This window comes from Alosa alosa, chromosome 12, assembly GCF_017589495.1.
Source record: "Alosa alosa isolate M-15738 ecotype Scorff River chromosome 12, AALO_Geno_1.1, whole genome shotgun sequence".
Lineage (NCBI taxonomy): Eukaryota > Metazoa > Chordata > Actinopteri > Clupeiformes > Clupeidae > Alosa > Alosa alosa.
In genome coordinates this window covers 7,854,787-7,987,111 of record NC_063200.1, presented here as the reverse complement: position 1 = coordinate 7,987,111, position 132,325 = coordinate 7,854,787, and the positions used below count along the sequence as shown (strand labels likewise).

The window sequence follows — 132,325 nt, the reverse complement described above, 5'->3', positions numbered from 1 at the left end:
CTGGCGCTGTATGAATATGTAATAGCGTCTAATGGGATTAGAGGATGGGTGTGCTCGCTTTAAAGCACTTTAATTATTGTCATAACTTTTCAGTGGCAATTTGCCAGCCCTGGAGAAGTCCCCCTGAGGCTGTGTGTGTGTGTGTGTGTGTGTGTGTGTGTGTGTGTGTGTGTGTGTGTGTGTGTGTGTGTGTGTGTGTGTGTGTGTGTGTGTATGCGTTTGTATGTACTAGGGGGTGGTCGGGTGGATTAGCTTGTTTAAAGCTGTTGTGAAATCAAACACACTCCATCCTGCTTGAGATTCCTCTCTCCTCCTCTCTGCTCTGGGGCTTCAGTGCATCTCTGCCATCAGTGACACTGTCGAAATTAAAGGACATTTTCTTTTGTGCTCCATCAAATGTTCAATAAAACAAATGCATGCACACAGGCACACTCACAGAGACACAAAAAGCATGGTGATCAGATTTGTTTTTAACTCATAACAAAAAAGGAAACAAAAGAGGTTCTGTGTGTGTGTGTGTGTGTGTGTGTGTGTGTGTGTGTGTGTGTGTGTGTGTGTGTGTGTGTGTGCGTGTGCACGTGTGTGCGCATGCGTGTGTGTGTGTTTGTGTGCGCGTGCATGCTGCGTGCTGCGTGTGTGTGTGCATGCGTGCATGTGTGTTTGTGCATCTGATTGTGGCTAATTATTCACGCACACCTGAAACTGTTCCATGACAAGTCCCATAACACGGAGTCTTTATGGGTGAAGTAAAGGCTGTGACGGGCTGCTTTTCATGAATTATTCAAGTGCCTTTCATCTGATAGACATGTTTGAGGCATTATGTCTCTTTTTTTCATGATTTGGGGTTTTGTTATTCAGACAAATTTTACTCCCACTGACATTCACATCCAATCCACTCCTGAATCCAGCGCCACAAACAATAGTGCAGTTTGAACAGAGCCTGAAGGTAGTGCCAAGAAAGGGTGGCATTTATTCGTAATGGTATTCCACTCTGGGCTCTCATTCAAGCACACCCAAATAAAATATTCTTCCAAATCTCTTGCTGTATTTTGATGCTATCATGATAAATAATGCTACCATTGCATCATATGGTAGCCTGGAAACCATCCCCAATTGAGTCTGACTGCTCATACTACTCATATGGAACATCAGTCAGAGAAAGAAAATGTCCTCAAATTGAGAGCACCATGCAGGTTGGCAAACAGTGTTTGCCCAACAACAACAACAATACTCAAAAGAGCATCTCAGTTGGTATGAATGTGACACACAATGTCCTTCACAGGGTGAGTGTGACTGAAGTCTCGCCGTGTGCATCTTATGTGTGAGGTCACACAAGAGCACTCTCCTCTGGGCTCCAGAGCTCCTGCACACCTCCCTCGGCTCTTGAATGTGGGGGATCCCAGCTGTCGTCATGTGTGGCTCCAGAGAGCCCCTCAAGCTCTCAAGGTGACTTGACTATAAACGTGTAGATTTCCATAAGCCCCTAGTAAGCCCCTCTCTGCTCACACAGACCTTAACCCTCTCAGTATTAGACACTAGTGGTTGATGTATGTGAGATGCATAAAATCCATTTGAGAGAGAGAGAGAGAGAAAGAAAGAGAGAGAGAGAGAGAGAGGGAGAGAGGGAGGAAGGAAAAAAGAATCAGTTCCCTCACCTCTTCACCTAACGTATAGCCACATGACATAGCAGTGTCACAACAGGAAAGAGGCTTTTAGTGACAAAAAGGTCTCCTCTCTGGATCCCTTCCTGTCTCGCTGGATCATCCCTCTGTCCTGTAGAGTGAGTCCCGCGCTCACTCCTGATGGGACTGGCTGACTGGCGGCCACATGGTGTGGTGTGGGCGGCTGTGAGCGGCTGCTGTTATCTACCAGCTGTAGAGTGTGCCTGCAGTTACTGTGCGGTTCACGCTCAGGTGAATGACATCAATCAGGAAGATATGGCATCCATATCGCTGCTTGTGATTGTGTGTTTATGATTGCCGCCGACCCCCTGCCACCCCCACACATCCCATAATCGTGCATGTCCTCCAGGAAGGCGACAGGCTGACGGCTGGCACCCGCTTGGGGGAGGTGACCTTGGACGTTGATTGTTTGACAGTGTTGCCGCCGAGTGTGATACCGGCAGGGGATCACTTCCAGTTTACAAGCCTGGTCAGTCAGTGCTGAAGAAGACACACACAGACATAGAAAAAACTAGTCACCTATCTTTTCACAAAACTAGTTAGTCACCATGGCTTGTTTAGTATACGTAATGTTCGGAATTCCGATTGTTTGTCATAAATTGTTTATGGCTTCTACTGTTGCCACTGTCATACTTTGCAAGGAATTGTTTGATCTTCCCCCTGGAGTTTGACCCATATGAACCCTGTATGAGTGTGTCTAGGCTGATGGCAAATATGACCGTGGCTTTGAGGGAAAACAGCAGAGTAGTATTGCACTGTAGAGGGGTAGCACCACACAGTTCTGAACAAATGTTATTGGAAATTTGGACTAAGTATTATCATGTCAAATGCATGTCTAATGCAATCTCACTGCATCTTTCAGAGGATCTCAAAATGTCTGTGCCGCTTCAAACTGAAAACAGCAAAGGTAAGAGGAACTTTTGCCAAATTGTCAGTGCAGGAAGGCCATAAGTCATCACTGCCCTGAAGTAACTTACAGTATACTTGCACTTTCTATTTGATGGTTTTCTTTGCAGAAGAGAAAATGGAAGAATGTCAGATGAGAGATTTTTCATCTGTCAGTGGCGTCCAGAGAGAGACACTTCACTCAGTCAGGGTCAAGAGCACAGGTGAGAGATGCAGAGAAAGACAAGCAAGGAGAGAGTGATGAAGAGGAGAGAGTGATGAAGAACACGAGTGAGAGAATGAGGGAGAAGAGGATGACGGCAAGAGAAGAGATCTTGATTCAGCTGTACTCAAATGCTGGAAAGGATAGAAATAACATAATCCTATTTATTATATACATTATTAGATACATTACACATGCTAGATACAGCACACATGCTCAGTCCTTGCTATGATACCATGGCATTTGTGGTTGTCATAGAACTAGAATGGATCAGCTTTGATCACTTGGCTTTTCCAGTGCAACTCACTGTTTTTAAGCAAACTCTCCTAGTTGAAAAAGCTTCAATCAGCTGAGAGGGTGATGGTTTAATTCAGTGTTTTTCAACCACTGTGCACTAGTGTGCCGTGAGAGATCATCAGATGTGCCGCAGAAAATTACCCAAATGTCACTCACTGGTCCAGAAAAGCAACTGTTGCATCAAAGAATTTATAACCACATGCTCTCATTGATTGTATGATTGCACTATTTGTGGTATGCAGGCATTGTACAACGGGGGCCCCATATCCAGTATTCACAGAATCATCACATATCCAGTTCATAACAACAATTAAATTAGATATAGTCACCTACAAATGAAACAGAGGGCGCTTGTTTTATTGAGCAGGTCTTGCAGAATAAGGCCATATCTGTGTATTATTTGAAATTTTAGGCTATGGTATGTTTATTTTTTCTTTACACAGGATGTTAGTGTGCCGTGGGACATTTTAAGTGTCAAAAGTGTGCCGTGGCACAAAAAAGGTTGAAAAACACTGGTTTAATTAACTGCCAGAAAGTAGGCTCTCCAATAAAGTGCAGCATTGCACACTGCAGATGTCGATCTCATCTCCCCATGTCCTTTCCTGACCGCGTCAAGCTAAAAGAAATGCTGTGTCTAATAGGGCTCCAGGGCTTCTGGGAAGGAAGCGATAAAGGCCATTCACTTGTGGGAAACTGCTTTTCAAGGGGAGCAGTTTTGGTTTTTTTGGTATTTGATGTTTTTTTTTGTTTATTTCCATGTCTTCCTTTGTTTATGTTCATGCATTCTAATGAGGAGATCCTTTCATGTCATGGGCCTCATGACCTCTACACTTGATGATCCTGATAGCCCCACCCACCCCTCTCTCTGACTCTCTTTCATGTTAATGCTGAGCTAATGGATGTTTCCTGATGATGAGAAGAAGTTCATTTTTGAGGCACTAGAGGTACTGGAGAATATGGTCCTGTCAGCCCAAGAGCATGGGCTTGTATCACTGGTTAGTCCATAAAAAACTGACCACAAAGGCATTGGCAGCATCACTGGTTAAGTTTGCTCTCACATTAATATTTCACTACACCTTCAAGTACAGCATGTCCAGTGTGCAAAATACTTGTATCGGGCATGCATACTGATTGAAACTTTTTCAAGTAGGTGGATAGTCTGATCTTATTTTTTGTCTCATAATTTACTTAATCCATTCTAAAACTCATACTGTGCACAGTGTCTGCCTGTAAGAGTGCATGTGTGGGTCTATATGTATATGTGTAAATTACAATTCCATATGTGTATTCTGGATTGAATGATTCTAAATTTATACATTTGTGTATCTGTAACAGACATGGATTTTCACATTTATGGATATATACATTATGTATGTGTCTCTCTATGAGAGTGTGCGTGCACACACGTATACCAGGGATTGCCAGGCTAACTACTGCTGTCCTGTTAGAGACTAATTAGATGAAAGAGTTGAGATTAAAGGAAGTTCCTTGGCAAGCAACTTCAATCCTGCCCTGTGGAAACCTGATTTATGGTGTATTAGCAGAACACTTCCAGCAGGAGCCAGCCCCTGAGCCCAGCCCACCCCCCGCTGCGCAGCCTTCCTGGTGGGGAGGCCGAGCAGCAAGCCAGACAGGAGCCTGCTGTCACCCACATCCACAGACAGATGGGGGCTAAGAACCCCTTTGCATGCTGCCACTAGATACAACATCCTGTCTTCTGACAGTACAGCACACAGACACATAAACACAAACAAACATAAGCTTACAAAAGCTCATTTGGTTTGTACATTTCTGTGAGCATTTTGACATTGTAGCTGAAAAGATGAATGTGGTTACATTGCATTGTATTTTACTTGAGATAATTGTGCTTCTGTACAGGAAAGATGGTATGTTGTGGTTATGAGGTCTCATGGGTGTCCCTCATGGAAACAACAAGGCAGAGGTTATTATAGGACAGCCATTATGAGACTGTAAATATTTGCCAATGTTAATCTATAGCAGACACCGACTTCAGAGGGAAGAGAAGCTCTCGTGCTCCTCTGGACGGGATGAGACCATTCAAATGAAACCTTAGAGGCATTCAGTGACTGCTCTACTCGGAGCCTAATGACGAGATGTCACAGATGCATAGAAAACTAAGATAAAAGAAAACCTTGACTAGAACAATCATGACTCTATGCCAAAAAACATCTAAATATAAATGCAGTGTATAAATTCTTTCAGTTTTGCATATACAGTACACAGAAGCTCCTGATTAAATGCCATCCATTTAAACAGTAGTGAGGTGTGCCTGGCTTGGTTTAATGGCAAACAGGCACTGAATGTATGAATGGAACTGTCCTGTTGCTCCACACGGATGTTTTGGTGTAGGTTTGGCAAGGCCCGGGTTGATGGGTGCACTTTGGGAAGGGGTCTCTGTCCCCATTAGAGAGGCTGGGGCTTTTCCGTGCCACATGGCTGTGAAGTCTGCGGGTTTCTGGTTACCCAAGTATCATTACGGTAGTTTTACATTCCATACTGCAATTTACAGCAATCCGCTGAGGAATTCAGTGCAGTCAGCTTAACCCCCTCCCCCATCCTAAACAGCCGCCAAACAAAGTGGCAGTCAACTCTGAGCCATAACCTCCATCCTCTGCAGCCCCCTTTCCAAAAACACAAAATCTACCTCAAATTACCCAGTAAAAACCCACGGCTCCATCTGGACTTTCATATCACACAGAAACGCATGAATATTCTCAGGCTCTGTAGACAGGGATCCTGTTTTCCTCCAGTAGTTTCTAGTTTGTAGTCATCTGTCCATAGAATCATTCATTCTCAAGTCAACATTTAGTTTGGTCGGCAGTTTTGCTCCCAGCCCAGACAATTGGAGGTTGTACTGTACAATTCAGTGGTATTTACAACATGATTCAGCAGAAGCATGTTGTTAGCATGTCACAATATTTATGGAGGTGCTGTGTTTCATTCTGCTGTTAGGTCTTGTCTTCTGTTCCACTGGCCACCACTGCAGCCAGCTTGCCACTAACTGGCTAATTGACTGACTCATTTCCACACCAATCACTTTCATAATCAGTTTAACCTAGATCAATTCCTCAGCACGCGGAGCGGCCAAACACTCTGCGCCAGCCCAGCCCAACCCAGCCCCACTCTGCAGGCTGATTGGTATGATTACATGGTTGCACTGTCTGCTTGCATATTGTTGTTTCTGCCAGTTCTGTGATGACAAGGTCCAGGCTGCAAATCAGTACTTCCAGGGAGATGAACGGGGCTTCTCCACAGAGTTTGGCAAAGCTTGACAGTATTGATTTAAGATACAAATCACATGAAAGATAGCAGGCTGTTGAGAGCAAGATGGCACAGACAAATGAATAAGTATTGCTTGTATAAATGACACATGTAACTAAACTCTGAAATGCATTTTTGAAAAATAAACAAAAAAATCTTGTGATTATCTTGTTAGCATAAATATTTGTTAACATAGTATTTAGAATTGGATTTTATTGCGTCCATTTCTTTTACCAGTACTGTGATTTGATAATACTTTGATAATTTGCTTGAAATAGCCTTTTCTTCTTTTCACGATGCTGCTGCGTTCTCTGACTGTAAATACATTAGACTTATTACTGTCTTATTGCTGTTTGTGATTGGTCAGATGTTTCCACATTGTGGATTTATGGCTTTTATGTCACATAGAGCACTAGCCCATGTAACACAACTATGTTGAATTTGTTTGAGGATGAACAAACCTGTCTGTAAATAAAGAATAACAACAATGTTGTGCTGATGAATTGTTAGCATTCTGATGTATGCCAGTACTCCACAGCTCCCCAGTGTCCTCATACTGCGGTCACATTCATCTATCTAAATTCACTAGGTCTTAGTATTGACCCAACAAAGACTGTTTTAAGAATCTATTGACAGATGTATGTCTAAAGTCAGTGTAGTGAGTGTTGTGGACAAACTGAAATGTGAAAATCTAGGGAGATTTTCCAGGGAGATGTTAGTCGCTGGAGTTTTTTAAGCACAGTTATTTACTTCAAAGTGAAAGTTGGCATCATTCATGCCACCAGGGCAAGCGAATCCGAGAGGCCATTCATTAGAGGTGAAGCACCTCCAAAGTGAGTCATCCCCTCCCCTCCCCTCCTGGACAGCTCGCTGTCTCCTGCCACTTCCTGTATTCAAGTATTCTAAGAACTGAGCCATGCTGAGAAACTCAGTCAGTCTGCTATTGATTTTCTTTTCTTTTTTCTTTTTTTGAATTGGGTGGGGGGTGGTTAAACTATTCCTCACAAACTGTATACATATGAGAATCTGTTAAACTTCCATATTTGTACTGCTCATGTTCTTTGTGTTTGTGGCAGAATGTGTAATGATTCCTTTGAGGAAATGGGAGGGTTTTTTTCTCGTGGTACTCATGCACTAGGATTTTCGATAACGGATAAGACACTCCTTAAACAGGAAATCATACTCTGTGTGTGTGTGTGTGTGTGTGTGTGTGTGTGTGTGTGTGTGTGTGTGTGTGTGTGTGTGTGTCTTCGCACACACAGACTGTCTGGCATACATGCAAAATGCTCCTGTGTCACAAAAAAACAGAGTGCCAGACTAGAAAATTAGAGATAAACGTGTGTTAACCTCCCTTCGGTCATCCCCCACCCCAAACACACACACACACACACACACACACACACACACACACACACACACACACACACACACACACACAATGCCCCCCATGACCCCACCCCAGCAGACAGCCTGCTCCCCGCTTGCCCACCCCCTGCTGAGCACGGCAGACAGACATTAAAGTGTCTCTGAGGAGGACAGCAGTGGGGGGAGGGTTGGCTTTGTGTCTCGCTGAGCCCAGCCTGGCTGTGGGTGTCCACTTGGAGCCACTTCCCCCCAGGCGCTGATGAGGGGCTCGGCCGCCTGCCACTCATCCCTCACCAGAGGCCTTTCAGACTGAGAGGGCTGGCAGGAGCTCAGCCAAAGGCCCTAACACTCCAACTGGTGTGCAGACAGGTTTGGGTGGAAGCAGGGTGGAGGCAGTATACGCTGCCTGATATTGGGATTAATTTGAAACTTCACACAGACAGACCAATAGACAGACAAACAGACAGACAGACAGGCAGGCAGACACACACACACACACACACACACACACACACACACACACACACACACAAATACACTATCAAAGTGAGTTCCTCATTCTCCAAACACTATTGATCTTATCACATACAAACTTGAAACAGAGGTACATATCACACCTGTAATCTGTGAATTGTGTTTTGTCTGTAGCCTACTGGGTGGAGTGCTGAAGAGACATGAAGCAAGCGGGAGGGTGGAGGGGCTTTGCATTTCAAATCAGCTCATCTCGGCTCCCCTCTCGGCTCTTGTAGGGCCACAGACAAAATATTAAAGTTTTGAAGTTAAACTGAAATAAGTTGGTTTTGTTTTGACAGAGCCAATATCTTTGTCATGTATATCCAGTATTTAACATTTGCTTTACTGTTTTGTACACATACACATATCCAAATGCACTCTTGCATTGTCTGGACTCAAACAACTAGTTACCTGTGAGTGTTCAAAAGAATCAACATCTTGTAAAAATATAAAATATTGTTTCCATTCAACACTGAAGGTGTGATTCAAAGAATCAGTCATTTTCAGTACTGTTTTATAATATATAATATATAATATAATATAAAACAGAACCAGTCAAAGGGACAGAGGCAATCCCACGCAACTGGATCCCAAAGCCCTTGTGTGTTTGAGGTCATGGCATTTGCCTGCACTTCCAGGTCAACATTTGCAGGGAGCAAGGATTATTGCAGGCTGGGCTTCTCCCTGACACTAATGCTTCTGAATATACCTCACTGGTCATTCAGAGAGAGAGAGAGAGAGAGAGAAAGAGAAGAGGGGGAGAGGAGAGAGAGAGTAGATAATTAAAAGTAGACATGGGACACATCTGATGGGCTACTATAACTGCTCCTACAGTATATACTGTAACTATACTAAAACATAGATGGCTTAGCTAAGGCAGTCCCTACAGCCTGTGACCATGTGCTTGCAGTGGCAGTGGGGGGAGCTATCGGAAACTGGGCCTTGAGAATGTAGGTCTCCCCTCGGACAGAGTGGCCAAAGCAGGCTTACTGCAGTAATCCTCTCAGCAGACGTCCATATAACGGATGACAGGAGGAGGCGCAAGGGCAGTCTAGACGGGGCCAGAGTGTGTCAGTGGTGGGCGGGCCCTCAGAGCGCTGCCAGCCTGTGCCCTGGAGAGATGGCGGGCAGTGACTGATGGGGCCATTCTTCCTGTGCACTGACACCATTGGATTTTGTAATAATGATGACAGAGTCACCTCTAAATGATTTGTGTTTATAGGTTGTTTTTTTAACTTGTTGCTACCAAAGGCTTGTTATTGTGTTGTTGTTGTTATGCACAATCCTGGGAGGGTACACTTACAGCACATATAAAAACATAGTTTGGCCATTGGGTAACACATTGGTGCTGGTAACATGTGGTCTTGTTATCAGGCAGATCCACCCTTTGGCTGTGAGTCACATCTCTGTTGACTAGAGGGAGGACACACAGGCAGGATCCTACTAGCTGTTTGTTTACAGCCTGGCTAAAGGCTTAAGTGCATTTCAAAATGTCTACATTCACACTAAACGGATCCATACATGCGCACTTGTGCATTTGTGTCTCCACAGTATAGTTTTGCTCTTGTGAACATGTTTCTCATCACACAACCTCAATCACTCAATCACAGTGTTTGAAATAATATCTCTATGTACAGCATATCTATCTACAGCAAACACAAGTTTAAAGGTCTAGATGTCTGTGCCCGTCATGTCCGTTTCAGTGAAAGCTACCTTCAAATACACTTGGTGCTAATCTTAGTGGATATGATTTGCTAAAACATGAAATAAAGCAAAATAATCGGTTAGATGAATAAATAGTGTAACTGGAATTGGTTTCTTTTGGCTCTGAGTCAGTGCTTTAAAACTTGCACACAAGTCTGCATATCCATCCTGGTGACAACAATTGCGTATTGTGTATGTGGACCTAAACATGGCCATGTCCATTTATGTATACTTTCCCCTTTAAGGACAGGCATCTGTATTATTTTATTAGATTATATAGAATTGTTTTAACTAATTCATTTAATTCATCAAATTATTTTAAAAATGACCCAGACATATGAAAGTCACTCTGATTATTTACAAATATGAACACATCAGTTGAGCATCCCATAGAATATTCTATATATGCTTGATTAGTTATGCACATATTTTCTGTGCACAGTAATAGCACTGCTTTGAAAAGTTCTTACACACATAATTTTAGTAATGTATCAGTTATGAAAATGTGATTATTATGAAAAAGTGATTAAAAGAACTTAAGAACTTTGGCATTAGTTTAATAATACTGATGCACTGCAGTGGCAGTAGCTACTATTCATATTGGCCATGAAATTATTAATCATAATTAATATTATTCTAGTACCTCAATGGAGAACCTTTTGGTTAAAGCATAAATACAACACAGAGTAAAGATGCTCAAAGACAATATGCAGTAATAAAGAAGAAAGAACTAGACACCACTGAATACTAAAATTCATTTAGTATTTTTTTAATCTTGGCATCTTCTTTGTCTCCATTTATATTAAAGCAAAGTGCATCTCTTGTTTTTCTCATTAACACATTGCACAATACATAAATAATGATGCATATAAAACGTCTTCATATTTACAAGTAATAATATATTTATATATAACATAAAATACATTTTAGCTTTATTTCACTTAATTAAATCTTAGTCATTTATTAAACTCGTTATTGGGTGTGGGGGTGTTTTTAAAACATCTTCTTGTGAATGTCTCTTTTAAAATAAAGATCAGAAAAATGGGGTAAGGGCTCGCCCATGTCCATGGCCAAGAGGGGTGGAGAGGGGAGTGAGAGGTGGGGCTTGCTGCTATCGGGTGTTGAAAATAACTTCCAGCCAGCAGGGGCAGCTACTGATGAACTGTCTTGTGTAGCATTGTCCCCAGCCTTTGACAAAGCTGATCTGTACAGTGAAGCCTGTGCGTGGCTGTTGCGTGAACTCGTGGTCATTGGGCCTCTGCAGGCTGTACGCCTTCTCAAAGTCAAAGGCCTTGATGGAGAAGCCGGGGAACACCTTGTGCACCAGCAGCGTCCGCGAGTCAGGATTGTCCAGTGTGGCCGACTTGATGAAGATGGGGTAGCAGCTGCGGTTGTACACCCACACGCCGTCCTGCTCGCGCGTCAGCTGGATGCCGTAGCCGATCTTGCTGCGCACCATCTGCACCAGCTGGCTCTTGTTGTCGGAGCAGAGCTGGCCCAGGCAGAAGCCGTTCCCCTGAGGTAGGTCATAGAAGATGTCCAGGGAGGGCTCCTGGACTGAGTAGAGGCGTCCGACGCGAGTCTTCTCCTCCCAGTACGCAACCACGCACCAGTGGGCTTGCTCGTCCGACTCCTGAAGAGCTTGGGAATCTACAGGGAGAAGGGAACAGAGGTGGAGAAAGGATGGTTAGAACGCTGGACTAACAAGACGATGGACAAACATCTGACATGAGGCTGTTGATAGTACTGTGCTTAAGAGAGAGCCATGAGAGACCACACACATGAAACCACTTGGTAATGAGAGCCCCCCTATCATCTGCCTTCAAACAGTACGAGCTGAAAACAGCCACGCAGTAATCAGAGCAAATGAAGAAATATGTTTCCCCCATATTCGCCAAATACCAACTGCATCCCTAATTTCGCTATCCAAGAGAAAGTATAAAAGAATTTCTGGAATTTGCACAAGAAAAGCAGTTGAAGACAGGAGAAGCCAAATAGCCCTGCAGTACTGTTTACATAAGCATTAATGCTTATCTTCTGTCTGGCTTTTTTATTTTCGTTGTAGGCTGTCTAACAATGTTCTGACGTCAAGAGCCCTATAAATCTGTCCAAATCATTGTTTTATGGCAGGTCGACTCATTCAGCTACAGGAAATTATAAGTAACAGTTTTAATGTTTGAAAGAGGGGAAGAAGGAAATTATTTTTAAAGGTATAAAAGATTGTCTTCCTCAAGTCTGGAGAGCATCCAAGAGATGTGAATAGAGCAGCGGCCATCATCTCTTCATAATAGAATGGCTGAAGAGACAGTAAGAGGCATGCTGGGTACTCACTCTCTCGCGGAACTCGCTCTCTACAGAATCATGAAAAAAGGTCTGCTCTTTCACCAGGCAAAAAGCTAAATCGCAAAGCCAACTCACACAGACTTGCTTCCAGAACACGAAAACACACGAGCGCAAAGTAAAGTTCCTATGTGTTTGTGGGTGTGCGTATGCATGTCCCCTACATGTGCGCGTCCATTCCAGGCGTTCACACATGTGATGAGAGGCAAGTGTGGGTGTACACACAGCGCTCAGTTCATGTGTCTCCCTGAGTGGAGTGGTGGCTCCAATTTCCTCCCCCCTGAACGCGCCTCCTGTCTCCCCCCCATATCTCAATCCCACAAAAATCTGCCTCCAAGCCTCCCTACATGGGAAGGGCGGGGGGGAGGCAGCCAACGAGGCACTGAGGGGGTGAGGAACATAGAAGGAGAGAGGGAAAAACAGAACAACCCGGGCCAAGAGGACAAAAAAGAAAGAATGAAACGGAAGAAAAAGGCACTTTTACTGCTCTACTTTTGCATCTTAACTTCCTCCCTCCAAATGCTAAGCTCTTCTCTGGAGTTTAATACGACCGTGGCTTTAATAACAATAGCAAAAGGAATCAGATCAGATCAGTGCTTAAACTCAGCAGTATCCTCTGCTAGAAAAAAAACGAGAGGATCAAGTTAGGAGAAAATAGAGAAGCTCGAGAGGGGAGAGAAGCAGCTAGGATGGGGTTAACAGAGAAAAGCAGAGAGGAAAAAATATCCCAGAACCCTTCAGTCATTTGGGCTCTCTTCGTCCCTCCTTCCCCCTCCCTCGCTCCCTCTTTCATCTTTTTGGGACAGAGAGTGTACCCAGTAATTTGGAAGGCCTCGTCAGAGGAAACTGTACATTTATGTTAATTGTGCAGTATCTCAGCCAGTCTCTTATGACTGCGAGGGCCTGTTATTAGCTCAGGATCCAGCCTTCATTAGAAGGTGAAAAAAGCTAGACAACATGGGAGGGGGGGAATTCTTTCTATAAAACAAGGGGCAGTTCATTCCCTTTGAAGTCAGCCAATCTGGGGCTGAAGGAATTATCGTAAATCCTTCTCCTACCAGCACTGCTAGGACAACGTTTTTGTTCATGTGTTTGAGTTTACAACAGAAGACCACAGAGAAAGAAAAAACAACAAAAAAAAAAAAAAAAAAAAAAAAAACAAGAGATTGAAGACAGCAGCGAAACGCTCACAAAAGACTCTATTGCTCTCTCTCTCTCCCTCTATCCCTCTCTCATTCTTTCTCTTTTTTACCTAGGCTCTGTTCCCTGCTTCTTTGCTTCCTGAATAGAGCTCAGGGAGGAGGGAGTGAGGGAGGGAGGGAGGGAGGGAGGGAGGAGGGAGACAGAGCCTTGGCGTCTGGGGTCATTATCCGGCTGCCTGTCTGGGCCTGTCATGGCAGCCTGAAACCACTGAGGTATTCATCAGGCAGCTTAGTACCCTCTCAAAGTGGAGGGGGCCTGGGCACTCTGCAACACTACTGCCCCCCCCCCTCCTCTTCCTCCCCTCATGCATTCTCTCCCTCTTCCTACTTTACTCTCTCTCTCTCTCTCTCTTTGTGGATTTCTGACACGTAATAATTATAGCTGGTCCTGGGTCAGTTTGTGAGGACAGAGACTAACCTAGAAAAGCTTGTAAACATCTCACGAGGCTTTTGATTGGCTCAGTGGCATGCTGACCAGACTGATCAGCTCTGGCTGTGAGCATCGCCGGGTCACTGTCCTGTCTCTTGCTCTTCCGTTGCCGTGACGGCACAGCTGAAAGGCTATTTTAGCCTCACTGGCCGCCAGCTCGCTCTGACGACAGCAGGGGCTGGAATGCATTCCAGAGTAACAGCGTTAGATAAGATCATTACTGCCAGCCAGGACAACAGCTAGCATTATTGAAGAGCTAAACCTTAGCGCATGCTAACTCTGCACCATACCATAGCTTTGGCAACTCTCACTAGTGCTAAGCTGACGTAGAGATGCATTCCATGTCCTTTGAAAACCTGAGGCATTACAAACATGGTTAAAGAAAGACAGGAGGAGGCTGTGACTGTTTGTGTGCCCCTGTGTGGTACAGTACACCTTACAAGTTCACACAGTGGTGGGATGACCTCCATCTTCCTGGGCACATTACAGTGCCAGCTCCATCACCAGAAGGCTGCCCAGAGAGGCATGCGTTCACAGCTTGTTCTGACAACCAGTGAGCCCACAGCAAACAGAGACTAACAGCACACACACACACACACACGTGTGTGTGGCTGTCTGGACCCGAGCACGCACAGTGTCAGAAAGGTTCTTGGATAGGAGCAAAGGCACATCTGGGTGAAGCAAGTTTGTGGATATTTTACCTTTTTGCAAAGCACTTTCAAAGCAAACAGAACCTGATCATGCATGCACTAGTGTCCTGCATCTATTAAATACATGGGTTTATGTAGAAAATAGGTCATCAGTAATTTTACAGTCATGTGGCGCACATGTTTGTATGAGGTTGTAAATGATTCTGTCTTTGTGTGTGTGTGTGTGTGTGTGTGTGTGTGCACGCACGCAGCGACATTGGAGGGCGACCAGTGTCCTCGTGTTGCAGACGCTATTTCGGTTCAGCTGCACCGCCTGGCTGTCACCGTGTCAGACGGGGTGACACAGCGGCCAAGCGTGCGTCCGCCCCAGTGTCGCCACACACGCATGCACACACACAGACAGGCCCCACTGTGACTGGCCCCGATGAATTACTGCCCGTTTCCCCCGGCTGGCCACTGTTCTCAGGTAGCCACTAAGACTGAGGAGGGGACGTCAGTGCAGTGCCACAGTGCTGTCCATTTACCACTCCTCACTCTAAACTTGGTTCCACTTTGCTCACTTCCACACTGCTACTTTTAATCCTTTGCTTTCCACGTCTCCAAAAGATTATTTATCCCCTTGGCTACAGGCTGGGCTCTCTTTCCATTCCCCTTTCTTCTGTGTGTGCTGCTCATATTGTCCGTAGGCCACCAAGAGACTGAAATAAACTTAGTGGAACAAACATGGTGTGTTTGTGCATGGAGTTGCTCGGACATGGGTGGACATGGAGATCCATTTGTGCTGTCTCTTCTCAAATTTTCTTACTTGGCCTCTGATCTCTTCCTCTTGATGAAACTGATATTGATGAATATTATTGATTGATATTGATAAACTTGATAAAACTGACTATTTTACCAGTCTGAAGAGTTCAGACTACACATAATGTCGTTTAAATAAAAGAGCAACCAAAACTGAAACCAGACAAACAATTGGATCTGCTCGTCTCATTTTAGTCTTTATTTTTAGCTGCTGGATTTCTGAAAGCCCTACTCATGAGAAAGTGCAGGACACACGACCTCCAGGTAACACAGAGAGCAAAAGGAACGTCTGGATTTCAAACGAATCCCCTGAACAATCTGAGGCATTTAGATCCATTCCAGCAGGAAGCCTGCCTGCCCTCTCCACCCCCCTGCCAAGAGGCTTGCCTTGTAATGGCTCCTGTCTTTCTGAGTTGTGTCCACGCAAGCTGAGACTATTGGGTTTAGGAGGGTGAGGAGAGAGAGAGAGAGGGAGAGAGAGGGAGAGAGGAGGGGGGGAGAGAGAGAGAGAGAGAGGGAGAAGAGGAAAGGGAGGGGGAGGGTTGGAGGAGTCGGTTCAGTGGCGCAGGACTGGAGACAGCAAGCAGTCTGGAAAAGTTAATGATTACTTCTGTCTGACTCCATACTCTGGATCGTTACTATTCCTGGACGTCACACACACACACACACACACACACACACACACAGGCATAAAGTGTGCACACACACACACACACACACACACACACACACACACTCACGCTAGGGGGAAACACACATGCACATACAAAGGAATTTTTGTTCCTGTTCCATTTGGTCTAACTCTGAGCACATGTAATGTAAACTAGCAAAAACAGGGAAAAGAAGAAAAAAAAATCCAAGTTCTTCTAGTATTGATCTGGTTGGACCTGACTGGTGGAGATTGTGTGTGTGTTCCAGTGAGTGTGTCAAATTGAGGGTGGGGTGTCGGGGGGGGGGGTGGATTTACTGCTGCGACTCCAGGTTCCCCTCCCCCTGGATGAGCGGAGTATGTCCTAATGGCCCCTGTCTCCCGGCAGACACAGAGGAGGCTCCGTCTCCTTTCTCCACAGTCCCTGCACCCTATTCACGCTGGGGCACGTCTGCTCGGCAGGGTCAGGGGTCAGGGCAGACGGAGATTCCTTTTGTTCCCTCCACATCTCCTTCCCAATTTGAACAAAGGAGCAAACAACCTCATACTCTCACCAGACCACACAGTTCAAACAATGCCTCCCTCTCAAACAAGACTATTTATCAACATTTAAGCCACACACACACACACACACACACACACGAGACCAATGTGCTGGTTGCTTAAAAAAAATTCTTGCTACAAGAAATTCAATGAAAACCTTCCTCTTTCCCAACTGGCCAGTCTATTAGATAGGAGGGCTGAGCTGAAGTCATGGGGGTTGGGCACACAACACCTGTCACTCTTAATCACTAGTCTATGACTTCTAACAACAGCAATCATTCCAGAGTTCCAACCTTAAGTTGAGATACCAGGGCAAGAGGGCTGTGGCACATCCCCCTTCTTCTTAATACAACTATTGCTCAAGACATTCTCACACTCCTAGTGAGAGCTACCAGCCACGGTTGGTAGATGTGTGTGTTTCGATGAGATGAGAGAGAGAGAGGGAAAGAGAGAGAGAACTGGAGAGAGAGAGAGTGACAGAGACTGGCTTTGTTTTCCAAGCTCTGTCTCCGTAGGATGCCCGTCTGAGGGAAGCCAGTTAATAAAGGAAATTGCCAATTAGGGAAAGGGCATTACATAAGGGAAAGATGTCCTGTTCACCTCCCTCCTCGCCGGGAACTCCAAACACACTTCAATCACAGGAAAGCCACACATAAGGAGGAAATAGTTGACTGCCCCCCTCCCTTATTTACAGATCAACAAGACTTAACCATGGCAATGTAATGCCTAGAATCTTAGAAATGTCATACAGCCTCTGCTGAAGAATCTGAAACACCATCAACATCACAAGCAAGGTACACATAATGGTAAAAGCCTTGAATTCAGGTGGAATATCTAGCTTTGCATGGGGGTAGTTTGCTAGCCCTCCCACTCTAGCTGTCCTGTTGTCTTCAGTACCAGTCATCCTCCTCCTCCTCCTAGCCCTTCTTCAGCCCCCCATGACTGACTGGACATCTCCACTACCAACGAATGGTAGCCAAGGCTGATGATGTCATCAACTTCGATGACCTCTCGGTGGCCTGTCCAGTGAGCCTCACTGCAGAGTGCTCCGTGCCACCAGCGGAACAAGCGCTCGCATTGTTTCTCGTCCAGGATGTCAGGGATCTCCGTGGGAACCGTGTGGCTCGCTCCACTCCAGGCAACAAGTCAGGCAAGTCGCCTGAGGGCCTTTTTTATCCGCCGGACTCTTATTAAGCTCTTATTTTGATATGAATTATCACTGGCTAGCCCGTACAGCCACAAATCTATCATCTAACCGGCATGGCAAATTTGGTGCCAGACAGACGGCAGTAGCTGATGATGATGTTGATGCCAATGATGATGATAATGATGATGATGATGCAACAGTGATAAAGTGCCACCTTGATAAAGGCTAAAGTTACACAGATCACACACACACACACACACACAGACACACACACACACACCAGACTGGGAATGTTCGCCTCCCTGGCTCTCTCTTTTGATCAGCCTCATACAATGGCTTATGTGAAAAGCTGCTGCCTTACAGGGCCAGGGCTAAACAATGACCATGTTGTTCTGGGCCTCCCACTAACACACTGAGCTGAAGGCCCACCCTCCTCTCTCCTGATAGGTAAAGGCTCCATCAGCTCTGGCCTTCCCTCAAGAGCAGCAGTTGAACTGGAGGGAGGAAGTGATGAGGGTTATCCATATTGTTGTGGTTGTGGAAAAGGCCTCACAGGGAGCTTGGCTGCTTGATTTCCTGAGGGCCCATCTCATCTCTTTCCCCCCCCCTCCCACTCTCAAATGAGCCTCGGGCTTCTGAGAAATGCCTGGCTTCTCAGTGCTGGAGTTTTCAGTGAGACTTTTTTTTTTTTTTTTAAATGTCCTCCACTCCTTCTTCTGCTCTCTGCACTGTTTTTCCAGATTCATGCAACATAATGACACTGGGTGGGGAGCTGTGGCTGGCCAAAACCAAAATTAACTCCCCGCCAACTGCCTCCTTGGCTGCAGATTTTTGGAGAGGAAGTAGGGAGTAATGAAAGATCTTTGCTCAAGTCAACTGAGCAACAGGGCTGCTATGAAATTACAGGGAACTGCCTCTGACCCGGCCTTTTCCCCCTCCGAGGAAGAAAAACAAAAGGGAAAAGAAGTTTGGGTTTTCCGAAGGCAGAGCTGGAATGCCGGATTGATCAGGCTTTTCTAAAAGCTGCAGCAGAATCTCGGGAGCTCTCTGAAAAACCTTTAGTAAAGCCTCACTCGAGTGTTTGCTTTCCGCCCGAGGAGGCCACCATTGCCTCCCTGCGCAGGGCCTTTTCCTAAAAGACATGATGTCATTTCCTGTGCTGCCCTTTCCTTTTTTGCTAACCCAAACAACCAAGGAATGCACTGGGGTTGGGGGTAGTGGAGGTGCTAAGCTGGTGGCATTCAGCCTTTTGGGCTTTTGGAGACTGAGTGAGACATTGTGAACTGATGGGCAAGACCTCTGTCCACTTGTAGAGTTTGTGCTGTACAGATCTCCAGTGATGCCATTTGTTATCTGTACCCATGCAAAAGAGCAGCCCCATGTACAGACTAGTTGGTACATTCCCAGGAGACTGGACAGATAGTAACCCCGGCTAGCTGCCCCCACTATGGCGGCGAGCTGGTTTAATAATACACCTCTGCCTAAATTTACCCTGGGGGAGGAAGCGCCTCTGTGACAGTGGGCTGTGGGCCAGCCCCTGTGTGGGTCACCTGATCCCATCTGAGGGCCAGGGTACAAGTCTGTCCGTGCAGCCTGGACAGATCCGTTTACGCTGGCACTCCATGGCTGCTGGCATGCCATCTTCAGCTCGCCCGCCCCTACAGCTGCCCATCCAATACATGCCCCTCACACACTCGGACAGGCATATATATACATCTGCATTCAGTGGGCACCATAGACACAACTAATTGTTTAAGGCAACATAATTCCAGTAACACAATACTAACAAGTAAGCTTAAACCACCAACATCTGAACAGTGAACAACATCTGAAATGTTAAATAAATTAATCTGAAAAGACTCTCAACTAAAAAAAAATAATAAGGCTAAGCACACCTACAATTCATCCTTCTGCAAAAGAGAAAAGGGAAACACAAGTACTTCCCCACACACAATGGATCAAGAGTAGCACAACTAATGGCTGACATGTAAAAGCAAACACATCCTGATCTGAGTACGCAAACATCTCAAATCCCACGACACCCGTAAAAACTGCACAGATCTCTGGGCCTAATCTAGGCCTCAGTGTTAGTCTCATCTCCCTGCCAGAGGAGGAGAGAGGCCCTGCCAGGAAGGCTGCTTGGATGGGATGGGACAGGACCTGCACTGGGGCAATGAGGGCCAAGAGCTACAGAGGGCCGCCAAGCCCAGAGCCCCGTCCAGGCCTCGGCGTTCTGCCCCGGTCACATGGATGACGAGAGAGAGAGAGAGAGAGAGAGAGAGAGGAGCTCCAACACTCCCAGTCTGGCAGGCAGCCTAGTTTGCATGTCCACTCATCGCTGTCATAGCGAGGTTAACTCTTAATAACACCCAACGTTTCAGGACAAACAGACGTCCGTCCCCAACAACAAATAATCCCTGGCTGTCTGGACGGCGTCCCTTATGCATTCACCCCGAGGCAGCCCAGGGCCAGATGCCCAGTGCACCAAAGCTCTCTATTGTGTGCATGTTTGTTTTTATCCTTGGCTGTTTACTTTCTCATGTCAGCCAGCTTTATGGAGAATCCCTGCCAAAATATTTATAATTTTGCTGCCAAAAGGTTTTCTTTTTTTTCAACATTAACAGGTAAACTATGCTTAAGGAGTTATGATTACAGTCGGTTTGATTATTTAATGAATAGTCACTGAATCTGTTATTTTTGCTTTATAGAAGGGCAAACATTCTCCTTGCTCTTTTATTTGCTGTATGTGGCCAGTGGAAAATCAGAACCTTGTTTAGTGTAGCTGGTATTTTCCACTAGACAACACAACAACAACGTCTTACACAAACACCCACAGAAAACACACAAACACACACTTCACCAATAAAATGTAATAACAGTTTGTTTGTTCAGCAGCAGTCCAGGTTTGGTAGAGAAAAAAAATATTTGTTTTGCCAAATAGTATGTAATCAATTCAGAGGCATAAAACCTTGCATGTTTGAACATTGTTAAGTCTGTCATTAAGAATGTATTTAATAGATTTCCAGCATGTGTATTGAGACGCAATGCCCCCCCCCCCACTCTTCTCTCTTCCTCCCTCTCTCTCTCTCTCTCTCTCTCTTTCTTTCTTTCTTTCTTTCTTTCTTTCTCTTTCTCTCCCTCCCTCCCTCTCCCCTCCTCGGTAAATATGTCTGGAGCACAACATAAAAAGGGCAGAGTGAGTGAATTAAAAGGTCAACACGGTGCCTCCAGGAGGAGCATGTTTCTTTTGTGCGGGCCCCGGAGGGATTGAAGTTTTCTTCCCTTGCCAGAGAAATCAAGTCCTTGGCTCCAGGCACACGGGGCCTCTCTCCCTTCCACTCACTGCGTCCCATTCACTGGGGCTCAGCACCACACAGAACCCGCCAGGAAGGAAAACAGGGGAGGGGGAGTATGCATGCCTCGGGGGAAGGAGGGAGGGGGAACAGAGGAGGAGGAGAGAGAGAGAGAGAGAGAGCAAGCAATAAGGAAAGGAGAGGAGGAGGGGGGGGGGTTGACTCCAGTCTACAATTTCACAGTTTGTGCGGGGTCTAAAATGTGTGTTTGGTTAATGCTGCAGACTTCAGAGGCTGGCTGGGCCTGGGGCAGGGCGGGGTGGGGTGGGGTGGGCCAGCTCTGGGTTAATGCCTGCAGACTTTATTTATGTGGCGCACAGCGAGCTCCAGAGCAGCCAGTGCTTCCAGCCCACACAAAAGAGCCATGAGACAAACGCTAGGCACCTTCACAAACACATTATAATCCAGAGGGTCCAGAGGAGAATAATACCTAGAGAGAACATCTAACCCCGAAATCCTGCTGGATATAAAGCCTTGCGTGAGTGTGTGTGTCTCTCTGTGTGCATGTGGGCGTGTGTGTGCGTGGTGTGTGTGTGTGTGTGTGTGTGTGTGTGTCTCTCTGCGTGTGTGTGTGTGTGTGTGTGTGTGTGTGTGTGAGTGTGTGTGTGGTGTGTGTGTGTGAAAGACCTGACTTGTGGACTTTGAAGTTATTTCAATGCCGTGGATGAATGGTGTTAATGCATCAATGCTGCTTGAACAATGCGTCCATGAGCACGGAGGTCGTATACAGACCCCTGGTCTACTCTAACCCTTATCCCCACCCCTACCCGACCCCTAACCTAGCACAGAGGAACAGAAATGGGCAACCCACACCAACGGACCCCAAAAACTCCTTTAAAGTCTCTGTAATGAGAAACATCTGCATGGGAGTGCAGGGCAGAGAGAACGGACGAAAAAATCAATTCTCCATCTTTCCTTTTTCCCCTCTTCCTTTTCCCCACTTGTAACCCCTTTACTACCCAGCCATGTCCATAAACACCATCCTATCCATTTGCCTGCAGATGAGAGGCTGCGCTGAGCTTCACTGATAGAGGTAGAACAACACCATGAAGGCCAGACTAATGCCCATTACAAACAATAACCATGTACAAAGAAGTTACTCGGCAGCCCCATTACAGCAGATAAAGCATGAATAGGTAAATGACCACTAACAACCAAACCATTTCTCTCACTCATACACACACACACACACACACACACACACACACACACACATATATTTGAGGTTATGAAAACAAACACTTTTCAGGAAGAATGTCAAACCAGCCAAACATGCCAGACACAGACAGATATCTTGCAACACCTCTGGCATATCTCTGCAGAAATGGGCCACAGCGTCTACTGCTAAGCCTTCATGGGTTTCTTTATTTCATACTTGATATATTTTTCTGCTTCCTGCTTATAGTTCAATAAAGCAGTTCTTCTTTATAGTATCAAACCTACCAACACGGTGGCAAAATGAAAAAAAAAGTAGGTGGAGGAAGAAATAAAAATCATTTTTGCCAAGGCCACTGACGAAACAAGTGAGGAGGTCTGTCATGGCTCTCTCAAATACTACAGGGACGACAGCCGCCTTTCCAAAGGCTCTTGAGCATCAGAGTGGGGGCTGGGGGGAGAGGTTGAAGATGAAGAGATAAAAAGAGGGTCTTACCAGAGAACCCCACAGGGGCAGAGTAGACAGTTCCTCCAGTTTCAGTGGAAGCAGGCACAGAGTCTGGAGAATCTACAGGGAAAGAGGAAAGGAGCAGTGAGCAGCTGCAAGCCTGTCAATCACAACATGAAATCAATCCCTAATGAAGACAGTGGAATGACAGTCAATCCACTCTAAACTCCAAACATACACAGCGAAACCAGACACACACTCATAAACACAAACTCATCCACACACACACATACTATTTAAATAAAAACAGAACATAAAAAAAAAATTACACAGTATTGAGTTTTGACTGGCATTTAAGTTCTAAAAAACACTGGAGGACAGGAAGAGCCATTCAATTCTCACTTCTCAATTCTCAATGTTTTTCAATAAATGAAGGCAATCATATTTTCCCTTTTCCCCCTTTCGCTGACAAAATACAGCCCAGAATAAACAAGTGGTTTTGAGGAAAAGAGGGTTTGTGGAAAACATGTTGGTCTACACTTATTATCCCTGCGTGTCACCCCTAATAGGAATATACAGTTTAGCAGGATACACTCCATCAAACCAAAAACAATGAGGGAGACAGGAAATGACTGCAGCCTTGAAAACTGTGTACAGTAAATTTTCTTAATGGCATGTTAGCAGACAGAGGAAACTCTCTCTCTTTCTCGTCCAGTTTAACCCTGTGATTCCACAGTCCCTTGTCACCAACAGGATGATTTTAGTGGACCTCACAAATGTGATGACACGAGGAGAGTGACCAAGAGATGCGAGCAGCATTCCGTCAAAAAATCAAGCATGTCGGCACATACTCTGCTGCTCCTCTCTAATAATGACACATTCCATTCGTGTGTCAACTAACATGGCCCTTCGCCTTCCGACACTGTCAGCCAATCAGCTGAGTCACACAAGCAGTCACTCTCAAGTAAGTGCAAATTAACAAGGTTGTGCCGTGCTTTCTGGCTGTTGAGGGGTTGTACTTTAAGAGTCCTGGGTTCCGGTTCAGACATAGAGAGAGGAGGAGAGAGGGAGGGAGAGAGAGAGAGAGAGAGAGAGAGAGAGAGAGAGAGAGAGAGAGAGAGAGAGAGAAAAAAGAAATGGACAGCAGCTGAAAGGGTTCTGTGCTCTGAGCGATCCCTGTGCTGTGGTTGGACTAACAAGATGCATGGTCAAGTGCGAACCTCTTTCAGGGGCTGCCAGTACAGAGCTGGTTTCCTGGGCATGGTTCACAAACCACAGGCTCGAGGTGCACTCTCCCAGCCAGGAAGCCCAGCGAGGACAACTTGGGCCAGAGAGCGGAGCGAGGGAAGGATAGAGAGAAAGAGAGAAAAGAAGAAGGGAGCAGGAGAGAGAGAGAGGGGGCAGAGAGAAATAGAGAGATATGAATGAGCCTAGAAAAAGAAAGAAAGGGTATGTGTGTGTGTGTGTGTGTGTGTGTGTGTGTGAGATAGAGAGAGAGGGAGCAAGAGGGAGAGTGAGAGGGAGAGAGAGAGAAAGCGTGAGAGGAAAGAAACATAGAGACAGGGCTTGGGCTTCAAACACTTCATTATTCATTTTCCAGGGAGCAAAAACAAATGGGCATTTTACGACAGCAAGCTTTGATACTGACCGTGTTTTGACACGTTGAGACAAACTGACACGTCCCCTAACTTTCCTCTAAACCTTCTCTCACTCGCTCCGTCTCTGATCCCTCCTGTCTCCTCTCATTTATAAAATCAAGGCTGAGAAATACGCTCCTCTTTGAAGTTCTTTTAATTTGTTTTTTTGCTTCCTTGGCCAGAATTATTACATTATAAACTGCCAACGGAATGGACTTTACTGTGACCATCCCTTTACGCTCCATCTGTGCGCCTGCAGTGACGTGCGTCCATACTCCCTGGCTGGAGCTGGAGCAGGGGCAGACAGGCCTTCTGTGGTGCTGGAGCCACACTGTAAAAGGCTGCTCTGTTTCTCGCCACCAGCGTCTTTAGGGGCTGCCTGACGTGGCAGCCAGTTCAGCTAGCTGACTGCTTTGCTCTTTGGTGCATGAGGATTCCTCCAAAAATACTTGTCCTCCTACCCCAAGCTGACCCCTGGCTCCTGCTGAAGCTGCTCTCCATCAGGCTAACGCTTAGCTCACACAAGCAAGCTTCAGATAGAACTACAATCACAAAGGATTTTTCATTAATTTTCACTACTGCTTGCAAACCCGTAAGGGAAGTTAGCTCAGAGCTACAGCTGACACTGATAGCCTCTAACAGACAATTGAACCTAAACATGATTTAAGTGGGTATGAATGTGTTACCTAACCTGGCACAGTGTGTGTGCAAGGCAACAATGGGCCATCTAAAACAGATCCTCCCAAAGACAAAAAACATGTTTAAACAGGGGCATATCACCTTTGCCTTGTAAATGACCGTCATTTTCAATCAACCAATTTACACTAAACCCCAGAGGCGCCAATAGAATAGCCTGGTCTGTGAGAGTTGGGATGGTTAAAGGAAAAATATCCATCACTCTTTCTCCAATGAAGCAATTATGTCATTGTTTGTTGTGCAATGTAGTAATCCTGGGCACATACTAGCTAGCTAGCATACTAGACAGACTAGCAGTTTAAAATGATCAGCAAATGAACAGCAAACTGCTTTTGCATGTCAAACATTAGCCATTTAGAGACACAATAGACACAGGGAGTATGCAAAGTGGGGCTGCTGTGGGTGGGTGCCTTTTCCCAACTCTGTAATCATGAGTCCCACACCAAAGTGTGGCAGTGTGGCTTGCTTGTCCCAATAAGCTAGCCCTTCGCAGATACCTTCCATTGTTCTAAAAATATCTGCTCTTCCTTCCATCATCACACCCCCCTCACTCTTTTGCTCTCGGTGAATGATACACGCAGTGGTCGTCGAAGAAACACAGCTGTAGGGGCAAATGACTTCCTCCTGCCCTCTTTTGATGAAAGGCAACCACTCTCTCTTTCTGTGGGACTGATGTTGGATATTCCAAGGGCTTGCCATTGTTTCTACTCCCTCTCTCTCTCTCTCTCTACCTCTCAGTCTGTTCTCTTTTTTTCTCCCTCTGTCTTTTTCCTCAGTCCAAGACTGGACGACAACGAGGAATTTGGCAGGCACCTCCCATCCCTCACTGGGAGTTCCCTAAAAAGTCCTCTGGAGGAACTTTAAATGGTTAATGGGACTTGCATCCTCACAGGGAAAAGCTTTCCAAACTATGTTTTCCTCCAAAGCACTGATGGCCATGTCACGGTGAGTACAAGTTCCCAAGTATTGACTTAAAACTTCCATGAAAGCTTTGTGAGTCATTTCAAGAGCCCTAATGTAGTCCTGAAGAAAACGTGAGTAGCAACTCTCCTCAGAACATTACTTTGTACAAACGTAAACATCATCAGTACTGCCAGTCTGCCACACAAAACCACAGCACAATCCTTCCCATAAAACCAAACCCTTCGTATATTTTAAAATGTCAAGCATACTACATTAAATTCATTTAAGTCACTACTGATAAAGGCCTACAAAGCCTCTGGGGGAGGTTTCACTTTGAATCTGGTTAATGAATAGTAAGTAATAAAATATTTTTTTAGGCTGAAGGCTGAGCTGGCAAAGTTTGGATGTTTCAAAATTCACTAAATAAATAAACGAGGGATTCATGTGGAAACAGGGAATACCTAAGAAATTCCAGGCCAACTCAGAGTTGTGGATAAACCTGTAATGCTCACTAATACCCATCGAAACATTTAGCATGAAAAGAGATAATTACCTGCCTACATGCCTAGGGAGAGACAGCAGACAGAAGGAAGACTCCCATAACGTCAGAGACATCTACAGATTCCACAGATAAAACATGGCTCCAAAAATCTTACTGCCTTTCCCCTGTGTGATTCACATTTCCAATTTTCTCCAAAGAGGCATGCCTCCCTTCTTCCACCCTAATTGACCCCCCTCCCCCTTCCCCTTCACCACCACAATTACCACCTCACAGATCCCAAGTCCGAGCCCTGGTGCCAATGCTGTTTATCTGTTCTGCCAGGTCACCCCTCCAGCCAAAAGTTTGTGCAGACAACCACTCCAGAGCTGGAGCCAGGCTGGAGCTGGCCTCGGCCTTGGCTGCCATCCATTCTATTACAGAGTGCTGGCGGGCACACAGTATTCTGCCCACCATAAATCACAACATCTCAAGGAGGATCTCAGTCTGACACAAAACTGCTCCCAATACCTACAGCACCTCACATCAATCATCTCCACACCACTACATGGGGTGGCCAGTAATGCATGAGCAATGCTTACCATGAAACAGCTGAAAGTCGTTATTACCATTTAGGTCTGATGTAAATATATTATGTTTATTGTATATATATTTGTTATAGATATATATAATTTTTTAGAGTTGATTGTTTGCTTTCTTTTTTACTCAAACTTCAAAACTGCTTAATTAAATAGCCTTCACTCGAGGTGAAATATAAAACCTGTATTTTAAAATGTCTCTATTCATTAAAAAAACGACTTACCAGGTGGTTTAAGAAAGTCCATTGGGTATCGAGAATAGGGAGGAGGGGGAGACTCTGAAAAAGAGCAGCAGAGAAAAGACAGACCATGAGAAAATGGCGAAGATTGAGACTTATGATAACAGTTGGCATTCTTTCGGAACACTGTTTGTCTAAGCTGCGAGGGTTGGAGGCAGGGCGGAGAGGCGGCGATTGCCTTGATATTTAGCAGGGAGATAAACAAGGGAGCGCCTGGCGCCAGGCTCCCGGCCTATCTGTTGTACAGGCGGGGGGAGATACGGGTCTCTTTTGGCTGAGCTAAGGAAACTCTCTGGGTGATGAACACTAAAGCCTTCCTCACATTCTGACAAAGCGCATAGAAAACACCTTCCGAAAAAGAGAGTTTAAAATGCTAGTCCAAAGTATTCTTTGGAAAACGATCCAAAACCATAACATAATATAGCCTATATTAAAAAAAAGGTTACCCTATGGGTTAGTAAATTATGCCGCTTAGGCTATGTAATCTATTTACCCACCACAACTTTTGTTGAAATTGTAAAACTTAGGCTACTACAATTCACAAACACGTTTAATTGACCGCATATATGTATCAACGTTTGTTTACTGTAATAGCCTATAGGCTATGCTGTGTTCGACTAGAAGTCTATTTGCTTTAGCCTAATATGGAAAAAAAAACTCCATGGGATTCAAGACAGTAGGCCTAACTGATTACTAACTCAAATTGGCCTAGTCTATAAAGCAACAACAATTCAGCCTATTTCAGATCTGTTAATCACATTTAAACCAAAGATTTAATAACTTAATTGGAAGGGACTTTAAGATAAAAATCACCAAAGGTTGTGTCCCAGAAACTTATAGCTCTGCAGCCTACAATCATCAGGGCATTGTAATAAGATGCTAGTATAGGCCTATGCCTGTGATTGTTTAGTAGGCTACAGCATATTTCATCTGGAATTTGTAACCTCCAGCACATCTCAAAAGTAAGTAAGGCTATATTAAACAACCAATAGCTAAAACATGACAAGTCATTTCACACATCCTATTAATGAATAAACTTACCAAGTTCACAAAGCCGGCTCATGTGGTGTGGATTGCAGCAGACGAGTTCTGGGTTTATTTTCCCATAGGATTCACAGCAAGAAAGCCTCTTTAGTTCCGAGGAATGCCTAAGGTCCGGCCACCTGAACACTTTGAAGAGCAGCAAAGGGAGGGAATAAGACTGTTGACCCAGTTTGGTGTCCACTTTGCCGGGTAAGAGAAGACAGGGGCTCCTGACACCCCCCTTCGACTCTACCGCCTGCAAGAGCACCTCCAATTGTTTTTCTTTAATTTTTTTCAGTATGGAATGGGTCAGTGCTTTCAGCTCAGCCTCTGTTCCGGGGTTAGATTTGGCAACCTTAGTGGATTTCCCCATGCAGCAGCCTCCGGAGCCATGCGCCCTGCTATCCGCCTCCCCGTCGCCTTCGACGGGTGCGCGGCTCCTCCAGAGTCGCCGGACGAGCCCCGATCGTTTGGTCCTGAACATGCGGGACGAAAAGAGGGTTTCCCGGCTAAAAAACGAGCATGATGTCCGCAAATCATGAAGATTCCGGGATCCGAATCCAGGCAGTGACAAGCAGCCTGAGACAATATTGTGAAAAAACTGAGAACTGGAGAAGCAAATACAATCTGTAGCATACGCCAGTCTTTTTTTCTTCGAAAAACCTAGACGCAACTTATAAAATATTATTCTTGCTTAATTGTGTACAAGATGTTACACACGTAGGCTATGTTGATGTTCACCATGACCCTGATTTTAAAAACTAAGAAGAAAGTATAGCCTACGCATTAAACGATGCTGTTTCGCTACTGAAATAATGACCGCTTTCATGAACGCGAAAGGGTGAGCAGCATCGAAAATCTTTTCCTATGATTGGATGGTTAGGCTATATTCTACCTGTGAGAAAAGAAAATACAAAGTACGCCTAACACTATATTCATACCATTCCTTCAACAGTTTAACATAACAGTTTCCTAAAAATTTAAGGTAGTCGGCTATTATGGGAAACCTAAGATAGACCGACGAAAGTGTTTGGGCGCTGAGTTTAAGCAAAAAACCCAGACCGAAACCCATCCATGAAGGACAACCTCGTCCTGCTTTTCTTCCAAAATAATCCACACAATCCTTGATCCGATTGCAACATTAAAGGTCTAACAAAGCCTGTCGCCCGTCTCGTCTCCCTTGTCTTCCGAACAGTATCCGTCGAAATTAACGTTGGTCCTCCAAATTCAGTCGATTTGCAGTAGGTTCTGATGGAAAAAAATAGCAATCTTCTACATCCCCAAACGTATGAGCAAATCTAGGACTTACTGATACCCTAAGAGGTCCCTCGCCACAAAAATCTGCCGGAGTTAAATAGTTGTCTCTTGAGCGTCTCGTGTCCGTTGAAGTGGTTTGCGTTTCAAATATCCGTGTTTAAATTCTCAGGCAGACTATCTTTCATCAGTTTTCCGTGTGTTTTGGCAGTTAACCTCTATTCAAACAGCGGCTCTCCGTGCCGGAGGAACATGCAAACGGAGCGGCTACAAAGAGCTGATGCGATCCTCACACAAGGTCTGAGAGTGACGCGAACTGCCCAAGTGCCCTTGCCTCTCTCTCTCGCTCGCTCTCTCTCCCCTATCACGTGGTTGTCTAGACACCCTGTCGCTTTAAAAAAAAAAGTGATTGTGTTGCGCAAACAAGAGATCAAGTAGCTTACTACCAGAGAAATGGCTTTGGGAAGAAAGTTGTATTTTTCTAACGCCAATAATCAACTCTATTAAAACCCCCGGTGTAGCCTACTAGTTTTTCTTCCAGTCTCGTCAACATAAACTTTTCAGTTTGTTTTGACCCAAAGTATAGGCTTAAGCCTATAGAGGTAATCAAATGTCCCTGTGTTTAATTCAGGTCCAAATGTGCAGTGATACGATTTTAAGCTACCTGGGGCAGACAGGTCTAGAAGATAGGCTAAAGGATTAGGTTACATTTTATGGGATAATTTGTCTCCATGAAAACAGTTGACTGGAGTATCTTTGCCATTATTCATTATTATCATTATTATTAATAATATATCTTATTATTGTTATTATTATTATTATTACTATTAAAACAAATAGGCCAATAGCCTACCATAACTGTGTGTAGACCGCCTCGACATTCTACATACAAGTTTCCCTGACGTTGGGTGAACTACTGCCGCCATCTGGCTGAACATAAGCTGAGGTTACCGTAGGCCTGGGAAACGAAAGCAATAGCCTACGCCTTTGCTCCATTTTTATCGTCATTCTCTCTATATAGCCTATAAATAAAAGAAACAAACAGGTGATAGGGTCTACAGTTGACCAACTCACCCTGCAATCTGACTAGGCTATAAACTACAAATAGATACAAATTAGGTCAACCTATTAATGGATAGCCTACTTAAATTATGTAAAGGGGGGAAACATTTAATTTAAAGATGCGTTTATCCAAACTGACTTGGTACGCGTGTTTTAGCAGTGTCCTAGGTCTGTTTCTGAAATAACATTTTATTTTGATTGATGGCTGATGTTTTTAATAGTGGCAAACATGTCATGTTTAAAACCATTGCAAAAAAAAAAACGGTGGCCAGTTTTAAAGACTTTACACCAAGAGATCTAAAAAAGCATCGCGGACACCTTGATATTTTTTAAACGCACTGGCAAAGTAGGCCTATATCCACGTCCAAATACCTGCACATGTAAATAGAGCGACTGGCAACTTGAAAATTGTCAGTCTAATGCTGAACTAAGCTATTGAAAGAGAAGGTAGGTTACGTGTCTCTTTAAAGCTGCCAGACAGGCTGTTGTGTTGGCGCAGAAGGCCACTGGAGCCTAATTGTGTCCTAGACAGTAGGAGAGACGCACTATGTTAATTTGGGTGCCAGTCAGCGTCGCTGCAGGGCAATGGGAAGGAAGGTAATGATGCCTGTGTGTGTGTGTGTGTGTGTGTGTGTGTGTGTTTGGGAGGCGCCTCCAGTCAATGGCTCAGCCCTATTGTTCGTAGATTCCCCACTGGCGCCGCACAAGAGCTTAGCTCACCGAGCAGACTTCGGCACACGATGTTGTGGCAGACGGTAGCTGAACTGCTTGCTGGCGCTGTGAAGTCAAGCTGTTGCTAAAGTTACAACATCATGAAGTTGCACAGTGGTTTCATGCACATCGATTCCGACTGTTACCCTGTGTTCTCGCATCGAAGTTAGAAATGGTGTTAGATCAGACCACATCGCCTCATAAATGAATCAAACAGTAGGGTAGTTTTACTCTTCAACAGACTACTAATAGCAGTCAAGCTTTGCACACAAGGATTGCTCTCAGTGGCAACACCCAGTAGAATTATAATTATTTAAAAGAAAATGACATGTCACAAATCCTTTTTGTTTTTGTTTATTATTTTCAACCCTCAATTGTGCATTTTAAACCATGATTAGTAGCCTACATTTAGCCTACTGGAGACTGTATGCCTTCAGTTAATGAAATAGTTGTAGCCTAATTTTTTTTAGTTGATCTTGCAACATTTAGGCAAATTATGGAATTGCCGTCTTGGCTCTAACAAATGGTTAATGCAAATTAATGAACCCCGTAATTCTCTTTAGATCAGAAAAAAGTTATGTATTTCATTAATATAGGTCACATTTAGTGTGCCTCTGTGTATCAGATTAACCCCTGTATAACATTAACAATACCTACAGTATTGTCCATTCCTGTGTTCAAAACCAACGTCTATTCCAAATGTCATGATTCACAGCATCCAGGATAATTTTCATTATGTCTTGTATCATACCACCAGCCCATGGTGCCAAAGCAACATACAATCTCTTTGTGTAAAAAGTTAGAAAGTGAGTTGATCCTGACCTTTTTTGTGGCCAAAGATCACTTCAGCTGGGCAATCCTGATATGGAACAATCCAAGAACACAACAAGGGCTAGTCAGTCAGTCATGGTACAAATAAGCAGTTTACGTTGATGTTTCCATACATTCCATACATATATGCCACTTTTTCGAGGTTGACAGTTGTAGTGTTCTAACTGTGCACGCTGGGTTTAAGGTGTAAAACACAGACATCTGAATGAATAAAATGAATATACAAGACAGTTATTACCGTTCTATAATATAGGACATGTTGAAAATATAGCAATATCACTTGTCTAGAGGTAATTAGCTGGTTCACAGTAAACAAGAACAGAAAACACATTTTAGTATTTAGCTTGAAAGACAGAAAGAAAGGTTTCAATTTCAGTATGTAAGCCTCCAGGAGAAGGGGAGCAGGATGTTAATATGACAGACCTCATTGTAATGGAGGAAAGCCTCTGTTGAGAATGACCAGTGCTTTTATGTTTCCAAGGCCCAATGTGAAATTATCTTATATAATTACATTTCTATTGGTGTGCAGCCTGTCATGCAGGGGACTTACATTGTGTACTGTGCCTGAGCACGTCACAGGTCCAGTCATGCCCTAGGCTTGTCTTAACACACGGGATGGCATCAAATGGCACAGCCACAAAAAAACAGCCTGTAGCCATCTGCCTGTGACTCTTCAAAGCGGCCACAAAGTCAGAGTGAAGGGGGAGGCAGGGCAGGAGAGCGTCCAACACAACGGGATAGGATGCAGTTTTAAGGGAGGGAGAGAGAGAGAGAAGAGAGAGAGAGAGAGAGAGAGAGAGAGATGATGCCTGGTTCTTTCAGGTTTATCTGCATTGTACAACACTTCCAGTGCAAATAGGCGCAAAGTGATGGGCTTGGCAACAATATCGAAATCTAAGGCATATTCTCACAAAGCTGAAAAGTAGATAAGCCATACTAAGCTATATCACGTCACAAACAATACATGAATTGAATTCTAGACATTTTAATTTGGAATACATCAGTTGAATACAATGTTATAGACCTCAGTGACCTGTGGGCCAAATGGATCCTGTTTGTCCTGTTCATCTCATTTGCAGTGTCTAAGACCACATAGTATTCCTATGGTACTAGGATTGCTGGAATGAGGAATATTTGGGTGGTTTGATAGAGACCACAGATCAAGATCACTCACACCACATCCTCATACAATAATGACGAGAACAAATCATTGGAATATCAACCTCTGAAAAAATATATTGTGGATATTGTGCAAAATGTTTTCAGTGCTTCATCAACACCTTCATTGAAGATTCCTATTTTTCTGTACCCAATTCAGGAGCATGGCATTGGATATTCTTTAATTAGCACTTGATGATGATCTGTCAACCATATCCTATAACAGTACAGCACAGAGGCAATAACCAAACATTATTGCTCTTACTACACTGTCAGAAACCTGTAGGGCATACATTTGTCCTGTTATCTGAAAGGTGGTTTCACAACAGATATAGTGACCTTTCACATACACACACACACCCACGTCAAACACAGAAAACAAAAAAGAGATGGCAGAGGAAATAATCAGTCCTAATTCCAACTGATTTTCAGGACACTGGGAAACAGGGATAAAGATCAAAGGAAAACTAATGTAAATGATGTTGGAAGTAAGCCAAGTACCCCCTGGACAACACACTTTGTGTCAGTTTTAGTGAACTAGAAGAAATACCAAGTGGAGAGAGATCACCGCTTACTTTATGGTCTTGTTATCAGCAGCATGTCTATGAGTGATATATTTGTGGGGAAATGAGGAGCGATAAAGAAACTAAAACAAAACAAAGAGAAAATAAACCCAACAGTGAAAAAGGTCAAAGGTCATAGGTCAAACCAGGGGGAATAAATTTGTTTATTGATGATTATTTAATTTGGTACATTATCATGTCATTACCTGAGTGGAGTAACATTCCAGTCTTTTTGTACTAGCATGTGAGCAACATTTTCTGACAGATCATATCTCTCCTTTAACCAGAAATCGTTCTGAGAATTGCATGAATAAAAATAAAAAATAAACAACTTAAAGATAAACATGTTGATAAACTTACAGGCATGACTAGCGCCTGGTTGGCCTGAAATGCCTGGGGTGGTGTAACATGTTAAATGTAAATTTGGCAGCCAGTAACAGATAGTCCCCTCTTAAGATGAGGTGCAACTGCACCATGCACATCAACTGCCCCTCATAACGGGCAAAAAGATTCATTAACCTGGCTATTCTCTTTACCAAGAGTGATGACAAAAGATCAAATTATCTATAGGTTCTTCCAAAAGAACCACTGAGGGTAAAAGCAAACATGCTCTGCATTAATTTATACAATGAATGTACATGCACTGCCTGGTTGACATTATGTAAGGCTTAATATTAATGAGTCACTTTGATACTATTTTAGGTTTCATGACCAACAACTTTACAGTGAGCCTTGCTAAAAAAACACAATATTTTTCTCTCTGTGAAAATGAGACAATTTCTGAAATACTATACAAAAATAATTTTGGTGCTTATTGACCAAGAAAGCAGAATATCAATTATTTTGTAGTGAACAAATATCTCATCTAATTTATAACAATAAATAAATTATTACAAAAAAACGTAAATAAAAAGCACTGCTTTATAATAACAGGAATAAGCATACCGCGTCTTACTGAGGTGTTGAACCAGTTTACAGGGAGGTTGTCAGGGATAACGTCCTGACCAAGGCTACATTCTGAACAATGACTTTAATAAACTGCAGAAATCTGTTTGGTAAGAGACAAAACCACATCTTCTGTTTTGACATGAACACACAATGTAAACTGTAGTTTGAGCAGTCCCAAATGATTGAGCAAAAGATTTACACACAGCAGGAACCTTCAAAAAACAAATATAGTACATTTTCCCTTCCACAAACCCATGTAGAAACTCTTAAACTGCCTCATAAAATTCTTAGGAAGTATATCTCTACCGTACCAAGATTTCAGTGCAGTTCACTAAAGTCTGTTGGTCAGACTGAGCGTCGAGCAGGCCCCAGAAGAAGAGGCACCCATTCTGCCGCATCCTTCCCCTGCAGCTGTGAGCCGGTGCACAGGTGGTTGTGCAGTTGGGCTGAACAGTGGAAGCACAAGAGCCTGATATGAGCAAGGAGGACGAGCAACACGGCCCAAAGCCTCTTCGTAGAGTCCAGATACCCTGCCACACACATACCCAATCATTCCACAGGGTAAGAGGCACTTCCAAAACTATACACACTCATACCCCACACCAATATACAGAGGCATCAGGACCGCCACACAGACATTCAGCTGGAGTCCATGCTGAAGAGCTCGATGCCCAGGGGGTTCCAGTAGAGGCCAACAGCTGAGTTGAAGACCAATGACCAGACGTAGGGCACAAAAAAATCCTCAGGCTGATCCTCCTCCACGTACTTAAACTTAAGTTCTGGAAATTTCTGAAAGGGGAAAAAAGAGAATTCAATCAGCCAGGAACATAGATTAGAATTTTGAATTTTGAGGTTAGGTGCTTGAAGATGTGATGCTAAATGCTTTGCTTTATTTCCTTATTGATCTCAGGACAGTTAAATAAAGTCATTCGCCTGGAGAGGACACCATCCCAAATGAAAATAAACCAAATATTGTTGACAACACAAAAAAACTTTTAAAATTAAGACAGGCTGCCTCTCTTATGGAAACAGATGTTGTATATGTGCAGTCACCATTTTTAGGTTAAACAACAACAATATTTAAGCCCTTTAAATGCAAGCAGTCTTCAGCCTATTGGTCTGAATTAGCTTATCAACATCACCTGAATCAAGGGTTAGCAAATATGTTTAAAATTGAATGACAGGCCAGAACTTCAATAATCAAACAGTTGAGTGGTCCAAAATAGACTGCTGTGTCTTTAAATGGATTCTAAACGGTTCTCATCCCCATCTCCCTTTTGCCTTGCTCAAACTGTTGTTCCACATTATAATAGTAACAATCGTAATAATAATCATAACAATAAACGTATAATATGGATGTTGCTGCTGGCATGTAGGCTAAGCAGCATTGAATTTCCCCTTGAGGATCAATAAAGTATCTATCTATCATCTATCTATCTAAGCATGCCTAGACATTTTTGCTCTGTGTCCAAATGCAATGTTCCATAGCGATTTCATTGTTTCCCTGAGGATCACACATAACTACAAGGCCGATTTTCATGAAAGCTGGCAGAATGTAGTGAAGGAAAAGTTCTGAATCACTGGGCAACTTTAACTTTCGCAATGTTGCATGGCATGGCATTGCATTTGGTCTGCATGGATATCAGCTCTCTCAGAAGGATCTACTTTTGAGATGTCTTCAACATTACATTTTGCGTGTCTGTCTGCAGACCATCCCACCGATAATTCAGTCGCAGTGGTGGTGAAGGCAAACATTCATTCAAGCATTAAATTGATTATTAAATTGATCTGTTTTACTCCACGACTTTTTGGGGAGATTGACACCATAGCTTGCTTGTCCACTCAAGCCACAGCAGTAGATGTGACATATCCTATGGTGTGTTCAAATAGACATGTTTTTTTACACATTTTACACGGTGTAGGCCAGTGTTTTTCAACTAGTGTGCCGTGAGAGATCATCAGGTATGCCGCAGAAAATTACCCAAATGTCACTCACTGGTCCAGAAAAGCAACTGTTGCATCAAAGAATTTATAACCACATGCTCTCAGGCTACAGGCAACATATTTACATATTTAAGTTAATAACGTAAGACTGCATTAAAGCTTAACACTGTTGTAAAAATATTTTAATCTTTTAATATTCATTTTGAAGAAATACAAATAAAAAGTAAATGAATTATCGTTTTTTTTAAACAAAGCCAGGGAGCCAACAGAGAGGGTTGCCGACCCCTGGCCTAGACACATGGCGTGCTGTTTAGTACCAACCAAACCTGGCCAGTATACCTAATACAATAAAGAAGCAACACAACAGCAGGGAGATACACAGGCAGACTTAAATTTGCCTAACCCAAGCCAAGCAGGCAGCAGTGAACCGTTTTCAGACGGATCACTGTACTGGTATGATCTGAGCAGCACAACAGCAGGTCAGCGGCTGCTCCACTTTGACCCATATCAATAATATACCATCAGCCACTGCTCAGGTTTCAGTGTGGGACCCAGACCCCTGACTGGTCATGTGCTTTAACCCTGGGCTATTCAGGGGTGGACAGAGGATTCTGGGCTACACCCCGTGTTAATTGTGAATGGGCAAGACAGTAGGTAGCTGTTATGAAGCGAGGGAGGGGTGTGTGGGGGGTCAGGGGCACTGCCAATCAGGCCTGCGGTGAACTGGGAATCCCACCTGCCAACTGGCAGGGGCAGGGACAGGGTCAGGGTAGGGTGACTCATACCAGACCTGAACGAACATCCCGAGGAGTCCAAAACCAACTTTGCATTCCGAATGAGATGTGTCTGGGTAAGGGAATGCTGTGTGTACTGACACATGGTCTTCTCGCAAATCCGAGTCCCAGAATTACTAGGGAAGTAAATAAATACGCTGCAAAGTTTGTATCAGTTCCAAACTGAGTATTTAAGACCTACTGCATAATATTTTAACATATTTAAGACTTAACATATTTAAGTATGAAGATGGCCTATAGATGGGATTATCAAACACCACACAAACTCTGAGTGCACCACACCCCTCCAGCTACATCTCTCAGCCTCAACAACCATTTAGCTGCAGACTGATATGGCTAAGAGTTTGACTGGCTTTGGTCAATACAAAGCTCCATTAGCAGAGGGCTGCTGCTGCTGCACATATCTACTGTTGCAGTGTGGGAGTCTGAACTCACACCTCTGCAATATGCCTACTGTGTTGCCATAACCACAGAACAAGGTCAGGTCCAGAGTGCAACACCCACGCACTGGCCCCTCAGCATTTCCTGAGAAGTGAAGGTCCAGACAGTGTCCAGGATTGGGTCATGGTTTGCTGAGCTCCAAGCTTCCCCCTACCCCACATTAGTCAGTCCTCTCCCCCCCCCCTCCCTCCCTCACAACTGTGCTGCTATCTGCCCTGAGAACTCCCTGTTCCCACTGCACTCCTACAGGCCAGACAGGCAGGGCAGGCGACGGCGAAGAGATCAACACAACAAGCGCTCATCACTACACTCTCACAAACACAAGAACCACAATGCACAGACTAAGAACACCAAAATAAACACAGACCTACATACCAACAAATTCACATCAATTAAGCATAGAAACACAGAAACAAAAATCCTTCAGTTGCACCATCAGTCAATTAACTATGAACGCAACAGTTACGCTCAAGTTCTATCTACCTGAATATCTACATACAACAGAGTAAATGTCTTATGTTGATGGTGTTTACCAACTCATGTTTATATCTGTGGAGGTCACAAAAAAGGTGTGTGTGTGTGTGTGTGTGTGTGTGTGTGTCCGCGTGTTGGTTAGGGTGGTGGGTGCAGGGAGTGTTTCCATGTTAGATCCTCCCTTGCCTCCTAAGGAGCCAGACTGTCTATAGCTTATCACTACAGAGAAAGTCAGTGCTAGCCAAACAATACATTCCACTGGCGCTGTCGTTTACTGGCGCTCCCAGCCACCGTGCTCAATGGCCAGGGGAACAACACAGGGCCGTCTCTGTTGATATTCAAAAGCAAGGGATGAAAAAAAAAGGAGGGGGGGGGAAAAAGAGAAAGAGGGAGAATGAGAGGGGAAGAGAGAGACACAGATAGAGACAGAGAGAGACGGATGGATGGGGGGTAATGGGCAGGCAGTCTGGCGGACTGGCTGGCTAGCCCTGGATGAATCCTTTGTCTCTGTCTGGCTGCAGTGTCAGTGGCGCAGGGAGGCGGAACAGGGACAGACTGTGCCGCGAGGACGCTGGTGAGATGGACACAGGCTGTTCCCTGGAGCTTTCCCTCCTTCTGGACACTTTTTTAAATCTCATCATCAGAGCAGAAATGTTCCACTTTCTTCCCCACACTCACACACAGGGAATGAAGAGAAACATACACATACAAACATGCAAGATCACAGAATACAGACCAACAGAAAAACACAAACACATAAATAAGGTAGACATACAAACTTGGAAAACATATAAGCTTGCCATTAGGAAACAGTTAATCTGCTGACAATTGTATAATTATTCAACTGAACTGAATTATTCTAGAATAGCTAGCAGAATGATGCTAGGTTATCCTTAATGCCTTTGCCTGTCAACAGTCAACTGCTTAAGGACAGCACAGGAACTCAACCAGCCACTAAGCCAAAGGATGCAAACCTCTTGGAAAGCAGGGCTCCAGGGCTGCTCAATGCAGCTAAGGGATCTGCTGAACCATGTCGGCTCCATGTCGGCTTGACCCAGCCTAAGCACTACCAAAGAGCATGGCAGCCAGCCATGAGTAAGTTCTGCCTGGAGAAGCAAGGGGGTTGAGAAGAGGTGGCAAATCTATTCACATCAGTCTTTCTTGATATGGTGGGGAGCATAGGAACGGAGGCGCGTGTATGTGTGTGTGTGTGTGTTCAGTGTTGTGGTGGTGGTGAGGGGATATCTGGCTCACAAACATTACACAAGTTTGATGCAGACTTATGAGGCAGGCTGATTGACTGGGTCAAAGCCTCTTCTGTCTGTGTTCAGATTCCTCAAGATTGCTGTCTTTTTTTTGTATAAAAATAGTTGGCGTAAGTGCAGCTATGTGTGTCGAAAGCTCAATAATGGGCTTATTGATAATTTCACAGCACATAAATCTCTGTGGTGAGGTTCCCCCTGGGGGGTGTGTGTGGGGGGTGTGTGTGTGTGTGTGTGTGTGTATGTGTGGTGTGTGTGTGTGTGGTGTGTGTGTGTGTGTGTGTGTGTGTGTGTGTGTGTGTGTGGGGGGTGTGTGTGTGTGTGTGTGTGTGTGTGTGTGGGGGGTGTGTGTGTGTGTGTGTGTGTGTGTGTGTGAGCGGCAGACATGAACAGACAGAACTGACAAGGCTCACGGCTGATTTGAGTGCTGGTATGACTGACCTGGTTTCTGGCACATGCTGCTGCAGCAGCCGCGCTAGACAGCAGACGGCGAGTTACGTGCAGAGTCGGGCGGCCGACCACACCGCAGTCTGTGATCTGCACTTCCTGTTTCTGACAACATGACCTCAAAGGCACATACGACAACTCTGTTCTTCCTTGGGGTTGGGTGTCGCAAACAGAAACATGCTATGTAGTAAAATTAGGGCTTCAATGAGTCAATCAACTTGTGCATTATTATTGAATGTACTAAAACACTAGCAAGGATGTCTTGACTTGACCATTTGTGAGATCATGGGTTTTAGTGGAAAGGGTTGCTGTGAGGAGAAGCGGCAGGCCTGCTGAGGAGGATTGCTCGCTCTGCTGTGATGGAGAACACTGAAGCATCTCTGGGCTAATTAGCTCCAACACTGAAGCATCTCTGGGCTAATTAGCTCCTGCTAAAGGTCAGGAGCAGCAGCCATTAGGGCCTTGCAGCCAGGATGCCATCACTCTCATGTGCCATTGAAACATATGCCACCTTCTCACCCACCCACACTCATATACAATCCTATGCCAGAGGCACAGGGGACTGTAATTAGAGCACAGGGGAAGAGAAAGAAGGCGTTTTGTGAGGAAGTGTTCTCCATCCCACGGCTCTGAAAGAGATGTATGCACATCTCTGACCCACGGAACACCGACCACGTGACCGAAAGCACAATTAAGGCCGTCATCCCCCCACAGATGGACGACTCAGCGCAGACCGTGCCCACGTGCCGCAGGCCTGATTTATGGCCCGCTGGGAAGCGTTCTCTGGGCCGGGCTGCCCCTCTCGGATAGCGAGGAGGTGCCGTGCGCCAGCGGCAGATTTATGTGCTCGAGGACGACCGCGTGTCCCTGGCGTGCTGCTCTCCTTGAGAGGTCGTTATTGCAGCATCGGTGCAGGTGGGATGACGGATAGGTGTATAGAGGCCATTAGTGCTGATGAAGATCAGACCCGGCCCTTTCCTATATCCAACCCTCTCCATGGTAATGCTCCCTGTTCCCCCTGCTACATCCCTCTTCATTCAATTAAGCCTCTTCCACATCCAGTGTGTTAACGTGTCAGATAAGAACCATCCGTAATCCATAATGAATTGTCTCACTTAGTCGTCAAGTGTGTGTGTGTTTTCACTCCCACATGAAAAACTAGTTACAGTATAGCGAGTGTGCACCTCTGCAAGACGAGAGACAAGGTGTTTCTCAATACAGATTACATCGAGTACGGTCTCTGGTTCTTGCAAGTTCAGGCTTGACAAGTTCAGCTTGTAGCGTTCTAGAATCTTTGTTTATTTATTATTTATCTCAAAAACAAAGTAAGGCCAATCACAACCACTCAAGCAAGCAGTAATGGAAAAAGTCAATAATCGGATAAACACCAATGTTGCTTGGAAATATATTTGTATTAATGTATTTTGGCAGGTGAATTTTAAACTGCCTCAACACAATTCACTGATAGTCCCCAACTTTAAAATTCCACGATATTCCAGAAATTCCATGACCCGTGGGAACCCCAGGTTACTTCATGTTTACTGAAACAAGGATTAGACCAGAGAACAATGCCACACCTACAGCACTGTCCACTAATTATGCCACACCTACAGCACTGTCCACTAATTATGCCACACCTACAGCACTGTCCACTAATTATGCCACACCTACAGCACTGCACTTTTCAGCACTGTTGTTTGTCTATGCCACACCTACAGCACTGTCCACTAACTATGCCACACCTACAGCACTGTCCACTAACAATGCCACACCTACAGCACTGTCCACTAATTATGCCACACCTACAGCACTGTCCACTAATTATGCCACACCTACAGCACTGTCCACTAATTATGCCTTTTCCAGTTGTTTGTCTAGTAGAGGAGGTGGGACAGGCTTCTTGTCTCTAACGAGCGGAAATTGCTGCCTGCACACAGCTATGACTCAATTGAATATCATGCTTTCATGACAACTGAGCCCTTCAAGTCATACTTGGTGGCTATTGTTTTCTTTCCAAACTACTGCTGTACTATTGCTATTCATTGTTAGCTGGCTTATTTGCTTGTGTAGTGAGACCATTACAGCTGATTCAGAATGCTGCAACGTGTCTGGTCTTTAATCATCCAAAAAGGATGATTCACATACCTCCTCTCTTAGTTCCTCTCCATTGGCTTACCATAGCAGGCAGAATGAAATTCAAATACCTCACCGAAGCATTGAGAATGTTGTAAGTGTACAGACAGTTTATTAAAAAAGATATAGTTTAGAAAGATAATACCATTCACATATACAGGCAATACAAGCGGGCGCCATCTTGGAAAAAGTAACGTGACAGTTCAGCTCACATTGTACGACGCTGGACTGGTTGAATGCCGTGACTTTTTCCAAGATGGTGCCCGCCTGTATTGCCTGTATACGTAAATGGTACTGTCTTTCTAAACTATATCTTCTCATCAAAGTTCTCAATGCTTCGGTTTACATGTACAGTAGGGACCCTTATTATGTTACCGTCGAAGTGTGGTGCTATTTTGAGCCTTGTTAATGGTATAGAAATAGCGATTTCTTTTTGCTTAACTCTGTGCCCCTAAGACTAGCGTTATAAGCTAATTTGCGGTTTGTGATAAAACTGGTCACATTCGATTAGCATGAAAACATATCCCAGAGAACGGTCGAACTCGGTAAACATGTGTCATTAACCCCTAGGTTCATTTTGCGCCGGAATTGTCCTTTAATTAAAATATTAACATAAATGTGTGTTACCTTCAAGCGGTCTTGGGGCAGGGCCACTGCACCTTTCTTGATGACCTCTTGAACCCTCTCCACAGAGAGGTCAGCTCCTGCCTGCTCCAGTCGCTGGCTGAAGAAGCCGATAACCTGTGGGCAGATGCAGAGGAGTGAACTACCATAAATCGATGATAGAGAAAGTCTCTGAGCAACCCTAAAACATTATGTAGACTCATCACATTTATTTATGTGATATAAGAAATATGTGTTATAGAGGTTGAGCAAGTGGTAGGGGCAAGGGTTAAAAGGTGACTCCTTTTAAGAAAACAATTGTTATGAGAAATGTATCCTGCCAACATGCACCAAGAGAAAATAATTGAATAATTTAAATGCTTGGCAGATGCATACGTTCATTCTGTTGCTCCAGTAGTATTTCATTGAAGAGTTTGGTTCCAAAACGCTATATTCTCCATGTTGAATTTTCATATTTTTTGTTTTCAAAGTAATTTCAGTGGAACTGTAATTGGGTATTGTTATTTATCTTTACTCTACTAAAACAACACAACTGCAATTGTATTGATATTACTTGAAATACATAATACATAAAAAATAAATAACTTATTAGTGTCTGTTTATTTATTCATAAATACAAACAGTGACAGATAACATAACTCAAACGCAAGTCAGAAAGAAAGAAATCAGAGCTGTGTGCAGATCCACAGATGTTTTCACTTAAATCTGAGGCTTTGCCCACAAGCCTAATTTACTGCTCACAAACCCTCTTCATTAGTTTGCCACCCTACAGGGCTACATCACTATCAGGCGGAAATCCAGCGGGAGGAAAAGGAGGATCTCTCTTGCTCTCATTTCTCTGTGCTAGTAGAGTTGTTTTCACTTTCATCTGTAGTACAGTTTCCTTTTTCTTTTCCTTGTATAATGGAATGCTGCAGGAAGACCCTAGTCCTCCCAGCCTCTGTGCACAAAGCCTTGTTTATTTCACATCCTGGTGTTCAGTGCGAGAGGATTACAGGCTGTGTGACGTGTCATATGTGCATGTATGTCAGGAGTTGTCTGTGCATGGAGGCGCATGTAGAAGCCTGCGAGTGTGCCTCTACATACATGTGTGATTAGAGTGCATTCAGGCAGCTGTATATAAGCTTGTCCATGGTTCACGGTCTAGTTTGCACTTGTCTTTGAAGATGTGTGGTTTCTCATTGATATGTGTATATATATATATATATATATATATATATATATAGAGTAACTGCTGCGTGACTGTTATCACTGAATCATGGCTCAACGATAACATCCCCGACTCTGCTATACACCTGGAGCAGCTAACGTGCTATCGAGCTGACCGAGCCCTAGCAGACAAAAGGCGTGGTGGAGGAGTTTGTGTTTACACACATGATGCTTGGTGCGAGGCGCCACGGTAGTACACAGACACTGCTCTCCACTGGCGGAGTTTATGATAATTAAGTGCCGACCCTTCTACCTCCCAGGGAATTCATCAGCGATTCTGCTGGTCGGTGTACATCCCCCAGCAACAAAACAGTGACAGGAGCATGGCACTGAATGAGCTGTATCGGGCCGCCAGTGAACAACAAAGTGAACACCGGATGCCTTCACAATCATCGCTGGAGACTTCAATCCGCCAATCTCAAAACTGTACTACCCAAATTTCACCAACATGTAAACTTCCCAACAAGAGGACAAAACACCCTGGACCTTGTTTACACCCCACAGAAAGAAGCCTACAAAGCCAAACCCCTCCCCCACATCGGGCAATCAGACCACATTAGCATCCTGCTGCTGCCCGATACAGACAAAGAGCAAAAGTCACCAAACCGTTCTGAAGGAGGTGAGAATGTGGCGGAGGGGCCGATCTCACAACTTCAGGACTGCTTTGAAACAACAGACTGGGATATCTTCAAAACAGCTGCCACCCACAACAACCACATTGACATTGAGGAATACACAGACACTGTGACCTCCTACATCACCAAATGCATCGATGATGTTACAGAAATAAAACACATCACCACTCGGGCCAACCAGAAGCCATGGCTGACAGGAGGCGCCCACAGACTGCTGAGGGCCAGAGACAAAGCCTTCAGAGCTGGAGATGTAGCTGGCCTAAGAACAGCGAGGGCTAACCTGTCCCAGGGCATCAGGAAGGCAAAAAGGATTACACAGACAAAATAACAACACACTTCAAAGACAGCAGAGATGCACAGAGCCTATGGCGGGGCATACAGGCCATCAGTGACTACAAGCCTGCGCCACGGAGCTGTGAGAACAACACCTCTCTGCTAAATGACCTGAACAGTTTTTCAGCCCGTTTTTGAAGCACAAAATGACACTCACCCACAGAAAACCCCACCTCCCCACGACCAACCCCTGTACCTGTCCTCTGCCAGCGTGAAGAGGACACTAGCCACCATTAACCCACATAAAGCAGCAGGCCCAGACAACATACCAGGACGAGTGTTGAAGGACTGTGCAGAAGAGCTGAAGGATGTTTTTACAGACATTTTCAACACCTCTCTGGAGCAAGCAGTCATCCCATCACTTTCAAAACTGCCACCATCATACCCGTGCCAAAGAAATCATCACCATCATGCTTCAATGACTACCGCCCTGTAGCACTCACGCCCATAATCATGAAGTGCTTCAACGGCTAGTCATGTCACACATCAAAGCCACCCTACCCCCACCCTGGACCCCTTCCAGTTTGCATACCGAGCCAAGCGATCCAAGGAGGATGCAATCTGCTCTGCCCTCCATCCAGCCCTCACCCACTTAGACAATAAAGACTCATATGTGAGAATGCTGTTCATAGACTTCAGTTCAGCATTCAATACCATAATACCACAACAACTCATCAGCAAACTGGACAAGCTAGGATTCAGTACCTCCCCTCTGCAACTGGCTGCTGGACTTCCTGTTGCAGAGACCACAAGCAGTACGATGTCGGGGACAACACTTCAAGCACTCTGACCCTGAGCACGGGGGCCCCTCAAGGGTGTGTGCTCAGCCCCTGCTCTTCACACTGCTAACACATGACTGTACAACCACTCACAGCTCCAACCATCTGGTGAAGTTTCGGATCTATTAATAACACTGGTGGGCCTCATCACTAAGGGAGATGAGGCTCACTACAGAGAAGAAGTAGACCTGCTGGCTAAATGGTGCAAAGACAACAACCTCCTGCTAAATGTCAGCAAGACCAAGGAGATTGTTGTCAACTTTCAGAGAGGCCACAAACAACTGCCACCACTGTCCATCGACGGAGATGCTGTGGAGAGAGTGAGCAGCACAAAATTTCTGGGGGGTGCACATCAGCGGCGACCTCTCCTGGACCACCAACACAGCATCACTGGCTAAGAAAGCCCAGCAGCTGCCTCTACTTCTTGCATAAAATTGAAGAAGGCAAGTGCCACCCTCCCTGTCATGACTACATTCTACAGAGGGACCATCGAGGCATCGCCTCCAGCAGCATCACAGTGTGGGAGGAAGCTGCACAGATCAGAACAGGAAGACCCTCCAAGCACTGTTAACACAGCTAAGAGGATCATTGGAGCACCACTCCCCTCCCTGCAGGACATTTACACCACCCGCCTCACCCGCAAAGCACTAATGATTGTCAAAGGATACAACCCACCCTGCACAAACTGTTCAGCCTCCTGCCCTCTGAAGCGGTACAGGAGCCTCGGCTCCCGCACCACCAGACTGGCAAGTAGCTTCATCCACCAAGCAATCGGGATGCTGAACACTCTACCCACTCTCCCATCACTGACAGCCCCCACCCACCAGCCAGCCAGGAACCTAGGAAACTAGGATCCTGTCTACCTAACCCCCTCCCCCCAACACCCTGTGGAACTGCACTGTGACTGGCAAGAGCCTAACGTGTTGCTGCTTCACATCAAGCCCTGATATACTTGAAATTACTGCATATCAATGTAAATATACAGGTCACACAAGCACAAGTTTAAACTTCATGTAACTGTTAAGACTATATAAATATACAACACAACTACCTCTATTTTTTTTATATATATGTCCTATATTTCTATTTTGATACATACATGTTCTATATTTCAGTCTTGCACTTTAATTTAATGTTTATTGTCTATGGCTATGTCTATAGTATGTCTATGTCTGTATTTAAAGCATGTCTATGTCTGCATGGGAAAGTAAGAAACGAAATTTCAATTCTTTGTATGACCAGTGCATGTAAAGAAATTGACAATAAAAGCCGACTTGACTTGACTTGATATTCACTGGTGTGTGTGTGTGTGTGTGTACATGTGTGTGTGTGTGTACCTACATGTGTGTGTGTGTACGTGTACGTGTACGTGTGTGTGTGTGTGTACATGTGTATGTATGTGTGCTCACCGTGTCCAGGTTCTGCATGATATCCTGGAAGGAGGGGTGTGAGCGGAACTGCTCGAACAGCTCCCTCTTGTAGAGCAGTGCGTATACCAGGTTGGGGTTGTGGTGCAGCGAGTTGGACAGGCAGGAGTTGATGATCTCTAACATCATGCGGATCACCTCCTCGATGACACTCAAGTCCTGCGCCTGCCAGGGGACAGAGATAGTTGTACAGTATTCAGTATGATAACTCAAAGAAGACAGACGGAGTGAACAGAAGTGTCAACAGAAGGTCAATACTAGTTCACCTCTGTTCTGCCAGTGGAGGTTGTAACAGACACAATGACAATAAGAACATTTCAAGAACAAACTGCTTTTCAAACAACCCATAATTTTATTTAAAGGAACATACCATCTTTTTGGGAAATCAGCTTATTTGCCATCTGAAAGGGAGCTATAGGCTAACCTATCTAACCCACTTCCAGTGAATTATGCTAAGTGGCTAACGGTGTCAGACTGGGTTGTTGCACACACAGAGAAGGGAAGGATATGTATCCTCTTATCCAATTATGGGGTAGATGGCTAATTACCCCAATAAGCTAATTACCCCAAAAGCTGGCGTGCTCCTTTTAGTAACATTCAGCAAACATCAAATAAACAGTGTACACTTACATGTGGAGTAGCATATACAGTATAGGTAAACATATAAGGGCAGTACTTAGTGTTTGAATGTGTCAACAAACACATTCATGTGTGAATGCATGTGCATATGGTGGTGTGTGTGTGTGTGTGTGTGTGTGTGTGTCTATGGTTGCACAAGCCTGCTGTGGCTGGGTCTTGGCCAGTGCTGATTTGATCTGTGAGCAATAGACTCTGTGGAGTCGCTGGGGTTGGGCAAGACAACACATCAGCACTTTACTGTATGCAAAACAGGAACATTCTCTACCTGTCTGGGAAACCGGTCATCCAGTGCAGCCTGGACCCCCACAACACACACTCTCTCTCACAAACACAAACACACAAACTGCCCTCTAAAGGACAGTCACAAGAAAAGCTGTTTGAGTGTACATAGAAATGTCTATTGACCACTGAGCATGTTCTTTTGAAAGAAGGGAAGGAGGAGAGTCCATTTTATGGAACATCCTGTACAATAAGCACACCGTTAGCACCACAAAATATACTGCTAAGTATTTCAAACAGATCAAATGCAGAGAGAGAGAGAGAGAGAAAGGTGTAAAATGTGGTCACCATTTTCAGACAGGATACAAAACTGCTTGTTTAAATGTAGTTCGTTATTGTATTAAGTAGATGGTGTGAAATTTGTGCTCCAGGCTGATCAGAAGAGAACGTGAAGCAGACCACTGAACTCTGACAGCAGGAAATAAATCACCACGATACCATCTTCACTTTTCATACACATGGAGGGGGGACTGCGTGGGAGAATGAGAAAGAGAACTGTCCAATCTGTAGCATTTTGGTTCAATTCAGGGACCTGCATGAGGGAGATGTGCTAGCACTAAGACTAAGAATAATGTCAATGTATTTGCAATTGGATAAGATCTACTCTGGCCGCAGTAATGTTTTGGTGCTGATAGCAGACTGGAATCTCAACTTCAGTCTCAGAGGAAAACCTGGCTAAGAAAAACATGGACAGTTTTTTGTCATTCCGATTAAACTATTTTAAATTACAATTTCCAATCAGGTGTTTACTAGAATCTTTGATCTGAATAGCCGTTGTTGTTTTGCTTTTGCTTGAGAAGACGGAGGTTGATAATATAGTCAAAGTTTCAGTTGTCATTATCTTCGCCTTCCTTTTAATCAAACAATGAGATAACAATGCACTGGTTCTGCTGGGCCAATGTGGAGGAGACAGTCACAACAAGAAGCTGACTATTTTGTTGGGCATAACTAAATGTACTCTAGTATAGTGTGTATAGCTTCCTCCCGAGACCGGTGGATAAGAGTCAGCAGCAAGTACTAGTGGGAGAGAGATGTACTCTTTGAATTTTCCCATGTTGAATGGAAACAAAACTTCCAGATGACATGTCAATCCTTAACGAAGTTTCAGCTGGCAACCTGATTGACCATATACATGGCTGTTCAGTCGAAATAAGAATGGAATACACCACCCCTCTCATTCCGATTAAAATGGATCGGAGTTTTATCCCGATCAAGGTGTTTATATGTCATTTTTATGATTAATAAGATTCTAAGCAGATAAAAGGTATCCACGTAAACCCACCTTTAGCTAGTGACATTCATGGACCCCTCCCCATGCTCTATGTTGCATGGCAAGCATGCTGTGTCCTTTGGTTCGTCTTTCTGAACTAAGCAGCAAAAGTGTGATTTTGGGGTAAGAAAAAAAGGTCTTTGGAAGATCTATTAACTGTTATGTGTACAAGCAATGAAGAGTTTCTATGTGAGGATAAGAATACTGCCATTGACACACTGCATTATAAGACAAAACTAAAACAAAAACAAAACAAAACCATAACCACATATTCTAATGGGCTGCTCAGTCAAGTAACCATAGAAACACACATGAGAGAACATCGATATGCGGCCTAACATCAAACACAAACCACCAGCAACAGGAATCAACAGCGGGAAACAACTCTTTAAAAGAGTAAACAACCTGTAGAAACACACTTTAACTGGGAGGACACCTGGCAGGCAACTGCTTTTTAAATATGTCAAATATACACTAAGATGTGGTGCAGAGGGAGACATGGTGGAGCGTAGCCACAAACTGTCTTTATCAGTGTGTGACAAAACATGCAGGAGGGACCAGACACACATTTTTTTATGTACAAAACCAGTAGTCTGAGCACAGTGTGAATATAATGCCCCTTCCCTGGGTATCAATCAACTTCACGGAACTGAAAACGTCTGCTGTGCTCATTTCTGCAACAAGCTGCTGAGGTTTGTGGGTGAGAGCAGCAAATTGCAGAAGACAAGTTCCCACGGGCTTGAAGCTAAATTTGCCTATAACGTTTGTGTGCGCATGTCTATGCCTTTGTGACAGACGTGTTAGGGGGCAGAGAGAGACATGATGCTTGATGGTGAAACTCATCTACAGGTCAACAGGTTCTCAAATTTCAAATAGATTTATCAACGATCTCCAAACCTACCCACCAATCACATGCATGAATACATGGACCCCTCTAGTCTTGAGCTGCCACCCTAAATCCACCATCCCCCATTCAGCCTGTGAGCCATCAGCTGGGCATCCTCCAGAGCTGTTTTGGCTGTGCCCAATTCACATGGGGTCTCTGGTCACAGTAGCGAGTTAAGTGTCTGACAGCAGTGCTTCCTGCTCTAAAGCTCTAGGCTGCCGTCAAGAGAGCCACCCAGACGCAGATACATGGGAGGCCAGGAGCCCAAAGAGGCTTACAGCCACTAATGAAATAAGCCCCAGCCCAGACCTGACTGCCCAGCAACATCACGCACAAGCCTACCCCTCTCCCACAACTCCCCTCTGCTGTTTCCACAGCACCCGGAGGAGGCATGGCCCAGACGCTGAGCCGTGTGGTGTGGGGAATATTAGCAGGGCGGGAGACCGTCGCCGCCATTATTAATGTGATTACAGCTGCGGCTATATTGAGGCCCTAACACTGAGTTATGGGTTGCCTGTGATGCTGTGCTACATAAACAGGGTGAGAAAAATCAGAGCATGAGCCTGGCTTTAACGGGGGCTGACCTCACTGGAATGAAGAAAGAGACTATTGATCTGTGTGACTCAGGCAGACCACCTCTGCAAGACCCCCACTGTACACTACACACAGCAACCTCTTTCCCAAATATTCACCATAACCTATAACCAGTGTTAGAGGTTAAACACATTTATCAGACATGACTAGTGCTAGTAAGCACGACACAAATATATATGCTTTAAACCAGTAAAAGGAGACGGACAGTGACACGAAACAAAATATTCCAAAGGGAGGTGCCCGACAAGAATGCTAAAAGAAACGGAGTGCTTTAAAAGGATGGGGGAGGGTGCAGAGCAGGAGAGAGATGCCAGGACTACAGGGAGGAGAGGGAATGCGGCAAACAGGGGATACAGATGCCCCTGACGTCTACCCAACCTTGGCCAGACATTAGCAGGCGAGCACAGATGACTAATAAGGATTGATGGTGTGTCTGGGATCAGCAGTGGCTGGACTCGCCAGTGTGAAGTGATAATTAGTCTGGCAGAGGGGAGAGGAGGAGGAAGAGGAGGAGGAGGAGGGGTGCAAAAAGAGGAATACTATATGCTGAACTCTAATGAGATTAGCCTATAAAGCACACAAACACACACACACACACACTTGTGCGCGTGCTCGCTCTCTCTCTCTCTCTCTCTTTCATTCACACACACACGCACATACACACACACACACACACAGGGAATTCAGGTCAGATGCAAATGTGCAAGCTAGACGTCTGTGTGTGGGAGACCTGCTGGGCTGATTAAGGGAGTGGCACTTCTGTCTGACTGTGTGTGTGTGTGTGTGTGTGTGTGTGTGTGTGTGTGTGTGTGGGCACAGAGCAGACAGACAGGCAGAGAAGGAAATGGGGGGGTATTGATAGTTTTGCATCTTTCTACTACAGTCAGCTAAAAACATGAACATCCAGCCTCCTTCTTTTCTGCCTTCCTGGTAGTACTACAGCAACCACTAGAACTAATATACCCACAATAGCCTGCACTGATCTCCGTCTACTGATAGTGTCTCCATGTTATTACAGATAAGCTGCAATAGCATCTTCGTGACTTCAGGTCTGGATCTTCATCTTGACCAAACTGGCCTCATTTGCTCCACCCTGTCTGTGTAGGCTTTACCTGTCCGTTTGGATATGAGACACCACACCCTGTCTGTGTCTATCTGTCTGTCTGACATCAATTCAGACACATGTTACACATCCATTGACACGCACACACACAAACACACAACACATGCACAACCAGAACAGACAGACACAGACACAGACACAGACACAGACACAGACACACAGAGAGAAAAGCAGATAAGCTGTCTGTGCCTGATCCTCAAACTGTGGGCACGCGGAGTTACGCTGCCAGTTGCAGCAGCACCAAAAGATTCTAGTTTGGTCCGTGTGTGTGTGTGTGTGTGTCTGTTCTGGTTGTGCATGTGTTTTGTGTTTGTGTGTGTGCGTGTCAATGGATGTGTAACATGTGTCTGTCACACACACACACACACACACACACACACACACACACACACACACACACACACACACACACACACACACACACACACACACACACACACGGTGCAGGGACATGCACAGAGATCTTCAGGAAAAAAGTCATAGGCTCCTAAAAGCTTAAAGAAAGTACAAGCATGGCTGACACAGTATCAGGGCAATCTCATGCTATATAATATATCCAATCTATTCCTGCCTCACCATAATGTTAGCATCTGGTTCTTACATCCAACTAACTGTCCCGAGGTCAGTGCTGGATGAGCTGGATGAGCACTGCAGCATGAAATGGCAAGACGTCAGGGCATCAATGTGTTTGTGGTTTGTGTGTTTCTGTGTTCTGTCTCTCTGCAGGGAGCGTGTAAGTGTGTGTGAGCTTTCAGGCTCCAGGCTTTGTAGAGGAACACAGAAAACCTCTGAAGAATGAGGCTGTGTGCATGTATGTGTCTGGAGCACAGGGCTGTTATGAATAAACAAACAGCTTATCTGCCTGCACTCAGCTTTGCAGGAGACAGAGTTAGGCAAAAATGTCTGGGGGGCGGAGGGTGCAGTGCGCACGAAAGGGAGGCTGGCTGGCTGACTTTTGGAGGGATATAAAATGGGTCATTCTCTGACCTGCATTGTGTTACAATCACTTCGTAATCACACCACCCTCTGCAAAAACCAGCTAGGACCCCCGTGCCCCATGTTTCTGAAAAGCTCAGGAGAACAGAAGAGATGATGTGCTATACATCTAGCATACATCTTTGCCCATTTATTCCAATTCGGATTTCAAACACTTCCAGGTGAGAGGAAAATGATGTCCATGTCTACCTATGGAATAGGCCAGATCAACCTCTTCAGCACACTAGCATCTGTATGTTTTTTATAGACAAAAGGTAGAAAAGTCTTCTGAGGTATTCTACATTCTATATAACCATGATACTTCACATGCCACATACAAAATTAGGACATAAATAACAACATGAATGGCCAGGCATGAGGAAGGAGGGCAGCGTGGTATGGACCAGGGCAGTGTGAGAGAGAGAGAGAGAGAGAGAGAGAGAGAGAGAGAGAGAGAGAGATAGAGATAGAGATAAAGATATAGAGATAGATAGATAGATAGATAGATAGATACTATTGATCCCCAGGGGAAATTCAAAATCTCAGCAGCATAGAGACATCACATACACATTCTTTAACAGCAGAAAAAGTAATTAAAGTAAAAGAACATCATTAAAGCAGAATCAGTGGACTCATTGATGAAATGTCTCGCTTGAATGTGATTGGAGCAGAATGCAGCAGCACGGAGGGGCACGGGATTTGGGCTAATCCAGACGCTAGCTGGTGCTAGCGTGGCCAGTGAGCTAACTGTCTCCACCTGCTGACCAGCAGCATACACACACACACACACAGACAGACACACACACACACATACATGCTATAAACCAGTTTGGTTCTATGTGGGTGTGAGGATGCATGCTCATCTGAATTGTGTCCATGTGCACAGCCTACTGGACAAGATGTCTGCAGGCAAAGGCTTCAGAATGAGTAGATTGGGAGACAGATAGGAGCAAAAGGACACAAAGATACAGGCTAATGGAGACAAAGAGACTAGCAGGGTAGACAGACATGATAGCCACAGATGTAAATATAGACCAAAAAAAAGATCACTCATTAGATAGGTATTGTCTGAGTAAGAAACCCACAGATGGGTGTACTAGACGAATGCACGCAAGCACATGCCCACAGACAGACAGCCAGACAGACACACACACACACACACACACACACACACACACAAGCAATCTCACACCTCTATAAATGTCATCTCAACTAGTCCACCTATACTGAAGGTCTGATGGTTGACTGCTGCACAGCCTTTGCCTGTGGTGTGTGTGTGTTGCGGTGGGGGAAGGCTGGGCATTGATTGTTGTTGAATGGCCTGCAGTGCTGGGAGTGGGGGGACGGCCAGTGAAAGGCCAGGGCACAGTAGGATCCTTAATTAGCGCCTGGCACCGCTGTGCCACACTGCCGCCATCAGGCCCTGCGAGCACCCAGACGGGGACTTCCTGCCTGCCTGCAGAGACACCTCAGTCATTCTCTGTGTCCAACCACTTCCTCCAGCTCCCGCACTTAGCAGGCGAGCATGGGGCAGAGGGGCACACTGGCCTCTTGGGTTAAACACAACTTGTCCAAGGGGCGCTCTAATGAGGCCTCTGACATTCACATCCAACAGACACAGACTGGATGTGCATCTCTTTAGCAATGGGCCACAATAGCATGTGTAATGGGGAAATCTATCCTTCCATACTGGCCCAAAAAAACACAACTCTGTAACTGTGCTCTCAGTAAACAGTGAAGTGAATGAGCTTATTAGCACAACCTAGAGGTGGAAACACTGGAGGCACTCAGTGGGCACAGTTCTGGTTCATGAGTCTGTCCACTCACAGGGCATTTTCCCCAGAACCGTGCTGCTTCCTTCTGTCCTTAGAGCAGGGGTGTCAAACATAAGGCCCGGGGGCTAGATCAGGACCGCCAGCAGGTTTCATACGCCCCCCCCAGATGTTTTGGGTAGGAAGGGAAAATTAGAAAAAAAGTTATTCAATGTGTTATAAGCCATATCTCTATGATATGATACACTGATAAAACCTAGCACTACAAACCATCCTCATGAAGGAAGAAGCTGATAAAAACCAACATGGAAGTAGGACATTTCAAGAAAGAAAGAACAGTATGACAGCAGTACATTATTGTGTACTTGTTTGCTCATAAGTGATATCATCTAACAACACTCTGATACCCATGCAGAAAAATGATAATGACCATGACAATGACGGCCCCCACGAGGTCTCATTCCAACAAATCCGGCCCACTACCTAATATGAGTTTGACACCCCTTAGAGGAAGCAGAGTTGACACCACACACTGTACAAAGGAACACTATCCCACTCTTGACTATCAAGCATAGAAAAGCCTGCATGGTCTCAAAACCTATCCCTGATGATGTCACAGGAAAGAGCAGTCCATTTCATTAGAGGGGGAGCAAAGTGAAGTGAGCTTCCCCCAGGCAGCTGTGTGAACTGACTGGCCACCAGAGGATGAGCTGGGGGCAGCCTGATGGTGGAGGCACATGTGGCTCACAGGGCTAATCCTCTGGGGTAAGCCCTACAGCACACACCATTTCAGTCTGCTTTTAAAGCCCTTATTAATATAGCCTGAGAGCAGAGCAAAAAAACTCAGACACAAAGTTGAAGCATAAGATTAGATAGAGAGTTAAGCATTACTAATGCTTAAAAATGGAAAGAAAAAAAGAAAAATAATAAATAAATAAATACATAAATCGCTGTGGAGTAAATGCACACCTTGGGTTGTTTGCCAGTGGAGGCAAACCTCTCCTAAGGTATTCGGGGAGTTAAGGCCGGTAGAAAGAAAAGTTAACAGAGTGATGTTACTTTAAATAACAAAAATAAAGCTGTGGTAGTCAGAGAATCTTATGAACCTGCACTCCTAGACAAAGCTGCAGCATGCTGGGGGAAGCATGACATGTTGTATGTCAAATGAACAATCTATGAACATTAGATTGGGGACATTCCATGTCAGACCAACCAGGAGTTCCCATCTGTGTTTGTGTTTTTTTTTTCTGGTGTAAAGTGAAACATTATACTGAAATGACAAATATCATATTAGTTACAGGGACAAGAGGGAATCATACAAATGGCAGATTAGGTTCTGGGGTTAGTTTGAGGATAGGGATATGTGTAGCATGCTAACATCAAGCACATAAGAAACATTCTCCAGCACACAAAGCAAACAACAAGAACTTGTAGGCCAAGACATTTTCAAGAATTAAACCAGGAGTGTAAGAATGAATGAATGAATGAATGAATGAATGAATGAATGAATGAACAAGCAGGATGTTGAGGAGTGGAGGGAAGAAGGAAGGAGGGTGAGGGTGAATGAGTAAAGGGGAGGGGAGGGGGGGGGGTGCTGAGAGGCGCTGATGAGGATAATGCAGAGGGACAGGTTCCCCATGCAGCGCTGGAGGTGGCCTGTCACCCCTGTTCAACAGTCAGCTTTAATTACACACCCACACACACACACACACACACACACACACACACACACACACACACACACACTCCACATTTCTCAGACGCACTTAAACATCACTGTCTCTGCCTCTGTGATGTGAGGAAGCACGGCCCACACAACCCCCAACCCTGACACCACACACACAAAGAAACGCAGGCATACACATATTCAGTCAGCTTTAATTAGCGCCACGCGCCACACAGGGAGTCATGGCAACCCTCGTGTCCCAGGAGCAGCTGCTGTTTGTATGTGTGCATGTTTGTGGGGCTGAGGGAGTGTGCGTGTACGTGTGAGTCCATATGTGTGTTCCGTGCAGATATCAACAAAAATTCAACTCACAATGGCAAAGTAGGGGCTGTCACCCTGCCCTCCAGGAAACTATTCCTGTCCTCCTGTCAACCAGTCAGAGTATCATGTTTTGTGTGTGTGTGTGTGTGTGTGTGTGTGTGTGTGTGTGTGTGTGTGTAGCTGCCAAAGATGATACTCAAATTTTCATTCAAAAAACAATCATTTGAACATCTAATTTGCACATTATGTTCAAAAATGTTAGCATAAACATGTCTATTAAAATATGCACATACCCACTAGTGTTGCCATATGCCCCATTGCGTAACATTAGCAAACGATTAACGAAATGTGTGAATCTGCCCAGAAAGTTAAATATGCTTCATCAGTGAGGAACATGGAGAGCAGTTTTCACCTTGACAATACAGACAAAAACAACAGCAATAGGACAAAACAAATACACACATATTAGGAAGGAGGAGCTGCAGTCGGAGGAAGTGGACAGAGTTGTTCCAGAGAGAGAGGTCAGAAGAATCAGAAGAACGTGGCACACAAAACATCCAGCCTATGCCGTCTCCACGGTCTCTAGACCAAGCACACTCTGCCTCTACGATCCATACAGAGACAGACATCCTCAGATTGACACAAAACGTAGTGCTATACATGTTTGGGTGAGAGGATATTTGCAGAAGAATTGTTTTGGGTAAAAGGGTCATTATTTTCTCTTTTCTGGGGAGGCCCTTTGTGTAAACTACTGCAGACTAAGCAAAATGGCTGTTCACCTAAGCATCTCAGAATCCTATCATCGTCATGGAGTGTCTGCATAGTGTGTTGTGAATCTGAGTGCTATGACCTGAGACAGTTGAGATGAAAGAATGAATGACATTTAAGGACAGGAAGACGGAGGAAAACAGAGAGAGGGGGAGAGAGGGAAACAGAGAAGGAAAGACAAACAAAGGAGGTGTGTGTGTGTGTGTGTGTGTGTCTGTGTGTGTGTCTGTGTGTGTGTCTGTGGAGGGGCATCCCATGTGTACGTGAGGAGCCTAATCAGGCTAGCCAGACTCCAGACAAATGTCTCGCCACTTCAGCCGTCTGCTCCACACCTCCCTCTTCCCCTCCCCCAACCAGCACCCCTCCAGGTCTACCAGCCCCCCAGCACGCCTCTGACCTCACCCACGCCTGTCACACAAACCCCCCCAGTCATGCTCCATGCTTTGGCCGTGGATGAGGGGGGGTTGTGGCTGGCACCTCCTTGTGTCAGTTCAGTCTCTGTGATGTGTGGAAGCACGCCCCACATCCCCTGACACGCGCACACACACACACCAAACCCCTTCAGTAGTGCTCTGCTGCTGCTGCTGAACATCCCCTAAGCAGCCCCGGCGCACACCCAAGGTTGACCCTGCTCTGACCCCCCCTCCTTCACCCCTCCTCTGTCCTCGATCTGGCTGCCTGCCCCCACTGCCTCTCAAGTCCCACGGGGACTTCCGTCTACCCCTGCCTTCAGTCCAGACATGGTTGTCTGTGTGTGTGTGTGTGTGTGTGTGTGTGTGTGTGTGTGTGTGTGTGTGTGTGTGTGTGTGTGTGTGTGTGTGTGTGTGTGTGTGTGTGTGTGTGTGTGTGTGTGTGTGTGTGTGTGTGTGTGTGTGTGTGTGTGTGTGTGTGTGTGTGTGTGTGTGTGTGTGTGTGTGTGTGTGTGTGTGTGTGTGTGTGTGTGTGTGTGTGTGTGTGTGTGTGTGTGTGTGTGTGTGTCTGGTGGCGCTGCTGCTCTTTGTTCCCACACACCTCCCTACACGCCTTCCAAAAGGTCAGGTTTGAGGGTACAACCCTTCCCCCAACACACACACACACACACACACACACACACACACACACACACACACACACACACACACACACACACACACACACACACACACACACACACACACACCCCTTTTCTCCCCCTATCCAAGGTATCCTCAGTGTATGTTTGGGACAGCACATGTTGGGGTGTCTGGAGCCCCACTCACCCTGGTCTCCTCAGGGGGGCAGCAGGCACCCAGACTGGGGAGGAGAACAGAGGGCAAGAGGGGTGGAGAGGGCAAGAGGGGTGGAGAGAGACGGGAGAGCCCACCAGGAGAGACGAGACGGGGTGGGTGGAGGAGCAACTCACGTAGTCTGGAAGAGCGGCGCCGTCGTCTGTGCCCACAGGCCTGCGCAGTGACTGGGTGGCCTGCTCCAGCACCTTATTGTGCTTTTTCGACAGCAGTGCAAACAAACTGAGACACAAAAGAGAGGAAGGGAGAAATACAAAGAGAGAGAGAGAGAAAAAAAACAACCATGTAAATAATGTAGCAAACATGTCAATGGCGTTAAATCATGGGAAGTGAAGGCTGCATCAGGGCTTCTGTGAGGCTCATAACACTGCGGTGCAGACAGGTCGTACTGGTCTCACTGGTGTGTCTGACCACAATATTCTAACTGTGAGCAGCATCAGGACAATGCTTCCCTCACCCACATCCAACTACAACAGCTACATCACCAGAGACCACATGACCTCCCCATGTAGACTATTATTTTCATCCTTCATTTGCTGTGTACAAACCTAATTTAAATGTGCTAGATCAGTTGTTCAGTTTAGTCGATGTGTGTCTGTTAGGGATGTTGAAATGGGGCTTATAGGGACACATTATGATAAAGAGGTTTAAAGCCAGTAGTTCATGCATGATAATGGGATAGCGACTAATATGGTCATGAACAAAAAAGTATACATGGATGGCCAAAGGTTAGAATAAAAAAAGCACAAAGTGGGTGATACACTTAAACAGGGCAAAGTTGTATACTGGTACACGTCTCATGACACACAAAAGCTCTTAAGACTGATATTTTATCAGGATAGTCAAACTCCAGCATTTTATCAGGATAGTCAAACTCCAGCTCTTGGCAAATGCAAGAGTGGGTCAATTCTCATATGACAAGCTGAAAACATGCACCTGTCCCCTTCGCACACCTAGAGCACTGATCAATGTCAACAGATCAGGCAGAGATGGAGCTGCTGCAGCTCTGTGGGTGCCTACATCCAAACCCCGGCATTCTCCTCTAATCAAAACCAGTTGTCCCCGACGGCTCATACCACCCACCACAAAAACATTCCACAGGGTTTCCACACATTTTCATTGACAACATTTCAAAGATTTTCCATGACTTCTCAAGGACACTTAATGAAATTTCCATGACCTTTCACAGCCTACACATACAGGATGGGGCTAATTACTAAACAACCTTTTTCATTTTCTAATAGTCTAGTTAACTCAAGTAGAGACCATCATTACTCTGCAAATATTTGCATAAAGAAACATTATCCAGAGTACAATAGTACAATAACAGAATTAGGTTTTTGTAGCAGCACTGCTGTGCTTCATGAGCTCTCAGTGCAAGATGTTCTGTTAAAGGAATATTTGATAACACTTTATAAATAACAGACCTGAATTTAAATAGCAAAGTAGCCATTACCTGACAGCTTGTTAATGATGATTAATAATGAAATGTTTGCATTCAAGCATTTAGGTCTTATTTATTACAGATAATGTTGATTTGCAAGTGTTTTATATGCTACATTAGTATTATAATATTACTTTATAAGTAGTAGATTAGTTTTATCTTCCATGCATATTATTTCTATATATTAACCTATTTAACCTATATCATTAACCTATATTTCATCTTTGCTATAAGAAATAGTGAATCGTTTTATTTTAAAGACCCCCCTGCGGCCATTTGGTTAAACTCTATAATGTGATGCACATTCATAATGTGATGCACATTTACAAGTTGTTTTCACAAAAAAAATAAAACCCTTTCATGGCAAAGTGACAGCTAGTATGCATCTCTGTTCTCTCTTCTTCCTCATCCCTGAAGCGGGGATTTACTTAGCCCGCCCGTCTACGCCTCTGTCACAAAGGTCCGCCCACCCCGTCACTGCCTAAAGATTCTAAAGAGCTATTTTCCTGTTTGCCTTGAGTTTTCCACTAACGTTTGCGAACTCTCACAGTCGCAAGCAATTTGAGGAGGTAGTTCTCCGCAAATCTGTTGGGAGTTGGATAGAGAGTTACCGCTGACTCGGAATGTTTTAAACGTATCTACCAAACAAACATGTAAGCTGTGAACGTTCAACTCTGCTCAAGAAAGTTGAACATACCTCAGGCTTTCCATGACCATGGGAATCCTGATTCCAGCATAAATTGCTTGAGGAAGGATCTTCCTTTCAGTCCACCACCCATCTCTGACACTTTAGCCATCAGCCGTCTGCTGAGGCAGGAGATGTGGTCGATAGTCATTGACCTTCAGTCAGTGGCAACCACGCAGAGTGCACAGTGTGTGTGTGTGTGTGTAATATGTGCAATGGCAGACAGAGCTGTGTGAGGCTGATGGAGGGCGGTGTTAAGCTACAATAATGGCCCCTCATCCATCAGCTAGATCATGCCTCCCATGCCTGGCCTTCAGTTGCATGCTTCACTCACATACACACATGAACTCTCTCTCTCTCTCTCTCTCTCACTCTCTCTCTCTCTTTCTCTCTCTCTCTCTCTCTCTCTCTCTCTCTCTCTCTCTCTGAAGAGTCTTTTAACTGGGTCATGTCAAGACAGACTTCTGCAGCCCAATGTTACAGTGCTGATCAACTCCATCCATACTTTCAGAGAGCGGTGAGCCCTGGGAGAGTTGTTTGTATTGGAGATGCACAAATCCCAATTACACTAAGCTGATGTCTCTCACACGTCCACACTGTTAGAACTGTTATGGAGGTTTTTTCCATATATGTGTTGCTACACAAAAGCAATACAAGACCCAAAAACCATTCAAGAATCCTTACAGAATCCCAGATACAGGGTAAAAAAATAAATCACGTATAAAACAGGCGCAGCATCTCTCTCTACTGGTTGAATGCAGACAGGTGGAACACGGGCACTGGCCGGGCCTGGGCTTGAGTTTGGAATCCAGGGTGGTTCACTTTGTCACTGACTGATGGGGAGCTGTGGCAGATCAGGCCATTGTTTTGGCAATGGGCTGTGAGGCAGCCTGTTCCATTGTTCCATGTTTAGTCTAGACAGAGTGCCTGGAAGCTGTGTCAGGCTGACCTACTGAGAGAGCAAATTGTCTGGCCATCGGCGCAGAGCGCAGACACACACGCACACGCGCGCCCCCACACACACATACACCCCCTCTCTGTCTGTCTCTGTCTCCCTTTCCCCCACTCTCTCTCGATCACACACAGGCAGACAGACACACACACACACACACACACACACACACTCTCTCAGCATCTCTCTGGGTTTATATAAAAAAGACACAGTCACATCCTCAGACTTACACGGCGCCGTTTTTTGTGAAACCGGTGAGGTTTTGTTAACGGTTACGCCCTGCGTGTACACGACGCCGGCAGTTTAGGAGACTGAAACCGATCGTTCGCCGTGTAGACGCCTGTAGGTACGAAGCCGGCAATTTTATAACGACATATCCCCACCTCTCAACTCAGCCACGGCACTCAACCTGACATGCTGCTTGTCAAAACAAACCAAACCATTTATTTATCATATTAAAATGTTTTTTCTTTCCCCTGTCATGATTTATGTGCACAATGTAGCCTATCAGCCTTCAGTGGCTAAGTTAGAAGCACACGTTAGCTTAAAGTGATGGTTCGGAGTAATTTCACCCTAGGGTCATTTGCACCATGACCCCGAGCCAAACATCCTCCCAGAACCTTTTTTCCCTTGGTCGAACCCTGGTCGAGTAGCGCTGTCAGAAACTAATGACGCTCTGCAGTCGTAATGGAACCAACTTTTATCTCGTAAATTACCCCACTAATAATGCCCCAAATGGTACAAAACTTCTACAGTAGTACAACTATGACCTTTAGTCCAATAACAAGGCATTAGAAAGTTTGTGCACCAGGAGTTTTAAGGAGTTTATTTAAATAACACTTGCCTCTGCATCTGCTACTATACCGCTGCGTCAACGTTTCTTCCGTGATTTGGGAAAAGCCCGTAAAAGTAAAAGTAAAAGGATGTAGATCCAGAAATGCACTAATAGTTTGTTGGTAGTCCAGTTTGCAACAATTATTAGTTAACACTAAGTTGTAAACACTTCGGAAAAAAATATTAAAAACTGGATATACCAAAAAACGTTGATGTAATCGCTTCCTGCCAGGACTTTTACGGGCTTTTCCCAAATCACGGAAGAAACGTCGACGCAGCGGTTTAGTAGCAGCGGTATAGTAGCAGATGCAGAGGCAAATGTAAAAAAGAAATCCTTCTGTTCATTGCGCCCCACTTGTTATGTCTCTATTCCCAACTAGTCGGGCCTGGCCCACACTGAGAACAACTGCTTAAGGGCAATCATCATGAGAGAGAGCAGAAAGCAGGTGATGAGTCATACTAAATGCTGTGAACAAGCTAAACAAATTAACTATAGAGTTAAATGCTTTTGCTGACCTTTAAAACTGGGGTTTGACCATTTCCAGGGTTTAACTACTAAGTGCAAAACAAGTTTAAAGAAGCTGATCCAACACTTGCACTCAATCTCAGAGGATGATGAGGTCATTTAATGTTGGCTTCTATATCATTGACAAAATAAACTAGAAAAGCATTTCCTGAAGGAAATACAGTGCATGAAAATGCAAAAAATATGATGTAAAATATCATACAGAGTAAAAATAAATAATGCAGATATAGTTACAATAGGGTTGCTAGCGTACATATGTTGGTTGTTTTGCATATGTTGGCCAAATTAAGTGGGGGCTATGCTGGTTGCTTGGGTAATTCTGTTGGTTGCTATGGTGGTTGCTAGGTTAGTTGTGGTGGTTGCTATGCTGGTTGCTAGGTTAAACTCATTGGTTGCTATGTTGGTTGCTAAGTTGTAACTGTGGAAGTGGTTGCTAGACTGTTGCTAGGGTACTTGAGGTGGTTGCTAGGCTGATGCTAGGGTAGTTATGGTGGTTGCTATGCTGTTGCTAGGGTACTTGAGGTGGTTGCTAGGCGGTTGCTAGGTTAGTTGTGGTGGTTGCTATGCTGGTTGCTAGGTTAAACTTTGGTTGCTGTATTGGTGGCTAGGTTGTAACTGTGGAAGTGGTTACTAGGCTGTTGCTAGGGTATTTGACATGGTTGCTAGGCTGTTGCTAGGATACTTGAGGTGGTTGCTAGGCTGTTGCCAGGGTAGTTATGGTGGTTGCTATGGTGTTGCTTGGGTACTTGAGGTGGTTGCTAGGCTGTTGCTAGGTTAGTTGTGGTGGTTGCTATGCTGGTTGCTAGGTTAAACTCATTGGTTGCTATATTGGTTGCTAGGTTGTACCTGTGGAAGTGGTTGCTAGGCTGTTGCTAGGGTATTTGACATGGTTGCTAGGCTGTTGCTAGGGTACTTGAGGTGGTTGCTATGTTGGTTGCTAGGTAGGTGGTGGTTTAATATAGTTGGAATTGCAGTTAAATAGGTGGATAGTTTAAATGGTTAAATTGTTTAACAATGAATTATTGTGGTGAGGACTTTTATTTTGAAACAGTTGTGGACAGAAGAAGCAGTGGAACAGGATCTGTAGTCTTAAGACAATGAGATCAGAGACGGTTGATAAAGCGAGACGATTCATAAGAGGGTAAATTCTGGCACGTTGTGACGTGGGGTTCGAAGCTGTCACACCCATTTAGGAGTCTAGCGGGAGGTCCAGTGTCTATGTATTCCTATGGGAGAAATAAAATGTTTCACGGAATATGACCAATCCCTTAGCCCTACATTCAGCAATGTAAGTTTTGAACCCATTTTCTAAAAGCCACATATCTCCCTAACATTCCGACATTGAAATTGTATTTTCAATGAAACAAATAAAGACAAAAATAGCTTTGTTCGTGATCTGTCACTGTCTCCTCAAAGCTCTGGTGCACAGCCACCTGTTCTCAGAGGCTCTAGACTCAGAGATGGTTGATAAACTAACCTAACATATTTTTGCTAGAACTAGTAGACTACCAAAGTTGCTGAACATATGTTATTTCAGGTTTGTTTGCAACAATATATAAGTTTAACCAAAGTTCTTAGCTGCTAGCTAGCTAGCGAACATTCCCATTTCATTTCCGTTTACTGTGCTAACGTTAGCTAGCTAGCTAGCTAGCTCGGTTAACGGGGCAAAATGAAATTATTCATTCCGTGTCCGAAAGAGTGTTTCATTGGCATCACACACAAACAATGACTGTAAAATAGTATACAAAATTATATGTTTATGTTATTACTGCTTATTCATAGAAAAGTTTATGTTTTGACACGCCTATTTAGGAGTCCGGAACTAGTGCCATTTCGTTCCATTGGTGAATCGTCTTATGATTCATCTTAGTTAACTATAGAATCTTTGATGAGATTATATGCTTAAAGCCTGAAAAACTGACAGTTGGTGCAGGTGGCCTGGCCACCTGGCCTAGGATTCTAATTTCTTAACAGCCCGATTGTGATGTCATCAGCCCAATGTTAAGTCTATGGGGACATTTTAAGTAGTTTTTAATTAATAGTTTAAAAAGTATAACAGTTACAAAGATGAAAAATACAAAGCCTGGATGTCACAAGTAAGACCTACGTAACAAAGTTTGAATGAAGTTTCTACGTTAAGCGGTTGAAGCTGCATTAACTGCGTTAGAAGAATAAGAATAAGAGCCTAGGAAGAACATTTTCATGCACTATAATAACACGGGCTAGCACAAGGGCTTGTTTGCAGCTGTTAGCACATATGCACTTTACTGATGTACATGCAGTTAGGCCTGCTACTGGCAGAACCCCAGGCTATGCAAATGCTATGGAAGAAAAGAGACCCTAGAGATGAGGGAAGAAGTACAAAGAGATGGAAGCAAGAGCTGAGTACAAGCTCAAACACACACACACACACACACACACACACACACACACACACACACACAAACACACACACACACACACACACACTAACACAGGCATACATGTAGTCTACAGGTAAAGCAAAACTGTTGTGTGTGAAGAGGGTCCAGAGGAACAGGATGATGTTGGCAGAGAGCCACACTCAGACCCAACCCAACCCCCCTTTCCTCCTCTACATGCGTATTCTAGCTCCAGAGCTCTTGGAACAGCAGCACACCCCTGTGGAGAGCCAATGTTGAGCTACCGCGGAAGCCAAGGGACTGACATTCCTCATCATTCCACTGACGCAGTGATGACGTTACCTGAGTCTCCCATGAATTCCATGTCATACACGACCTCACACACGCTCGTGCCAGTGGGGCGGCTGAACATCCTTGACTTTGGGAGTGTCGGCGCTAGGCTTAAGCCTGCGGATGCCCCTGACCTCACCTCATCCTCCAGAAATAGGCAGGCACTTGGGTCTGCACAGTGGACAGAAAGAGCCCAGGGCCCAACACTCAGAACCAGCCATGTGGCGCTATTACTCATAAATCACCAGAGACAGCCCACGGCCGCAAGAAACAAGTTGGCTTTTCCCCATCTTCCTGTGGTCGCCGAAACAGCCCACGAGAGGAAAAAAGAAAGGGAGGGATGCTGGTAGAGGGAGCGGGAGAGGAATAGGAGAAAAGGACAAGACTGCAGACGAGCATGTGGCTCAGAGGACCCATGACAAGCAGTGAGGAAGAGCAGAGAGATGGGGGCACTCTGTGTGCATCGCGTGCACACACCCACACACACAGAGCCAGCCATCGGAGTGTGTGGTCCTGAGTCAGCCCCATCCTGAAAGACTGTCTTCAGGCTTCATGACTAACAAAGCTGGCCATTCATATTTCAAAAGGAACGGCTAGTCTGCCCACAGGAAGGGGATTCCTCCGGCAGCTTGAAGTCATTACGAGGCTGGCCAACTCGCATTCGGTGCTGCAGCACTGATGGGCCCCGCAGGCCAGCTCACAGAGCCTTCCTCAATAGTAAATCAGCCAAACGGCTCAATTTTCCCAGAAATCACAGCCGCCGCCGCCACTGAGGAAAACAATCAACAATCAACCGAGCTGCCACTGGCATTTCGCAAATAAGCAGCCTCCCAAAAACATAAAACTAACAGCTTGTTTTGTTTGGTGTTCTTTGGTGTTCTGATCTCTCAAGGCACACTGGTTAAGAGTGTGAGTGGTTTTTGGGGCACACATAGTCCACCCAGATAAACTGGTGCAGGCACAGAGATGCAGGAGCCTTATTCTCTGTGTTATAGTCACATGAACACCAGGATTTATTGCACACTGGGGTATGCACGGTGGTACTGAACACACACAATCATGGCCACCCCCCACCCCACTCACACACACACACTTAACTGTAAGCACCATAACTCTGCCAAGAGCCACACCTGAGCAGGAGGGGTAGGACAGGGGAACGGTCGAGTGGGGCGATTTCTCTTGGCTTGCCAGATTTGTGGAAATACTCCATTCCATTCTGAGGAGGCTGTCACATTTGCATTTTAAAGATGAGGTCATTCTCCCTTGACAGCCGACGGCACCATTTCAGCCCACGCCAGCTATTGTGCTTGAGCATGTCCACAATGAGAAACAGCCACTTTGTGGAGTCACAGAGAGCACAATCAGAGTGATAGACTGTATGGATTTTATCTATATAGTATTTAAATCCACTTTATGCACTGTTTTGTCGATGCCAAAAGGTCTTGAAAAATATAAAAACACAGAGAGACCGACAGAAGGAGAGAAAGACAGAGATCCAAAAATGATCTGGTATAACAATATCTATCACATGCCACAGTCCAAGTACACAAAGCTTCACCTGAATGCTACTTGAGGTGAGGGCAGCCGTGGCCCACTGGTTAGCACTCTGGACTTGTAACCGGAGGGTTGCCGGTTCGAGCCCTGACCAGTGGGCCGCGGCTGAAGTGCCCTTGAGCAAGGCACCTAACCCCTCACTGCTCCCCGGCGCCGCCGATGTAGCAGGCAGCTCACTCGCCCCGGATTAGTGTGTGCTTCACCTCACTGTGTGTTCACTGTGTGCTGTTTGTGTTTCACTAATTCACCGATTGGGTTAAAATGCAGAGACCAAATTTCCCTCACGGGATCAAAAAAGTATATATACTTATATACTTATACTTTTAACCATAAAGGGGAAAAAACCCAGGAACTCTGACCTTTCCATATTAAGCCATAAACATTAACATAGCTGCTGGCATGAATGGGAGACTAAGTTGTCAAAGTGAGGCAGTGAGACTGACGCAGAGCAATAACCTCTGTTGGCAGGGCTGTTGCCAGGACTCTGTTGGCAGGGTTGCCTAGTGTGTGGGAGTGGCTGGCTCCTGGTGATGTGAACAGAGGTTCTGATGCATCAGTGAGATGGTGAGCTAGAGTTTGGCCAATCTCAGACATGGAGTGTATTACTGGTTTCGTGAAAAGAAAAAAAAAAAAAATATGTGAGAAAAGCCAAGGCAGAACAAGAAGCCATTAGTTTTGTAACTCTAAAGTATATCAACATGAGACTCACTCAGTCTGAAGTTCCTGTGTGCTCTGCATTTGAGGTGCAAAAGGCACTCTGCTGCTTTGTTCCAGGTATAACTGAAGATAAAAGTACGAAGTGCAGACTTGGCAGAGAGGGTGGGCCAGGCCAAGGGTGAGACAAGGGGCTCCATTTCTCTGTCAGCTCCCCACTGTCCCTAATCACTGTGGATTGCCATCTTGGCTTCTGGGTTTCTCCCCAACACAATAGCTCAGGGTTTTGTGGTAAGGGTGGGAGGGCAAGAGAACAATAAACCAAATGAACAATCCTTACACAAGCACCCCAATCAGACCACCACTTAACATTCTGACCTGACTTAAAATAGGACCCTGCTGGGAAACACAAGAAGAGAATACAAAATAAATAGGAATATCATCATAATTAAGGGAGCCATATGTTTTTCTCCTCCTCACTCTAGTCTCAATGTGACACGAGTTTCCCTCTGTTGTGTGTTTGGCAAGTTCCTCAGCACCACAGAAATCTCAATTCAAACCAGATCAGACCAGCGCCTGGCCCAATGTTCCCTGCGAGCATTAGTGTGTGTTTTATTCGCATGTGCGCCTGTATGGCGTGGCGTGAATGACAGAATGCATGTGTGCAAATGTGTTTGTTTGTGTGTATGAGCATTTAAGGGGATATGCATGTACAGATCTCTGTTGTCTTCTAAGAGACCTAATTAAAATGAGGAGCAAAGAGCAAAGTCTAACGTCTGACTACAGCCAGAGACTTTCTAATGTGGAGACACAGCACTCAAAAAATACTCCATAGAAATGCATGGGGCTAGTTTGTCACGCCAATATGGCCGTTGTCTACACATATCCCCCCTTCCTCGACCAAAGCGTCGACATGTGTATACATTGAGCCAATCATGTGGTGTGATGTGAATACATTGAGCCAATCATATGGTGTGTTGTGAAGACATCGTGCCAATCATGTGTTGTGATCTCGCCGCTGGAGCAAGATTGGTGTCGTGAAGCCTTGCGCACGCGCATTTTTACCAAAATGGATGCCCGACGAGTGCCCAAAAAGCGTTGTCAAATGGCCGCCAAGTGGAGGGACTTGCCTAAAAGGACTTTGCTACAGCTAAGACCCAAAGCAAACACATGGGTGGGTCAGCTCAATGCTCCCACACCTCACGTGATGCTTTTAGTTCCTGTAAGAGACACTTTGCTTGTTGCCTGGTTATGCCCTTTGGCCATCTTTTAAATTAGGGCCCTAAGATTTAAAAATCTGGTTGCTAGCAGACATGTGGACTCGAGGACTATTCACTTTCGAGACTTATTTCGGACTTTGCCTCTTTGACTTGTGGCGACTTGACATGTCGAGGTCAAAAACTAAATTCCTGATAGTGGACCAGTCACCCCAGAGATGCTTTCCCTCCAGCGACTAAAAAAAAAAAATAAGCGAACAAGCGCCAGTCAGAGCACAGTTCAGTGCTGCGCTGCCCCCCCCATCGTTCGCCTGTGTGTGCACCAAGAGACAGAAAGCGACCAACATTTAGCTAATAACTAGTAAAGCTTTACTGCAAACTGATTTGCACTCTTGTTAGAAAACGTTTACAATGTCAAAATGCACCAACAGCGTATTTACATAAAGATGATACTTTTCCGAGTCCTCTCCATTAAGATCCAAAATGTCAAGCAAGCATCATGTCATACATGCATCTATTTCCAAAGGAATGAAAGCTGTTTGTGCCAACTTAATTAATGCTTAAAATTGTTAATATTTCGCTATTCAATTGGCACAAACAATGTTTAATTGTGGACTAGCCATAGGAATGGGCTAAAAAAAGATCATTATGAGAATGTGTGGACAGTGGCACACAATGGGCTTAAAGTAACAGTGCACCATTTACAAATGAGATAAACAGCATCACATGTGTAGTATTTCTTAAGAAATTAATACTTTAAAACAAAATTACTGTGTCATTATTATCTTTTAAAATCTGGTTGCTAGTTTAGTAACATTGGGCAAGATCCTAAGCAAAATCATTGGTGGATCTGCTCAAAGCTCCCACGTGAAAGTGTTAACTTTGTTCATGTAGAAAACACTTTGCTTGTTCATGAAGCAATTGGCCCATTGTTTAAATGAGGGCCCTAGGTGTGAGAGTGTGCGAGGCCTCACCTTATGATACGCTGAGCTGCATACTGATGCAGGCAGCGGAACTGGGCCGACATGTTGGCCAGGGCAGCCAGGCAATTGGTGTGGAGATATTTATCCTGCAAGGCAAAGCACAACATGTCAAACTGCACAACAGCCAGTCTGATAACACAACTACCAGTTCTCTCCAGAGAGGGAGCTCCTTACCCTGGTGCGGGTCATGTTGAACTGGATGGTCCGGATCACTACCAGAATCAGCAAACTGCCCAAGGAGATCTCCGTCAACGTGCGCTCTGTGTACCAGGTGATGTTCTTTAGTACCTATGAGGAAAACAAAGCAAGAGTTAAACTCAATGGAAAGGAGGAGTTAGTCAGCTGAATAATGAAAGATTTAAAAGTCTTTAAAAGGAGTGCAGCCATGTGGAAAAAATGAGAGCACACTACATTGCCTATGGTCAGTCTCACCACAACTACAACAATTGTGTATACACACTCATAAAAGTGTGGTGGCATTTCAGAGTTCAGTGGCTCCTGAGCAGCAATCATTATCTGACTCTGAGGTCAATGAGTAAACATGAGTGAGAGACAGACACAGAGAAAATAGGGTGAGACAGAGACAGAGAGAGAGAGAGAGAGAGAGAGAGACAGAGAGAGAGAGAGAATATTCAAACATACTAAAAACAGAAATGAGAAAGAAAACACTGAAAACTAGGGGAAGAGGGGTGAGTGTGTGCATCTCACACACAAAGCATACAAACTATGGGGTGAATTCTCCTATTTGTGCATAAATTGCGCATAAGCTTTTTTAAAGCGCTTTAGTTACGCACTTTTCAGTTACGAACTTTTCAGTTACGCGCATTCTCCCATTCCCGCTTATGTCGTACCCACAGCGCAAAGGTTCTAAATCAAGGTGGCCTTATGAAAGAGGCGTGATTTATTTCAGACTAATCCAACACCTCGTTAATTAAGGTTGATATGAAAACGTGGAACTTTTTTACTCATAACTCTTTTTATGGACATTAATGTTTGGATTTTTTAATATGTGTGGATTACCTAAGTTAATACTAACGTCTGGAGAAAATTTCATGCGAATAGCCTCACTGGAAGTATACTTACTGAAAAAAATGTTGACATGCTCAATCCTTAATTTTTTCCCCGCTGTATATGCAACTCTCAATCAGTTTTTCGGGACCCCACTAGCTTCCTACGACTAAATAATGCTGCTGGAAAAATTTCTAGGGTAAACACTGGACAGACAGACACACACACACACAGAGCTGTGCTACAAACTATGTTACTACAAACAGCGAACTCTGTATCAAAACAAAATAGTTTGTGCAAAGCATAAAAGTATGTTGTGTAGCTGTCTAGTACGTACTCCAGCTACTGCAAAATGGGTGCAGTGCTTAGAAACATAAAAAAGCTTGTTATTAAGACATATGGATCTGTGTGTGTTTTACTAAAATGACCACATACTGGCTAATGAAGATGCATCAGCACAGGAGCGGAGAGAGGAAGACAAATTGTCACTACCCCACTGAGGTGAATATTTAATGATGGCTGGCTTCTGGCTTTCCACAGATAAGCCCTGGAGAGTCCCCTACTGTAGCACCAAGCATAGACAGGCAGGGGCGTTTTTACCGTAACTAAATTCTTAGCCAGACAACAAAATAGAACCAAGCAAAAAGGAAAATAAAACACTGACCTGGCACAAAAACAGTATACTATATGATTGTTAGGTCTAAAAATGTGTCAAATATCTAGTCACATCTATGTCACTCTGACCTGCTGTTTTTAAGACAATATGCAGTGACATTAGCAGCCAACAGACAAAACTTGAGCCAGTTTTCAGCTATTGCACATCCTAACACAGACCGTCTCCTATATCTGTGTGGAGTGAAGGCCTACAGCATGTTTCCCATGGCCAGGTGTGTGCTAAGGTTTTTTTTCCCTTTACCCTTAGTAATCATTAACAATTTCACTGAAATTGTAGGCTATTCATTTAATTGAAATTCATTTGAATTTGCATGTCATGAAATTGCTTCTAAACCTGACTGTATTTAATCTACCGTTTTGCACATTTGATTATATTCCTTGAAACCATATTGGTCAGGAATGTTGCACATGTGCAACTAACAACCAATCACACCTCAAACACTGCACAACACAGCTGCTTGAGCTACAGAATGGGTTCATGTGTGGCTTTCCAACATTATGTGTCAAAATATCAGAGTTTATTGGTGGCAGGGGGCAATAAACAGTAACAAACTTATTGTGGCTTTTGAATGCATAATATCATGGTGGATGTTCTCATGTTAAAAAGTGTGCCGCAAGAGAAAACATTTGTGAAACTCTGGCCTACAGAACAGAAGTGGTACATGAAGTAAGAGGTGCATCACCTGCACTGGCCTGACTAGGGCTTAGTATCATCTTAGAATCATATTGGATTCAAAAGCAATCATATTGGATTCAGACATCAAATCAGATAAACACTCAATACTGTGGGTAAGACCATTGAAGTAACACAACATATTTATTTACTATTCCAAAGTGTATCTTTAAAAAAAGAATATTTAGAACTAAGAAAGGCTGTCTATCAGGATATAATGGATTGTAAAACACAAGATGTCCCCACCCATCCCTTTTGTCTTAAAGTAGCTGCTATTGTGCTTGAAAAGGCAAGACATGGAATAAGTGTAGGTAGTCTGTAGGACAACAGGGGATTACACAAACACTGCCCATGACAACAGCACTTTTCAGAACTGCTTGAGATAGACCAACAGAGAGGAGGGGGAAGGAGACAGAGAAACTTGGAGTTTGAATATTTTTAGGTTATTTCCATAAAGACAGCAATGGTCAGAAAGACGGTGTGTGGTTGTGGTTGTGTGTGTGTGCAATATGCATAATTTTGAATACTTACCACCTCGTGGACAGAGCGGTTGAAGCTGTCATCCTCCGTGAGGATGAGGAGGATGATGAGGGCCATGTACACATGGTGTGAGTTCTTATCCTCCACATGGTAGAGGATCTCTAAAATAGGTATGACCTGTGGGGAGAGGTCTGCATTAGGACTGGGTATGACCTGTGGGGAGAGGTCTGCATTAGGACTAGGTAACTGGGTTTCTCATGCAGATTCATGAACAAGCATCATGTATGAAGCCAGCCATTGTAGAAATGTCTGTGCAACACTCTAAAACACCCATCACTTTAAACCACGTTGTGGAACGGCTGACCCATTTCCCTTGTGCATTTTCCCAGGACCATGTATTATTTTAGTTCAAGGAAATAGAGAAATCTTTTTTGTAAGTACTCGCATACATTTATAAGTGCCAGGTGGTTTGAGTGGCTGTTTACTGATGCTGATGATAGGTTAAATACAATCCTCAAAGAATGACTGAGCATGACTAAAAGCAATTTTCAAGCAAGGGCAGAAAAACAAGCATGAACACACATAAAACTAGAACTAAATGTTTGTTATTAAAGACATGGAGAGTCTGACCGTACATTTAATAGCTTTTGCCATCAGAATATTATATTTGGCAAGATGGGTATCATGACAATTTACACTGCATTTTGATCTGTTATAAAATTCAGCATTTCATATGGTCTGTGCGATGACCCTCTTGTTTGGCAGATATTACCATTTTTCTCAGTTGCTTCTGTGCATTTCTCAAAATCCATACAGTGGATTACCTGCAAAAGTGTGTAACTTGCAAAAAATGTTTAGTTCATGTCTTAAAAGCAAGTATTTATGCCTTCAGAATGAAAAGTCCCTGTGCCATTGTTTAAGGACAAGATAGTGAAAATGGGTGAGGTTTTTGAAGACTGATTGAAAATGAACACACAATGAACTAATGCCTAAAAGTTTTGGGGTTGGGACTATTCCACAAACAACAAGTAGAATGCATTTTGACCACCATGTCATAAGCAATCAATAATGAAAAATTGCTTTTATGATTTGCCAAAGCGACTAGATGATGTGAATTCTGATTTGAGAAATGCACCAAAGCGACTGAGAAAAACTGTAACACAAGCAGTCAAATCTGTGATGCTGCGGAGGAAACTTCTCCTCTTCCAATACAACCTGCTGCCTGCCACTGTCCCCAACCCAAATTCAGAATCTCTCAAGTCTACATTCTAGCATCATATTATGTCACAACTATTTGCGAACACGTTCAGGTAGTCAGAGTTTACCTGGCCAGTAAGGGATTATGTAAGACAACTCAAGACAATAATAATATCCTTCTGCGAGAGGCGGAGATTAATTCGTAGAACGGCACAACTACCCAGTCCTGGACAAGCACAGGAAATTCCGCTAGATCTCCACCTACATGCGGGCGGCCATTTCTAAGCGTTTCTGCCGCTTTTGATATGACTGCAGCTGATAAGGGAGAGCACAGAGGCAGTGCAGCAACAGCAGGAGGTGGTGGTCTAATGGAGATGCTGTTTTGAAGCATTGCTTTAGAGAGTGGCTTCACTGTGCTGGGATCTGTGCACATAGTGCATATAGTATAGTGGTGACATTCTATAAGATTATCACTGATTCAAAAGGCACATGCAGGTCAGGTGGAAGGAAACCTGAGGTTTTTTTTTTACCAGAGGGATAGAAAAGAAATGACTTGGTGGAGGAGGGGGTAGGTATGCGCATATGTGTGTGTGTGTGTGTGTGTGTGTGTGCGTGCGTGCGTGCGTGCGTGCGTGCGCGTGCGTGTCGTGTGCTCACCAGGTTCTCCATGTCAGTGCGGGACAGCATGTAGGTTCTCATGTTCTGATTCTGGTGCAGGAGTGTGTAGAGCAGCAGCGTGGCCTGGTCAGACGTCTGCTGCTCACAGAGCGCCGTGTACAGACTGTTGAAGTTGATCTGGAAGGTGTGTGGTTGTGGTGACGGCATGGATGAAGTGTCTTCAATAACACACACACACACACACACAATAAGAACATATCATTATTTAAATAGTGCTGCTAATGTATAGTTTGTGTCTATGTGTTTAGGGTGTGTGAAAGGACATTTTTTTTGAAAAGCTTATCAAAGGACATGTTTTTTAAGAGCTTTTCATAGCAGGGAGGTGTGGGAGATCCAGGTGACTCACCTTGTGTATTCTTGAAGCACGTGACAGCCTGCCTGTAGGCATTGGGGAGTTCTGGACCATCGGTCAAATTGGCTAGAACGAGCAGAAGGAGCAGGCTCTGATTGGACAGCGGCAGAGGGTTCTGTTCCTGGTCAAGCCCAGGTTTGCTACCGGCTCCACCTAGTGTGAACACCGTCCACAGGCCACCTGGGAAAAGACGTGCGCACAAAGCATCTTAGAATTTAGTGTTTCTATGGCTGGATGACACTGAGAGACTTCACAAACGTACGTTTTGTAAAATAGGATTTCTACTTCTGGCTGTAGTTTTGATTGAGAGTAGTATGATGACAAGCGTCTCATGCTTGATCACCCTCAAGCACACTGTGGATTTTTTAATTTAATTTATATAGTATATTTAGTATTTTGCTTTGTTAGTTTTTCTTATCTTCTACTGTCTCTATTGTACACTGGAGTTTTGTTATATGTTATATGTTTATACTTATATTTACCATTTCTGCTGAAAGTGCATGTTGTGTGTGACGTCTGTATGCTACTGAGACCTTGAATTTCCCCTTGGGGATCAATAAAGTATCTATCTATCTATCTATCTATCTATCTATCTATCTATCTATCTATCTCTAGTATGATGACAGGAGGCCAGGCTTTTCCAATGGCAGGCGGGCGGGCAGTACTAGAGAGGCCGAGCGCTCCTGATAACTACACTCACACTGGCTCTCCAACAGCTCACTTGACTGGACATGACTCAAGCTCTGATTAAAGGCACACTATGCAGGTTTTTTAGCTTAATATGCAAGTTTTTTCGCTGGTTATATGACTTTTTTTGGGTTGAATGGTGGCCGTCTCGCTTCCCCCTAGCGCCTGTGAGCGGAAAAACCACCCTTGCAACTGTGGGCCGGCGGGCCGACGGCCTCAGTGTCAGGAAGTATAACGAGTGTAACAAATTGCTGTACTGCATTCAAATACACATACAGCTAGACTATACGGCTAGAAAAAGGTAGCGATGGAGTTTCTCAGACATTCATCATGACAAAGCCAGCGAAAAAGAAGCAAAAACCGAGAAAACAGTAAGGAAATTGCCAATACGGCATAGTTTACATTTAAGAGAGGGGGACACTGTGTTGTGTTGGAGCTCAGTGCAGCCCCGGCTCCACCGAGAGGGCTTGGAGCTGAAATAAGCCAACTGACAGTGAGTGAGAGAGTGAGTGAGTGAGTGTTTATGTGTGTGTGTTTGTGTGTGTGTGTGTGTGTGTTTTGTGTGTGTGTGTGTGTGTGTGTGTGTTTCTGTCTGTGTGGTTTGAGTCTGATGTCCGTCTCCATTCCTAATGACCTGCGGCTGGCCGTGGAGACCCAGTGTCCAGAAGACTCAGCTTTCCCGGATAAACAGACAGCATTTAAAAGGAAAGTCCAGCATCAGCAGCGCCAGGCTCAGGCTCCCTTCAACTGTGGTCAGAATGTGTGTGTGTGTGTGTGTGTGTGTGTGTGTGTGTGTGTGTGTGTGTGTGTGTGTGTGTGTGATATCTAATGACGCAGACTGTGGTCAGCGGAGCACTGTGGAGATAAGGGAGACTGACCTCTGATCTCTGTCCCACACAGACACCAGTTGACTAGTTCTACACACGTACACACACACAGACAGCCATGAACACTTCCTGACTAGCCCAGTCACTCACGCTCTCTTCCCACACCCCACACTCTCCGTTTTGTCCCTCTCTGTCTCTCTCACACACACACACACACACACACACACACACACACACACACACACACACACACACACACACACACACACACACACACACACACACACACACGTCCTCTGACCAAACTCTGTCTGTCTTCCTTCCCATGGCCTGCCACAAAAACAGAACGCAGTCTCTGCACCGTTGCACGCATAGAGCAATGCAGTAATGAGCCGTAGCGAGGTATGGGGAACACAGCAAATGATGCCACTCTCACAGCTACTCTCTCAACAGCCAAGCTCTTATTAAGCTGAGGGGGAAGCTGAGTTCTGTGGAGAGTCTGTGCTCAGTGCGGATGACACAGGTTTCGTTATTCAGATTTGTGACTATTGACTATTGACTATTCTAAAGCAATGGCTCAGGATAAAAAAACTATTTATACTAATTACCTGATGTATTCATTTAGCAGGCACGTTTATGCAAAGCGATTTGTGTATATATTTGTGTATATCAAAGTCTATTTGTGTGTTTGCTCCCTGCTACTAGAACCTCACTACTATAATAAGAGGGTCATTTATTTATTCCATGTTTCAGCGAATCTCAGCTGATTTAACAATATTTTAATCTCTAATCTCTATTTATATAGAGGTGTAAAGCAAAGCAGATACTGCAATGTTTTCAGTCGCATGTGACATAGTGACTCAGAGCACATGTTTCAATCGGTCGTGATTGCTGTGCTCACACTGCTTGTTCCAACTGCTCCAACGGCAATAGAGCTGATAAGAATGCCAGAGATCCAGCTAAATCAGTCCAGAGCTGGAACGCTACTGGCTACGTTTCTTCTAGTCGGACGTTGTGAGCTGGAAAACAAACTCACAAACAAATCAGATGGGAATTTAGATTCCTAAATTTGTCTGAGGGGCAGAGAAAAGACTTTGCTGCAGAATCACACAATATTATGTCTGACACTGATTGATTGATTCATCTTGACAAAGTGTACCTGAATAGTCGGTGTCTGTAAATTCATAATGGGGTTCGTACTCCTCTACAACAATCCTTCATTGGACGTTCTATACCGTGTCTATAAGGACTGAAGACTTTCCCACGGACAGGACAGGAATGTGAAAGAGGCCCTCCCCATACTGCTGATAGAACTGTTAGGGAGAGCCCACATGCCACACACAGGCCCCAAAGTGGACAGTCAGACAGATCTCCAGGGGCACATGCTGCAGAGCTGTTTTTAGCCGGTTTTATTGTGCCGTGTTCCCTTGGCAGTATGGCAACCGTCCAGCACGTCTGATAGCAGTCGTGTGCCACCACACACTGAGGAAAAACACCACAGTATGGCCTGGCCACCAAATGGTAAATCAACATCCATGATACAGTAGTCTAAGCTCATTTCTCTTGCTCTCTTTCTATCTCTCTCTCTCTCCACCTCCTTCTCCCTCCCCCTCGCTCCCTCCCTCCCTCCCTCTCCCATGCTGTCTGGAGCCATGCAGAGTTGATTATTAATAGCTGGCGCTCTGAACCAGAGCACAGACAGGTATCCTGACAATGTGTGCTGGGGGAATGGGGGCCATAATGGCTGTGAGCGGAAGAATGATTATGATTTTCATTCATTGTCATTTATTCAGTGGCGCGTGCCGGCAGGACAGACAGAGGCGAGCCAGACGACGGCAAGAGGGCCCGCTGACTTATCGCCATGGTGACAGCACCCATGCCAGGTCACAAGCTCGGTCTGATGATGGAGAGGCAGAAAGCAGACAGCGAGGAGCGTGGGGTGGGGTGGGGTGGGGTGGGGAGGGGTGGGGGTTGCAAGGGCCAGTCTGCCTCTCTCTCTCTGGCTGATCGATGCAAATTCAGCACTGGCTCGTTTGACAGCGGGGTGAAGTCAGAATGTGATTAGCCACTTGTTCTGTGCGGAAAGATGAACTGTGATGGGCCAGTGACCCTTCAGCTGGGGCTGGAGGAGGGCCAGAGAGGAGCCTTGCAGAGAGCACCCAGGCACCGGGAGGAGGAGCAGGACAAGGGGACAGTGACGCCCTTCACTGGTTTATATTAACTGGGGGCACAGACAGGCCCACACAGGCAACATAATGTCTGACCATGCAGCCTAGACTAAAGCTCTCACACAGCCCACCTGCCACAGTCATGCACACACAAACTGTATATCACAGTACAAGTTCACCTCACACACATTTGAATTATTTATCTGAACCCACCAATCACACAAGGATTCAAATATTTCAATACAGGTAAAATACAGCTCTGAGACTCCTGGGTACAGAAAGCATTGCCTACACCACACAGCAAGGCTGCCTATAACACCTGATATGGAGCAGAAATTTGCTAGCTGTTTGGATTCTCTCCTAGATAGGCCTAACAGTTCTAACCTACTACTCATTAGTTTGTGAACATGCCCCAGGCTGGTAAATTTCAATATTACCAACCATGCACAGCCCAGAGCAGAGCTATTTCCAAGATTGGGATGATACTTAGTCGTTTTGTCACACACACAAACACACAATAACACAGCATCAGGGCTACATCATGCAAGCAAGTCTGAAGCCTGTCTATTTCTCTCTCCGCCTCTCTACAGGATGTGAGACAGGTGGCCCACTCCCTGTTAGATGAGCACCACGGAGACGCTAGCAGACGCTTCCTTCCTGTGGGCACACACTGTCGCTGTCGCAGAACCAACCCTGCCTTGCCAAAATGCAGCCACAGAAAGACTGCACACTACACAAAACAACAAACCACACAGTCACAGATGATGGTGCTGTTCAGACACTTGTTACTGAATGACACAAATGTCATGGAATATTCATGTGTGGAAGTGCTTGTGAGGAGTGTTCGTGTGTGTGTGTGTGTGTGTGTAAGAGAGTGTGTGTGTATGTGTGGAGAGAGAGAAAGAAAGAGAGAGAGAGAGAGAGAGCATAGCCAGAGAAGCATAGCCTATTGTCAGGGCCTAACTCACAACCAGAGGGCTGCCAATGACAACATGGCTCTGATTCAGGGCAGGAAGCTGAGATGCGTTTCAGAGGAAGAATGGCCAACTCAGGGACTGCAGCACTTCCTGCACTCGTACTATTCACACAGGAGACACAGACACAGGGAGGGAGAGAGAGACAGAGAAGGATATAGAAAGAGGAAAAAAGAGATGAAGACAGGGAGAAAAAGAGAGACAGGGGGGGGAGGACGGGGGGAGCAAAATAGAGTGAACGCATTAGAGTGAGTGAGAGATAAAGCATGGGAGAGGAGGAGTGGGGGAAGTGCTTGGGGCTGTGACTTCTTTCTTTTGCAATCCTCTCACCCAGGTCTCTGCCTGTGTTCTCCAACACACACCCGCTTCCTGTGGGTGAGGTCAGACGCAGGGCAGGAGGAGCTCGGAGCAGGCCGCTCCACGGCAGGATTTATGAGCATGTGATGGGATAACGACAGCAGGGACGAGCAAATACAATCAGACTTAGCATCCAGCTCGGACTCTGGCACAGCATTTACAGACTCAATGTCTGCTGAAGGGGTAACGAAAAAAAAACAAAACATTATCATCATTATCATTTTTGAATCCAAGCCACAAGTTTAAGCACTGCCAAAAACACTAACAATGTGCAGGTGCCCAATTATCCTTTCCACACAAAACAGAATAATCAAAAATAAAAACAATAAAATATATAGTAAACTGACATTGTGCCGGTGCCAAAACACTCCACTGCAACAAGCCTTAATGACCTCCGTCCAGTTGCACTCACACCCATCATCATGAAGTGATTTGAGAGGCTGGTCCTGGCCCACTTCAAGACCTGCTTACTGGACCCCTTCCAATTGGCCTACCATCAGAACAGGAGTATGGAGGATGCCATCTCTAAGGCACTTCACTCTGCCCTGTCCCACCTTGACAATAGCACCACCTATGTGAGAATGCTGTTCATTGACTTCAGTTCAGCATTCAACACCATTATCCCCTCCAAACTTATCACCAAACTCAGTGAACTGGGCATCAATACCTCCCTCTGTAACTGGATTCTGGACTTCCTAACCAACAGACCTCAGTCTGTTAGGTTAGATAACCACACCTCCTCAACCTACGACTGCACACCTGTACCTGGCTCTAACACTATTGTAAAGTTTGCAGACTACACTACGGTGATTGGTCTTATCAGCAACAGCGATGAGACGGCCTACAGGGACCGGACATCGTGGTGCACTGACAACAACCTGACTCTTAACACCAAGAAGACCAAAGAGCTCATTGTGGAATTCAGGAAGTCTAAAGCTAGCACACACACACCCATTCTCATCAACAGGACTGAGGTGGAGCATGTCACCAGCTTCAAGTTTCTGGGTGTCCACATCTCTGAAGACCTGTCTTGGACCCTCAACACCTCTACCCTTATCAAGAAGGCTCACCAGCGTCTCTTTTTCCTGAGGAGATTAAAGAAGGTCCACTTGTCCCCTCAGATCCTGGTGAACTTCTACCACTGCACCATCGAGAGTATTCTCACCAACTGTGTCTCTGCCATCCAGGGCAAGCTATGCTTGTGTAAGGCGCGCAGCATCATCAAAGACTGTTCTCACCCCAACCACAGACTGTTCACCCCACTCCCCCCGGGAGGCGTTACTGGTCTCCCCGCACCCGAACCAGCAGGTTCAGAGGAAGCTTCTTCCCTCCGGCTGTCACCCTACTAGGGCTGCACAATTGTCAATTTTAATCCGCGATCGCGATTTTTGGCTTCCCGATCAAATTTGCGTGATCGGGCGATATTTCAAATCGTGCTTTACCCATAGAACAACAAACAAATCAAAGCGCTCCTTAAACCTGTCTGACCATGTGCCTGCATGCAGCCTACCAATGACAGCTGTTCCCTGCACTGTTCAGCCTGATGCACTGTGGACTAGTGACATTATGTTAACTATTAGTAGGCTAGTTAGACTATACAATAAGCGACGATCAAAAAATCAAATGTGTGGCACAGCAGAAGGCCAAGAGCTTGTCCCTCGAAGCGGATCATCCATTGTTAGAAAATATTTCTGATTTCAGGCAAGTTAAGTTAACCAAAATATAAGCAAAGCAGGGCTCTCAACTCATACCGTGAAACACATCACATGGCGTAAACCACACATGCCTTTTTTATCGCGTTAACTTTTAGTCCTTGTTTGCTTCCTCCGATAGCCTATAGCCTACTGTAATAAGAGTTGAGCTAACGACGGGATCCGTGAATTTTATTCATGTATTTTATAAGCTTCATGTGCAACCTACAATGCATATGCGTTTCAAGACACAGCCTACTCAAAGCGAGTGAACAATAATGAAAATGTAGCCTACTGCGTCAGTGTTTACATATCAACGAATGACTAAACCAGGGGTGTCAAACTGCGGCCAGCCATGCACTTTAATCCGGCCCGCCCGAGCATTTATTAGTTTATCATAGGGCTTCGCTATTTTTTCCAGCGATAGAGCGGCGTTGTGGTTAACTTTAGGCTACTACAAACTGCTTTACACTCTTCTTAGAGAACGTTTACAATGTCAATGTCAAAACAGCTTGTCACATCGAGATACATAGTATCTCCATTGCAGCAGATCTAACTTCACGTTATGCTAGTCCATTTAATTGGGGGGCATTTGGCATTGGGAGAGAGGCGATGGCAACAGTAGTTCCACTACTGACCAATTTTAAACTGTGAGAGGGCACAGCCATAGGCACAGCACTAGCCATAGGCTATTTGAGTGGAGCTGGCAAAGAGTCTTAAAGTGACAGTGCACCATTTATAAATGAATTAAACAGCATCAAATTAACAGTATTTCTTAAGAAATTATTTTTCTACAACAAAATTATTTTGTCATTTAAATAATACAAAACGTTATTATTATTATTATTATTATTATTATTATTTGTGTGTGGCCCACTGGCCAATTTTCAAAACCCAATGTGGCCCTTCAGTCAAAAAGTTTGGACACCCCTGGACTAAACGATTACAGTAAACTCATGAACAAGAAGCAGAGCTTAAGTGGCTAATGGGGGCGTTGGGAGGATTCCGGTGGGCTGTTAGCGTTTTTCCCAAATATTAACAAAGTATACGCACAAAACATTTGTTTGGAAGTTGTTTGGAAGTTTGGAAGTCGCAGTCAAATCTATATTTGCAGTAATTTAGGGGAGTAAATGTGAGGGGAAGAATTTGGGTGAGCCAGATAGCAAGTCCAATATGTTTAGGGAAAAAATATTTTTCTCACTAAAATGAATTAATAATCGTGATAAATAATCGTGATCTCAATATTGATCAAAATAATCGTGATTATCATTTTGGCCATAATCGTGCAGCCCTACACCCTACTGACCTCTAGCTCTGCATACCGGTGACAAACAATCAACCATCCCCCCCAACCACAGCCATTTCTGCCCCTCAACAGACCCCCCCCGCCCCCCCGGACAATTGCACTACCCTATCCCACCCATAGTATTCTATTATTTAGAAATGTACATACAGTCATTACACTTACACAAAGCCACATTCTACTGCCCTTCATACTATTCATCATGCACATACACTTACTCTTACTACTCTTACAATGTTACTGTTTCTGCACTTCAATGGTACTGTTACCACACTGCACATAGCTGTACACATACTGTACATATCTGTAGGAACATATCTGTCGGGTATACTGAATATCAATATGGTTCATACAAAATATTCATATTTACTTAATGTTTTTCTTATAATATATTCTGTTAATACACTGCATATTATTCATACTACTTGTATACTCTTACACTGCTACTACACTGCACATATCTGTACATGTTGTTCATACATTGTTCATACTACATAGCCATATTTATTCTGCTCTTATAAGCTAATACGCTGCACATATATGTATTTACCTATTACTGTAAACCACCTTCTGTAAACCAACTGTATACTTCTGTCTACACTGCACTATATATCTTGTTCTGTCTATGCACCATCTGTTGCACTTCTGATAAGACGCAAACTGCATTCCGTTGTCTTTGTATTTGTACTCTGCACAATGACAATAAAGTTGAATCTAATCTAATCTAATCTAATCTAATCAATGTATAGTGAACAACTCAATACAAGAAAACTTGCACCCACAGCATAAAGCCTGTTATTAAATACATCCTTTATTAAGGAACCCTTAACCTGTGTGTATATCTAAGCCTTATCTAAGCCAGCGACAGACACTGCACGGTCATCAGTCTGCACCAAATCTTCAATTTGTCTCAGAGGCCAAGGTACAATGGGAGACGAATTAAAGGTTGAAAAAGTTCAGGGTCTGAGATTTACTCAATGCATGAAAGTAAAAGTCGCTCTTCAAAGAACATTTTCGGCTGTTTCTGTGCAAAGCTATGCTGAGCCTAACATTATTATCAATTTCATAATATAGGCAGGCCACATGTGTGACATGCGGCCCTCAACGTCATCTTTAATCTGATAAATGAATAGCATGTGAAATGTTAGTGGGTACCCACACACAGTATATTTTTACATAATGTAAATGCATATATATTGATGCACAAGCATATGTTTTTGTTACCAAACTTACACAATAGTTGTGCACTTGAATATCTGCTTGCCATAATGGTAATTCTATTTTCAAAGCTAGTTAATTTGTTGGTAGTAAATAATAATAGAATGCAAAGGCAATTGTGCAATAATATTATTAATATTATGAACATTTACATAGTCTTTCAGTTACAACCTATTGAGAAGGGTCTGGTGTTATGTAATGCTGAAGTGGCCTGAGATTAAAATTAGTTTGACACCCCTGATATAGGCTATTTCAGGCATATTTATCCATGTGAATACTAGTTGTCTCTCACAGACCTAACATTCAGGATGCCTTTTCTCTGCAGTCCAGTCTCTTTCTTGTCTTGTTGTTGTTTTGGTCTTGCGTGATATGCACTGATGGAAACACTAAGGAATAGTATGTTCTATGTGTTATTGTCCCATCCATTTAACTTCAAACCTGCCTTGATGTTGCTGTGGTAACTGCAAATTATCTTCCAAAATGGACAGCTCATCATAAGAGTGCTCCGGCAATTCCCGGGCAGCACTGAATATGGCAATACTCAGGAAACCAAAAAATGCTTGCCGAATATTTCAGTCCCGCTGGGGGAATGCATAAATGAGCACTGTGGGGGGATGAAGGAGGAAATACGGAGCAACACATTAGAGCAGTGAGGAATACTTAGGCAATTTCAAGGGAAGGTTAGGACAAGGCTAGTCTAATGAAAAACTAATTAGAACACTGTGGTTACAATGCAGAGCAACAACCACAACAAAACCAGCCAGCCACAGGGCACAGGCCAGACTTCATTACCCAAACACATGACAGAAATCACAAAAATACTAACAAGGACATCTTTCTCGTCCTCTCTGTCCAGGTCCCCCGCTGACAGTCAGCTTTTGTACAGAGGTACACAGACCAGTTCTCCTCTCCACCCCTCGCAGAGGGCTGCCAGCACTCGATACTAATGACCAGCTGAGTGGCCACCACGGGGGTCCCAGCCACAGTAGGACACAGTTCTACCCAATACAGTCAAGAGCAATTTTTCTCCCGCAGCATGAATTCTGTGACGTGTGTGTGTGTGTGTGTGTGTGTGTGTGTGTGTGTGTGTGTGTGTGTGTGTGTGTAGGAAAGCATGAGCAAGAGAGAAAGTGAGAGCAAAAGAGAGTGAGAGACAGAGCAAAAGAGAGTGAGAGAGAGAGAGAGAGAACGAGGGAGAGAGCGAGAGCGAGAGAGGACTGCAGACACACAGGCTCTGGGGGATTAGGCACAACAGGGGCATCAATCAGAGAGCGCAGACAGCCGTCTGCTGATGGCCTGCTGATAGGCGTCTACCGCCGACAAAGAGAGGAGAGCTTATCTGTGGGAAACCCATGACCGCCTTTCCATTCGCAAAACCCCACACTCTCTTTCAGTCGCTTGCTTTGCTTTTCAGTCTTTGCCTTTTGCTCTCTAATGTCACCAATTTGCTTTCTCTTCCTACCCCAGCACACCACGCACATTTCTATTCTCTCTCCCTCGCTCATCTGTCTTGGTCTGGATGAATCACAGAACATGTTCGACCACAAAGACTGACTCTCTGTCCAGATCCTCCCGTCTGACTGCCAAAGCATTTGTTTACAAACATTTCCCGTTTTGAGTGAAGTTTCGTGAAAAGCTAAGAACTTGCTCCCTTTGGTGTCCCACACTTCTGCAGGCTAAGCCTCTTCTGTGCCATGCTTACATAACACTGCTGCAGGTCACGCTGCAGAGGTCTTGTTCCAATCTAACTGGCCTCTAACTGGACATGAGCAGCAGCTAGTGAAACAAACACTCAAAAACAAAGGAGGTGGAATGTGGAGTTCACTGGGCCCTTGCTCAGGACTCTGAACTGCAGTGCGCTCCCAGCTTTCTCCAAGGTCCTCTCTGTTCCCTGGAAGTTCTTCCTTCCTGACTGTCGGATCACAAAGCTCCCTACCTGCTTCCCCGAGAGGATGACTGGGAAAGCACATGGCCTGAATGCCAATAGGCTTCTTTTGATCAGCAGCCAATCAACACATCGAGAGAGAGAGAAAAAAAAACACAAACACACAGTCAGGGTCTCCAGCCGGCTGCAGGATGAGCAGTTATCAGTGCCAGAAGAGGAAGCCACGCTTATGAATGGAGCGACCAGAAGCCTGCTACAGCCGATTACAGTAAGCAAGGTGTGGTAGCACAAAGACTCCTCATTAAAGGCATACGACACAAGACATAGATAACATATGGACAAATATCTGTGCTTTTATTGTTTTATGGTGCGGTGCACGCTGATGGCACCCTGATGCAATGACGTTCATAATAGCAGGACGAGGTTTTGTGCTTTGACTGAGTTGAGTTTAATTACAGCCAGAGAGTAGCTGTGGCAGCTGGAGGACTGCAGTTGAATTATGGAGGACAGTGGGAGATGCTGGACTGTGGCAGTCATGGAAAAGCTCTCCCAGAATGCAGGGATGAAATAATAACAGCTCAAGCACAGCATGTGGGAGCTGTCTGCCGAAAGGCACATGGGAGGGGCTGCCTCTGTTGCTGAGGAGAAAGTGAGAGAAAGAGGTAAGGAGGGAGGGAGTGATAGATAATGAAGGGAGTGAGAGGGAGAGCAATAAGAGAAGAGAGGGTTGGAGACAAAGGAGGAATGCAAAAGCAAAAAAATAGGAGGGGGGACGAGACGGTATAGTGAGCGGGAGAAAGCTTACATTCAGTGATGAACACTGAGAAAAATACACGCATTGTATTCTTGTCCACTGTGACTGTGTGGACATTCCAACTTCAGTTGACACACACACACTCCTTTCTGTGCTCATCCCCCCTCTGCCTACACACACACACACACACACACACACACACACCTTTGCAACTTTTACTTGTCACACACTCACAAGGAGCCTTCACAACTGGTGCAAATGAAGACGGTGTGCGGCTGTGACCTCCCACTGAACTCTGCATGGTATTCTGCAGTGTGTGCTGCATCCCTCCCACCACTAGCACACAGAGGCATGGGGGGAGAGGGGAGACCGAGGGGCTGAGGGGAGACAGGTTGAGAAACTATTCAAAAAATAAAATAAAGGGAGACATACACAAACACACCCCATCATAGTCTCCCCTGGCACTCAACACCTTTGTTCACATGCACCAAACATGCATCTCTATTTGTTTCAGCCAAAGGATGTCTGTGGTGTCACAGGAACATACAAACACATCTAAAATGTCTTTATTCACCTATGGCTAGGGCTGCTAAATATCTGTCATGACAGATCACCCAGTGTTTCATCATCTGTGACTGCAGCAATGGGGGTGACATTTGTCACAGTAATGATGTCTGGCAAAGGAGCAGGGGGATCAGACAGACACACACACACACACACACACACACACACACCGCCACATATTGAGGCACATGCAGGCAGATACACAGACAGGCTCTACTCTACCGTCTTGATAGGGCAGCTACAATATGTACAATTCTCTATTCTAGCTATTCCATAGTGGACGGGTTATAAACAGTACATTCCACTTGTTCCATGAAATAGCAGAGTCTGAATACAGAATCACAGAAATATTCCTCAGACTGAACAGCTTCAAGAAACACAAACAGCCACCCAGTATCTGCATCAAATGTGCACAGCACAAATTGCCTCTATTCTGCTGACATATAACATGCTTCCTTAAAATCATTAGCGTAATTGACAAATATTTCGATTTCTGTAATTGGACATTCACTTAGGTGTTGATATCTCTTTGTTACCTATCAAAGTCACTACAATATGGACTATGTTAAATTGTGTCACCCTTAGTAAATAACACCCAATTTAAAATCAGTGCATGATGTTCTCATACTGATTTGTAGGATAGTCAATAACCTCATCAACTAAACTAGTCAACAGTACATAAACTCATCATCACTAAATCCTGAAAGCGAGAACATTGCTTTGACTGCTGACATAATATAACCATTAACTGGCCGCTTAGAGCTTGCTGTACTCAATTACCTGAAATGGCAGATACAATTACCTCATACAGTAGAACATCACACCCATAAAACATAGTGGCGTGATAACTCTTTGGAGAAGAATTAGGTGTAGAGGAGTGTGTGTGGGTGGCTGGAACAAACAGTCACAGATTAAAAGAGTACAAAATGGAAATGTAGGTGGCTTGGATGGTTTAGGTATAGGGAGATTGGGTGGGTATCTATTGAACAGAACCAGAGATATCAATATCTACTCCTCCATTTCTTAGTCAACAGTCCCAGGAAAGTAAATTCCCATTAAGTAAATAATGTGTGGATCAAAAGCACACTAAAGATGTGGACTTCCGTCCAAAAGCAACTAAAAGGAACTGTGACTGTCGCAGGCCATGTCCATACTAGGAAATATACAATTCCTCCCATCTATGGTGGATACAGTTTACAGCCATTCACAGATGCTAATAGTGGCCTGAAAATAATTGATACATTATTTGTTGGGAATGTATTTAAATCATTCCAAGACAAATTTAACTTACTCTCAAGTGACTTCAAGTGAGTCCAGATATCTACAAATAGGACACTACATCACAAAACACGCAGATTGGGATAATATCAAAAGAGTAACTAATATTGAGACACATTTTGTAAATGTATTTTCAAAAAAAAAAAAAAACATAAAAACAAAAAAAAAAAAAAAAAAAAAAAAAAAAAAAAAAAAAAAAAAAAAAAAAAAAAAAAAAAAAAAAAAAACATATATACAAACAGTTATTGACAGACACATCAGATGATACATTTTCTAAAACTGATAGTTCCGGTCCTTGATTGTGAATGGCTGAATCGCGTTTGATGCGTTGTAAAATCCAGCACAAACATACACCTTGACCGCATTCCATTCTATACTACTGCGCTACCATAACTTGATACAAAAGTTAAAATAGCTGCGTCTTGATGTTGCTTGGCAACCATTCAGATAGAGGAAATATATTTCTTGGTGGAAGAATGATTATCTATGAATAAATTGTTCTCGTTGCTTTGCCTTTACTTTATGAAACTTTGCCAGGTATTTATAGCAACAGTTCCCACTCGAGTCCGTAGCTTACGCTGCTTCTACAACAGCTAAGGGGGGTTTTAGGCACTCCACTAGCGTGTTGTGCCTAACAACACCCCTTAGCTGTTGTAGAATCAGCGTAACCTACGGCCTCTCGGGGCTTATTGCTTAAGCATATTAAAGTACAGTGGGAACTGGAGATCAGCATAACTGTAGATGCCAACATGTGGGAGGATATATGTTCAGGATGTCACAAGGGGGTGGGGAGCAAGATTTGGAAAGAATTTGAGTGGAAGGTAAAGATGAGATTCTTTTGGACTCCACTAAAGATTTGTTTTTAAAAATAGTGCAACTAATAAATGTTAGAGAGAATGTGGAATGGTTGGGGACCACACACACATATTCTGGGGCTGCCCCAAACTATAGACATATTGGAAAGACATCAAAGGAGAACTGGAGAAAATCTTAGGAATTGACATCTCACTGGACCCTTTACTTGTAAAAGTAACTGGTAAAAAACACCTGGGCACATGTTTACTAAGGACCAGAACTATATATTTGAGGGCCAAGCACCCATAGTGATTCTAGGTTTTTCTATTATTATTATTATTCCGTCATGGGAGTCTATGGCAGCCCATAGAAAAAGTTGTGACGTTTGGCACACTGACTGGGGACAGTCCCATAATTAATTTCATGTCAGCACCTCGAGCGCTCTAACGTCACCAACTGGTCAAAGTTGGATGTGCATTCACGCATTTAACTTTTGACCCGTTTGCCCGATTTTCAAAAATGAGGTATCTTTGAAATCCTTGGACCGAGTCAAGTTCAACACGCCTATGACATCAATTTCCGCCATGATGGATTTTCCACCATATTGGATTTTATTAAAAACCCTTTCAGTTTTCACAAGACCAAATTTGGCACAGACCATCTTCAGACCATGTCTTATTAGTGCATTATTTTCTGGAACTATTGACAAATGTGTTTTCCTATGACAACCAATCAAAATCGGAACAGGAAGTGAGCTCATATCTCAGCAAGCCTTTCATGTATCAAAACCAAACTTGGTACATGGACTAAGGATCCAATTAGGAGGAAGCTCAAGAAATTTGGTGACCTTTGACAAAAATGTATTTTGGCTTGTAACTGTTGATGTGTTTGGAATTAAAATGTACTAGTGGTGTCTGTTAATAATGTGGGAGGTCCTAAGGCTGACACATATTAACTTGTGCCATCAACGTAATCGATCAAGCAGCCATCTTGGATTTTGTCAAAGAAACAAAGACACTTTCACAGGCCACAAATTTTATCTGATCTTCACCGAATTTAACACAGACCATCTTCAGATCATGTATTATCAGTGCATTACTTTATGGAACAATTGACAAAAGCATTTGCCCGTAACAGCCAATTGAAATCGGTGGCAAAGCCACCAAACAAGATGTGACCTTATATCTCAGCCAATCTTGAAACTTGCTGTGACTGCTTACAGCTACGGTATACTAATGTAACAACATTGAGTTGCTATGGCAGGGCCATGTTCATGTTCATGTTGATGTTGATAAATACATGACAGGGCCCACTATTCTGCGTGCAAACCTTACTGGATTGGTCTCAGCACTGGGGCAATGATGGATATATGGATACAGGCAAACATGCATGCATGTGCGAGCAGACACACATCCACACACACACACACACACTCACACATCAAAAACTGTAAGTATGGACACACTCACTTGCTACCCCAGAGGCCAGACCGTAAAGGATGCCACCTCCCTCTGCCTGTGACTGGAAAAGCTGTGTGTCTGGTGGGGGGCTCTTCTCCTGCCTGATGAAGTTATACAGCAGCGTCTTCACCAACCGACTTGTAAGCTCCAAGCTGCCAAACACACCACAGACAAAGATGAAGGAGACATCTCAGGGTTCAGAAAAGGTATTGTTTAGATTAAACTGATGAGTGTCTGTGTGTGTGTGTGTGTGTGTGTGTGTGTGTGTGTGTGTTTTGACAGGATTTCTGGTTTTGGGTACCCTGAGCACCGTGTGTCCAGAGGAAGCCATATATACCACAGAGTATATAGACCATAGCCACAGTACACCACTAATGCTTGCTTATGTCACAAAAGACAATCTTCAAATATACTATACATCAGCAAAAAACACATGCAACACAATACATAAGACACACAACATTTCAAGACTTGGTTAGAGAAACAAAGACAAAATATATTTTTACAATATATATTTTTTAGAAATTATTAAAAAATATCTAATATAATATATATATAATAATATATAAGTCAATATTTCTGTTTAATTCAATAAACTACCGGTACTTCATGTAACAGCAGCATCAGTAACAGAAGCATCTTTGCAAACTGTGAGATTTGAGAGCTTTTTTAATGTGAATCCTGATTATGACAGGAATCCTAACAATGGTTCCAATGCACTTCCTCCAGCCCCACAATCAAAGTTGGGCGCACCTTTCCATGGAACAACTTGACAGCTGTTGGTCGGACAAACCTCTATAGTTAAGTAGATAAGTGTCATGGGTAGGGATGGGCATTCGATTAAATTTTCTTAGTCGATCGTCGGAGAATTTCTAGGCCTCGACTATCGATTAATCAGTGGTAAAATTGAATCAAATGGGTTTAATGAAATTAGAGATTTCAAAGTTGAAAAGCTTTTGGCCTAGCCTATATTGTTTAAAGGTCCAACATTATTTAAGAAATTTATCACTGGGTTTAGTTTATACATTTTAAGCCTATTGACAAACATAAATTGGCTGGATTTCTAGGCCTAGTATTAAACCAACCATGGAACTCGACAAACCTCATTTATATAATTAAGTGTCAAAAAAACATTATTTATTTAACTTTTTATACATTTAAAAATGCAATCGAGGCAAGGCAAGCGAGCTGGAGAGTGACGTGTTGGAGACCCATGGTGTAAGACAACGACTTTTCATTGACAACAAGGTATTAAACCAACCAACAATATAAAATATTAAGAAGAGCTCTTATTTCATTGAGTTAAATCGAAACAATGTCTTCTATTGCTCGTGCACTGATAGCCCTACTGGTAGGCAATTATGCATCGCAGTGTTTGCAGTGAACTAACGATAAAATGGTCCCACGCCACACTTCAAATATTGTCCCCGGGTGGTATAATGTTTAATTGCTGCCACACAGTGAAATTCATTTAATTGCTTCAAGCACAACCTGCATTAGTTTAATCGACAACAAATTAACGTGATCGACGAAATTCTTAATGATCAACTATCGATCGTCGATTAATTATGCCCATCCCTAGTCATGGGTGTGGCCTGCTAACTCACCACTGGCCACTCATCAGGCACTTGTAGACATAGCCATCCCTCAGGACCTCCTTGTTGAACAGCTGATAGGACAGCAGCACCAGCAGTGTGGTCACGGCCTCAAACAGGATGCTGTAGGTGATGTCCCTGGACGCACAACACAAAACAAGCAACAGGAAGTTCATACAAAATGTTCCTAAGGCAGCAGCATACAGTCAGGAAGCTGTACATCAATACTAATTCCAAAAACACATAAACAGAGATGGAGACTAAGGGAGCTTCATAGGAGATTATTGAAGCCACAACTGTCTCGAGGGGTTTTGACATCTCCAGAGTGGCGCTTCCTGGGTCAGAGGTCATCATCCAAGGTCATGGAAGCAACAGAGTGGAAGCACTATCTACTGATAAAAAACATTTCGGCTTACACATGTGTTCTTGTTTTGGTTCAATGCCAGCTATTTGGCTGTGAGAACAATATGGCAGAAACACACACAAGCTGAAACAACTTCCTGACATCAGCCTGCAAGCAGTGAGAAAAAACTTTGACCAGTGTGCAATGCAGGCTAAGGATTTAAGACTCATACTCTGGTTAACTGCTACCAATTCCAGGGGAGCTTTGGTAAGCAGCTGCAGCGTCTGTACCACATTCGGGTCCAAGTGGCCACAGGGACCCGGGTTCAGAATCAGATGCGCTGTCATTACCCGAACCCAGCCCATTTCTCTCTCTCACTCACTTCCTGTCGCTCTTCAATGTCCTTTCTAAATAAAGGCAAAAAGGCAAAACATATACTGGAAAAAAACTGCCTGTAATTGGTGGCCCGCGGGCCGGAGGTCATTTGTACTGGCCCTTTAAAAAAATGTAATCTCTAGCAAGCGCATGAGCTGTTCTCCACTCTTGCATCTCTCGCTCGCTTTAGTCCTACTGCACCTCAGCCCACTGCACAAGTTAGACTACATTACAATTCATTACATTTGTACGTAAGTTGAACGTAAGTTAGTTTAGTTTCAACCTAAATTGTCACTACGTTTATGAACTTACTAATATTTAACAGGTTGCACCACACAAATAGTTTCTGTCAACAATATCGCAAAAAAACACAGGCACAATTTCTGCAAAACTTGGTGGAAAGGTGGAGCAGATCCGGCTCAAAGGGAATTTCAAAGTATTTCTATATAGTACCTTGGCTATTTTTTTTCGCAACTATAGCGAAAGAAAAACTTGGAGTCTCTCTGTGTCCATTTAGTGAATGATGAATTTGTGAGTAGCCTAGGCTATGTCCTTCATTTCTTCACGTCTTACAACATAAACAAATGCAATAATAGTCTAGTGAAGTCAGAAATGAGCCTGTCTAAAGGCATCTTGGAAATCATGTGGCATGTTACATTAAATGCGCACTCAATTGCGATTCGAAGCAAAAAGTATCACTGATAGCCTAACGAAGGTAAATTGCATATTTGTAAATGTGGCGACGGCAAAACGTTTTGTGGTTAAAGTGAATCGTAGACTACCGGTATATAATAACCAAATAAAGTAGCCTAAAGGAGATGATTTGCACCTTCGTTCACCAAATAAAGGCTGTGGTTGTGTTTCTACAATATGTTGGCAGAACTTGGCACAAAACGTAATTTCTGTCAGAAACCAAATAGGCTAAACCAGACATCCCAAGTCTCCCAGAAGTCCCAGGAGTCTCCCGCATATTGATAGCGACTCCCTGACGCACGCAAATTAGGCAAAATCTCCCAGAATCTATAGTGAGCAATCAAGAGGAAGATGCGAGACCGCGTGTGCATCTGAGTGTAAGCAGCATACACCGACGGAGAGAGAGGGGCGTGTGTGCCTGGAGCATCAAGACAGAGAGCATCCCGATTGGCCTGTTTCGCTAAATCAACCAATCAGTTTTCAGTGTAGGTGGGCTTTTATCTCTTTTATCCCGAACTAATTAATCAGTTCAGTGTATAGGAACAGGAGAGTCATGGAGAGTCAGTGCCTCAAAAAAAGAACAATGTAAGACCCATTTCAAAGTGTAGGCTATTGTCATTAAAAAATAATGATAGGCCTAGTCTTGCACGCTGCACTGTTTGTAACAGTGACTTTAGCATTGCCCATGGCGGGTTAAATGATTGCAAATGATTGTTGAGGTGAGTTTAACAAGTGTCAATTCATGTGCATATTATTCAGGCCTATACTAGATGGCTAGTTACCAAGGCTACATGAAAAGACCAAACTACCAAAATCTACATATTTTATTTTCACAATTTCTATCTAAGCCTTCCTTATTTGGTGTACTGACTAGACATTATTGAACATATTAATCTGTATTTAAGTAAGTAAAGTTTTTTATTTTTTTTTTTGGAGGGGGGGGGGCTTCGTTATACCTCTCTGAAATGACTTTTTGCTGGTTGGGATGTCTGCCAAACGTTATGTTTCTAATTTATTCAAGCAGACACCCCCGGACCCCCGTGTTATTGTTATTAGGCTATTATGACTGGCCTGCCCCCACTGCTAAAAAAAATCTAGAGGTCACGGTCATCTCTTTTAAATGATGGGAACGTCAAATGTAACAAGTAGGCCTATAAGTCAGAAGAGCTACATATGCGACTGATTACACATTTAATTCACCTGAACAGTGTTTGAATCCTGTTTGTACTCACTGGAAATCTTGGACCTAGCAGTTACTGCGCAAAGTACAGATTCCATTACCGTTATCTGTTATTACAGATTTCAATCCAGCCACCAACAACCGGCGAATGATGTTGTTATGCATGTTCAAAATACAACATTTGAACACCCATATTGCTGCTGTTGTACTTAATTGTATCTACAGCTGTTAATGTGATTACTCATAGCCGCATTTCTCCGGCCCCTCAGTTGTGATGCTTTTCATTATTTGGCCCCCATTACAAACTAGATAGATAGATAGATAGATAGATAGATAGATAGATAGATACTTTATTGATCCCCAGGGGAAATTCAAGGTCTCAGCAGCATACATACAACACAAACACATTCTTTAACAGCAGAAGAGTAATTAAAGTATATAATATAAAAACACAACTAAGCAGTAAGGACAGTAGAAGATAAAGGATATGCTAAATATACTAAAATACAAATTATACTAACACTTTATATACTAAAACTAATTGAATAGCCCTGATTTACACCCTTTACAGACTGAATTGCTCATCATGATGATGGTGGTGACTTGAATGAACTGCCTGACTTTATGTTTGGAATCCTGACCTCCTCCACCAATTCCTCTTTGGCAATCTCCCAAAACACTTAAGGTCTGCATTGTTCTCCTATTTCCTGTTCAGTTCCAACAACCCTGCTGCTGCTTCCCCCTAGCGTGATGTCACTTGGCATTTCACTTTCTTTAGCAGACTTTCACTGTAAAGCTGAAACTGATTTTTCTTGTGTTTCTGCATCCTGCCTTTACTAATAGCTGCAGTGGACTGGACCCTCACTATAAAACTACACAGTGGAGGCAGTGGACTAGCCCTCACTATATCTGCTGAGTGTATTTAAGCTACATCCTCTAAGGTCCAGAGACTGTAAGAGGCCTTTAGTTTGTAATGTGATTAGAAAACTCAAACAGTAATAGAAGATGAGAGTATAAAGCTCTAATTTGCCATGAAATTATGAAATTAAGTAAATAAGGCATTCACATCAACAATATCTACAGGCAACCATTTCCCCTTCAATATCTTTTACAACTCCTGAAAAATATTATCCACTGAACAGAAAAAAGCACAATCTGGTTGAATCACACCTGAATACCCACCATTGCTTCAAAAGCCCTGATAAACCAAACAATAGCTGCTTTCAGACATAGGTGTAAGTCTGCATGTTCTGCGGCTATCAAGCGGTTGGGTCTTACATCTGAACAACATAACCGGACATTTGGGAACTCAGAAACTCTTAGCCGGCTCTTTCTCTACTCCCCTCCTAGTACTGTAGACAGACATTATGTACATGAGCTTGTGTCTGAACAAAGCGAAGAGCACGCAGAGATTCTGTTCAACCACGTTCAGCCTGTTCAACCACGCGGATATCCTGTTCATGTGCGTCGGTGGCGTCCACATGTCCGCATGTAAGCATCACATCTGAATCACCCGAAGGGTCGGACATCTGTCTGACAAAGATCCGCATATAGTGCAGAGGACGTGCATGAAAACAGTTTATGTCTTTGGTTATCCGAGTTGGCCAACACAACAATCATGAATATCTCTGTGTTTGTACCAAGAGGGTGTTTGCTGAACCTAGTGTCAGACTTTGAAAACATTCTATCTTGTTCTGAAGTTCTACACAATGGGGAATGTTGGGCTAATGTACACAGAATTACACAACTGTTCCATTCCTGGAGCAAGAAATGTGTATGAAAGAGAGGGAGAGGTTGTGCAATAATATGTGTATGTAAGAGAGAGGTAGTGCAATAATGTGTATGTAAGAGAGGGAAAGAATTCAGAAATTTCCCGGATGTTTCCATTGCTAAATTAGGAAAAGAGAATGATTTCCAAGCAATGATACTTTACTATATCTCAGAATCACTCCATGAAATCATCTTAAAACTAATACCTCAGAATTTACCGACCAGTACAACACACATACACACAAACACACACACACTTCCCTCTAAACCTGCCTCATATAGAGATTGCAATCATCATCATCGTCATTATCATCATCATCATCGTCGTCGTACTCTTGGCTTAATGTTCCATGATGAACAGGGAACACCACAAGGACATTCCTGGTTACAACATCCCCCTACAGACTCCTGATGTCGTGAGTGAATCATTTGTATTCATGAATGTGAGAGAAGCAATCTGCACCTAAGCATGTCTGCCTGCACTCACTCCCTCCCTCAACAACCACCACACACACACACACACACACACACACACACACACAGTCTCAGTGTCTCTCTCTTTTTCCATCACTCTGCCCTGCTTGAACCTCCATAATGAGATGATTAAATCTGCACGGACATCAAACCCATCTCTCTGTAATTTCCTCAACAGCCAATAACCACAACAACCATCAACTTCTCACCAGGGGAAAGATGTCCTTTACTGCAATGTATTACAAAACCAATGAAAACGTAGACACACATATATACACACACCCAATCTCAACATGCTGTCATAACACATACACTTTATTCACATGAAGTGTCAGAATGACCTACATTATTATGTCCCCTGAGTGGTTAGGGATGCATACCATAGTGTAGCTCTCAAAACTGCTGTAGTCCTTCATAGCTTCTGTTGATATATTTGAGAAGTATTTACATGTATTTAATCATTACATACCTGAAATGGCAGAAGAGATTCAATGATAAAACTGACTATTCCATAGCTTAGTCAGCAGGTGTGATTAAGGCCAAAACTGATGAGTGTGACTTAAGATTAAATATGCAAACATCCCTCTCTCCTTCCAAATATTTCATTATCTGATCTTCTGAAATGGTCCGATTTTGCTCTAAAGTCATGCTGATGCAAGGGGCTACCAACACATGGCACAAAGCCCAACATCTCTGTGTGTTCCTTAGAAAGAACAGCTGAGCAACTGACAGTGGATGATGTCACAGTTTGTTATGCTAAGTCATGCCACTGTTTCACTACCCACATATGGACCCTTTCAACAAGGTAAACAAAAACAATGCTTGAACGTTCTATTTGGGCCCCAATCTACTTCCTCTGCATTAAGATAACATATGGAATGTTAAAAAGGAAGTCTTGTGGGGCCAACTATGATGCTGATAATTGAACTCTCTTGAAAGGGTCCATAGGCACTACTCTGCACTGTAACCATACATTTAGCTCCGGAACTACACTCAGCATGATTTAGTGTGTAGATTGAATTCTGTCTGTGAAATAGACAGAACTCCATATCGCAGAGACAGTGTCCCTTTGACAACATTACCGATTACAGTTTTTCCTTCAAAAGGCACAATGTGTGCTAATTGAGGTGGGTTGTTTGGTTAGACATGTTAAGTTATTTGAAAAAATGGCAATCAATGCTCAATGCTTTCATTTCTAATAGGCAAAATGTTAGAGCTGCGGTAATGTCACCACCTGAGTCGGTCAGCCCGGGTTCGGGAATCAAAAATTGTGAGACTGTGTCGAATCTGCTAAATGAAATTTGGAATAAAAGAGGAAGAGTGCAGACATGATGTGACCTTAAAGCTCATAGTAAGAGAGGAATGCACCAGACAACCAGTCTGTGCAACCAGAACACTCACAACCACAGTGCTATAGTCAATTCAAGATGCAAAGTAGCTCACGCCAACAAACCCCTCGTTCTCACCATCTTACTCACTGCAACAACACACTCTCGAGAGGAAATTCACCACTGAGCAAAAATGGTTCCAGGATCAGAAGTCATAGATAGTTGAGCCCTGTTAAAGAGCCATCAGTGTTAATCAGATCATGGAACTTCCCCTTTCAAACATGAACAGCATGGGCAGGAGGGTTGGGGCTCCAACATCAAAGGCTCTGAGCGATGCTTGTGTAAGTGTACTGTGAACACAAAGCCCACCTCCCCACTCCCCTCCACGCTCTCTAGCAATACAAACAGGCCCGACTGAATCAGGAACACAGAAGCGGGTATGGGAAGACTGTGGAGACAAGAATGTCTTTGAAATGTACACCCGTGCAAACGGACAATCCTGGTCCAGCCCAACAGTCTGGCGCCAATGAACTTGCCAGAGCTGACCAGCCAATAAGCCCGCAGCCCCCAGCCAACCAGCAGCGACATCAAGATACAGGACAACCAGTGAATGGCCTTTTCCTCTGGGCCTCTGTCCTGTCAGACTCTCTGGGGTAGTCATTCAGTCTCCTCCATGTCTCTCTGTCTCCCCTACTCCAGCAGATGACCACTAGAGACCTCTTGTGTGAAGCACGGCCAGATACACACATCTGACAACACATGATGAGAGAAGGGGGCAAAACAGAGAGAGAGAGAGAGAGAGAGAGAGAGAGAGAGAGAGAGAGAGAGAGAGGGGGCAGCCAGGAAAAGACAGAACGGGAGAACTTGAGAGTGAGCGAGAGAAGGAGTGAGTCAGGCAGACAGGAAGGGAGTGAAAGACAGCTTTGTTTGCAGCCTGCTTGAAAAGGGACGATTATGTAGATATGTTGAATTAGCATCAGAGAGAAGTTAATTGCCTCAAACGGGTAGGAGTAGATAGCGATCATCACAGAGGCATGCAAGGGACGAGCAACCACTGATGTCTGGCATGCTACCACATGCATCACATGGCCTTAATGCTCGGAATTATCTGGCATGAGGCAGGGCAGTCTGGGTTTGTTTCATGTAAATGCTTTTTTAAACTCATCTTGGAACAAATACTTATGTCTACCCCTCTTTCCAGAGAGTTTCTGATATACTCACAATAGAGGCACCTCCACAATGAGATGGACAAGATTGCACACCAGCTCCTTCAGCAGGTCCTCACCTCCAGGCTCTGGAATGGAACCAAGTTATGGCTCAAAAAGACTGTATCTGGCCAACAACAAATCTTGTTGAGAACTTAGAATTTTATTTTTTGGATCTGTGGTCCTCAATGAACAAGTATATGCTTTTGAAACTATGTAAAATAACGGTGAATCAGCTGAAGAAGCAGACAGGAAATAGGACAAATTAAAGTTTACCATGGAATATGTACTCTGTCTGTGGTTCCTCAGTCTCTCTCAACTCTTTAGCTGCACAGACATACCCATACATACATTTCTAGCAGTCAGGTAGACTTACCGCAGGAGCCTGGCGCCCTCTCCTGGTAAGAGAATTGTAGCTGCAGCTCCTCCTCACTCATTTCCCTGATAAAGACCTTCAGCAGGCAGCGGACCAGGAGCAAGGCATTGTGGGCCTGCCAGATGAACAACTGGCTGTATGGAGGAAAGAGACGTGTATGAAGCTTATATGGAATACAAGCAGAAAAGTTTCTACCTTTTCCAGTTTGCTAAAGATTCTAGAACAGGCGTATAGTGCTCTGTCCTTTTAGTCCTGAGGAAAGTAGGATTTTGATTCAAGGTCCAGATGGTCCACAACACAGCAGTGTGTCTGGTTTTCAATCAACTGAAAAGCGCACGTCACCCCGCCCGCAGCTCATTGAGCTCCACCCTTAGCCAAACGCATCAAATTCAAGTCACTAATGCTTGCTTACAAAGTGATTGCTGGGTCTCCTCCCTACGTAAGTGCTCTTATAAAGGCTTATGTGACCGTTGCTTTCCTCCAAGGAACGTCGTCTGGCACTACTGCCACTACACACGGCAACCCAGGCGGTTTCCATTTGGACCCCCTGATGGTGGAACGACCTGCCAAATGCCACCAGAGCAGGGGTATCCCTCTCTATCTTTAAGAAAGTCTTCCAAGGATACCGTCTCTCCTAACACTTCTTACAACCTAACACACCTAATACACACTTACCATGCACTTCCCCTGTCTACCTCCTCCTTCTATCACCTTCTCCTCCGACCACACGTGACTAGGGATGTAACGATATGAAAATTGACCAAAATTATCACGGTTTTCGGTATTATCGCGGTATAAAAAGACACAGAGTGGCTACATGATACAGTACACATTTGGCGGTGAAAATGTTCTGCCTTTTTAAAATCAGGTGTAACCTAATCCGAATCGCAGTTAAATACATCAATTAGACAACAGAATCAGTAGGGTACAGTTTCTTTCATTGTACCAGGCCTACTGTATAGCATTGAACACACGGTTTCCACACCGTGGTAATCAACTGCGATAATTATTATTTTTTAAATTAAAACGGCAATTGTTATCGTCAACATTTTATCACGGTTTACCATTATACCGGTAATTGTTACATCCCTACACGTGACTAGTACTTATAATGTCTGCACTCTTTTATCCTCTAGTAATAGTGTTGACTGATGCAGTAGGAATTGTCCTCTGCACTGTAGCTTGAATGTTATTCCTCATTCTGTAAGTTACTTTGGATAAAAGCATCTGCTAAATGAATACATGTAAATGTAAAGTGTTCGTGTCTAATGAACTAATGTTGATTGTCTTTTATTTGTTGCCAGCACAATCATCTCTGTCCTTATTAAATTAAGAACATTTTAACTTATCAAATCATCTATTTGCTTTAAACATTGATAGTGAGTTTACTGGGCTGAAGTCATCTGAGTATAATCCATAACTCAATAACTATAATAAATCAATGCGGTTTTGTAAAATTTGGCCAAAAGGAAGCTTATAGAGATTGAACAGAATAGATTTCAGAACTGATCCCTACGAGATTCCAAATGCCATATCCACTCAAAAAGATGCATACGTAGCTGCTAATGGTGCAAAAGTAACTCCAGCCTTCTAAATAGACTTGACCCAATTAAGGGACCTCGTCAGAGTCCTACCCAATGTTCTAAGCAGTCCAGCAGTATTCTATGATCTGCAGTGTGATCTACAGTACTGAAATCAAGGAACATCAGAACTGATAGTATACCTGAATTTCTAATTGGGCGGATTAAAAGATTGAACAAACATTTTGAAAGTAAGAACTTTGCCAAATGTCTCTAAACGAAATCACTGGGCCAATTAATAGAGATCTATACATTCATGTCACCCTTCTACTTAGCTGCTGAGCCAATCACAATAGCTTAAAACTGTGGTGTAGCTGTAGCCATTGCTAGGTGGGAAAAGGTGCCTGGATTACCTTTCATAACTAAGGAGGCTACTAACACACATTGTGAGAAGCGAGTGACACATCAACAATGACAGGTAGGCAATATTACCCTACATCCCGAGACGTGCACCAGAGCGGTGAGGAGACTGCAGATAAGGGGTGTTTGTTGCAGCTAGGTTAGAGGCTAGTGCTTACGACTGAATATATGATTACATTCAGGATATTGCAACACACACGTTAGTCAGACACAAGTTATTAGTCCATGCTGCGTTTCACTAAACTCGGCAACTAGTTTGTTGCCACTGTAGCCGTGACCTTACTTACCCTAGTCGGAGAAGGCTACCAGATGCTCTGTTGATTTGTTAGCGAATCAGGGTCTGTCTTATGATTTTGAAAGTAACATACTTGTAATGTTAGGTCTTCCGCTGCATCTTTGCTTAATAGCAACCGATATGTCATTTTAAAACTGGGCCATTGACCGGTTCATAGTACATGAAAACCAATGTAGGGGTTCGCATATTGATGAACTCACATCTTTAACTTTCAAATCGGTTACCGATACGTATCGGTGAATCTTTACACCCCTAATGTTGACGCAAATGAATTGATTCAGAAATTAATCAACTGTTGTATCTGGATGATGTAATACCTTCATTAAACACAGTTCCAACCACTTACTCTTGGCATTCTGTAGAGATTTTCAACTCTTTCGTTCGTGCAAGGAAGATCCTCACCAGAGCTCCAAAATTCCCAGACCTGGGATTGTTCTCAACTAAAGAGAAGGAGAGCAAAAGAGGACAGGAGAGAAAAAAACTAAACTGAGTTTAGAATAACAAGGAGTTCATTCTTAGTGTACAGTTGAAGCAGAGTGGCAAATTCAGTATTTGGGAAAAACAGTCTGAGGGATTTTCAAATATTCCATGGGGCAGTTGTGGGCTACTGGATGGGGCAGTCGTGGGCTACTGGTTAGGGCTTGGAACCGAAGGGTTGCCGGTTCGATCCCGACCAGTGGGAACGGCTGAAGTGCCCTTGAGCAAGGCACCTAACCCGTCACTGCGATGTAGCAAGGCAGCTCACTGCTCCAGGTTAGTGTGCTTCACCTCACTGTGTGTTCACTGTGTGCTCTGTGTGTTCACTAATTCACGGATGGGATAAATGCAGAGACCAAATTCCTTGTATACTTGGCCAATAAACCTGATTTACATTACTTTTACATAATGCAACCGTGGGTACAATTTAGGTTTGTGATTTCCAAGAGACCTACCAATTTAATATTACAATAATATTTAGCCTAGCTGATGATTTAACACATATTACAATTTGTAAACTATTTGTAAACATAATTCTCAAATATTGCGATTCATTGTTGCAATACATATTCATATAATGTAACTGAAACTGGCTAAGAAATCTGAATTAGGGAATTAAGTTTCATAATTTCCAAAAGAAAAATAATAATAAATATAGCTGCAAGCAAAAATGAAGGGGCCAAGCACTCCAGAGTTGCCATGGGAACTAGATGCTATTACATAGCTGCAAGCACTCATAGCAAATTTCATGTCTGATGACTAAAAATTGGCTGAGATATGAGGTCACTTCCTGTTTGGTGGCTTCTCTGGCGATTTCATTTGATTGTTACGGGCGAACAGTTTTAGATATGGCGACAAAAAAACATGACTTTTGTGAGGCTTGGTCTGAAAATCATATGTGCCCAGTTTTGCAAAGATCAGGCAAAATTTGTGACCTGTGAAAATGTTTCCTTATTTTTGATGAAATCCAATATGGCGGCCGTATTGATTACACTGACATCACAAGTTGGCATGTATCAGCCTTAGGAACTCACAGTATTAACAGACACCACTAGAAAGTTTTAATTCCAAACACATCAACGGTTACAAGCCAAAATTTGTTTTGATACATGAAAGGGTTGCTGAGATATGAGCTCATTTCCGTGGAAAATCGATCATGGCGGAAATTTATCTTCCGCTCGGCTTGGTCCAAGGACGCAACGATACCTAATTTTTGAAAATCGGGCAAAGGGGTCAAAATTTACGTGCAGGAACGCACAACCAACTTTGACCAGTTTGTGGCGTGTTTGAGGTGCCGACATCACAATTGGTGAAATTAATCATGGGACTGTCCTCAATCAGCATGTCAAATTTCAGAACTTTTTACCAGACAGTTCTATGGGCTGCCATAGACTCCCATGGTGGAAAAAAATATTAAGAATAATAATAGGAAAATGTAGAAACACAATGGGTGAAAAAAAACCCTTCCCATTAGGAATAACACAGTAAATACAAAATACACCAGGCATAAAGAGTTGGACACAACTGAATTTGAACTGTGTGGCTTGATGAGGTTAGAGTACTGTATATATTTACTGTAAGCTATGAAAGCCTGTCTTTGTATACTATGCATCACCCAACCCACCAAGCCCAGGCATAAGGGCCAGCTGATGAATGAATGAGTTGAAGATTGAAGTGTGGTGCATAATCAAGCAAGCAAACATAATACATACTCAGGGTTTTAGCCAGAGGAATGATGGCTTCTTCCAGCAGTTTTGCATCAGAGCTGCAAAGGGCAAAAAGGAGTAGGATGAGAAAGGGAGCATAGGTACAAGCAGCATGATTCTGCTTTCAAACTAGGGTTTCTTGGACAAAGAGGCCAGCTTTCTTCCTTTCACGGTTAAAGCAAAGATCCTTGATTACTAACTGCTTCAACCCTCAATGGGAAAAGTAATCTGATACAAATGCAGTTTAATTAAAAATGGCAATGTTAATGGTAAATACCATTAACCATCAGTAGTGTTGAATGGTACTTCATATATGTTATACTGCATTTAGTTGTCTTTGTACTTGTACTCTGCACAATGACAATAAAGTTGAATCTACAGTAATATAATATAATCTAATCATACAGCCTGAAGTCTCAGCCCTCAATAAATGTTACATTTTAATAGGAAGACACTATTCTTTAAAGTTGCTATGTGGAGTTTCTTGTCTTGAAGACACCATCACATTTTCTTCCATTGGCTTACATTGTAATAAAGCACCACAAAGTGGTATTAAAACAGAACCAGTGCTGCACTAACAGGTTTGTTAACTTTAGTTGATATGTCGGCAACACTGTGTTGTTGCGGACACATATGTGTTTTGACGTTGAGTCATTACGGTTGTTTCTTCACAAACTGTTGGTATTTCTAGGTCATTTTTAAAGGTTTTAACTAGGTACATGATATTACAATTTTAACAACTCCTGACAAATACCCAGCTTGCATACAGCTGTGCACCCTAGAAAGACATACACACTTATTTCAAATTGGGTTATCTCACATGGGTATTGCATCTTGAGTCTGGTCTGTGACCAGGTTTAGAGTTAGACCCCTTCTGTTAAACCAAAGTTTGTCAGTGTAACATAGTAGTTCTTCAAACTTTTTCTGTCATTCCCCACTCTGGAGGTGGGAAATTTTGGAGCTGGGAAATGTTCAAGCCCCACCTGACCCAACCACCCCATCAAAATGGCAATGTTAAAATATTATTTTCGCATTTTGGTTCTGGTTTGGTTCTTAGTCCCCTGGATCTGATGGTTCTTTAATTTATATGTAGGCCTGTTTATGAATCCTATGTTTATGTGTATGTATCTCCTGTTTGTCACGCCCCACCCGTCTCCCATGTCTCCATTCCCCACTAGTAGGGCCCACCCCACACTTTGAGAACCACTGGGTCTAACATGTGACATGCCTTCTCTCTTTGTGTTTTGTTTTCCTTTCAATTCCTGAAATAAATAAATGTAAAAAATAGAGACAGTCAAGACAGTCACTGACAAACAGAAAGCACCATGAAAACAAATTCCAGTGGTTAAAACCCTAAAAAGAGAGTCCAATAGAAAATAGCGCAAACTTCAGATCCACTATGAAATCCATAAAGAGATGCTCTGCACATATAACTCTGAAATATGCAAAGCAAGACAGTCTTTCTTCTCTAACATCATCAACAGAACTACAAATAACACTTGTGTGCTATTTTCAACAGTCAAGAAGTTACACCCACCGCACCCCACCCTCACAATTAGCACCTGAACTTCTATCTACTAATAAATGCAATGAGCTTGTATCTTTATTCTTTATAAGGTAAGATTGATAAAATCAGACCGAACATATCTTCTCAATTACTAACTCAACATCAGGAACTTCAAGCTACAAAGGGAGGGGAATCCAAACTTAATGTCAAAGTTTAGCTTGATAGACTACGAAACTCTGGAAATGGTAGAGAATCTCAACTCTTCCACATGGACAGGCTTAGACACTCTGCCTACCAATTTCTTCAAAACTGTTTTTCACCTTATAGCAGCAGAAGTGCTTCACATTGTAAATGTATCATTGCTGTCTGGCACATTTCTTAAGTCCCTGAAAACAGAGGTTGTAAAGCCCTTTCTCAAGAAGACTAACCTGGATGATTCCGTGCTAAACAATTACACACACACACCATACCCCCTACCAGAACTAAACATGGTGAAGTAGTTGCTATGCGGTTGAGCCCTGGAACCGACTTTCAGATGATATCAAAAAGGCCCCAACTGTAGACAGTTTTAAATCTAGACTTAAGACCAAACTGTTCTAAGATGCCTTCTGCTAACTGATCAAATGCACTGCCTGTTATAACTGAGTTACAAATTCTAAATCTGTCTTTTTTTTTTACCTTGCATCTTTCATGTTTGCTTTTTAATTATTATATACTTTACTTTTTAAGCTGTTTTTATTGCAATGTGCTATATAAATAAACTTGACTTTACCTGAGGAACGACAATAAATAGGGGAAATGCACACAAGACCGGGTGGTACATAACCATGTCTCTACTCACCTGCAGGTGGGGCTTGTGATGGTGAAGGAAATAAGCTGGTTCCAGAAAGGGTCATTCTCAGAGATGGACTCTGTACCAATAAGTTTCTGCAGGCTCTGGTTCTCTGCCAGGTCACTAACTTGACTAGTGCTGGCTCCCATCTCCTGACAGTGATGTGCTAATCTCTTCAAGGCCTCATCACTCTAAACATCAAACCCTGAGGATCACAGTGTTATAACACTTAGACAAACACAATATTTCAAACATTTAGGCTTACCTGGACAGACAGACAGACAGACAGACAGACAGACAGACAGATAGACAGATAGATAGATAGATATACTGTATTGATCCCTAGGGGAAATTCAAGGTCACAGTAGCATACAGACAACACACACACACATTCAATAACAGCAGAAAAAGTAATTAAAAGTATATAATATAAAAAACAGAATATACAAAATATACAAAATATACAAAATACAAATTATACTAAATAAAACTTAATCAAAAACAATTCTAAAAAACAGTATCCACATAGTGGGTGAATAATCAATCAGGTGTGCTTGCAATGACTGAAGCAGGGACTGAGCCTGTGGTTCTCAGTGCATAAGGTAAGGTGCTCTGTGTGAATGAGTGTCATGGTGATAGTGCAAATGAGTAAGTCAAACAGTGCAACAGTGCAAGAATAAACGCTTCCATTCCTAAATGCATATCAGAACACTGAATCACACTGGATCAATGATCATTTGAAGATGACAATAGGCTAAAACTAGAATAAAATAAACATTTTACAAAGGTTGAATAACCGAGGCAACAAATGGTCAGATTGGTCATATGGTACTGAATGAGCAGAGCAGTGTTTCCCATACATTGACTTATTTGTGGCGGCCCACCACAATATCAACATTGACCACCACACAATGATTTTCCAGGTTGTACTAAATTGTGCTTAAAGCTGGTTAGCATCATAACCACGCTGCACTAATTTGTTAAAAACTGTTGCATTCAAGTTAATTCTGCAAACCTACCACCACAAATAGAATTCAATTCTGTGGGAAACACTGCAGAGGTTCATACTCCGATAAATAGCTTAGCTTGAAGACAGCACAAAGTACAGCAAACACAGCACAAAGAGCAACTGGGCAAGCAAATACAAATGGAAGAGTTGACTAAAGGAGTAGGACTAAAAAAGACCATGTGGGCAGGCCATCCCTCCACTGAAATCCAGAATGCATCCACAAACAAAAAGTATAGCTTCTGAGATTGATCCAAAGTTGACTTTTTAATGCAATACTTTGCAATCTTACTTCTTAATTATATTCAGTTCCTGCACTGCCCTGCAACTTTGTTAATTCTACAGTGCTATATAAAAACTGGTTTTCTGCTTCTAGTTGAACAGTTACATTTAATTTAGGGCGGCTAGGTAGTCAGGTGTCCCGAGACGGTTATAGGATCCCGGATCGAGTCACGGGGACAAAAGACGTCACATTGCAAGTCGAGTATACACACAACATCACTATCTACTTGCGTATAATTTCCTGATAAATCTAGTCGTCGTGCATCATGTGACATATTTCAACGGTAATCTCAGTTCCTAACATGAAGTTAATTCCTCGCCTTTATCATGGCAAATGGATTAGGACTTTTGTTTACATAAATATCCACTGGTCAAGACCTTCACAGAACACCACATATGAGTACTTCTAGAAACTGAGTCATGGGGCGTGTGCACTGCCCCACCAGCTGGTTAGCTTGCTTGACAACGGTCCTAGAAATCGCAAATTGTCGTTTTGTCTACTGATCATACAAAAGCAATCTAACAAATGACTAACAGCAACATCAGAGCTAAAATACAGCATGCAGCACATCACACTGGTACTAACAAACGCAAACCAACTATTCAGTCTTCCTCACTGAGCTGAACGTACAAAATGCCTTTTAAGTTAGCTTGAGGTTGCCAGGACTGAACAGCTAGCGATTTGACACGACATAATTTAGTTTTTGCGGCGTAGGTCCTACTTAATTTACCCCTTTATCGGCAACTGACGTTATTCGGTTATATTTTAGTCATCTTACACTGTTGGTGACTCTCGTTCATGACGTTGAGTTGAGTTGGCCTAAATATTTAGTCATCCTATCAATAGCTAACTTAACTTGTTAGCAAGAGACTTGAACAGCAGTCTAAACCCAAGATAACGTTATTTATTAGCGAATGACAAGCACGGAAAAATGTGCGCCTTGCCACAACTGACGCCGTGGTGGAAAGTCAGCACATATAATTGATACAAAGTCTCCAGAAACGTTAGTTACATCTTAGGCTAATTTACATAGGCAACGCTAGCAAGCTATGATAGCTTTCTGTGTTAACTCGGTGGCAACTCAGTTATTCTGACTGTATTACCTGGCAAACTGCAGTTTGCGTTAGATGTGGTAGTCTCACAAGTCAGGTGACGTTGTTCCTGCACTGTTTTATAATTCCCGTGCAGAATGTGTTGTTAGTTTATTAATACGCTAGAGAAGTGCTGTAGAAGTACCACCACTCATCCACCATATTTCCACGTCGCCACTGGTACTTGCGTATTCGTGACGTCACTACCCAACAGGATCTAGGTGACAGGTGCCAAACCTATGGTACTAATGAAACTTACATTTGATTTACATTTATATTGTCGCCATCTCCCTCCTGCTTGAGATGTCAGTGTAATTCGCTGATAGTTGTCTTACAAGTACAACCAGGCCTATATGAAAAAAAAAGCACATCACAGAGTAACCTGGAGTGAATGAACATCAACAAAAAGACCACAACTACCATTATAACATGTATAGTACAGTATTAGACTACACCGCTTAGAAGTACTTAAATAATATCATAGTAGTAGCAATCACAACAGCTTCACAACAGCTGGCTCTGAAAGATCTTGAGGATATTCTGGTCTAAGAAGATAACAAATTGTGTGCTACACAGTGTAACAGAGTGCTTGGAAATGAAAACAATACTGTTAAGAAGGAGATGGAAATGGCTAGGGCGTGTATGTAGGAAACCATCTGATGACCAGAGGTGGACAGAGTACACAGCTTCATTACTTGAGTAAAAGTACAGTAAAAGTAAAAGTAAAAGTACAACAGTCAGATGTCTACTTAAGTAAAAGTACTGAAGTACTTGTTTTTAAAAGAGTACAAGAGTAGCCTACATTTTCTAAATATTGCATTACTACTGCCACAGTGCTTACATTTATGCACAGAAACGTCCTACATGGAGTTATGAAAAATGTTAAATACCTTGGAGAATGTAAAAGGAATTGAAAGTAAAATCAAGTCATTTTCATCTTTTTACCATGTTGCCAGGGATGGGCAGTATTTCATGTATTTAAAATACATATTTCAAATACAAAATACTAATTTTGTAATTGAAAAACTTGAAGCGAAAACTATCATTAACTTGTTCAGAACATTGAAATAGTCTGGCGAGGTGGGGCCACAGGTTGGCACATTCCTGCTGCATCTTCATCCATTGTTTCATCTCTTATCATCTGACCATGGAGTTGACTTTGGCGGAAAGCTGAAGGTGGTTGCTGATAGGCTGTCCCAATCAGTGGCACCTGCCAATCCAATCACGTTTGAGAGGGAAAAAACTAATTGAGGGTTTCTGAGATTTTTTTTTTTTTCCTTTTTTTTAGAAGTAACGGGTACTCACGGTTATGGATAGAAATGTAGTGGAGTAAAGAGTACAATATTTGCCTCTCAAATGTACTTGAGTAAAGTCATGAGTACTCCCCAAAAATGATACTCCGATGATACACGATGGACCGCTGAAGGAAGATGCAAAAGAGGGCAGAGGTGTCAAAAGTATTCACATTAATTACTCAAGTAGAAGTATAGATAGGGTTTCAACCCAAGCTTTTTACTTAAGTAAAAGTGTAAAAGTACTGGTTGTAAAACTACTTAAAGTATAAAAGTAAAAGTAATGTCAGGGGAAAAAATGCCATTAAGGACAAAAGCTTAGGCCGCGCCACAGGGGCCTATAGTGCACTACCCCACCTCCCCAAAAAAACATTTTCCTAAAGGCCATGACTATACTGTTATTCAAATTTGGGACGCACTAGCTACCTGTTTCAGCCGCATATGCCCATTGAAAATGAGCGAATTTTAGTATAATGCAAATACATCAAGAACCATATAATGGGAGTATTGAACACGTCAACATTTTTTTCAGTATATACTTCCAGTGAGGCTATTCACATGAAATTTTCACCGGACATTAGTATTAACTTAGGTAATCCACACATACATAAAAATCCAAACATTAATGTCTAAAAGTAGAGTTATGAGTAAAAAAGTGGAATGGCACAGGGAAAAAGTATTGAACACGCTAAGAAAAAGCAGTACACATAACAGGCAAGGAATGGCAAGGAACAAACTGGAATCTATAAGTAGTTAGAGAAAGTATCCCTCCTATCTGTGCAAATTGATATAAGCTCGGTTAGTACATACTGGTAGGCTAAAAAAGTTTTTTTTGTTACCAAGGTGTCACACAAGAAACATTTCATGATGGGTAAAAGCAAAGAGCTCTCCCAAGACCTTTGCAACCTTATTGTTGCAAAACACATCAATGGAACTGGTTTCTGACTTGCATGAGCTCAGGTCAGTGAGGCCTGCAGGCCATAAATACCAAATGGAAGATTAAAACTGGTTATATCCAATAGAACACAAGTTGATACAAAGGTCTATCACAACATTAGATGATAATATGTGTGTTACTGTGTATTTATAACAAGTTATAATGCAGCTGTAATTTTTGACCGGGAACACAAAACTAGTAAACATAAAACGAACACAACAGGAGGGTGAAGCAACTTTCAGTGAAGATGTTGCAAAGTCATCTGCTGACAGTGAAGTATGGCAGTGGTGGAGGATTGAGAAGAGACTTGAAAGTTGAAAAAGTTTTCTACTGTCAGTTGTGCTCTCAATCTTGCTCTGATAGAATGTCTTTTTTGCAAGTGTAACAGTGAATGAAAAAGATGACAGCAAAGACTGGTAGTTACTAAGACCATTTCCGTTTCTGGATTTACGTAATTTTCTCTCAGCAGCTCTAAGTATTACTATCATTAATATAGTAATAGTAACAATATATCTAGCCGAGTGATAAAAATAGTATTTTTTGTAATTCTATCACCTTTATGGAACTATCTTGTTTCTTATATCAATTAACATTTGTCAAAATGTTTTTAATAAAAAAAAAACTCTAGCTTAGCCAAAAGTGTAGACCCAAAAATTCACCATTTTGGGGATATTAGTGAATTTATATTTATTTATATATATTTATATTAATTTATATATTTATATATAGTTTTTGGGAAAATGTCTAAATGCCATATGTTTTAATCTGTTTATTAAGGTACCCAATTTATTTGAACTGTATTTAACCTGTAAGAGGCTTATTAAAGGAAAGGACATTTAAAATTGTTAGAAAAATACTTAGGGTTTTAAAATCATCAGTTAACCTCTGTAAATATGTATTTGATAGAAAAGTACAGTTTTTTTGCTTTTACTGGAAATGTCCCCATAGCATAGGAAAAAGTGTGTAAAAATGTGCCATTTTGGAATACGGCGGCCATATTGGATTTTTGGACAAAATTCAACATGCCCCAAGTTTGAATCTGTTCCAATAGGGGTTCTGACCAGGAATCCATGGAGAAAACTTTGACCAAAAACTAGGCCTAATGTTTCCAGCAGATGACCTGTCTATAAGGGCTGAGCTACACCAGGCATGTAACTGAAACGTTCCATAATAGAATCAAGGGAAGTATAGTATAAGTATATATACTCTTTTGATCCTGTGACGGAAATTTGGTCTCTGCATTTATCCCAATCCGTGAATTAGTGAAACACACACACAGCACACAGCGTACACACAGTGAGGTGAAGCACACACTAATACCGGCGCAGTGAGCTGCCTGCATCAACAGCGGCGCTAGGGGAGCAGTGAGGGGTTAGGTGCCTTGCTCAAGGGCACTTCAGCCGTGCCTACTGGTCGGGACTTGAACTGGCAACCCTCCGGTTACAGGTCAGAAGTGCTAACCAGTAGGCTATACGGCTGCCCCGAAGTAGCTACACCGGACGTGACAGCAGTGCATACGTTAGAAAAGAATAGATCATTCATCTAAAATGGATTTTTTTACGTGTCGCGAATGGAACGCTTCAGTTACGCGCCTGGTGTAGCTTCGCTGTAAGATGGCCAGATAACTTACTTCCCATAGCATTGGTGTAAACAACTGGCAATCTTGCAGCGTTTGCCTCCTTTGTTGTTTGTGAAATTAAAGTGCTAAAATGAAATGCTTGAGCACCCTTAAAAGCCTAAAATTGCCACTGCATAGAAAATGGATCTGAAATACTTCAAGTAAACATATCATGGATCACATGGGCCAGTGAAGCCTGAGGGCCAATTACGACAAAGTTCTGTCCACATGGAGAAAGCCAGCATGCATTGTGGTCAACACAGCATGAACACGTTCAACCAAATCTGCATAGCACTGCATGAATGGACCTTAAATCACACTGGTTCTCATTTGTTATGGGGATTATTTAAGGAATGTTATAAAATTAATGGAAAAGTATGGCATGACTCTTTTAACTTAAGCCTATGTGTAGGTCAAATGATGTAAGCAAATGCAAGTGAAAGACTGGCTTGGGGATGTCCGCCTCCTTGTTGTCCCTGTCAGGACACCTCAACAGACACAGGCAAGATACAATATTGAAAGAGGGTGGGAATAGTGCAATATCAGTATAGACTGACATTTAAGATAAATATAGTGCAAGGCAGTTCAGTGCAATAATGTATGGGTATATATCGCACATACACAGTTTGTGACCAGGATGTGAGGGGTCTGCAGAGATTTTTGCTGCCCTTTTCCTGACCCTGGACCAGTACAGGTCCTGGATGGAGGGAAGGTAAGCTCCAATGATCCTCTCTGCAGCCCTAATTGTCCATTCAGTCCCTTGTTTTGGACCTTTTATGATGACCTCAATTGCTCCTGCTCCAATGGATTTTATTTCTGACAACCTGTGGATATTTTTGATATTTTAAGGATGACCTGCATAAATATTGTAGACCACATCACAGTGTTGTAGGATTTCCAATCTCATACCAATATTTGTCCTGATGCACTCCCTCATAGAAATGCACTCCCATTTGTCTTTGACACCTTTTACCATGCTGCAGTTCTTTTTTACTCTTTTTAATTAATGTGGAAATATAGACCTGGTTTCTTGTATATGGGTCTTCTTTCTTCTCTTTAGGTCCAGGATTAGTTGGGACTAGATGTCAAATTGCATGATGGGTCTGGGGCCATGAATGTGGTTGCGCAGTAGTTGCTACGTTTTTGCATCTTACAAATCATGCCCTTTTTTACCTGACACAGGATTTGATGTAAACACAGGAAAAAAGGAAGAAGGAACCAGGAATTAAACTGAATAGCAGCAGAGGTTTTCTTCGAAAGTATGAAATTCTGAAGTAGCCTAGAAATCTACACACCTGTCTCGTCAGGCTAATTCTGAAGTGCATTTTCAAATTTGTGCCCTGGGAAAGATGATTCATTTTCCAGGACAATCACTCAAAAAAGAGAACAAGGGAAAACCACATGTGACAACTGTAGTGAGCAGGCACATTAGAAATGTGAAAACTGATTTTTGAAAGGTTGTCCCTGCATGTATAGGCAAATTACCAGGACCTAAAGAAGTTTTATTAGATGACCTGGGAGCATACTGGCACCTTTATTCAAATAGCCTAATTTGCAATTTTAATTGGCAATTTAGTCATGCAATTTGAAAATATTATCTGCAATATGTAATTCAATATGCAAAGTGGCAGTTTGAATTATTTTGCTGAAAAATTAGAATTGACATTCTTTCAAACATTGTTTTAGTGACTGCTGAAAATTAGAACACTCACCTTAAAATCCATTTTTCTTGAAGTACATTGCACACATCCATTTTATGGTGGTATACAACATAGTGCATAGAAATAATAACTACAACATTTTACTTCATGATAGAGATAGATAGAAATATAGGAGGAACCACACTCTACCATACTGAATTGCATTTCAATTCAAAAAACTTTATTTATCCCCGAGGGGCAATTTCTCCACCTTTCATACACAGAATGCAGGCATAGTCATTATCATTAAAAGCTCAGAGATATATGAAGGTGCTATGCCATTCAGAGCTTTGTAAGTAATTAACATAACCTTAAAATCAATTCTATAGGAAATAGGGAGCCAGTGCAGTTCAGCCAAACACAGGGGTGATGTGTTCTCTCTTCTTAGTCTTAGTTAAAAGTCTAGCCCCATAGAGTTCTGTATGAGTGCCAATTTCTTTAGATGTTTTTGGGAAGACCAGTGAAAAGTGCATTGCAGTAGTCTAACCTGCTAGTGATAAAGGCGTGAATTAGTTTTTTCTGCATCTTGTTGAGTTAAAAGGGCGCACTTTGGCAATGTTTCTCAAGTGGAAATAGGCTGTCTGAGTAACTTTACTGATATGGGGCTTAAAACTTAACTCTGCATCTAAGATGACACGAGGCTTGTTACTTTTGGTTTGACCTGGTGTGCCAAGTTCCCCAGATTACTAAGAATAATATCTAAGCTTTAGTTTTGGTCCAACCAAGTACCTCTGTTTTGTCATCATTTAGTTTCAAAAAAGTTTTTGCTCATCCACTGATTAATGGAGGTTAGGCATGCAGTGAGGGAGCAAAGGCCATCTGGGTTAGTTGGCTCCACAGAAATATACAATTGGGTATCATCTGCGTAGCTGTGGAAGTTTACATTATGCTGGCGTTTCCCAATGGAAGCATATATAGAAAATAGCAGGGGACCAAGGCAGCTCCTAGGCCACACCAAAAGGCAAGTCATGTTTTTCCAGTTTAGAGCATTATCAGAGAGACCCACCCACTTGCAAGGCGTGGTGAATTAGGATGCTATGATCAATGGTGTCAAATCGCACTCAAATCCAGAAGAATAAGGATTAAGACTTTGTTTGAGTCAGTAGCTAGTCTGAGATAATTGACTATTTTACTAGAGCGTTTCTGTGCTGTGATTTGATCTGAATTTTCAAGGATACTGTTTTTCGTTGAGGAAGGTATTTAACTGATTACAAACAACTTTTTCAAGTACTTTGCTCAAAAAGCATGTTGACATAAGACATAACACAACATATAAGACAGGACAAAAGAAAGAACAGAAAAAAAGGAGAGGGAGGAGGAGGGGACTGGGAGAATTCAGTTCAAAATGTGAATAGCCTCAGAAGTTAAGCTTAAAAAGGTAGCCTTCTTCCTGTTAGCCAGAGGACAGCGCAGACGCCTGCCAGGGGGCAGCCTTTCAAAAACTCTATGTAGGACATGGGCAGAGTCTTCTAAGATGCAGTTGGCTTTCCTTAGTGTTGCCTTGTCGTGCAGTGATGTCAGAGACATGGGTGGGAGACAGAGGGTGGCCAATGATTTTAGTACATGTGTTCACAATGCTCTGGAGGTGTTTCTTATTTTTCATTGAGAGGGAGTGAAAGTATAAGTATACATACTTTTAAGTATATATACTCAGCATGAAAAGGTCAATAGCCTATACCTTCAATAAAATAGCCTATACCTTCAATAAATAAGGATCTTCTTTCTTCTCTTTAAGTCCAGGATTAGTTGGGACTATGCAGATGTCAAATTACATGATGGGTCTGGGGTGATGAATGATTGTGCAGTAGTTGCTACATTTTTGTATCTCTGCTACCAATTAAATACATAGCATGCCTTTTTTTTTAACCTTTTCACAGACACAGGATTTGATGTAAACACAGGAAAAAAGAAAAAAGGAACCAGGAATTAAACTGAATAGCAGCAGAGGTTTTCTTTGAAAGTATGAAATTCTATATTGAAGTGCATTTTGAGAAAAAATCAGCATGAAAAGGTCAGTAGCCTATACTTTCAATAAAGGAGGTGTAAAATGTTTAGAATCCTGCTCACTTCAGTGTAGTTTCCTCAAGAAATACTGACGCTGTTGACATTTTTTTCAGAAGCACCTCTGTGACAAAATGCAGTTTGTCATCAATGACAGTGCCCATATTTGTATTCATATAGCCTTCAACTTCAGCTGGTTCCCCACGGATTATGGTTGCAGTTTTTTTAGATGGCAATTCATTTAGCAATGCCATCGCATCCCTCTTATTTTGATTAAAAATTAGAACATATTTTGATACATTTTCAAAATGCATGCTAGTTGTACCCTACATTGAATATTCTATTACAAAACCAATTACCATTTGAGTATAAGTTAAAGAGACCAAATGCATGAAAAAGACAAGACCCTGAGTGACAATCTTTTATAGCAGTGTTTCTCAAAGTGTGGTCCGCAAGCTATCCCAAGTGGTCCGCGGGCAGACGTGGTAAAATATAATATACTGTAGATGAGTTGTTTGCAATATTGAACCAACTTGTATGTAAATCCAAACAGTTCTGCAATACTGTGTAAGCTACGCCAGTTTAAATCACATGAGTCCTCTGACACAATAAGCAAGGTGCCAAGACAATAAGCAAAGTTGTTCAGTGATATGTCTATTGTGTAATATACTGTTGAAGTACGTCTACTGTTTTTTATTTTTTAGCTAGGTGGTCTGTGAGGTTTCTATTTATTGGTTAAGTGGTCCTTGGTCTGAAAAAGTTTGAGAAACACTGTTTTATAGGATATAAAACAAAGTAGACTACATCTGAATACACATGAACAAATAAGGACTTGATCCGTTGTGAAACTCATTGACGAACGAGATTGGCCAATCAAGAAACGCCTCTATTTGTTGAAACGCGACTGTGATTGGTTCCTTTGCCTGTATAAGTTCTTTCCGCTTCCTTTTCCAGTCTCTCTCTTGCACGCGTCTTCAACGTAGCAAGGTAAGGACCCATGGTTGACGACTGAAATGAAGATTTAAAACGTTTTTAATAATTTCTAGTGGATTTAAACACCATGTATTTAAACATAACACTTGTCTGTATGTTACTAGTCATAATAGTGGCCGTAAATCGCAACGATTTAAGAGCCATCCCGACGGAAATTAAATTGCGGCCTGTTCAGCGGCAGCAGCCATGTTCTTGTGCTCGAGTGGCGCCATGTGTCCAGTGTAGCACATAGGCTAAATTGGTGTTTTCGATCAGTCGGTACACTTGAATTTTTCCGATTTGGTAAACTATATCGTATGGTTTTATGCTGGCGGTGGTGTTACAGTTGGGTTAAATGGTTTTAACTCATGATGTTACTGCAGGCTAACGTTTGCTGAAGCTAACACGCAGGATCACGTCATAGTTAACATTAACATTGGATTTAATTCGCATAGGAAGCTGTTAGTTGGCCAGGACCTTAACACCTAATGTCCAACAACCTTAAAATATCTATTCATAACAGTTGCAGGTTAAGTTACGGATTAGCTGTTCAGTGCTATACCGTCGTTCCCCCTGCACATAGAAATCTGTTTCCTACTATCCCTGTTTGTCTGCATCCTACGACTACCAGGGACGCTTGGTTTCAGACATGTCCTTAACTGTACATGTACGAATTCATTTCATCGTAGATGTCACTAAATATTGTACATAAACGTGTCACTAATGCCTCTGTACTTCCATCGGTTATAAAACTAACAAATTGTTGTCTTTGCAGCACTCTTCACCTTGTCTTTAAAACGCTAAAGCGATCCTTGGAAGCACTGCAAAGATGCCCAGGGAAGACAGGGCCACATGGAAGTCCAACTATTTTATGAAGATCATCGTAAGTGTTGTGTCTTGACTGCAGTAATGTGTGAAACTTGTAGGATGTGTCAAATTTATCAACTTATCAGTCCTGTATGTAAGTCTTCAAAAATGAATATTTGCAGGTTAAGTTACGGAGCAGCTGTGCAGTACTGCTCTGTCGTTCCCCCTGCATAAAGAAATTCGATTCTTACTATCCCTGTCTGTCTGCATCCCACGACTGCCAGGGACGCTTGGTTTCAGACATTTCTCATTGTTTTTTGTGTTGTCCCTTAAAAATGTTTATTTTGGCACTAACTGTGGTTTTATCCACCTGGACAGCAACTCTTGGATGACTTCCCAAAATGCTTCATTGTGGGTGCCGACAATGTCGGCTCCAAGCAGATGCAGCAGATCCGCTTGTCTCTGCGCGGAAAGGCTGTTGTGCTCATGGGTAAGAACACCATGATGCGCAAAGCCATCCGTGGCCACCTGGAAAACAACCCTGCCCTGGAGAGGTGAGCGGCATCTTTATATCTGTGATATGTTGACCCTAACTGCTTGTCAAGTGAATCCAGATGCACCTGGCAAGATCCTAATGGACTTCTGATTGTTACTCATGATTGACTATTGGGCTTAATTTTGAACTCTACTTTTCAGGCTGCTTCCTCACATTAAGGGGAATGTTGGCTTTGTCTTCACCAAGGAGGACCTAGTTGAGATCAGGGACATGCTGCTGGCCAACAAAGTAAATCTTCGCATCTGTTTCACATGGTACATGTACAGTAATTTGTACATTTGTGAAGCCCATAATGACCACTGATTTATGCCTAGGTGCCAGCTGCTGCTCGTGCAGGTGCTATTGCCCCCTGTGATGTAACGGTGCCAGCCCAGAACACTGGTCTGGGTCCTGAGAAGACCTCTTTCTTCCAGGCTCTGGGCATCACCACTAAGATCTCCAGAGGAACCATTGAAATCTTGGTATGTTTGCAGTGCTCTCCTCCTCTTCTCAGTTCATGCTGCTGGATCTGCTTTGGTCAGAGTGCCACAGGTTGGGCATATAACATGCAGCTAATGATCTAACCAAACAGTGTTTTGTAGTAGCTGGTGTAAGCTGACTTCAGGCAGCGGCCTTAAACTTGATCAGATGATCGGTTTAAACTAACATTAAAGCACCAATGAGTGACTAGTTGCAGGTTAAGTTACGGTGTAGCTGTGCAGTGCTACCCTGTCGTTCCCCCTGCACATATAAAATCTGTTTCCTTCTATCCTTGTCTGTCTAAATCTCAAGACTGCCAGGGACGCTGGGTTACAGACATGTGCACACATATGAATTGGTTTCATTAATGTTGGTTAATATACCCAAGTTCACATGAGGAATGGCTAAGTCTGAGCAATATTGACTGAAGACATGGCTAAGAGTTTAGTCTATTTAAAGTGATGTCCCAGTTCTCTACATGCTGCAGGATCTAATTTGGGCAGAGCTTCACTCACGGCTTTGTGTTTTTCCCTACAGAGCGACGTGCAGTTGATCAAGCCTGGAGATAAGGTGGGCGCCAGCGAGGCTACGCTGCTGAACATGTTGAACATCTCGCCCTTTTCCTATGGGTTGATCATCCAGCAGGTGTATGACAACGGCAGCGTGTACAGCCCTGAGGTGCTGGACATTACAGAGGAGGCCCTGCACAAGCGTTTCCTTGAGGTGCGTGGACACGCTTGACGTTCAAGCTGACCAGATGACTCCAGCATTTTCAATTAGTTTGAGTGGGCTCATGTTTATGAACCAATGCAGGATATCTACATGGCAACTGTTCAGTGCTGTTTTGTCGTTCCCCCTGCAAACATTAATCTGTTTCCTACTATCCCTGTCTGTCAGCAATTCCACGGCAGGCAGGGACGCTTGGTCTCAGACATTCATGACTCGTTTTCCCAGCATATTACTGTAACCAAGGTGTTTACTGATGTGCTGAGCTGTGCTTATGTAGCATCTGATGGCTCTAAAAACCTATGCTAATCACAAGTCCTCTTTATTTTTATTCTATAAATAAAATGTGTAGGGCGTGAGGAACATCGCCAGTGTGTGCCTGCAGATTGGATACCCCACTTTGGCTTCCATCCCCCACTCCATCATAAACGGCTACAAGAGAGTCCTTGCTGTCGCCGTGGAGACGGACTACTCCTTCCCCTTGGCAGAGAAGGTGAGTTCACGTAGTTACCACTTAAGCTGTTTAGGGGAGGTTGGGTTTGAAAATGGCTGCTGATAAACCCATGCACAGAAGTGCCTTTGAATCTATAGTAGCCTAAGATGTTTGGTCTTTGGTTATAACCCTCCAGTAAGTGACAGTTGCAGGTAAAGTTACAGTGTAGCTGATCAGTGCTACTCTGTCGTTCCCCCTGCAGATAGAAAATCTGTTTCTTTCTATCCTTGTCTGCCTACATCTCAAGACGGCCAGGGACGCTTAGTTACAGACATGTGCACATAAATGGGTTTCATCAATGTTGGTTGATATACCAGATTGACATATTCAAATTGGCTTTAAGGGTTGGAAAGTGGCTATTGATCATCCAGTGTGCAGATGTGCTTTCTTTGAACCCATAGTAGCCTGGGACGTCTGGTCTTGGACACTAAATCCCTATTCTTGACAATTTCACAAAACCCAGTGAAGAACTCTGACCGATACTTACTAATGATGCTGAAAGCCAGTAGGATCACTTATCTGATGTATTGTTTCTTGGGAAGATGTCTTAAACGCTGTTTTCCTCTCCCCCCAGGTTAAGGCCTTCTTGGCTGACCCGTCTGCCTTTGCGGCCGTTGTGGCACCAGTAGCTGCAGCAGCAGAAGAGGCTGCTGCTCCTGCTGCAGCCAAGGAGGCTGCCAAGGAGGAGTCTGAGGAATCGGATGATGACATGGGCTTTGGACTGTTTGACTAAATCAGAGAACTCATGTTCTGTTCTACCAACCAATAAAAGAATCCTCTGAATGACTTTGATTTCTCTGGTGTGATTAATATGAATAGTTTTAGATGCATGTATATCCAATTTAGGAGGGAGGTTAGAGGCTCATCTTGACAAATGAATTAACAGATGTGTTTTGCAACAAATTAAGTTGAGCATTACCTTTTGCAATGTCAATTGGTTACGAAGTGAACCTGAGTGTTTGCCTGGTCAAGGCCTTAGTTGTAGTAGGCATCGCAAAAGTCCCCACCATGCTTGTAATTTTGGTGTGCGGCTGCGCAGTATTACGTTCAAGCGTTTAGCGAAGTGGGTGGGATTTGAGCTGTGGTTAGCCAGCTAGCCTGTTTGTGCTCGCAGGAACTGTTAATCGGTGATGTCGATGGGTGTGATCCTGCTTTAGCTCTACGATACCTTTGTAATATACCCGCCGGCAAAGGGGAGAAATTCCAGGAGAAGGAAATCTAGCTGACTCTCAGCCGGGGGAGGGTGACGCTAACTAGCTGCATCCCTGGACAGCTCTTTTTGGGCGTTAAACATTCTGTGGGGGGAACCGAGGATACGTCGAATAGTCGAAAACCCCAACCACCGCGATGGCGAGAGACTACGATTACCTCTTTAAGCTCCTCATTATCGGTGACAGCGGTAAGGAAAGCCTGGGGATGCCAGACGGGAAATAGGCCTGTATAGTTTAACGCCACACATTTGTATTGATATTTGGCAGTGGTGCTTCGTGTTTTTTGACAGATTCTTGGCATGGGAACAATTTTCTACCCCTAATTTAATTGGATGATCGAATTAATAATCAGCCTTTTTGTCGGCATGAAAACAAATGATCGAACGATGCTACTCTAGTTTGCTACCAGTTTCACTAGAAGTTAGCCTGTCAGCTAGTTAGCTTGCTTGTATTCGCTAGCTAGCAGATGGCTTTCTAGGGCGGGGAGCAAGTTGTTCGACTTCCTAACCGGTGGTAACATCGACACTGAGATGTAAACAGAACCTACTCTGTCGATGTTTTGAATTCTTTCTTGTTCAGAAATACACATTCAGAGGTAACGAAGACAGACAAAGTAGTTGCATATACATTACTGTCGGCAGTTAGCGACGGAAGGCTAAATCAGTTTGGCAGTTATGCTAGCTAGCTAGCAGCCCTTTTGCTACAAGTAATTCATCTGCCTGCCGGCCATCCTCTTAAATTTGACAAGCTTGATTTATGCCAGCAGCCCCAAGAGCGCCTGTTTTGACTATCGTTTTATCATTATCGACGTGCACTCGTAGTTTTGGTTTAAGATGCTTACTTTTCGTGTCAAATTGTGTTTGATAGCTAATTGGTTAACCACTTTGATGAAGAATAACCTGACTACCGCTTGCTAACCAGTGAAGAAGTGTTGTTGTCCTGCTACGTTGTCCTGCTATGTTGATCTGGCCATTACATGGGGCCAATGTTTGTCTGGGCGTTGACTCCTGCCATTGTGTCTCTCTGTGTTTTGTTTTGTTTAATCCAGCGACAGTGCGTGCGTACTGTGGACCCTTTGATGCATGATTTCACTGTGCATTGGCGCCTGTGTGTGATGTTAAGCCATCATGCGACCCTCAACTCTGCTCTGTTTCACAGGTGTGGGGAAAAGCAGTCTGCTGCTCAGGTTCGCCGACAACACATTTTCAGGTAAGTTGTGTATGTGTATTGTAGAAGTGAAGTACAAACCAGTGAAGGGTATTGGATGGTACACTACAGATCTTATGAACCAAGCCTGTCCATCAACTCTGGCCTCTAACGAAGAGGTTATTGGAGATGTGGTGGCACAGATATTAATGAGTTTCAGGTGGTGTATGTGTGATGTAATGGGAAAAGAACAGTACTATGTGTACAGCAGTAGTATGTATGTGCTTATGCTTACTGTACATGAACACACGATCAAACCTTGTGTGTGCATGTTTGTGGTTTAGGTAGCTACATCACCACAATTGGCGTGGATTTTAAGATCCGGACAGTGGAGATCAACGGCGAGAAGGTGAAGCTGCAGATCTGGGACACAGCTGGACAGGAGCGCTTCCGCACCATCACCTCCACGTGAGTAAAAGCAATGCACGCTGGGTAGCGGCGAACCATGACGGCCACATCTGTCACGGCTATCTGTGATGTACACACCTTTGGGTCTGGCTGATGGTGTTTGTGAGGGATGCACAAGGAACACTTTGATCTTCAGCCTGTGGAATAATGGCATTGTGGCTCTATTGATGTCAGCTTCAGTTACAGTGAGAATGTGGAGAAAGGGATGGCTATAAGAAAGTGGCCTTGTGTAGAATCTCTAATGTGTTTGAATTTCCACAGACTAATATGAATCACAGGACTGTAAATCGTACAGTCAGCGTGTCTCATTTCAGGGGCTATATGGTTCTAAGGCCAGATTTGTAGACCGGTTGCTTCATAGTAGCGCGACTAGTGCTGTCCCGTTTCGTAGGCTCCTTCGAATTCGGCCGACAAACCCACCCTTCTTTTCCCTCCTTAACCTTTATTGTTGAATTTATATCAGTTTAAGGGAAGATCCTCATTGAATCACTTGCCCAAATATTTGTAAAGTTCTTTCCGTAGAATCTATCCTTTTTTTTTTTGTTCTAGATTTCTGTAGATTTTTCTTCTATACATTCCAGTCATTCACAGAACGCATTCAGTTAGGAACATGCCATCTCAGCAGACAGCGCTGTGCGCTAGAGAGAGAGAAGCGGCATCCTTAATAGCTCAGTCGCACACTTCCCTTTTTCAGGTGCTGCACGCCACCACTGTCCAACACTCCTCAATTCCCCTGCCTGTATGGTGTGATCCTTGGGCGTGTAGATGATGGCTCACAACAGCGCTCAAGAGCTGCTTGATGTGTACGCCCTACAGGCATGCTACATGTGTCTGCCAATGTGCATGCCCTACAACCATGTTACATGTGTGCCATTGTGTCTTCGCCACGTGTTGGACAAGAGCACAGAGCTCATGTTTGAACTTGACAGTGGAAATAACTTTTCATTGACGTCTGCTCATAGTAGAGATGAGTGTGGATCACAGGGATTGTGCGTTGAGCTGCCATGTGGATGGGCTCCCTACTGGGCAGCGTACGCGATTACCGGACTGTGCCGTGAATAGCAAGTCTTGTCCGTGTCAGATTGTCGCCCAGGGAATGGACTGTTGCCCTTTGGGAAATGAACTTACATGTGCTGACCTGTGGAAAGAACTCAGGTCTTTGGAGTGCAGCTCATACTCATAGACAGAACAACAGCTCAGCTCTGTTTGCAGATAGACGTGTCATTGTTTCGCAGGTGTTTGTCACACAGATTTGGTGACGTCATTCTGTCCCTGTATACATTATCAGATCCCTGTATGCATTATCAGATTGTTGAGGGGTTGTAAACATTACATAAAGCAATTAAGTGAATTCAGCTGACTTTTTTATGGCATCAAAGTGTTGGCGTCCATAACTTTTAGGATTTTTTCTTCTTTGACATTACACTCTTTGCCCTGATCAAGCCATTAAAGGTGTGGCTTTTCGGTATGGGTTGGGTTGGAGTCCGACACAGGTCAACACAGGCCCTACAGTGGCCTGTGTCCGGGCAGGACTCTGAGACTGACAGGCGTGGGCGTTGTTGTTGTTGATGAGGCCTGATGGTAAGCTGCAGCCATGTGGCATGGTGTCTCATTAGGAGTAAGTGAATTTCAGCCTGGCTGAGCGGCTCTGTGCAAGCCCTCTTGTGAGAGGTACCAGGGGGAAAATAAGCCCTGGACTGGAATTGGAGTAAGGTGTGCATGTGTGTGTGTCATATTTGAAGCTTTTCATTTCTCTTATTTAATTTCATGCAGAATGCAGAAAATGACCATCCCAGTTGTTACTTTCATATTTGTTAGTGAGGTTCTACAGTTACTTGGCTTTGGCTTCTCAACTCAGGTTATAAGTAAGTATTATACTTATACTTATACTTACTTGGCTTTGGCTTCTCAACTCAGGTTATCTTAGGATCATAGCCTGAAAGTTCTTGGTTGAGAAGAACTTGGTCCCCTTAATTTGTAGTCAGCCAATTAGAGATCTTTATGAAGTAGTTAATCCAATGCCTTTCAGTACAGTTTAAAACTAAAGTCATTTGCAATGTCCCTACACTCCCTAATCAAAATGATTGCCATTGGGGGATGTCTGAAGCTGATATATCTTTGAAATAATAAGGAGGGAGGGAAGCCAGTATATTGCTGTGAGCAGTGTGTTGCAACTTTTGAAGCCGTGAATGTGGATCAATCGGAGAGCGCATAGACTGTCTCAGTACTGGGGTCCCTCTCTCCCCACCCGCCATGGTGTACTCTGCGCTTGGGCGACAGAGACAGGGTATGTCAGGTCACCTCAGACGACGTCTTCCTGTCAGATAGAGAGCGGTTGCTTCTCTGCTCAGGAACTGATGTGGCTTTTAGGTCATGCCTTTGTGTTCTAACACACACACACACACACACACACGCGCGCACTTACAGAAAGGCATACTAAACCACTTCCTCTCACAGGCTGCACTAGTCTGGAAGCTCACAAAATGCCACAGACACAAAGCAAAGACAGACAACCGACTCATCAGGCGTCTGCTCACTCCATTTCCCTTTCCCCATGTCAGATACTACAGAGGGACGCACGGGGTGATCGTGGTCTATGATGTCACCAGCGCAGAGTCATTCGTCAATGTCAAGCGGTGGCTCCACGAAATCAACCAGAACTGTGATGATGTCTGTCGAATATTAGGTAAATTCCTACGTGTCTGATATTCTTCCTAGCTTTTCATACTTGACGTTGTGTTGATGCCGTTTGTACAAATAAGGGTGGCACACTCTTTAGTCAGAGTTGCATGTATTTCATGAAATAATTACTAATTAACATTACTAATTACTAATGCATAATTACTAATTAACATGCTCACTGTTCAACTCCAAAACAAATTTTATATTAATTCCACTTCTCAATGTCTTAGTGGGCAACAAGAATGACGACCCGAACTCCAAAGTAGTGGAGACGGCCGACGCGCAGAAGTTTGCTGAGCAGATGGACATCAGGCTGTTCGAGACCAGTGCCAAGGAGAACATCAACGTAGAGGATGTAAGTCCTGTTGATGGACATGGGGGTGTGGAAGCCAAGTGTGAGACCTTTAGGGAAGGTCGCATGTCATATATTAAAGGTCACAACAGGGGTCATATCCTCTCATGAGGAGGAAGGAAGGTGAGAGGTTAGATCGAGAAACAAGTGTTCATCTCTGCCCTTACACTATTGTTGCCAGGTCAACTCCCCTTAATACAAACAATCAGATGCAGAGTTTAGAATCTGACCTCAGAACAGCAGAGGACCGAGATAAGAGAGCTTGATGATTAATATCACCTCTTGGTGACGTTAACACTGCTGTAAGATATGTGCATGTTGAAGTGCAGACGAAATACAACAACAATTAGTTAATATTGTGTAGTTTGGCCTTCCTCTCAGGGCTACCATAGTGTTGACTGCCTCCCAAAGTAACTGACTATTGACACATTTGCAGCATGCTAAAAGCATACCTTTCAAAATGTGACGGCTTAATAGGACAAAGTTTTGGTGTTTCCCGAGTAAAAGCATACAGTGCTGCGAATCAAAGCCTTTTAGTGTTTGTCAGTGCATGATGGCAAGTGTTTTGACATTTTATATTTATGGATCAATCATCAAGCCTAACTCTGTTTTTTGTTTGTGTGTCTGTGCGTATCTCTCTCTTGCTCTCTCTCTCCGTGTGTGTGTGTGTGTGTGTGTGTGTGTGTGTTTTGTGTGTCTGTGTGTGTGTCTGTGTCCTGACGGCACCACTCAGATGTTTAACTGCATCACAGAGCTAGTGTTGAAGGCCCGGAAAGAGTCGGTCGCCAAGCAACAGCAGCAGCAGCAGAGCGAAGTGGTGAAACTCAGCAAGAACAGCAAACGCAAGAAAAAGTGCTGCTGACAGACTGGACCCTTATCACACTCGTATCACCCATGCACATGTACATACACACACACACACACACACAGACACATGCTTACATACACACAACAGACAAACACAGCCATCATTGAACTGACAGAGAGGGAGAGAAACTAGGAAAGAATAATCTGACGCCAACCCCCAGAGACGGACTCCACTCAGAAAAAAAGAGAAGAAATATATCTATTTAGAGATTTAATCAAAGAAAAGAAAGAAAAAAAAAAACATGGACTTTTGGGATCTTAAGGACATGTGCAAACTCAAATGTACAGTTTTTAATCAGGACGGAAACAAACGGCGCATCTCCCCGTCTCCAGGGGAACCATCGCCGCGGCGACTGTCAGATTTTTATGGAGATAAAAAAATTATATATATTTTTTCTGTTCTTGCATTCGCATTCAAACTCCCCCACCCCATCCCTTACAGCATGCTTCCCTACCTTCTCTCTCCCTGTTATAAGGAGAGTTGAAGACATCTGGCCTATTTTTTTTTGTTTTATAAATTCCCTCTGAATGCAAAGTTCCAGCAGAGAGACGTCTGTGATCCAAGTCAACTATGTCAGAGTGGACTGTGCTGAAACAAACAATTATGAAGACGATGGCAGCAGCCAGCTGAAAAGTGCTGGTGTCGGAATTCATATCGGCAAAACGGATCCAACAGACCAGCCAACAAGAAATCTGCCATTCTCCTACTTCTTAATGTTTATTATTGGAGCCCCCAGTCCTGTCGCCAGTTTTGCTACCCCCCTTGTGTTTTGGTGATTTTTACACTTTAAATGAAGACAAACTATCTGTGGCCACCATGGACCAATCTCACTCCACCCCTTTCCCCACTTTCCCTGCCAATCTCTCAGAGAGAAAGTTATGCCTTTTTTTTTTGTTCTATCTTTTCTTTTTGTAAATTTGTATTTTTTTACTAACAAACTACACCACTGTAAAAAAAAAGCTATCAAAAAAACAAAACAAATGTGCTTAGAGATGAAAAGGTGTTAAGGGTCTAAGCCTGTCTTGGACTACTGCCACAGAATCAGACCTTGGAGCCAGTAGAGTCGCACCAGAACTTTACTGTCAAACCCAAGACAACTGGACATGCATTCTCGTAAGCTGTGCTAACTACAACACCGGACATCTCTGTGTTCAAATAGGCACGGGTTCTAACAGGAAGCAGGGCCGTGGTTCTCTGTGGTAAATGCATTAGCGGTGATGAGTAAGTTGGGCTTGGGTTAGGGCTTCTGCTGATGTGTGGCAGGCAATGCCATGGCACTGGTCATGTCTGCAGGAGACTGAGAAGAAATGTTGGACCTTTGCGGGCTGTCAGTACCACCTTGCAAGCCTCATGCCAAATTCACACACACCTCCGCATCCAACATCTCCATCACTCATACACACACACACACACACACACTCATACACACGCTTGCGTACAGTCATATATATATAGATGTGAGTGCCAGTCAGACGTGGATGCCATAATCTCTCTCTACAGGGGCTCCCAGGCCGTAGAAGCTGAGCCCCCAAACCACCAGCACTTAATCTGGGAGAGAGATCACTATGACTGAGTCAGTACATGGAGGGTGGTGGCTTTTGAGGTTGATGGTTCATTTCGCTGGTTACTTTGTGACTATGTGACAATAAAGGCCTACTACTACTACTACTTTTGCGTGTTTGGGACCAGGCCGATGGTTTTCACAGGCACTGACCACACTGTGTAGTCTTAAACAGTTGCCATGGGCACGGGCAATATTATGGCCATCTTGAGACTTGAGCATCAGTATGTTTATTATAGAGCCGGCCGCTGATTGACAACCAGACTGGCCAGTGACGTGTGCCAATTACTGGAGAAGCACAGGCGGAAATCCCGCCCACCGCAGCAGCCAAAACGAGAAAAAAAGGAAAGCTCCTCCATGCAGAACCGATGGCTGAGGGGTTGACGTTAAAGAACAAAATGAACATATCTGAACAATGAAAAGTTTAAACCAGCATGCTTGTAAAAAAAGAAATGCTTTTAAAGGAAGTGTGTGATTAGTTTGACAGCTCAAATGTCAGCATTTCATAGAGCTGTAGAGTGACTGGACAAAGCTTAGCAGGTTGACTTAATGAGTTCCCCGTCACTTCCCCCGAGCCTGGGGTGACGATTACAGTTTTAATCTTCACTGCTCAGACAGCCGCCTTTACAAACCCAGGAGAAATGGGAGCCCCACAAAAAAGCTCATTTACAAAAACATAAAGTTTGAAAGATCATCATCCTGTTTATTTATGTGTGGATATCAATGTTACCACACACTGTGTGCACATGCATATGCACAAACGACACATATACAAACACGCATGTGTGTATATAGACACCGGTATATGCGTCTGTTTTGTGTGTTTCTATATGTGTTTATGTACTGGTCTGGTGTACACTGGAAAGATGAAATGTTGCCACTGAAGTCATTGTTTGCCCCATCATGAATCTAACCAATAATAAACATTTTAAGAGAATGGATTTATGTTTGATGTTCTTTATATAAAGTTTGTTCTAAATATAGAATATAAAAGTAATGCGTCCTGGGTACCCTTGCGAATGTAATACTATTCAGTGGCCACAGGAAGGTGCTGTACCACACAAAACCTTTTTAGAGTAATAGGCCTTTCGGTTTGCATCTGCACTGTATGAGGATCACCAAATAAATAGCAGATGGGCTGTTGATATTCAAAAGCTTGTTATGTTGCTCAAACAAATTATTGTGTCTTTTGTGGGATGTGGTTGGCACTGTTTTTGCGATGGTTTAGCATAGCTTCTGGTTGCAGATAGTATCTGTAAGCCTCTGTTGTAACTGAATACTGAGATGTGACCAAATACAGAAAATTAGTAATAACCTTGCAGTTGGTATAGTAAGTAGGAAGTTATTGTCACAAGCTATTGAGGGAACCCATGGCTTAAAAAAAAACAAACTAATGCTCTTTAACACACATTTGTGTTTCTGTTTGATTGTTGCATGCTGCACTCATCTTTGGTGTTCGTTTGTATGGGATGATTTTTAAGCGTGCTCTTAGTCTGCAATTGTAATTATGTGGTAATGTATTAATCATGCCGCCTCTCATCTCCCACTGTCCCCATTTGTTCGTCCTGCTGTTGCGGTGACCTGGGGTCCTGCGCTCCAGTTTCACCATCTGTCACCATGAATAAACACTCGTCGGCTATACGCCCATGTTCATCCATGGGAATCAATAATCAGTTCAGGGGTGCTCGGTTTCAACCCAGACCTTTTCAGATGCTTTTGTTTCATTCTCTTCCCTGAAATAATATGTAATAAATCTGTGGTCAAGAAATGAATCTGGTCAGAGGCTTAATGAGGTGTGAATAATACAGATCCTCTAAAAGATGCACTTCTGCCAGTCCCTAAGATGCTTTTATATTTCCTCCCACTGATAGGAAGTGGGAATTTGCTGCGGTGAAATATCACATTTGATGTTTTCTCATTTCCCTTTTTGCCTTGTTAGCGTCACACAGAGCCGTTGTGGAGATGACCAATAGAGAAACAGGAAAGGCTCAGTATGGGGGAGCTCAGCTGTGCTGCGACTTTATGCCCTAATTTTGTGCTGCACAATGCAAACATGTCGACAGTTATCCTCCGACTGTGCTTGAGCGTTCACCCGCTGGGCTTTCACTTCCCTGTCCCTGCAAAAGCACAGCGCAGAAGTGTTATGTTCAGACACAAGCTCAATGATAGGGTAGTACAGTATACAATTAAACAAACCAGTTTTAAACTTTATTATGTAGCCGTGTAACATGGTGAACATTTTGGAGAGTGTTGTAAATGGTCGACAGCTTTGATATGGTAATTTCTACAACAATCATAAACTGTGGACTTTCATCTGGCTTCAGTTGAGACACCTATAGCTTGCCCCATGCAGAGAAGTGGCGAATTGACACACTGGCTTTCAAACAGTGTGTTTCTGCATTTCTGTAAAGAAGAACCCAATCTGCCCAGAAAAGATTCTTTGTGAGAGAAAGGTCTCTGTGAAAGAACGAATCGACTTTTCAGCTGCACAGATGAAACTCCTCAAACATCTTCATTTGCCTTTGCTACTCTTTTAACATCAAACTCCAAAGCGACATTTGTGATCTGTGAGTACCAAGAGCTCCAGA

At 43.6% G+C, this 132,325-nt stretch overlaps 4 protein-coding genes and 5 non-coding genes across 9 annotated transcripts; 7 read left to right on the top strand and 2 right to left on the bottom strand.

The window, feature by feature from the left end:
- Nucleotides 1–10,704: 10,704 nt before the first annotated feature.
- smad7 (SMAD family member 7) lies at nucleotides 10,705–29,818 on the bottom strand. The gene is made up of 4 exons (XM_048259287.1): nucleotides 28,260–29,818; nucleotides 27,204–27,257; nucleotides 22,715–22,786; nucleotides 10,705–11,601 (listed from the first exon to the last, which is right to left on the bottom strand). The coding sequence occupies exons 1-4, from the start codon at nucleotides 28,723–28,725 to the stop codon at nucleotides 11,063–11,065; spliced, it is 1,131 nt and encodes a 376-aa protein (XP_048115244.1). The 5' UTR covers nucleotides 28,726–29,818; the 3' UTR covers nucleotides 10,705–11,062.
- A 4,147-nt stretch (nucleotides 29,819–33,965) lies between these two features.
- On the bottom strand, nucleotides 33,966–110,057 carry dym (dymeclin). Its single transcript, XM_048258628.1, has 17 exons — nucleotides 109,901–110,057; nucleotides 107,518–107,713; nucleotides 105,176–105,228; nucleotides 103,333–103,426; nucleotides 100,752–100,885; nucleotides 100,392–100,464; nucleotides 93,020–93,145; nucleotides 91,422–91,564; nucleotides 75,446–75,631; nucleotides 75,079–75,257; nucleotides 73,276–73,401; nucleotides 70,563–70,676; nucleotides 70,380–70,474; nucleotides 58,945–59,050; nucleotides 47,253–47,435; nucleotides 42,891–43,004; nucleotides 33,966–35,557 (listed from the first exon to the last, which is right to left on the bottom strand). Exons 2-17 carry the CDS (start codon nucleotides 107,655–107,657, stop codon nucleotides 35,408–35,410), a joined length of 2,016 nt encoding a protein of 671 aa, XP_048114585.1. The 5' UTR covers nucleotides 107,658–107,713; nucleotides 109,901–110,057; the 3' UTR covers nucleotides 33,966–35,407.
- Nucleotides 110,058–118,367: 8,310 nt separating this feature from the next.
- Nucleotides 118,368–122,235, top strand: rplp0 (ribosomal protein, large, P0). The gene is made up of 8 exons (XM_048258621.1): nucleotides 118,368–118,423; nucleotides 119,184–119,291; nucleotides 119,594–119,769; nucleotides 119,912–119,999; nucleotides 120,086–120,232; nucleotides 120,768–120,953; nucleotides 121,309–121,449; nucleotides 122,024–122,235. Exons 2-8 carry the CDS (start codon nucleotides 119,238–119,240, stop codon nucleotides 122,180–122,182), a joined length of 951 nt encoding a protein of 316 aa, XP_048114578.1. The 5' UTR covers nucleotides 118,368–118,423; nucleotides 119,184–119,237; the 3' UTR covers nucleotides 122,183–122,235.
- Nucleotides 118,932–119,059, top strand: LOC125305298. Its single transcript, XR_007195391.1, has one exon. It is a non-coding gene; the product is annotated as a small nucleolar RNA SNORA63 (small nucleolar RNA).
- On the top strand, nucleotides 119,392–119,519 carry LOC125305297. The gene has a single exon (XR_007195390.1). It is a non-coding gene; the product is annotated as a small nucleolar RNA SNORA63 (small nucleolar RNA).
- LOC125305301 lies at nucleotides 120,442–120,570 on the top strand. The gene has a single exon (XR_007195394.1). It is a non-coding gene; the product is annotated as a small nucleolar RNA SNORA63 (small nucleolar RNA).
- On the top strand, nucleotides 121,038–121,165 carry LOC125305299. The gene has a single exon (XR_007195392.1). It is a non-coding gene; the product is annotated as a small nucleolar RNA SNORA63 (small nucleolar RNA).
- Nucleotides 121,596–121,724, top strand: LOC125305300. Its single transcript, XR_007195393.1, has one exon. It is a non-coding gene; the product is annotated as a small nucleolar RNA SNORA63 (small nucleolar RNA).
- A 296-nt stretch (nucleotides 122,236–122,531) lies between the features above and the next one.
- On the top strand, nucleotides 122,532–130,678 carry LOC125304393 (ras-related protein Rab-35). The gene is made up of 6 exons (XM_048258620.1): nucleotides 122,532–122,848; nucleotides 123,819–123,869; nucleotides 124,151–124,274; nucleotides 126,836–126,960; nucleotides 127,187–127,311; nucleotides 128,042–130,678. The coding sequence occupies exons 1-6, from the start codon at nucleotides 122,797–122,799 to the stop codon at nucleotides 128,168–128,170; spliced, it is 606 nt and encodes a 201-aa protein (XP_048114577.1). The 5' UTR covers nucleotides 122,532–122,796; the 3' UTR covers nucleotides 128,171–130,678.
- The last annotated feature ends 1,647 nt before the right edge of the window (nucleotides 130,679–132,325 follow it).

Excerpts from the sequence above, each read along its gene's own strand:
- smad7 (XM_048259287.1), bottom strand. The coding sequence starts at position 28,725 with ATGTTCAGGACCAAACGATCGGGGCTCGTCCGGCGACTCTGGAGGAGC. Across the intron at positions 22,787-27,203 it reads GGACTTTCTTAAACCACCTG|ATTCTCCAGACTCTGTGCCT; the intron begins GTAAGTCGTTTT and ends CTTTCCCTGTAG. Across the intron at positions 11,602-22,714 it reads TGCCCCTGTGGGGTTCTCTG|ATTCCCAAGCTCTTCAGGAG; the intron begins GTAAGACCCTCT and ends TTCTCCCTGTAG.
- dym (XM_048258628.1), bottom strand. The coding sequence starts at position 107,657 with ATGGGAGCCAGCACTAGTCAAGTTAGTGACCTGGCAGAGAACCAGAGC. Across the intron at positions 103,427-105,175 it reads TCCTCTGGCTAAAACCCTGA|TTGAGAACAATCCCAGGTCT; the intron begins GTATGTATTATG and ends CCTTCTCTTTAG. Across the intron at positions 43,005-47,252 it reads TCATGCAGAACCTGGACACG|GTTATCGGCTTCTTCAGCCA; the intron begins GTGAGCACACAT and ends ATCTGCCCACAG.
- rplp0 (XM_048258621.1), top strand. The coding sequence starts at position 119,238 with ATGCCCAGGGAAGACAGGGCCACATGGAAGTCCAACTATTTTATGAAG. Across the intron at positions 120,954-121,308 it reads TGCACAAGCGTTTCCTTGAG|GGCGTGAGGAACATCGCCAG; the intron begins GTGCGTGGACAC and ends TAAAATGTGTAG. Across the intron at positions 121,450-122,023 it reads CCTTCCCCTTGGCAGAGAAG|GTTAAGGCCTTCTTGGCTGA; the intron begins GTGAGTTCACGT and ends CTCTCCCCCCAG.
- LOC125304393 (XM_048258620.1), top strand. The coding sequence starts at position 122,797 with ATGGCGAGAGACTACGATTACCTCTTTAAGCTCCTCATTATCGGTGAC. Across the intron at positions 126,961-127,186 it reads TGATGTCTGTCGAATATTAG|TGGGCAACAAGAATGACGAC; the intron begins GTAAATTCCTAC and ends TCAATGTCTTAG. Across the intron at positions 127,312-128,041 it reads AGAACATCAACGTAGAGGAT|ATGTTTAACTGCATCACAGA; the intron begins GTAAGTCCTGTT and ends GGCACCACTCAG.